The 129645-nt window shown below is 38.4% G+C and overlaps 9 protein-coding genes, 3 long non-coding RNA genes and 1 pseudogene across 17 annotated transcripts in view; 7 read left to right on the forward strand and 6 right to left on the reverse strand.

The window, feature by feature from the left end:
* The window catches only part of LOC109845097 (metal tolerance protein 4-like), a 13464-nt gene extending 7692 nt beyond the window's left edge, over positions 1 to 5772 (reverse strand). The window contains exon 1 of the mRNA XM_020414287.1: positions 5567 to 5772. Within this exon, the coding sequence (XP_020269876.1) occupies positions 5567 to 5729 (163 nt within the window). The 5' untranslated portion in view covers positions 5730 to 5772. The remainder of the gene's footprint in view (positions 1 to 5566) is intronic.
* On the reverse strand, positions 8678 to 17702 carry LOC109845703 (annotated as a pseudogene).
* On the reverse strand, positions 23222 to 24810 carry LOC109844185. The gene is made up of 3 exons (XR_002247893.1): positions 24300 to 24810; positions 23774 to 23890; positions 23222 to 23689 (listed from the first exon to the last, which is right to left on the reverse strand). It is a non-coding gene; the product is annotated as an uncharacterized LOC109844185 (long non-coding RNA).
* On the forward strand, positions 25866 to 26531 carry LOC109845704. Its single transcript, XM_020414973.1, has one exon. The coding sequence runs from the start codon at positions 25866 to 25868 to the stop codon at positions 26529 to 26531; it is 666 nt and encodes a 221-aa protein (XP_020270562.1).
* Positions 27178 to 28020, reverse strand: LOC109845705 (glutathione S-transferase T3-like). Its single transcript, XM_020414974.1, has 2 exons — positions 27568 to 28020; positions 27178 to 27462 (listed from the first exon to the last, which is right to left on the reverse strand). Exons 1-2 carry the CDS (start codon positions 28018 to 28020, stop codon positions 27178 to 27180), a joined length of 738 nt encoding a protein of 245 aa, XP_020270563.1.
* LOC109844182 (60S ribosomal protein L17-like) lies at positions 32387 to 39923 on the forward strand. Its single transcript, XM_020413143.1, has 8 exons — positions 32387 to 32404; positions 32498 to 32534; positions 32679 to 32720; positions 33816 to 33817; positions 36890 to 37120; positions 37623 to 37725; positions 37808 to 37875; positions 39578 to 39923. The coding sequence occupies exons 1-8, from the start codon at positions 32402 to 32404 to the stop codon at positions 39641 to 39643; spliced, it is 552 nt and encodes a 183-aa protein (XP_020268732.1). The 5' UTR covers positions 32387 to 32401; the 3' UTR covers positions 39644 to 39923.
* LOC109844184 lies at positions 48272 to 48915 on the reverse strand. The gene is made up of 2 exons (XR_002247892.1): positions 48763 to 48915; positions 48272 to 48516 (listed from the first exon to the last, which is right to left on the reverse strand). It is a non-coding gene; the product is annotated as an uncharacterized LOC109844184 (long non-coding RNA).
* Positions 49667 to 51868, forward strand: LOC109845518. 5 transcript variants are annotated; one of them, XR_002248399.1, is made up of 4 exons: positions 49675 to 50281; positions 50439 to 50530; positions 50861 to 50995; positions 51641 to 51868. It is a non-coding gene; the product is annotated as an uncharacterized LOC109845518 (long non-coding RNA). The 5 variants fall into 5 exon arrangements; XR_002248396.1 differs by having other exon boundaries at positions 49677 to 50257; XR_002248397.1 differs by having other exon boundaries at positions 49667 to 50281; positions 50439 to 50995.
* On the forward strand, positions 54974 to 57960 carry LOC109845706 (gamma-tubulin complex component 3; the record flags this gene model as incomplete). The annotated part of the gene is made up of 3 exons (XM_020414976.1): positions 54974 to 57165; positions 57253 to 57646; positions 57731 to 57960. Coding segments are annotated over 2 exons (2454 nt in total), but the record flags the coding sequence as incomplete, so codon positions are not given.
* Positions 61465 to 66839, forward strand: LOC109845396 (DNA-3-methyladenine glycosylase). The gene is made up of 6 exons (XM_020414652.1): positions 61465 to 61837; positions 61955 to 62026; positions 63794 to 63917; positions 65513 to 65583; positions 66330 to 66390; positions 66452 to 66839. The coding sequence occupies exons 1-6, from the start codon at positions 61547 to 61549 to the stop codon at positions 66601 to 66603; spliced, it is 771 nt and encodes a 256-aa protein (XP_020270241.1). The 5' UTR covers positions 61465 to 61546; the 3' UTR covers positions 66604 to 66839.
* LOC109845326 (ADP-ribosylation factor-related protein 1) lies at positions 74096 to 85297 on the forward strand. 2 transcript variants are annotated; one of them, XM_020414565.1, is made up of 7 exons: positions 74096 to 74263; positions 74521 to 74711; positions 77572 to 77712; positions 82964 to 83072; positions 83213 to 83274; positions 84025 to 84128; positions 84793 to 85297. In XM_020414565.1, exons 2-7 carry the CDS (start codon positions 74619 to 74621, stop codon positions 84893 to 84895), a joined length of 612 nt encoding a protein of 203 aa, XP_020270154.1. In that variant the 5' UTR covers positions 74096 to 74263; positions 74521 to 74618; the 3' UTR covers positions 84896 to 85297. The 2 variants fall into 2 exon arrangements, with proteins under 2 accessions (XP_020270154.1, XP_020270155.1); XM_020414566.1 differs by having other exon boundaries at positions 74562 to 74711.
* LOC109845590 (thioredoxin-like 3-1, chloroplastic) lies at positions 86986 to 90740 on the forward strand. The gene is made up of 5 exons (XM_020414861.1): positions 86986 to 87428; positions 89902 to 89976; positions 90179 to 90245; positions 90406 to 90423; positions 90515 to 90740. Exons 1-5 carry the CDS (start codon positions 87148 to 87150, stop codon positions 90611 to 90613), a joined length of 540 nt encoding a protein of 179 aa, XP_020270450.1. The 5' UTR covers positions 86986 to 87147; the 3' UTR covers positions 90614 to 90740.
* Positions 91254 to 91786, reverse strand: LOC109845591. Its single transcript, XM_020414863.1, has one exon. The coding sequence runs from the start codon at positions 91733 to 91735 to the stop codon at positions 91463 to 91465; it is 273 nt and encodes a 90-aa protein (XP_020270452.1). The 5' UTR covers positions 91736 to 91786; the 3' UTR covers positions 91254 to 91462.

Below are 129645 nucleotides of genomic sequence, written 5' to 3' on the forward strand. Positions count from 1 at the left end.
GTCTAAGTGAAGCTGAACATAGCTTCAGTTTGTCAGTAGTTATTATCTTTGTCAGCATGTCTGCCAGATTTTAAGCTCTATTGATCTTTTCAAGTTTAAAAATTCCATCTTCTAGAAGTGACCGGATAAAATGATACCCCACCTCTATGTGCTTCGTTCTGGAATGAAAAGACAGATTCTTCGTTAGATGAATAGAACTTTGACTGTCACAATATAAGACATTGTCTTCTTGTTTCTTGTCTAATTCATCCAAGAAACTTTGAAGCCAAATCATTTCCTTGCTGGCTTCTATAACAACGACATATTCTGCTTCAGTTGTGAAGAGAGCAACTATCTTCTACAGTTGAGAAACCCAACTCACTACATGCAGTACCTCCTAGAGTATAGGCATACCCTGTAGTGCTCCTTCTGATATCAACATTTCCTGCTAAATCAGCACCCACATAACCTGTTAGTATTGCATCTCCACCTTTAAAACAAAGTGTTTTACCTGTGGTGCCCCGTAGATATCTAAGGATCCATTTGACCGCTTTCCAGTGTACCTTGCCCGTATTATTCATGTACCTGCTAACAACTCCCACTGCTTGAGCAATATCTGATCTTATACAAACCATGACATACATCAAACTTCCAATTGCTGATACGTACGGGACTTTCGCCATGTGTACACTCTCTTCCTCTGTATTTAGTGACTGCTCTTTGGAAAGTCTGAAATGAACGCCTAAAGGTGTACTCACTGGTTTAACATCTTACATATTGAACCTAGAGAGTACTTTGTTGATGTACTCAGCCTGTGATAACATCAAAGTTCCAGACTTCGTGTCTCTCTTGATCCTCATTCCAAGAATCTGCTTTGCAGCGCTAAGATCTTTCATTGCGAACTGGTCTGATAATTATTACTTCAAATTTATAATCTCTTACAGATCTGAACCTGTAACGAGCATGTCATCAACGTATAACAATAAAATAATGAATCTATAGTCAAACCTCTTGAGATAGCAACGATTATCTGTTTGACATCTAGTGAAACCGTTGCTGCCCATAAAGCTGTCAAACTTCTTGTACCACTGCCTGAGAGTTTGTTTTAATCCATACAAGCTCTTCTTCAAACGACATACTAGATTTTTCTTGCATGCCTTTATGAAGCATCCTGGTTGCTTTATATAGACCTCCTCCTCCAAATCACCATGAAGAAAAACTATTTTTACATCTAACTGCTCAAGATGTAAATTCTCAGCAACTATAATTTTTAACACAAGTCTGATTGTAGTCAGTTTCACAACCGGAGAGAAAATTTTATTGTAGTCAATACTTTCTTTTTGCTGAAAGCCTTTGACAACCAATCTTACCTTGTAGTGCTTGTTCCCATCATGCTCTTCTTTGATCCTGTAATTCCACTTATATGAAGAGCTTTCATACATGGTGGTAATTCAGCTAAGTCCTACGTCTGATTTGATATAAGCGAGTCCATCTCATCTTGCATAGCAGACTCTCGCTTGATTGAATACTCCACCTGCATTGCTTCATCATAACACTCCGGTTCACCACTGTCAGTCAGCAACAAGTAGTGCAAAGAAGGTGAATAACACTGAATTGGCTTAGGAATTCTGGAGGAGCGTCTCACTTCTGGCGTGCTTGGTTCTTCTTGAACTACTTCAGGACTAGTCTGAACATCATTTTCATAAATCTCCTCAAATTCAGCAAATTCCTTTATTTTAGCTTTTGTACTGGAGCTACTTGATTTTGCAGTTAATCTGTCTTTGTACATCACATTCTCATTGAATATGACATCTTTGCTTCTGATGATCTTCCGATTTTCATAATCCCAAAACCGGTAATCAAACTCATCACCACCATAACCAATAAAAACATATTTGTTAGATTTGGCATCAAGTTTACTTCTTTCAGTAGAATCTATGCGTACATAAGAGATACAACCAAAAAATCTTAAATGCAAAACGTTTACCTCTATTTTGCTCCAACATTCTTTCGGTATTCCACCGTCCAAGGGAACTGAGGGCCCACGGTTGATTAGGTGGGTTGCGGTATTGATAGCTTCAGCCCATAGGAACTTGGGCAAGCCGGCATGTATCCTCATGCTTCTGGCAAATTCGTTTAAAGTTATGTTCATGCGCTTAGCTACGCCATTCTGCTGCGATGTCATGGGAACTGTTTTCTCCATCTTGATCCTGTTGTTTGCGCAAAATTCATTGAAAAATCTATTATCTTTGTACTCTCCTTCATTGTCTGACCTCAACTGCTTTATCTTCAAACCAGTTTAATTTTCCACCAAGGCCTTTCATTTTCTGAAGGTATCAAAAACTTCTGATTTCTTCTTCAGAAAATAGACCCATATCTTCCTTGTAGAATTATCAATGAAGGTGACATAGTACAGTGAGCCTGTAAGAGATGGAACTAGAGATGGCCCTCATACGTGGGTATGAACCAATTCTAACTTTTCTGCCTTGTGTGTCTTGTCAATCTTTGCAAAACTGACTTTCTTCTGTTTGCCAAAGATGCAATCCTCGCATAGGCCGACATCTACATTCTTCAGATCCGACAGCTTCCCTTTTGACAGAAGTGTTTTCATCCATTTCTCGCTCATATGACCAGGCCTTTGGTGCTATAGGTTTGATTTTTCATCTGTTACTGCAATAATATTCTCTAAGTTAGAGATTACATAGAGAGTATCAGTTTTCTTACCTCGAGCAATGACGAGTGCTTCTTTGGTAATCTTCCATTCATGACCCGAGAAGGTTGTATAGTAACCCTCTCCATCAAGCTGTCTCACAAAGATCAAATTCCTTTTAAGGCTAGGAATATATCTCACTCATTGTAGCTTCCATGTGGTCTGATTTGGTAATTTTAATCGGATGTCTCACTTGCCAACGATCTTCAAGGTTTCATCATCTGCTAGAGGTACCTTTTTGAAATCACCGCTGACATAGTTCTCCATGATTTCTCAGCATAGGGTGGCATGAAAGGATGCCCCTTAATCAAGAATATATGATTCAATCAGACTGTTGGCGCTTAGAATCATAGCATCACCTCCTTCCTCGGTCACGTTGGCAGACTCCTATGCGCCGGTATTTTTCTTCGGTGTTTGGCACTCCCTCTTGAAATGACCCTTCTTGTCACAATTATAGCAGTTGTAATCTTTCTTTTCCGGTCTAGATTTTCTCTATCTAGATTTTGATCTGCCGCGATTTGAACTTCTTTCTGAAGTTCTCCCTTAGACTCAGTGTGTAAGACTGAGGAGGTTGATGCTTCACTCTATTCTCCCCGCTGAATTTCTTCACTGAGAACCAGATCACGAACATCATCAAATTTTAACTTATTGTTTCCCGACGAGCTACTCACAGCTGTGACAGTAGCATTCTAACTTTCTGGTAGAGAAGACAAAAGTATCAATGCTAGTACTTCTTCATCAAACTCAATTCCAACTAAACTTAACTGGGTTGTGACTGTATTGAGTTCATTGAGATGTTGAGCTACCGATGTGCCTTTTGTCATCCGCAAATTGAACAGTTGTCTCATCAAGTGAACTTTGTTTGAGGCAGAGGACTTCTCATACATGCTGCAGAGAGTCACCATAAGACCCTTCGTGATCTTTTCCTTTACTATGTTGAAAGCAACATTATGGGATAACATCAATCGGATAACTCCAAGGGCTTGTCTGTTGAGAAGAGCCCACTCTTCATCCTTCATGTCATCTGGCTTATTTCCTAAGAGAGGTTGATACAGCTTCTTCTGGTACAGATAATCTTCGATCTGCATCTTCCAAAAGCCAAAGTCCAACCATCGAACTTCTCAATTTTCACTTTTTCTTTGTCTACAGTCATCGGTCCCACTCGAATCTGGCACCCTCTGGATCGTTTCTGACTGTTTTTGCGAACCATCGTGTATTAGAACACTGCTGTCGACGAACTAGTATCATCGGTAAAATTTCACTATTCATGAAATTTACTATTCATGTGAATAGTAATATCATAGAAAATTAACATACGTCACAACTAGAGCTCTGATACTAGTTGTCAAGATTGGTGGCTGTTTATTTATCAACAAAAACAACCGTCGAAAGCAGTGGAGCAAGAGTTAAAAAAAAAGAAAGGAAAAAAAGAAGGAAGGGGGGATGATTGACAGACCACAATTTGTGACCTGATTTGTGCGCATGAAGGCTATAAAAACCCCACTGCTATCCCTTTAATTTGCATCCTCATCTACTGAGTGTATTCAATCCTTCATGTCATCTGGCTTATTTCCTAAAAGAGGTTGATACAGCTTCTTTTGGTACAGATAATCTTCAATCTGTATCTTCCAAAAATCGAAGTTCGCACCATCGAACTTCTCAATTTTTACCTTACCTTCGTCTGCAGCCATCGCTCCCACTCGAATCTGGCACCCTCTGGATCGTTTCTGACAGTTTCTGCGAACTACCGTGTATTAGAACATTGTTGTCGACGAACCAATATCACCGAGAAAATTTCACTATTCATGAGTGAAATTTACTATTCATATGAATAGTAATCTCGTAGAAAATTGACAAACATCACAACCAGAGCTCTGATACCGGTTATTGGGGAAAAAAATTATACGCCATAAGATTTCCCTATCACTGTATTTGTAGGAAAGCGGAATAACAACGCACACAAATTTAACGTGGTTCTGCACAAAATTTCCTATGTCCACGGGATGCTGCTGATCTTTCACTAAGAGAAGAAAATTTACAAGTATTTTTACATACAACTCATAAGAAAAAATATCTCTAGAATTTTTCCTCACAAAATCACTCTCTGATTTTGTCTCTCTTCTCAAAAACACGTCAGAAGGATTGAATTCACTCAGCAAATGAGGGTGCAAATTAAAAGGAGAGCATAAGAGTTTTTATAGCCTCAATGCGCACAAAACAGGCCACAAATTGTGGCCTGTTAATCACCCCCTTCTTTTTTTTCCTTTTTTTTTTTGACAATTGCTCCTCTGCTTTCGGTGGCTGTCTTTGTTGACACAAAAAAAACCACCAATCTTGACACAAGTGCATTATATAGGAAATGGTTAATATATAGACACCCCTGCACCCTATGGCGGATAGACTCCTTGTGGTTTTGTTTCTGCCGATAGTCTCCCTGAATGAACTTTGTTTTCTTGGCCTATTGTAAGAGTTAAAAGAATCACTCGGGGTATCTGTTCTTAATTGGGCGATAGTACAAAGAGTCTATCAGCAATTATCACTATATAGAACACTATAGAAAATAGGGTTAAATGCAAGTAGACCGCCTATAGTATCATTGTCTTAAACTTACTAGCCGATACTTTTATTAATTGTTGCAGAGAGACCCCCATGATTGAAAAAAAGTTTTGCTCACTTATCCTGGGTGAGACTTTGATGGATATATACTCTCCGCTTTAAATTAACGAGTCTATCTGGGGGGCAAATTGAAAGAGTAAAATAATGAAACACGGGCCGGGTATATCTGCGGCAATGAAACATCAAGGGTAGCAAACTCAAAACAAATATTACTCAAACTTTGAAAAACCCATCTCCATGAAACGCATGGTACGTACATACCTCTCAAGAGCCCCGTGGTCCTCGACACATCAATCTGAGATGGGTTCTCCGGGTCGAGCCCGGGCCTGACTTTCTCCGGCAACCTCGACACGAAATCTCCTCGCAATCTCCCCGGCGCCGGCGACCAGTTCTCACTCCGACGGCCCAAAAGCGCCTCCTCCATTATAATTCCCTTCTCCTAATTAATGCGCAAAAAAAAAAGGGGAGAGGGACCTTTATATATATATAGTAGAAGAGAGCAGTTGAAGGTGAGGTAAACTTTGAGTGTGCTGTGTCCGACACGGGGATGACATTGAGAAGGGGAAGGAAACAAAATTGGTAGGGATTTCAAGTGGGCTCCCTAACTTTGAGTCGCTGAGGTCGTATTTACGTGTTTGAAAGTATTAGAAGCTGGGGATTCTCTTGTTTGGTTTGGATGGGACACATGATATAATAATAGACTTTGTAAGGTTATACGTCCTTTTTTTTTCCTTTCTTTTCTTTTGGGTAGGTACCTTCTTCGCCTATAGATTGATTTTTTTTTTAAAAGTTATCTAATGATCATTATTAAAACCATTACTTTTTGGATGTTTGCATTTGGATAGAACTTTTAAGTAATGATAGAATGTTTTTTTTCTTCCTCCCTTGAATTTTTAAAGTTCTATCAATTGATTTTCTTGAGGGAGTTCGTGGTTTGAATTTTTCTTGTATAAATTTCACGTACTGTCATTCTAAATTGTGAACTATTAATTAACCCCAACTCCCCCCTCTTTACAAATGAAAGTATCACGAAGTTGGTCACTCAATTAATTTGCAATAAAGCATGCTTATCTACGCCGGTACTTGTGTTATAGAGTAATATCATTTTAATTAATTGCCATAAAGCATGTTTATCTACGTTAGTGCTTGTTTTATTGAGCAATATCATTTTTTGCTTGTGTAGGCAATGCTTGCCATTTCTCTATTGGAAAAAACGTACGGTATGCGCTGTGACTATAACATGGTGTTGGATAGCAGGTTCCTAATATGTTTCCTAATTTGTTTTAGTAACAGGTTATTGGGATTCCTAATCTGTTTTGGTAACATGATTCCAGATCTGTTTTGGTAACAGGTTATTAGGATTCCTAATCTGTTTTGTTTTTTGCTTTTTGTTTTAGAATTCCTAGTATGTTTATGATTTTAGGATTTCTATATATATAGAACAATTGGAAGAGAGAATTAAGAAGAAAATTAGGGATATTTGGAGCACAGAAAAGAGGTATTTTATGAGCTATTGGTTAGGGTTTTGTTCGGAGAGAATTAGAGATTTGTTGGTGAGATTAATTGGTGAGTTTGAGTGATTTGTAATCTCAGTTTGTACTCTTCTTCTCTATTAATGAAAACTCTATCCCCTTGGTGCCCCGTGGACGTAGGCAACCCGCCGAACCTCGTTAAAATTGGTTGTTTGTGTTTGTGGCATTGATTTGGTTCGTTTGGCCTTCTCTCGACGTTTGTTTGATTCGATTTCTCGTAGCACGTTGGTTTGATTGTTTGGCTTCCACCACGCACAACACATGGAACCTAAATCAGCTCGTTCACATGACAATCACATGCATCATCAAGGTCACGCTTGATGTTTCCTAACTGCTCTCTTTTTAATCCAAATTTTATAGTTTGGCATAAAAAAATAGTTTTCTTTCACAAATATTATATATATATATATGGCATATTTGTATTAAATAAGAGGTAGATAGAGAGGTAGTTGGCCAACTACTTGCAGTTTGCTCCCTTGATAGGGGATTAAGCATCTTCACTGTCCATTAACCATCTAATTAAAATCTTATCTCTGTGCCTTGAATCTTTGCCGACAACACAAATTTCCAAACATGGCTACATTCTTTTTTTCCTAAGGAAAATAGAGAAGATTTTATTAGCTATAAAAATAAATACAGAATATACATGAGAAGATACTAATATTGCTATCTCAGTCAAGTAGTCATGCTACTCAAGAGCGGTCGTCTATTCTACTGTAAGAGGGTGTCATATACCAGAAAGAAGATCGAAAAATCAATTGACGAAGAAAAAATGAGTACATTTTTTATGTACATTAATGTTCAAATGCATGCAGATATTTTTTAACTTTTTTTAAAGAATTCACAAATTTTCTTGCTTTCCATAACCTAACATGGCCCAAAATTGGTGTCATTTGAAAGTTGGCTCGATGCCCTTGGACCTTATGGTCCTCATCAATGCCTTCTAAACAAAAGGAACTATCCACATAATCAGTAACAAGCACAAGCCAACAAGCAAAATACAGTCATCCTCATCTCTATCTTTTTGAGGATGGCAGCCTCTCGCCTTATACTGTCTCAAAGTTTATGCAAGTTTTTCACCTCTTAACTTTTTCTCGGAGAAGACATATTTACACTGTTACATTGAATTTAGATGACTAGAGCGATTTGAAGTATTTATCTTTGTAAGATACAACGGTCTGAAGTGTCGTATATGTCTGAGTTAGTTACATTTTCAAACTTATGCACATCAATCTCCCTCTCTACACAAATTCACTTCATTTGTAGTCTAGCTAGGGATGTTAAATGGGTGGGTTTGGGTATTAAATGGGCGGGCATATTTTGCCCATTTACCCATTTATGACCCATTTAACATTTTCTAAATGGGCGGGTTTTTACCCACCCATTTAATAAATGGGTCGTCCATTTGCCCATTTAACTATAATAGCTATATATGTATAATACTTTTAGGGTGTTTTTTGTAAAGTTTTAGGATTTTTTTGTAAACTATTGGGGGCTTTTTGCAAAATTTAGGAGTCTTTTTGTAAACTTTTTGAATTATCAAAATATGCACATGCATGTACATAACTCATTCAGGAATAGCATGAACATATTGAACGAGATAGCATTAAAATTACCAATCATGTATTTTTTTTATTTTTACTATGCCAAGCGCAAAGAACTGAAAGAATACATCACCTACAAAATGATATACATTGTTTATAGCGATAACCAATGCCACAGGAAGCCACTTATGCCACATCAAAAAGAAATTCAAATAGAGCACAATTTTTCGAACGTGCAAACCCGTCTTATGAATAAGCATCACAACTCGCCTTAAAATGCCACAATAACCTCAATCAAAGAAAAAATACAGACATAATTTTGATGGATAGGGATCATACAAACACATTAACCAAACATCAAACCCCTCACGAGAGTCCACATAATTGTTGAACTGACAATTATTCATTTCAAGTATTGCAATGCGAGGGACCACACCAAACCCGAATAGAAAAAGGAAACACAACAAACATAAAATCCCTGTTCATTGAGATAATCACCAAGCCTCTCAACAATCATCTTACACTACCCAAGAGTCATTGGCTCATCATAAATGTCGAAGATCAAAGCAAGATTAGTTTTCTTAGATTGTAACACCTCATCATCCTGAAAGATACAAGCAAACAACCAGTTCAATTATGTTAAGGATAAATATCTTTGTATGAAAACAGAGCATAAAAACCATGAATAATTTATTATGTTTCTCTTTTCTATAACAAGCAACTGGAAATTTCATCTTGTGCCACAATACATGAAACAGATGCACCCAATAACGAACAAAGTTGTCTAATTTGATCAAGGCCATAGTGTGTGATTATACCTAGAGTTCGAGTTCTTCCACAAGTAACCAGAAGCAAAATACATAAGGGCTAATTATTTTTATTGGTCAAACTAACATAATATGTTCATCCTAGCAGCGGATATTAGTCTTGAAACTTTGCACCAATTGCTAGTGCAATCGGAGGGCCAAAAATGAAACCTCTAGCCTCAATTCCTGTTAAATCCAACATGGAAATTGTAAATGAATGTTGCAAGAAGTGTCGCTTGTAGTACACATCCTTAGATATTCCATCACATATGGTCATCATTCATATACTCATATGAAGTGCCAAAAGGAATGTCATCAAACTTTTCACTAAATGAGATATTAATAAATATACTAGAAAACAAGACCTGTCTTTCACTAACTGAGATGTTATAACAAAAAAAAAAGGGTAGATTGCACATAGAGCTTATATAGTAGGCTTACAAAACTGTTTTGAACTTACTACCCATGTACTTACATTGCTTACAAAACTCTTTTACCCTTACATAGACCTTTTTACAACATTGAGCCAATCCAACTCATAACATCCCTCCGAACATGTTCAGAATATTGGCAATCAAAGATTAGATGTTTGTAATCTTCAGGTGGCAATTCACAAGGGTACAAATATTTTCTTGAGCTATATCATCTTACATAAGTTGTCAAGTATAAGGAGACGTTGCTGGAAAACAAGCCATAGTATAAAAGATTGTTTAGGGAAAACAAATTTATCGCAAACAATAGGGTGCTAGGATTCTCTATGAGATAAAGGAAGAAGATCATTGTAAGCTAGTGATTAACAAATTAACCATTAAAACAACACTTATCCATCCTTTCTATTACTCCTGTAACAGTCCCCTATCTATGTGTGAGGTTTATGTACGTATGTGCTTATGCAAACAAGCCTACATATGCATTTATACATAAGAGTTCACTCAATTAGAAGGTAAAAGTAAAAATAACGATCAAAATGATATTTGGATTTGGATCAGGTTACACAGATGAAAGCTGAATACATTCCACCTAGAGAAGATGTTATCATGCAAAACAAAGCACCAGACGATGTCTATGTGATCGTTTCAGGTGAAGTGGAAATTATATACTCTGAAGAGGAAAAGGAACAAGTGGTAGGATCCCTAGGTACATGAGATCTATTTGGAGAAGTTAGTGCATTGTGTAATAAGAGTATAGGACTCAAGGTTTTACATTCCGAACCCGAACGTTATCCCAGCTACTAAGGTTAAAGCACAACGCGCTTAGAGAAGCTATGCAAGCCAAACAAGAGGACAACATAATTATAGTTAAGAACTTCCTCAAGGTAAAAAAGAAATTTGTTATCAAATTACTAAACATTATCATATTAGAAATTCAGTTATGTTAACAGAGAATTTGTGTATTGCAGCATCAAATCGAATATAAGGATATAAGTCTTGATGATATTCTAACAGAGAACGGAAACCACAATGAAGCAAATATAACTGAATTTTGCTTTTCTATTTATCACAATTGTATACAAAGTGCAACCATGACCTGATTACAAGCACAATAAAAAATAAGATTAGTCCTTACCAATTTATAGTGCCTTGTTCGTATTAATCACAATTGCTAGCAAAGGACTTATATTTCATCAATTTATTACAAAATTTGCAATTAGAACAAACAGAGGAAAATTCGACAGGAGAGGCTACAATCACAACAATCTGCCTAATCGAAAAGTTATAAACTTTTACTAAAGTCGTGAAAATAAGCAACTATTCATGAAATAGTGCATGATATGGTTCATAAAATAATTTAGAACAATGAATAACAAAAATCGAAATGCAAAAAACATTGAGTTTTGATAAATAAATAAATAAAAGTCTATAGAGCATTTCATCTAACACTTAGCAAGCGAAACCTATTTGAAGATCACATGGGCGGATTTTACCTTAGTGCGATTTCAAGTGTTGGTGAACTCGGCAATGGCCTTAGCTTCCTCTCTTAGATCAAAATCGATCTCTGATTTTTTCAAAAAAGGTAAAAACCAATGAAAGGTAGAGAGAGAGAGAGAGAGAGATTAGGGTTACCTCAATGAGTTTCAGGCCGCGGCAGCGGCGACGGCGGTGGCGACAGTGGCGGCGGAGATGAAGAAGAAGATCCGAGAGAGAGAGAGAGATTAGGGTTGAGTTTCAGGCGGCGGCAGGGGCGACAGCGGTGGCGGTGGTGGCGGTGGAGATGAAGAAGGAGAGAGAAATGAGAAGGGTTTTCGTTTTCGTTTTGGTTTTGGGAATACGACGCCTGGCAAATGAACACTTCGGGTTTTGGTTTTGGGTATGCGGGCGGGTAAATGGGTGAATAGCCACCGCCCATTTAATACCCATTTAGTACAGTTTGAGATGAACCCGCCCGATTACACCCATATAACTAAATGGGTGGGTTTTGGGTGGGCCAAATGATGGGCGGGCAAGGTGGGTAAATGGGTATGGGCAAAAATTGCCTTCCCTAAGTCTAGCTCACTTCTACAAATATGACAGTATTGATTCAAATGAATTGCTCAATTCGATCTTTGATAGGAGAGTTAAAAGGGAAACGCTATTGATCACGCTTGTTGGTCTCCACCGGTTTTTGCAAGAAGAGGTTGTAGAGCCTTCACAACAATTGTCATATATATTAGGTCGGAAGTCAGCTTCATACTGAACACAGAGTGCCTCAACTGCTGCCATCTGAGGATGGGAAAACATGAAAGTAGATGCATCTCAGATCCTTGAGAAGAACGAGCGAAAATTTTCAAGAGACAGAAGTTTAGAAATTGTTTATTTGCATGTGAAACTTGATTTCGTTAGCAAATCTAGCACATGCTCAAAGGCAACAAGGGTAACATATTGCAGATATTAACAAATGTCAAGTGTCACAGGAATGATTTACAATTAATATAACGTGTTTTGCTTGGTTAATCTGTTTTTCCCCCTAATGAGTCGGAGTAGAAAAATGCTATGGCTACATCTGCATTGTGCTCTTCAACATATATAATCTAGCACATGCGAAAAGGAGCATGAGATAGGCATCAAGAGGAGGATATATGTTGCAGATTAAGACTAACATATACCGAACGTAACAAGAGAATGCTTTTTATTTTTTACATTGTAGCTAGGTTTTGCTTTGGACCTCAATCGAACTAAAAAATACGTCATGAAAGGTTCACAAGGTAATCCTTGTGTTATCCAAATATAAGGAATGGAAATTGTTGTGAAATAGTTTATAAGTAAATTGACTACAGTGCAGTATAATATCTGAGGCAAATTTTGTGAATTATTCCAAATTTGCACTTCCAGCATACAGAGAACATTGTGGATTTTTTGTTCTTTATATGATCTTGAAAGAAAGCACGCGGAAAGAACCAAAAGCGTTGACACGCAAACACATCCTATGTTCTCATTTACGGTCTTAAGGAGTACCAAATAAATTCAAATAGTTTACAAGAGAAGGGAGAATCACACCTTCGCAACGGCCTTTGGTGGATAGTCATTGTTTAGCTTTGGATCGATACATTGCTTAACTTTGTCTTCACTCAACCTCGGAGTTGCCTGTACTATTATGAGGTTTATAAAAAACAACAGGAATAAACAACATATAGCCTTTATTTCAAAATTGGGGGTCTTCAATGTAAGGCCATTTTTTATGAGGTAATTTCACAAAACCCCCAACAAATTTGACCCATTTTGAGATAAAACTCAAACAATTTTTGGAAATATCACTTAAACTCAAAACTTTTGCATTTTTCTGAGTATATTTTCAGATAAAACCAAGTTTTTGGGGGTTATCTAAAATAGCTTTGAAGGACATCTAGCCTTTTATCTGTCCATTACTACTAGGTCCATCTCCTCTATAACATCTATATACTAACCGTTCCACAAAAATGCAGCCAGGTTCTTTCGGAAACAAGGCGCATCAGAGCTTCTTACAGAAATTAATCTTATATCTAGGTAGATAAAAGCTTACTCTGGAGCATGGTACCCAAAAGTTCCTACTAAAACTCGAGTGGAATGTAGACGAGCCGCTGAGTCAGGAGACTGCTTAGATAAAGTGAAATCAGCAAGCTTAGACTCATAGTCGTCAAAAAGAAGAACATTGCTCGATCTGACATCTCGACGTACAATTGGAGGCTGAACTTTTTCGTGAAGATACTCAATGCCTCTTGCTGCACCATAAGCAATTTTCACTCTTTGATTCCAGCTTAGATTAGGACCAGGTTCAGCACCCGTACACCTTTCCTTCCTGTGTCGAAAGAAAGTAATTCACCTTTTAACTAAAGGATGAAAGGTACATAAAGCGCGGTGAAACAATTAACCACTTAATCAACAACTTCCTATAATTTTCCAAGTATTCGGTCATGTTGAACCCGGGAGAGTGCTGTAGTCAAATTATCAAGGGAGCGAACAGTGTGTATTATTTTCGAATTTGAGAGGATTCCTACTGATTTTTCCGCCACGAAAGGCATTTCCGCTGATTTTCCCCAAGTGTGAGAGCACTTTCTTTCTTTCTTTTTTTTTTCCTCCCACAAAATATGAGGCCATTTTCAGTATTCTGAAAATAAAGCTCATTTTTCAGAATTCTGAAAATAAAGCTCATACAAACAAAAAGAGAACTTCATTTAAATAATAGTCATGGGTAAATTGATAATTAGAGATGTGAAAAATGGTCAACATTCTTCCGCCTTTGATTAGATAATGAAGTTCTCATGTTAATTGGATGAGCTAGATTTTATCAACTACTGCATCTTTAGTTCTGAACATGTAGAAATTTATAGAAAGTGCACATTACCAGTGGACCCATTTAAAATAATAATTCGAAAACACAAAAGCACAGGAGAACAAGTTTACCGTGCAGAGTATAATGTAAAGAACCCTTTGTTGCAAACTGATATATGAGTATCCTATTATCTCCATCTATGCAGTATCCCAATAACCCCACAAAATACTCATTCTTAAGTCTGGAAACTGTTGATAACTGAATCAGAAAAATAGCAAAAATAAATTAGCCTGCACAGAAACAGTTAGAACAAACTGAAGTTGCTTACATTCAGTTCATCAGAAAAAAAAACAAAAGAAAAAGGTGTTGCTTGCATTCAGAACTTGAACTAATATTTGATAAGCAAAGCGACCCTTACCAAATAAAACAGCATATATGGATTTGGTACCAGTATTTGTCCTGATAACTTTTCGGTATTTTTTGGGTGTGGTCAAAATTCTAGATAATCAGAACTTGAAATACAAGAATTACAAAAAAAAGATTTACAAATGTAGAAATTTCGGTTAAAGCCACGTCCGAGAAAATCTATTAAAATGAAAATGGTTTTGAAATAGTTAATTTGGGCCATCCGTAATCTTAGAACAAAATGTGAGAATAGACTATTCTGGAGTTCCAGCTTTAATCATATTGTTTATACCCCAAAATCATTATGCATAACAGGTAAATAAATCTTTATAGACAAATATGGGGATCAATTTTAAGTCGATTTCAAACCTCCTCTTCGCCTAGCATGACTTACGGACTTTTCAAATAATTGGAGGATGTCTGTCATCAATCATGGCCAACAAAAAGAGTAGGATTGTGCAGTGATGGCTCTATTTTGGTTCATTTAGAAGGAACAGAATCAACACAACCAACAGAGTCCCCTACAATTTACCCAAACAAGCATAATTCTATCTCATACATTTTGACAGGAAAAATGTAACATTGTGTTCTTGAATACTTCTTGGTGTCATGTTTTATTACAATGTAAGCTTCTGTATCCTGCTCGTTTACTTTTATATGGGCTAATACCCTATTTTCTCTCAAAAACTTGACAGGTAGCATCTTTTTAGCAACTTGTTAAATTGATAGTGTTTCTAAATGCCCTTTGGAGTATTTCACCTGAGTTTCAAAGTCGGCGTCTGAATCTTGTGGATCCAACTTCTTAATTGCAGCTTCTTCTCCTGTACTCAATTTTGCATGAAAGACACGACCATAAGAGCCTTCTCCTATCAAAGCCTTCTGACCAAAATTACCAGTAAGTTTGTTCAGCTCAGCCAACAGTATGGCTGGTATCTCAATAGGCAAAGGTTTTTTAGGCGCCCCAGTTCTGGCAGGACCTCTTGGCTCTCTATCATTACCTTAATTACAGCAAGAATCAGAGATTTAGTTGCAAGGAAGTAAAAGAACCAATCTACTAAAATCCGAAATTGAATGAAAAAAATTCAATTTAAACTCAAATGTCATATATGAAACATACATAGCGGAGGATATAAAATTACAACCATTGCATTATCTCTGTTTGAGTGAATATTAGTAGCTATTTGAGTAAAAAGTGATAGAGCGTAGTCCAAATTAACAGGAGAACTTGCGGGGTTGTTGGGTTTAGATCTACAGGATAACATAAACATTGAAGGATGAAGTACAAAAAGATCAGTTTATAGATTCTCATGGGAATGAAAATGAAAGAGATTATGTAAAAGAACAACACGAAACAATACTAAGGACAATGTCTCGCCCTATAAAACTCACTTAGAAAAGGAAATACTAAAGTTCACTTACAAGCTTAGTTTGCTCTGCAGAGATGATCGATCGCTAAAGAATGTAGGTGATGATTGTTAATAGTTAACTTAAAATGAGCAAAAATCAAGCTCAAGACTAATTTAGTTATAGTGTTGGGAAAATAAGAAGAAAAAACATGCGCTGATATAGGATCAGGAAGGATATAAATTACTGAAGAAATCTAACAAGAACCAGACAACAAAGTTGGTAACCAGTAGTCTAGTGAAGAACTTGGCGATGTGCACACTGAAGAAGACCCAAAAGCATTCGACAATTCTTAATTGTGTTAGGACTACAAATTCATCATATGTCATTTGTCACACTTGCAAGAATGAAAGGTAACAAGGTTGTTACTAGTGACTATAGAGATGCAAGAATGAAAGGGAAATGAACTTAATACTCATGAGGCAGTGCTCGGTTGTTACTAGTGACGATAGAGATGCAAGTATACACATCTACTACAGAGAACATTCACAAATAGTTTTTCCACTCCAAAACTTAGGCATGTTCTATGTCAAGGTACACATGTCTACCAAAATTTATTGACAAATGAGAGTGAAGCATTTGAGAAAAAGTAAAAGAACAAGTAGCTGCAACAATTAACGACCAAAATGTTTTATCTTCATAATGGAAGTAATTGCAACAACAGATTATTTTAATTTTTTTATTTTTTTATTTTTTATTTTTATGTGAATCCCCACTATATATATGTCCGCTAAGTGCTAACAGGATTAACTTGTGTTTATGGGAAGATTGCATAGATCAATTTGGTTGAGCAACATTAAATTGAAGAACAATAACTTTATTTGATATGGGAAAGGAGGAAGTGCTGACAAGCAAGTAGCTTCTTCTGGAAGTAGAGAATGCCTATTGAAGGAGCTCCCAGAGGAGCTCCCAGGGCTGACAGCTCTTTAGCTAAATAGTTTGGATTGAACATTTACTATAGAATTGTGTAGTAGCAAGAAATGGACACCATAAATATCTGAGACCTGTATATATCATGATTTAGAGGAAGCCTGATCAAGACAAACTTAAGAAAAACCATGGGCATCAAACAAATTAACAGCCTTGATCACAGGTCTACAGTAGAATGTACAAGGGAACACAAAGGTGACATAAATCTATACAAGCATAGAGGTAAAACTTGTGGCCAATACATAAGCATAGTGCAAAAATAAAGAAACTGCCATGACCTTCACTGTGTTCTCATAAAACTAACCATGAACGAAAATTTATTATAGGTAAATACCTTAAACCTAAACTTTTCCATTTTAGAAAACCAAACTTTGTTAACTAGTAACATCCAAGACCAAAAGCTACTCAAAATAATTGTTAGTTCTTGATGAATATGAAAGACATTAGTGTAAAAAATAACAACACTAACCAAAAGATTGATGCTCAGTTTAAAAAGTATAATGTGAGCTACTTAGCTTTCTTACTTATATCTTTTTAACAAGGATTTTAAAGACAAATGCAAACTACAAGTAGCATATTAAAGTCATATCCTCCCATAGAGCTATGTTTTTCTTGATATTATTTTGAAATTAGTCCCTCAAATTATTAAAATTACTAGTTTATTCCCTCAAATTATTTAACTAACTTTTTTGCCATGTCTATCTAGTTGTATCCCTTTGTTTAAAGTTATTTCAAACTAAGAACCAGCCTAACCAAAGTTAGTTAGAAATTAGCCAGAATAATTAACGAAAGGACTAATTGAAAGAAGTAATAAGATTTGAGGGACGAAGTTAGCAATTCCAATGATTTGCATGCAAATTCCAAAATATATGAAGATTTAAGGGACTAACGAACAAAAAAGGAAAAAACTAAAGTTAGATGTAAAGAATTTACCTTGCTTCTTTACATGTGGGATAAAGAAAGAGCATGTGACATATGCATCATGTCCACCAAAATACAATCACCAAAACGAAGCTGTCTTATATGGAATAGAATCATTACCACGAACTCGAGGTTATCCTTCTTTTTGTCTTCCTTATCATTTGTACTCTTGAAGGTACCATAAGCGACCTTCACCAATTCACTGACTAGCATGAAGGCTTTGACCTATGAAATTACAAAGTTATTAGAAGCGGTTATAATAAATATTTAAAGAATAGTAAACTTTAAATATTTTATACCGTAGATCAGCAATATTGACCCTCGATAGTAGTATACGATCATGAACCCGTGTGGTGGTCATGCTTGCAGTATAACCAATTAGCATGTCCATTTAAAGATGCTTTCTATAGAATACTTTTAGAAATATATATAATAAAAGTACAATGCTAAAATTAACAAAACTAAAATCTTACTTCTGCTTTCTTAGTGTCCCAATAGATGAGAAGCACTGTGAAATGATATGATCCACCCTAGGATCAAGAACATAAAACCTTTGCCAATCATGTGCATATTTTTTGTACATATTATGCTTCAGTTCATGTCTTCACTGTTTGAATGTAGCTAGAACCTTCCCATCGGGTCCAAAAACATAGTTCCATCCATTGGGATGGTCCTCAATGCAATAGCATTTCTACAAACTTACATACATATAACTAAAATGCACAACAAAAATATAAATGAAAGAGCACATTAATAAAAGATACCATGAGCTTCTCCTATATTTCAGTGAATGTTGAGCATGGAAGCTCGGGGTAGGTGAAGAATGAGTTGTAAATATTTGCTCTTTGTACTAAAACTCCAATATAGTTATTGAGTTTAGTGGCCTAAGTACTCTTTGGCACCCTTATTTTACTCCAGTCAAGAACAACTCTTTGTCTCTTTGGTGTTTCCTTTGTTTTAGGCTTGCTCGCACTGCATCCCTTCTTCTTGGGTGGAGGCTCACTACCTACTAAGACAATGAGAAAAAATATTAATAACTTTAAAATTTAAATTGCAAAAAAATAGAATTATCAAATTTACTCTTCTCAATCTATCTATCTTTCATTGCAATTACATTATCTTTTTTAGTCTTTATCAAATCACCACACTCCAATAATTTTCTTGCTGCGGATGGATTGAGCTTGTTAGATCTAGACTTATATTGAAATGCAGCTGGCGGTAATGGGAAATGGCAAATATCATGTGCAAGTGGTCGAACAATGGTCAACGGGTCATCTCAAGAAAAAGATGGTGTTGAGGAACCACTAGTAAAATTAAAGATAATAATCAAAACAAAAACATTATTTAAAACTATGCATTATTAACTGGACCAGTCACCCATCCCTGAAGAAAGACATGTAGTTGTAAGTATTATACATGTTTAAAAATAAAAAAATCGTTTTCAACAATTTGAAAAAACCCAACTTTTTTATATGCAATATACAAGGGGATTGATATGCACAGTCAAGAATATCTTGTTGAAGGATCCTTATTTTAAAGAACCCGACTTTTATCTTTTTGTTAGGTTTTCTTAGTTTTTGGACTTTGGTTTTCATCCTATATATACCCCTTATTGTTTTACTTCTGATATCCATCCAAGTAGGTTTTAAGAAGAGTTTTAATTGGTTTAAAAGTTTGTTTAAGTTTCTTCTCAAGTTTGGTGTTTGTTTACAAAGAGGAAGCTTACATTGTCAATTGAGAAATTCATCCTCATCAATTTCATCCTCTCCTTGTGTTTATAGAGAAGTTTTTCTAACTCATTTATCTAGCATTTTATTACTGCTTTTCATATTCATATTATTGCTAGTTTGCTATTTGAGTTAGATTTTTTTGAACTCATTTTATCACACACATCCCTATTTGAGCTTCTAGGATTACATACAATATATTGTGGGTTGTGGTGAGTAATATTGTGAGAATGAGCTTCATTGTGTTCTCATTCATTTTTAGAGAACAATTTATTGTATTTGAACTTCATTTGTGAGTATCACCTTGTAATATACATTTAAACCGAGAGGAATGTGTCGTGAGGACGTAGTCGATATCAAGAAGAGTGACATCGGTAGTAAAACCTAATGAGAGGTAGTAAAGCCAAGCACTTGAGGGAGACGATACGTGAGGACCAACACTTGATGTTGTAGTTTGTGTATGTACATTGTGAGTGTTTTGTAGAGTTTTCGGTGAACTAGAAAACCGAGTGTGTAGAGAAGTTCCGGCTTTCAAACAGGGTGTGTCGATATAGTGGAGATCTCATCGAGGTGAGGAGCAGAGACGTAGGTTAAGGGTTGATCGAACTCCATGATCATATCTTGTATTCGAGTTTGCTTTGTGTATATTTATTTTGTGCTTGTAACTTACATTCTTGCTCATAACTCATTCATATATCTTTTGCAAGAATTAATTAATCAAGAAAGTTTTTAATTGGCATAAAATCGGAATTGGATTAACATTGACCCTATTGATATGTAAGAGTCTCTTTGCTAAGTGTTTTAATATGTAAAAGTCTCAACATAAATGAGAACTTAGAGAACTCAGTACAAATGTCATACGAGTCCTTTTAATTATCTTTGGCATTGTCAGTTTCATCTTCGGTATCATCTTCGATATCAACTTCGATATCACATTTGGTAGGAATAGCTAAGATATCATTGAACACTGTTTATGTATTATCTATCCTACCATGATTTGATGCACCTATATGCAAATCCAGTTCTTCTTCGATGTAGTCTTCCCCGTGAAATGACTAGTATTTATAACTCTCATCAAATCCTGAATTGGCTAAGTGCTTTGGTATTTCACTATTATGCACCAATGTTAATTTTCTACACGTACAAAAAAGGCAATATTCTTTGGATTTGTCATGGAAAACTGCATAAAGGCGTCACATCCATCCTTGTATCAATTGTCACGAAACCTTTGAACACGAGGAATATCTACCCGTCTTATCTAGAATTATCCTCATTCGTATATTGCGTCAAAGTATTAGCTTTTCATTATAATATATACATGCATCCATTATATGCATTCATAATTTACTAAGACAAATAAAATTCTAAATTTAAAAAACTTAGGTTGATCTAGACACTCTAGCGACTATCATAGGAAAAGCTTTTATCCTGTTAAGACTACAATAGCGTATACATCTATCTTTGTAAACTTTGTGCATTTTCATATCTAGAAAATTTTGGCAGCACCTACCGTTCTCCGGGTACACTGTGCGGATGTTATTATGCTTAATGGCAATGGACCGAAACGCAGAACAAAATACATTTGTTGTACATAGAGGACAACGAGTAAGTGCTGCTGAAACTTTCTAGAAATGAAAATGTACAAAGTGTACAAAGATAGGTGATGCACTACCATATTCTTAACCTGTCCGAACTGAACAAATCCAATAATTACGATTTCAAATGCCCATCATCTTCTACTTATACCATAACATACACGATACTTTTTGTATAGAAAAACATAGTTTCATATCAAAAATGAGTCGTATATCTTATATTACACGTCCAAATGATTTACAATAATTATTGAATGGGAGCTTATGGATAATGTTTATTTTTTTATTACCTTATGTTGGATTTATAACGCATTGTTGTATTATATATCACACTAATTTTGAAAAACATTGTTTGATTAAATCACACTTTTACACATCACAGACAAACTTATAAAACACACATATAGCACATATACATAGTTGATTAGGTAAGTAGAGTTAAAGATAGTTTTATTTAATGTCATTAGTACTATTAAAGTTATTAGGGCCTAAGTTGGTCTTAATAATATTATTAATATTATTTGAGGAATTAGTCTAATGTCATAAGGATTGTTATGATAATTGACCCAATTTGATCATAGGAGCTAGGCTTCGCATGGTAATTAGCATATTTAGGGTAACTAGGAGTAGGTTTAATAATTAATATTTCACTTTTTTGGTTTAACAAGATAAATTAATTAGCGTCCCAATAAATTATGGCTAGGCTCATATTAGAGTTATTATCCTAATTAGATAATATATGTAATTAGTGTTAGACTTAGCTAGGGTTAGGGTTAGGCCCATGTATTGATGTTTAATTTGGAATTAAAAAGATATATAATTAGTGTTTCAATGGTTAAAGGTAGGATGAGGGTAATTAGCCTAAGCCTAACATAATTAGTGTTAGGTCAATTGGACTAATTACAGTCGGGTTTATTTGATTAATTAGGGTTAGGTTCATTGGATTAATTAGGGTTAGGTTTTTGTAATTAGTGTTTTCATGAATAATGTTTAAATATGGAATTAAAAAGATATGGAATTAAAAAGATATGTAATTAGTGTTTCAATAATTATGGGTAGGCTTTGGGTAATCAGCCCAAGGCTAGCATAATTAAGATTACGTTTATTGGAGCTAGCATAGGGTCAGGTTTTATTAATTAGTGTTTAAAGTTAAGGTTAACAAGATATATTAATTAATCTTGTCATGTTTAGGGTTAGGGTGTCAGGACCGGATGAACAGCCAGAGGCCCTGTCAATTGAGCCAAGGACCTTGGAAGCTTGGAGGACTGATAGCTCGAGCAGGAACTGGAGATGGCGCAGGAGATGAAAATTGTCAGGAACAGGTAATAAGCTTGAGAACTTGTCTATTGAGTTGGAGAACAAGGCTGTGTCAATTGAGCTGGAGAATAAGTTTGAGGAAGCTGTAGAACAATTGGAGTACAAGCCTGAGGAGCTGAAGAACAAGCCTGAGAACCTGCAGCTTGGAGAGCATGGACTAATACGCAAGATGATGGGTCTGATATGCAAAGACTTTATGTACAGGGTCTGTAATAAATGTTCTAGTTAGTTTCAGTTACAACAGTTAACTGATTCTGTTTTTCAGTTTGTGCTTGTGCACGTTTGCTGTGTGCACGTTTGTTTCCTGGTTTCCAGAAACTGAGTCTGTATAAATAGGAGATTGTAAGAATCAAAAATCAACATGAATGAAATCTGAAGTTTTCTCTTCTTCCTAAACTCAATCTCACTAAACTCAATCTCAGTTCTCTCTCTTCCTAAACTCAATCTCAGTTCTCTCTCTGTTCTCTCTCTGTTCTCTCTCTCAACTCTCTATTGCAAATTCTTCTCAACCTTGTTTCAGGCTCATCATGGCCAGAAACAGCACTACCAGATTCGACAGAGGATTTGGATCCTCACAATGCCTACATCTCTTGATCCAGAAAAGCATTTCATTGCTTGTAATGTTCGATATTTTAATGCTATTGTTTTTGTGATGGCCAATCTTTATTATAAAATGCACACATGAATATGAAGTTCTAAAATTTTGTTGGTTTATTCTTCAGTGATAATTAAACAACAGATAAGATCCCAGTTATACACCCAATCAACCCATTCTCTATCTTACCTGAATAACCCAATGCAGTGTTTTAAATATCGGCCGACATGTCGGACATGTCGGCCGATATAGCGGATTGAGGGGTCCAACGACACAAATCGGGGAAAAACAAGTCGCATATCGTTTTTTACCGACATATCGGCCATATCGGCGAAAAATCGGCCATATCGGCCGATTTTCTTGTTTGGAAAATCGGCCATATCGGCCGATTTTCCTGTTTTTTCTTTTTTTCTTCTTCACACGTGAATGTTTGGTTTGTGGACTATTTTGATTAATAATAGGCTAATGATTACTTGATGTTTGATCACTTGATTAATAATAGGCTAACTGATTAATAATAGGCTAATGATTATTGATTAATAAGGAGAGATTTATTTTATTTTAAATGTGCATATGAATGTTGAAATGTGCAGAGTCATGAAGTTATGAATTTAGGAATGCTTAGATAGTTAGATTACATTTAGGGCATGATATTATACATATGTGGATCACCCGATATGGCAATCCGATATTTAGTCCATGTCCCCCGATATATCCCCGATTTCCGCTATCCGACATGGATTTCAGCCGTCCGACATGAACCCGACATCCGATATTTAAAACCTTGATATCAGACCCATCATCTTGCGTATTAGTCCATGCTCTCCAAGCTGCAGGTTCTCAGGCTTGTTCTCCAGCTCCTCAGGCTTGTACTCCAATTGTTCTACAGCTTCCTCAAACTTATTCTCCAGCTCAATTGACACAGCCTTGTTCTCCAACTCAATAGACAAGTTCTCAAGCTTATTACCTGTTCCTGACAATTTTCATCTCCTGCGCCATCTCCAGTTCCTGCTCGAGCTATCAGTCCTCCAAGCTTCCAAGGTCCTTGGCTCAATTGACAGGGCCTCTGGCTGTTCATCCGGTCCTGACATAGGGTTATTAGGCAATTTGGTTAATTACAATAATTAGGGCAAGGTTTACTGATTTTAAATTAGATTTAGAGGTAACTAATATTAGGTTTAGATTTTGGGTAAGGATTAGTAGGTAGTATTGATTAGGGTTAGATCTTGGTTAAGGATTAGTCCACTAAGGGTTAGGGTTATTAGGTAATTTGGCTAATTAAAATAGTGAGGGCTAGGTTTATTGATTTTAAATTAGTTTTAGAGGTAATTAATGTTAGGTTGAGATTTCGGGTAAGGATTAGTCCATTTAAGGTTAGATTTTGGGTAAGGATTAGTCAATACAGCCGATTAGGGTTAGATCTTGGTTAAAGATTACTCATTTAGAGTTAAGAGTGATGATTAGGAGGGGCGAAGGGGAGGTTGAAGATTTACCTTTTTTTTTTAGATCTGATATACTGGGAGAGGATGCCAGCGAGATTGACTGAGCGAAAGGCAGTGGTGAAGGCGGCAATCTTTGACGTTGAGCAGCGGCAAACTTTGATGACTTCGACGACGACAAGCGAGCGACGAACTTCGACGAATTCGACGACTTACACGACAACCTTCGACGACAAGCGCCGAACTTCGACGACTCTGATGATTTCGACAAGCGGGTGAAGAGCTATGGTGAAAAGTGAAAATAGATCTGGTGAAAAGTGAAAACTACGGGTGAAGGCTGAAGCGGCGGTTTTCAACTTTCACCAAAACGTCTCGCTTGTATTTTTTCTAGGATAGTGGGCCCTAGTTTTTTTTTTAATTTGAACCATCTAGAATAAATTCTTAGACTACTTACAATGGAGGTGTTGAAAATAGAATTCAACTGTTGAATTGGTTTAATGGAGTTGTTGAAGAGGGTGTTGAATCCCATTTGGATTAATTTGTGTTGAATTAATTCAACATGTTGAATGAGGAATGGGAGAGGACCACACACAGGAGAGAGAGAGTAGATTGGACACATGTCTTCATGCTATTGGGTGGTGGGATTTTTGAGAAAATAAGAATATGAAATAAAAGTGGTGGGGAAGGGTGTTGAATTTTATTAAACAAAACCATTGTAGAGTGTAAAAGTTGAGTGGGAGTTGAATTATTAGGTGGAAGAGAGAGAATATGATGTGGAGTGTTAAAAAGTAAAAAGTAGGGTGTTGAAAAACAAAACCATTGTTGATAGTCTTAAAGCAAGTGCAGCAAGCTCCCAGTTGAGAGTCCTAGTCAGCATGCTCTCAAGAGCTCTCAAACATTTTAGAATAAAAAATTAACAAATTAAGCATTGGTAGGCACTCCTTCTTTTATGGAGCTTCAATAAGCTCCTAGTTACGAGCTCCAACAATATCAAAAAAACTCATTTTCTATTTTAATATTTCACCCATTACTTTTAATTATATTTAAACCTCTTGTATTTTATTTATAACCGTTGCACACGGTCTTCGAGGCAACCCACGGTCTTCGAGGGAGCGCACACGGTCTTCGAGGTAACCCGCGGATTTCGAGGGAACGCACACGGTCTTCGAGGTAACCCGCGGTCTTCGAGGTTGGGCACGAAGTTCGAGGCGTCGCAAACTTTGACCGTCAACCGACTGGTTCCTATAAAATTCGATGGCTTCTCTCCTCAACCCATCATCTCCCAGAATAAAATGTCTAGCTCATCTAGCTCTAGAGATGATGAAATGATAAAGACGTTCTTTCTTATGGGAGCTGCTGTCGTTGAGGAAGAAGAAGAAGAGAAATGTTCAACTTCAGTTCAACACAAACGACGTATCGTGCTCCATCGAAACCGACTAGAAGGCCACAATCGGTTATTCCAAGATTATTTTGCTGACGCACCAACCTATCCTCTTTATTATTTTCGTCAAAGGTTCAGAATGACGCGTTGCAGTCGTCGAACATGACAAGTACTTCGTCCAAAAGAGGAATGGTGCTGGACAGTTAGGACTATCTAGTCTTCAAAAGATTACTGCAGCTATGCGGATGCTCGCATATGGAGCATCCGCTGACTCCGTTGATGACTACGTTCGGTTCGGTAAAAGTACGTCGCTTAAGAGCGTGAAGAGGTTCATTCGATCGATTATCAACATCTTTGGAGAGGAATACCTTCGCGCACCGACTAATGAAGACATTGCACGCCTGCTCAAGGAAGGCTCACAACGAGGTTTTCCTGGTATGCTTGGGAGCATCGACTGCATGCACTGGACATGGAAGAACTGTCCAACTGCCTGGCAAGGTATGTATACTGGACATTTTCATGAACCTACAATTATTTTGGAGGTCGTAGCTAGCAAAGATCTTTGGATATGGCATGCTTTCTTTGGACTGCCGGGGTCTCACAATGACCTTAATGTTCTACATCATTCACCTGTTTTCGCACAACTTGCGGAGGGAAGAGCTTCATCGTGCAACTATACTATCAATGGCCACGAGTATAATATGGGATACTATCTCGCCGACGGGATTTACCTAGAGTGGTCCACTTTAGTGAAGACTATTCCAGCACCTCGAGGAAACAAGCATAAGTACTTTCCTAACAACAAGAAAGCGCAAGAAAAGATGTTGAGTGAGTTTTTGGCATGTTGCAAGCTCGATTTGCGATTGTTCGTGGACCAGGACGTTTCTGGCAACCTTGTGTGCTGAAAGATATCATGACAGCTTGTATCATAATGCATAACATGATCGTTGAAGATGAACGTGATTGTCAATTGGACAACAACTTCGACTTTACCGATTCGGTACCAGTCGTTGAACCTTCTCATGTGCAGACGGTGCCTCTAACTGAGTTCATCCAAAATCATCATCGGATCAGGAACACGCAAACACACAAATCACTAAAAAATGATTTGATCGAGCATCTGTGGCAGCTTAAGGGATCCATCGCCGAGGATTAAGTTTCTTTATGTCTAATGTAATTTCAGAAAAAGAGTTCAAGTTGTTGTACTACGCCAATTTTATTTTCAATAAAGTAGTTGTTTTCATTCAATGCCAAAATTTTCAACTTCAAGTACAATCATAAATCTAATATAAGATAATATTTGGTAATTAGGAAGAACTAATGAGGATGCGATCGAGTACAATATATGATAATTAGGAAGAACCCTTGGACATCCATCTCTCCAATATCTCTGTCTGACGCATTTCAAAGTATTGTCGTTGAACTGAATTGAGGGTTGAGAGATCGATCTTCATGATATCGTCATCTTGTTTCTTCTGTTTTAGCTCCATTTTTTCTTTGTTGGTTTGCTTCATCCACGCGAAAGCCTCTCCCATAATGGACTTAGCGGACTTAGATTTGTCCACATTTTGTTTCCTCTTGAGTTTTTGCCGCTTTCCTCCCTTCAAGCCTTGCTATAACATCATCCGAGTCAATGTTCAACTCGATGGGGGTCGCTGGCATGGAATTGTTTGGTGAGGAATCAGAGTTCGTGGTTCTTCTCGGCTGTGATCGTATCTTATTGTAAGTTTCCATTTGTTGGTTCCATTTTTGGTGATGACGCAACTCAACCCAGCAATGGTCCAACACAAATGGCTTACCATAAAGGGATTGGTATAATTCTTTTACTTCTGCAGTCTACATAAGAGTTAAATTTAGAATAATCAAACATATAAGTTAAATATTTACATAAAAACATATAAGTTAAATATTTACATAAAAACATATAAGTTAAATATTTACCTGGTCAATAATTCCCGTACCAGATCTTTGTCTTCCTTCAATCTGAGTAACGCACCCGCAGAACTTATTGACCGACAGTTGAATCGTTGACCAACGGTGCATCATTTGGTTCGGTGTGCTACTCGTTGGATCGGTGGAGTATTGGATAAAGTAGTCGTTAGCTCTGTGCCAGAACTTATCTTTGTGTTTCCCTGTGCCTTGGATGGAGTCTTGGCTCGTGTTCAGCCAAGCAGACACAAGAAGCTTATCCTCGTGGACAGTCCAATTTTCGGACCGCGTGTAAGCCTTCTTCTTCTTTGTGGTCGGTGTTTCTTGGGATGACACTTGTTGTATTGCTGATTGCGAGAACTCGATGGGGTTACCTTCTTCTACGATTTCTGTATAGAACGACAAGTATAAGGTCGATTCTTCACCGGTAAGGACTTGTGAATAATAGTTTTGTGAGGGATCCATGAGATTTGTAATTTGATAGGAAAATATTGAGTTTTTATGAGAGAATTGTGTGGAATGATTTGTGTAGTGAATTGAGAATTTATAAAAAAATTTACTGTGCAACGACTAATTTTTTTACTGTTCAACGGCTAATTTTTTTCGATTGTTCAACGGCTAATTTTTTTATTATTTAACGGCTAATTTTTTTGCGATTGTTCAATAGCTAATTTTTTTACTGTTCAACGAGTATAGAGTTTTTCTTACTGTTCAACAGTCATTTTTTCACACAACGGTAATAATTTTCACTCAACGGACATTTTTTCACCCAACGGTAGTATTTTTCAATCAACTGCGAAGTTGAAAGCTAATTAAAAAAAATTACATCACAAGCTCAAAACGAACATCAACCCTTCTTCTTCATTTCCCCAACTCTTCAAATCTTCGTCCTCAAATCTTCAAAAATCTTCGTCCCCAACTCTTCAAATCTTCGTCCCCAAATCAAAACTCCAGTCCTCAAATCTTCCTTGTCAAAAATCCGAGCGCCCCCGTCGACCCTTCGTCATCTTCGCCCCAACCGAGCGCCACCGTCGAATCAAGCCCTCTCCCGCAACCTCCGCCGCCTCCGACTGCATGCGGGTCTAACTCAAGCCCTCTCCGCCCCGTCAAATCAAGCCCTCTCCGCCCCAACCGCACACTAAAGGTTTGATTTTTGGCTTCAATTTTGGGCAGATTTTATTTTTTTCAGTTCTGCAATTATGAACTTATGAGGGGGATTTTGTTAAAATATTTACCAGTTGGGAGCTCCCAAGCGATCCACAAATTTGTGGAGCGCTTGGGAGCTCGGAAGCTCCCCAAGGCCACGTCAGCCTTAGGAGAGGGGCTTGGGAGGGGTTCAGAGCTTGTTGGAGGGGGGGCTGCCAACTTCCACGGCCACGTCAGCCTTGAGAGCCTCCTTCAGAGCTTGCTGCCCTTGCTCTTAGATGGTAGATCCATCTAGGATACACATAATCTAGACGGTTTTTCTTAGATGGTTATAGTCTGACTATGATAAACCATTATAGACGATATTTCGTCCGCCTAGAATGTGCCATCTAGGATGATCGAATCTCCACTAGTGTAATAGTAGGATATTCTCATTCTTTAACCCAAATCTATTATCTTTTGGTGAGTTTGGCCTTCCGATATCGCCTCTTATTGGCGAAGCAAAGGCAATCCTCAAAGCTCTCCAAATTGCAAAATCAAATGGCTGGAGGAGAATTCACGTTGAATGCAATTCTTTATGCCTTGTTCATATGCTTCATGATGTTATGCATATCCCCCAAGTACCGATTAAGCTGGTTGGTGATAGTTGACAACTGTTCAAAGATTTCGAGGTTATATATGTTCAACAAATTAGGAGATCTGGCAATACATGTGCTCATTGCCTAGCTCAATTTACAATCAGATACAAATGTACCTTTCTCTCAGACTTTTAAGAGGGTCTAGACTAATGTGTAATCAAATTATCTACGAGACAATTTAACTGAGTCCATATTTTGGACTCACTTTCTCTAGGGGGAAAAGGCTCACGTTATTCACGTTTCTAGGCGTTAATGGGCCTTTAACTTAGTACATATGTATCTGATTGTCTAGCTCAATTTACAATCAGATACAATTGTACCTTTCTCTCAAACTTTTCAGAGGGTGGAGACTGTATGTGTAATCAAATTATCTATAAGACAATTTAACTAAGTCCATATTTTGGACTCACTTTCTCTAGGGGAAAAAGGCTCAACATTATTCACGTTTCTAGGCGTTACTGGGCCTTTAACTGAGTACATATGTATCTGATTGCCTAGCTCAATTTACAATCATACAAATGTACCTTTCTCTCAGACTTTTTAGAGGGTCGAGACTGTATGTGTAATCAAATTATCTATGAGACAATTTAACTGAGTCCATATTTTGGACTCACTTTCTCTAGGGGAAAAGGCTCACATTATTCACGTTTCTAGGCATTAATGGGCGTTTAGATCCAAATAAAATTACCCTAGAGGGGGGGTGAATAGGATAATATGCTAATCTAATCCAATATTAATGCTAATTTAAAAACTTATTAATTATTATTATTGCAAAAGAGATATTCAATGAGTTATGAGCAAGTATAATTAATCAAGGGTGAAATAAGATGCAATAGGTGATATAAACAATGGAGCATAAATATAAATGTACGTCAATAACAAACGTAAACAAATGATTGATCACAGGGGTTGGTCCTCTCGACCTACGTCTTCGCTTCACACTCCCGAGGAAAACTTCACTATCTCAACCGGTTTTCAACATTCACCGAAAACGTTCACAATTCATAAAACAATCGATTTTCTAGCTCACTAAAAACTTATACAACACACACACTTGTAATCACACAACACACCTACTAAGTGTTGGCCTCTCATGTGTCACCTTTTCTCAAGTGCTCGGATTTACCACCTCTCCTTAGACTTTACTATCGACGCCACTCCTCTTAGAATCGACCACATCTCTCACCACACACTCCTCTCGGTGTCCTTATGTATCACAATATGTATCTCACAATGATTAAGCACAAATAACTAAACAATATGAGAACTCAATTAAGTTCACACTCTATGTAACACTCACCGCAACCCAAATTATACAATGTATGAAATACTAGAAGCTCAATAGGTTGTGTGTATAAACAAAGAGTATAATGAAAATCAGACTCAAGATAATCTAGCAAATATGTATATGGGAATCAAAATGAAAATAAGCTAGATTAAAGAGGTAGAAAAAATTTCTCTAAACAAAGAGGGATGAAGAAATAAGGTTGAACTCCTCAAAGATGAAATTGAGATCCTCCTCTTTGCGAAACTCTATTCACATAAACAAACACACAAAAACTTTTCTTTAAAACCCTTAAACAAACTTTGCAAAACTTGTTTCTAAACTTTCATTTGTTAGTTCAGAAGTTAGAGAGCATAGGGTATATATAGGATCATAAAACAAATTGTAAAAACCAAGGAAAAAGGCAAAAATCAGAAAGCTGGAAAAACTAGTCGTTACAGGCATCAGTCGACTGATATTAGTATTATTCAACAGTCGACTGATGAACTAATCGTTACAGGCTGTTCATCCGTTATCGGTCAACTTATAGAATCATCAGTCGACTGATAACCTACATCAGTCGACTGATGGTCCATCAGTCGACTGATGGTCCTTCAGTCGACTGATGGTCCTTCAGTCGACTGAGCAGATACATATGCTCTTTCCAACACAGTTCATTAGTCGACTTATCACAGGTGTGAGTCGAATGATAAACCTGCACAGGTAATGTTCATGTATGAAATTAAGTTTTTGAGTGCCTTTAAAAATATCAGATAAATTCCAAAAAATATAAAACTTTGAGAAATGTTTATAACATGAAAATGAACATGTTGCAAAAAAATTCAAATTGCATTTTTCACTTGTGAAAACTCATTGTTTTGCTAAATCGGTCAAAATAGGAAATCTCAAAAACACTTGATTTTGACAAAATGATTTCAAACAAGTTTGAAACTTCTTTTGAATGGATTAATGGACTTTTATAAAAGATGTAAAATAGTTACATTAAGTCATTAATCCGTATACACATTATTTTGCAAACTTACAAAACTATGAGAAAGCAATAAACATGATTTCATTGATTTGTTAAAGCTTGATTTTAATAAAATCATTCCAAGCACATATAAACATGAAACAAATATGTGTGTATATAACTTTATTCATTTGTTTCATATTTATGTGGCTAAACTTCGAAAACGATGTGTGTGTGTAATATTGAGCTTGAAGTATTTACACACAATATATAAACTCCTAAAAGCTAAAGCATTTTACCCAAGCTAAAGATCTTCAATAGGCTCGTCTTGGTTTGCTTTGCGGATGAAGCTTGATCTTGAATATTTGACTTGAATTGTATTCTCTTCATTCCGATTCCGCCAACCTGCTTTGAATATCATCGTTAAGCTCAATTCCATCCAATCTCCAACGTAGATGATCTTTGTGTAGAGTACCTAACAATCAAATATAAACACTTGATAACTTTGTTAGGAATTGTTTGTAAATCATCAAAACTAGATTAGAAATATAAGCTCATAAACATGAGACCTAACAAATACTACCACATTTTTTCATTATCCCTGCCTTAAGTGGCTGTAAAAAAAACTTCATCCCATAAATTAATTTCCATTTCTGGGCCTCAATGGGCTGTAAAGACTGAACATATGGCTATAAAGGGCCAGATAGCTGAAATTAATACCTATCAAATATCCGGCCCATCTTAACTTAACTATAAAAACCTCAATTCTTGCCGGTAGCCGCTCTCTTCAACCCTTGCATCCCTCTTCATCGATTACCCGCCGCGATCATGGTAACTTTTTTTTCTTTGAATTATTTTTGTGATGATGATAATGTTTCTCATTCTAATTCTTTTCGATTTGTTCTTGTTTGATTCGATGTCTAGGTGAAGTATTCGAGAGAACCCAATAACCCTACCAAGTGTAAGTTCAATCCTTTGACTTTACATTTTTTTCTCATTTTATTTATTTATACATGCAGATTAAGACATTGAATTAGTTTTCTTCATGGTTTTTTTATTAGTCGTTTTTTTAGAATTTTTTTTTTGGTTTTAATTTGTTTTGCAGCGTCCAAGGCCATGGGTCGGGCGAATAAATTCGTTCATTTCAGTTTTTGATGCCGTTTATTTCCTCGTCTTTTATTAGTTAGAATTTAGTTCGATATATGCTGTACTATGTAATTTACATGTTTTCACTTCAACTATTGTTCGTCAATGTCTCGCTTTCAACATCATGTTTGAATTAAAACAAATTTACATCAAAATGCTACTTATTTTTGGTTGTCATTACAGCAGCTCGAGAAATATATCCTGTAACTACCATGTTGCAGTTTCCTTTTAGCTGTTTATTTGGAGGATAAAATCTGAAGAGTAGAAATCTATTTAGGTCTTTTAATCTGAGGTGCGAGGAGCGTGTAGGCTATACCAGTAGCGTTCTCATTTTTCATCTAGCGGACGCTTGGTAAATCGAAATGGCGGTGATAATGTGAAAATGATCATTTTTAAGTTATGAGAAACATTTTTTTCTTTAGGCCTGAGCCTGAAGTGTCACGTTCACAATTTTTTTTCCTCGCTGTTTCTAAAGCTTCACTTTCACATTTTTCATAACCTCAATTTAGATTTATGTTTTGAATTGCCAAGTATCCCCTTAGTTCAACAAACCACTCGTGTATGACATTCATGTATATGCATTTGTTATTAGGAACTTACAAATGTCTCCATTTGTATTTACTTAGACACAAAATGAAATCTTTCATCCTTTGTTTTGATAGCGGTTCTTTATTGATCTGTTGGAGGCCCTTGCTTTCAACTAGATGTTGTTCCCATATTTTGATAGTTCATTCAGTCTTGTTGAATGTGTATTAAATACATTTACAGATTACAGATGCATTCTAACACATTATCTATCCCTCATGTATCACGCGCCTATGAAGATGTAGAAATAAGGACGAAGGTTCATGATGTGTATTTTTAGTGGACACATTTTTTTGTTTTACCTTCATATAAGCAAATAATAAGAGCTCAGTTGATGTTTAATTACATACTCATGCTATTATGCATCGATGACAAACGTGGTCTTCATATTGGCATCATAAATGCATATGTAACGAGCCAACGACATATACAAACTACTATCCTGACACATTCCAACGCATAACATGCGTCTTGCCTTGAATGAGCTCAAAGATGGATAATTGGATTAGAGAGGTTTGGTGTTTCATTATAATGGTTTTGTATATATAGAGTATGAATTTGGATATGCAATTCATTACTAGCAATGAAACACTTGAGAGTTGCATTATCTCTTGTCCTAATTTTTCGTATATATATTTATACGCCTCTTGAATTACATATATGACTGTTCAATTCTTAAAAATATTCACAAACAATTGTGAGTTTTGTTACTATGATCATCTATAGATGTGAAACAAACAGCTGCTATTGTGATTAACTATGATAAAGTAGAACACCATGCTGTTAATATTGTTAGGAATTGAACAGTCATATACATGTTTAATTGCATAGAACGCATATAAATTCCATTGTAGCGTGGTACATTTAACAAGGAACACCAAAAATCCAACTCTCTCTCTTTCTCTCTCTCAGCCCTCATGTAAATAAACTTGACTCCTAGGCACCATGTCTTTCAAATCATCTGAACAGTACCCTTGATTCAATAACAGGGTGTTATCATTGTCACCTTGCATCTGCCGGCTACCTTACTATTATCAAAAGTAATATCATGCCTCTTCTACTTTGCTTTCATGAAGTTTGGTGTCTTCCCTGAGACTAAAGTTATAGGTTCTATACGTCATAACCTGAAGAAAAAAACAGGCGCTTGTTTACCTGTGAACAAGCATCTCATAACCTTCAGGAATATCATTCTCATTGTTATTGGGTGAAACGGCTGTTTCCATATCCCTTGATTCGATAACAGGATGTTAGCATATCACTGAGTATCTGCCCACTACCTTACTATTATCAAAAGTAATATCATGCCTCTTCTACTTTGCTTTCATGAAGTTTGGTGTCTTCCCTGGGACTACAATTATAGGTTCTATACATCATAACCTGAAGAAAAAAGCAGGCGCTTGTTTTACTGTGAACAAGCATCTCGTAACCTTCAGGAATATCATTATCATTGTTATTGGGTGAAGCTCTGTAGGCTATTGCCAGTGACAAAAGGTTCAGTAAACAATAAAACATTTAGAACATCAATAATCATATTTTTCTTTTTGAGTATTATGTCTTTCTTTCAACTTTTGTAAATGTTGCTAATAATTTTAATAGCATATAGGTTTAATTCAACTATTCAAGGAAAGAGCAATATAATTAAAATTCATCGTCAATATGGCACTTCGGTACCGAATCACATCTTTAATGTATTGTATCCTTTGTACATAAAAACACAAGAAAAACTGAAAAATCTCTGTCCCTCCCTTCCTCCTTTGCTGAATAATCTTAAGTCCTGGGCATCATACTCTGAATAATCTTAAGTCTGGGGCACCGTGCAATGCTGTATTTTTTTCTTCTTAAAATAATCTGGACACCCTTGACAGCAAAGTAAGAAGATCTTAGCATACTTGACCTTTGGTTTATTGTTATTTCAGTATCTGGTGACTAACTTGCTATTATCAAAAGTAATACCATGCCTCTACTATTGTTTCATAAAACATAGGCATCTGTCCAGGGATCTCTACATTTGTATATTTTGTATGCCATATTGTCATATAACCTGAAGAAAAAAAGCAGGCGTTTGTTTTTCGTGTGAACAAGCATCTCGTATCCTTCAGGAACATCACTCTCATTGTTATTGGGTGAACCTTTATAGGCCTTTGCCATTGACAAAAGGTTCAGTAAATAGTGAAACATTGAGAACCTTATGAATTAAACTTTTCTTTTTTATTACATGTATTTGTGTATGTTAAGAATTGCAAAAATCATGTATGATTACTTAAGAAAGGAGGCATATAAATCCTGGTGCACTCTGAAGCAAAATATCTTAATCGATTATCGCATTTGTGCATATAGCATGAGCGGTACCCGACCCCCTTCCTCCTTTCTGAGCCCCTAATCAGAATAATCTCGGCCATCAAGGACATAATCTCCTTTGTTTTTCTCATGTGTAGATGCATGCCAATTTATATCTCAGCTCACTGACTACCATATTAGCTATCATTTTGGAATCATTTCACTTTCAGTTTTTGTTCTAATAAATGACTTTCCATCACTCTATAATAAAATATAAACTCTTTGAATTCCATTTTTTATTTTGATTTCTTCATCTATACTAATAATTCAGTGTAGTGAGAGATTGCTTTTAAGTTCAATAATTGGTTATGCATATAATTGGCATAGCACGAGATATCTGAACATTTTGTCTGTTGTTTTGTTATTGTTGCTATAGTTCAATCATTAAGTTAAGGAGGAGAATCATCTGTTAATGGTGTAGAGTTAGCTGCATGCTTTGGGGGCCTTGTATATTAGTTAAAAACTACGGTAACACCTGAAGATTCCATTTTACATTTTAAATTTGTGCAAGTGCCTTCTTTACATAGTCCTTATATTTTGGCTTGCTAGTTGCTACATCCTACATATAGTTTGGAACGTAAGACACAATGAACTTATTACTTCCTGTGAATCTACTCATTTTGAGACATTTTGATTCCACTAAACAATTTATAGATTAACAAAATCAGACTCTACATGTAAATTATGGGTTTATTTTTTAAAAGCCATTGTTGGCTTCCTAGGTTACTCAGACATGCATTTTGGATGCCGTGTCCATGTCCGACACGTGTTCGACACTGGCTCTATGAGGACACGCCATGGACACTTGTGGTTCAAAGCAAAACCCGATTTCCCTATTAGGTATATCTTGAACTAGTTTCTTTGGTAATATTGGGTTCAAAACCAATTTGTTTTTGAATCGAAAACTGAAACCCATTACTTAGTTTGAAGAACACCATTCATATTATCCCATGCAATCATTACTAAAATTTTGTTGTTAAACCTTATTCTTAGTTTGATTTAGCTTGATTCTTAATTGCTATAGATAATAGAAAGAAACACACAAATGTTATAGGTATTTTAATTCAGTAATCTAATATAAATTATATATACATATATAACCGTGTCGTTGTATCCTACATTTTACAAATTTGCCGTGTCCCGTGCTCATAACCGTGTCCGTGTCCGCACCCGTATCTGTGCTACCTAGTTGGCTTCGTATTTTGCTTGTTCTTTATGTGCTCATTTCAGTTGCTGTCCTGTGATCAGAATACCCGGAAAACTGCTTTCGCAATCAAGAAGTTGCCTTTGACCAAGGCTAAAAGGTACCTTGAAGATGTTCTTGCTCACAAACAAGCCATCCCATTTCGAAGGTATTGTGGTGGTGTTGGTCGTACAGCTCAAGCTAAGAACCGCCACTCAAATGGCCAAGGGCGTTGGCCGGCGAAATCTGCTCGATTCATTCTTGACTTGCTTAAGAATGCTGAGAGCAATGCAGATGTATGTCTTCTCTTTTCTTGTTCTCATTACACATGCTAATGAATTGTTTTCAGGTTCAAAAATCCACTGTAGCTTGGATTTTTTTGCATGAAATCCCTTGGAATTTTACACATGCCAATGGATTGTTTTCAGGTTCAAAAACCCACTTAAGCTTGGATTTTTTTGCATGAAATCCCTTGGAATTTTAAAATCATAGGAAGGCCTCTTAACCTTTTTGAATTATACTTAACCTCCCTGAAAAATTCTCGTTAACCACATTAATAAGTGGAATACCTCCCCTTTTCTGGAAAGAGTAATATAGACTTTTTAATTGGTAGATAGGGGTAAAAATTGTTCAGGGGGTTGTCTGCAATCTATAAAGCTCATTGGGTTTCACACAAAATCTTCTTTTTAAAATTTTGTGTGCGTGTTTTTTTGGGTTTTGTGTGTGTTTGGGGGGGGGGGGGGTGCTGGCAACATTGTTTTAGATGTCTTTGTTTCTCATTGTCATTCATGCTTTTAGGTGAAAGGTCTAGATGTGGATGCTCTCTTTGTCTCCCACATTCAGGTGAACCAAGCCCAGAAACAGAGGCGTAGAACTTACCGAGCCCATGGACGGATTAATCGTATGCCTCATGCTGTTTTACATTAATCCACCCTTGTACTATCTGTCTCTTTAATATGCTAATGTTAAGTTTATTATGACAGCTTACATGTCATCACCGTGTCACATTGAACTGATTTTGTCGGAGAAGGAAGAAGCAGTTAAGAAGGAGGTAGTTGTTTGTATATCTTTTGTTACGTCACTTGTGTTCTCTGCCAGCAAAGTTGTGTTGAGATGGTTTTCTTCTTTTCAAAAAATTTTAAGAAAGGTGTTCAAAGTTTTTTTTAAGAATGATGCTCATATACACGTATGTCTAAATCAATTGTTACATTATAATAGCAATGCAGGTTACTTTCTTGTATAACAAGAACATGGACAAATTTTCAAAACCGACCCATTTGTGAACTTAGGGGGTGTTTGGTTCAATTTCTATAAATTATAGGAAATGTTTTCCACCCAAAATATGATTTCCTTGTATTTCTTAAAAAAATTATAGGAAAAATTTTGAGAAGTTAAAAAGTAACAATTTTCTTATTTTTTATACTTTGCTTGGTTGGTTCAAAACAAAAAAATGGCTCATAACTTTATAGAAAATGGGTATGGGACGGGTTTTGTTGATTAAATAAGGAAGGTGTCAGATTTCATGTTGATTTCCTCTCATTTTGAGAGGAAATTGTTTTTTGTAAAATTTGGTAGTTTTTGATATTTTATAGAAAATATTTCTATAAATTTTTTGTTGAACCAAACACAATTTATAAAAATCTATAGAAAACTTTTAATTACAAAATTGTCATTGTCAAATATTTTGAGAAAAATTTTCTCAAAAAGTGTGCAACCAAACAACCCCTTAATCTCAAAAAACGACCTCATTCAAACAAAATTGCAAAAACCGACCTGGTTTCAGCATGTCGGTGTTTGAAAAAAAAATTCTGAAACTTCACGGGAGTTGAACTCCCGTGAAGTTTCATAGTTCAAAATTTTTTTTGAACTATGGAACTTCACGGGAGTTGAACTCCCGTGAAGTTTAGCAGATCTACTAAACTTCACGGGAGTTCAACTCCCGTGAAGTTTCGAAATTTTTTTTCAACCGACCTGGTTTCAGCGCTGAGGTTGAAACCAGGTCGGTTTTTGCAATTTTTCTTGAATGGGGATGTTTTTTGGGAATAAAAGTCTAAATTGGTCGGTTTTGAAAATTTATCCACAAGAACATCCAAAAAGTTTCCATTCATTGGGTACATGAATCCTATTATCCCCTTAAGTTTTGTTTAGGGTTATCTCCATGTAGTTAACCGCTATCATATATTTTTTAAATCCTTCCAATCAAGTCGTTATTCAATCACTAGTCCGCACTCCACGCAGTCTTCTCATGCCACCTCTTATTTCATTTCACTTGAAAAATGGTTTCTGCTAATGCTTTCATTTACACTTGAAGTCTGAATGTTCTTAAGATTATTTCGATATCTTTTCCCCCAATGACTCTTCTTCAAAACCCCATTGTGCATGGTTGGGTTTGAAATCAATTGTTAGTTTTTAGTAATTTATTATTGGGTTAATTGTTCATGGAGCCCCTCTAGTGTTGCTGTTTTGAGCAGACCACCACCTGTAGTTTCATATTGTTGCAGAGACATATCCTGGTTTAACTTTTTGTCAGCTTGACTGACTAATTTCGCTCGTGGGGGATACTTGACCAAATTTCGCCGAGGGTAATATAGTCCAACAAATTTAACCCAGGTTTCTATCTTCAACAATGATACTACAAGTGTACTAAGTGAAATACAGTGATACTATGTTAGTTCTATGTGCAGTCAGTCCTTTAATATTTGAACCGTGGCTTGCTCATATTCTTAAACTGTTTTTATTTGTGATATGTGCAGCCTGAAACTCAGTTGGCTACCAGGAAACCAAAGAAAGACCAGGCATTGCACAGCGGTTCTTCTTAAGTGAAAGAGCTTGTATTTTCCGTCACTCTGCCGTAAGAGTCTTTTGGACTTAGTTTTGGGATTCTTAGTTTCGGAGTTAAGTTGTACTTTGTGTTGTGAGGACATATTTCTAGTCAGAATTATTCTCTATTTCTACCTTTGCACTTGGGATATAAACTAGTGACATGTATATGCTTTGTAGGGATATTTGATTACTCTTACCAGAATCAACAAGAAGAGTTTCATGCCCTATGCTTGACTTGAAAACATGGGTGCGTGCCATTTGCTTTGCTTGAGTATCCTTTCGGTTTCTATTCCCTTGTTGAAATTTGAATGTCTGTGAACTTATGATTGAATTGGTATGAATTGATATCGTAATTCAGGCGTAAGAGTTAATTGCAGCAATAGCCTCTTGAGCTTTCACCTAATTGCGAGCAGATCCCTCGTAGTTCTATTGTTTCAGGTGCGGGCGAATAGATCCCTTATTGCGAATAGATTCCTTATAGCTCTATTATGAACTATAATTGCTGGAGTTGGCTCCCTGATTGATTTTGACATGGAGACCTCCTGCGTGCCAAAGAGGAGAAAGAAGCCACCGGACGGTCCATTTTGTTCGCGTTATAGCTTTTGATTGAGCTTGACGTCCAAGCTACCAACTTATGCATCTCATCGTTGCTCCGGCTTGAGCTTGACGTCCAAGTTATCAATATATGTAGTGTCACTGTTTGGTTGCACAATTTGGGGCGTTATTAATTTCTGTCCTTGAGATTTTTATTTGACCTATTTTCTTGAAGAGTAGTGATATCTGTACGAGAGTATACTACTCTCACAAAAAAAAAGTGAGGCTTTTTTTCTTATATAAATTGCAATGAAAGTTTATGAGCTTTGATGGATCTCACTTTTTTGTTTCTAGTAGTACTAGAACAGTACAATTCTTGTAGTCCAATGGGCATTTTGCTTATGTGAATATTTCGTAAGCAAGTTTGAGTTTATGACTCACGGAGATTAAGCACATGGCTTGAGAGCCGTCATGCATTTTCTTATAAAGATGATGGATGATTCTTTCTTGATATTGTTGGGATATGTGTTGTATCTATCATAGTATCGAGTGGGCTTTAAGCCTGGTGAACCTTTTGGATAGTGCTACGGTTTAGCACTATATAAACCTTTCATGTTAGAGGGTTTGAGATGAGAGTAAGAGCTTCGGAGAGAATATGAGATGACAATTATGCATGTTCTCTTGTATTGTTCTCTCTCATACATAGTGACTTTTTTTGTTTTGTTGCTCCGTGGGTATATATCAAACTTGGTCAACCGAACCACGTAAGTCTTGATGTTTTTTCTTCTTGCTCTTGTTGTTTCTATCTTGTGAACTTGTGTTTTGATCTCTGGGTTGGAGATCAAAACTAGGGATCAGCGAATTCCCTAACACATATCGTATGCTCTATAAGTCCTTATGTTACTCCCCATACTTGGATTTTACCATTAAAAACAAACAATTATCATAGTTTGAGTAAATTTCACAAAACATCCTGAACTTTGAGGGACTTTCTTTTTGAGTTGAAATCTTTTTGAACTTTGGAAAATTAGAAAAAATTATCTCAAACCTTCAAACTTTGTACTAGATTCATATGAACTATTGAAAATTCTCGTAAACGGGTAAATAACATTAGCGATAAAGGTCTAAAAGGTTCTTTTTTTTAAATCTTATATCTATCCTTTGTAGTCAAGGATATCATGTACGGAGCACATGACAAGTTTGTTAAACTTCGGCAGTCTTCGGAGTTATGGGGGTCTACCCAAAGCTGTCTATCCACAATTAACCTTTTTGTTATGACAAGTCCTAAAATAAACTAATATTAATCACACCAAAGCCTAAAAATGCCAAGAAGACTAATAACACGTGAATATACGTATTTTGGCTTATAGCTTATGTCCATGGGCAAAGGAAGAGAATAGCTTTATTAAATTGTAAGGAATACAAAGTGAAGGTATCTCAATCATTCAATCCCTAACACACTCCAAAAGCCTAATTCAATCTCTTTAAAACGAAGGAACAAAAGAGCGCCGAATATAACTAATAGGCTTCACAAGAGAACACTATTCTCTGTTTTTCTCGTTGGTGTAAACTGCAGATTGATGGATGCTCTCTATTCTGTGATCTTGTGTTTTATATAGAGCACAAATTAAACTGAGCTTCATAAGGATAGAACACTCCATACGTTGGTTGGACTCTTAAACAAACTCACTCTCTCTCTACGTGAATTCTTAGTCAAATAAGAGTTCAAATAGGAGCTAACTTGTGGCTTTCCTTATCACCAACTTAACTTCCATTAGTCAATAAGAATCGAAAGAGCTCACTTGTGGCTTTCCTTATCACCAACCAACTGCAAGTCCTAGGGGCAATGGGATTGCGTTGATGATCAATTTAATTCCTAATCAAAAGGAACTCACATTGTACAAGCACGGCCAAGTTTAACCAACAGAGAAACAAACTAAAGTTATTGGTTTCAGTCAGTATTTGAGTAACACTTGACACTTCTCTTTTTTCAAACTTCAAATGAGATGCAAGCTGATTCTAGAGATTATGAAATTGTATAGGCTAAACGTTCTGGGAAACAATGAAGCAGACAGTAACAAACACATAAGCTCTCAAGCAACTTGAGATTATCCATGTAAGTATCATGGGCAAACTTCAGTGACACACTGAATTGAATTTCCTCAAGGTCATGCAATATGCCTCCTCACAGTAATTATACATCCACAATTTCATCCCCCAAACCAAAGAAAAGAATAGAAATGCAAAAGACACACAACTTCTTACCATAAAGGGAAAACCATAATCATATCCAAAACTTATTTGTCGGAATCGGGGTAAAGTTTACCTTATATGCAAAAGGATGTGATGCTTTCTGAATAGACGGTGATTGGGAACATATCCATTTCCAAACTAGATTATCAAACAAAGGTCTATCCTCAAATTTATCAATTAACATCAGTGTGGAATATAGAACGTAATGGTTATAGATTAACTTGCACTTTTGATAAGTGTAAAAAAAAATCCTCGGTGTTACATCAAAATTTCAAAATTATGATGAAGGATATAACTTTATACTCTAACATGCCCTACATGCTGAGATATCTATTCTTTTTAATAATCTGCTTTAAACTTGTAGTCAATGGTGCTTTGGTACCATGTCAAGGTTATTGTCATTGTATCAAAACTCCGAAGTGAGAGCTGAGGGGTATAAGTTTATATTGGAGGAGAAATAAGGCCAAATCTAGAGTTGATGAGCCTTAAACAGAAGTTAGGAATCAATTTTAACCCAAAAGCTATAGCTATCAAGTAGTGACCCAAACTCCTATTTAAACACATCACTCTTTCTTATCTTATCCGAGGTGTGACTATACTCACATATTAATCACTTCAACAACTCTCCCTTAATTTGTGAGTATAGTTCAATTCAACTATAATTCAATCTTCCATGGAATTCACTAAGTTTTGCACCACTTCATCGTGGGCTAATCAATTCACAAACTTTTGCACCAATTCACTCGTGAGCTAACCAGACCATGCATTCAACACATAACTATCAAACATCCGTAGGAACTTCCGCTACTTCACTCATGGTGGCTAACTAGACTATATCACTCCTACAGGCATCCTTGGATCCTCCCGACACATTCAGGCTTCACATTGAAGACATCAAAGATCCTTTGTTTTTTAATTACGTGAACCATGACCTTAGCTCTGATACCAATGTTGAGGGAGAAATCGGGCCCAATCTAGAGTTGATGGACCTTAAACAGAAGTTAGGAATCAATTTTAACCCAAAAGCTATAGCTATCAGGTATTGACCCAAAACTCCTATTTAAACTCATCATTCTTTCTTATCTTATCCGACGTAGGACTATACTAACATATTAATCACCTCAACAGTTTATACTTTGGAAGTAACTAATAATTATGGGTAATATGTATATCTGGTAAAAGGGAAAAAAACTGCACAATTCTAGAGCTATAAGGAAAGAAGATTTTTACCATAATTTCTTTACTGTATGCTTAGGATATCAGAAATACCACTCCAAATCCACATTGAATACATCTGATATACTATTTAAATAGTTTTAGAATAATTTTGATTTAAATTCACACGTTTACTTTAGTGTTTTAAGGTGTTTTATGACACAAACAAGCATGTTATCATAGCTAGGCAATTTTATAAGCTGTATTTCCACATATGAAGCTATGTATGTAGAAAAGTGTACTCATCATAACGTAACCCAAGCTAGATAGGACTCAATTTCGCTTATAAGATTGAGTATAAACTGTGTAAAGTTAAGGAGAGACTATTCCGAAATTATAACTAGAAAACTATTCTTTTTTAGATGGATACGAGGAAACATGAAAGACTAATTTAATTACTCTATATATTTTCAGTCAAAAAATTAAATTCATACTTCACTTTTGCTAACATATCTAGAATGAGACCGGTCTGAGAATAAAAAAGCTCAGGACCGACAATGACGATGAGTATGAAGACACCAGATTCAAGAAGTTCTGCTATGAGCACGGGATCAGAATGGAGAGAACCATGCCTGGCACACCTCAACACAATGGTGTAGCTGAGCGCAAGAATAGAACGTTGACAGAGAGCCAGAAGCATTCGGATACAGTCAGGCCTACCGAAGCAGTTCTGGGCAGAAGCAGTCAACACAGCAGCTTACATAATCAACCGAGATCCATCGGTTCCATTAGAGCACAGAATACCAAAAGAGGTATGGTGCGGAAAGGAGGTAAAACTCCCACATCTCATAGTTTTCGGTTGTGTAGCTTACGTGCATATTAGTGATCAAGGCAGGAATAAGCTTGATCCCAAGTCTAAGAAATACACATTCATCGGGTATGGTGAAGATGAGTTTGGCTACCACATTTGGGATAACAAAAACAAGAAAGTGATCAGAAGTAGAGATGTGATATTCAACGAGAAGGTGATGTAAAAAAGACATGCACAAGACAGATAACTCAGAGAGCGAGTCAACATTTGTAGATGCAGATGATGTCCCGAGTAACCTCTCGGAAGAACCCAATGCAGAAGGTCCTCAGCCAGAAGAGTCTGTTGGACAGAATGGTGCGCAGGAGCCCGACACACCAGCTCCGATATTGAGGAGATCTACTCGTCCTCCTATGCCTAACAACAGATACATGAATTATATGTTGTTGACAGATGGATGGGAGACTGAAAGCTATGATAAAACTTATCAGAGTGAAGATGCGAGCAAGTGGGAGCTTGCCCTGAAAGAAGAGATAAAATCTCTAATCTCCAACTAGATATGGGAACTAGCTGAGTTGCCCATGGGAAAGAAGGCACATCACAACAAGTGGTGTATCGAGTGAAAAAGGAACATGATGGTTCCAGAAGATACAGAGCCTGACAAGTTGTCAAAGAATTTCAACAGAAGATCCAAGGAAGTAAGAATCTAGCGAATATGTTGATAAAAGCAGTGACCTTTCAGAAACTAGAGTTGTGCGCAACTTCAGTTGACCTTCATGCATAGATGATGAAGACGGAGCTACACAGGAGGAGGGGCTTGTTGAGATAGTCTGCTGACGACGATTTGATCTCCAAGTGAAAGATTGTTGCATGGTGTAGCCCAAACTGAGCTCCTGATGGGTCGACCCATCAGGTGTTGTTGGTCAACCTATGAGGAGAAGTGAATCAGCGAGCGTGCTTCGGCAAGCTCCAGACGAGGCGACCCCCACGACTTAGGCGAGGTCTGGGCTTTGAGGGCGAGATTGACGTAAAGCAGGTGAGGTCGAGAGGCGGTCAGGCGGGGTCGACTTTAGGCGAGCTCGGGGTTAAAGCAGGCGACTTCGTGCAAGCGAGGAACTTCTTCAGGCGAGGTTGGGGGGTTCTTCATGCGAGCTCAAGCGTGGAATTCAGGCGGGGTCGGCGTTCCAGGCTGTCGACAGCTATCGCCAGCTGTAGCTAGGGTTCCCTTATAAAATGGAACCCAGAGCTCCTCTCCTCAGTGCTTCTTCTTGCGTTTTTCTTCAAGGCAGCGACGACCCTTTTGAGCTCCGATTTTTTCCAACGCTCATTGATTGTTGAGGGGAGAAATTAAAGGGGGTGGCTCATGATTCATTTTCTCCAGCCCTCTTAGAATTAGAGGGGAGATTTAAGAGGAGGGTCCTTTCCCCAGCTCTCAAAGATTGATGGGGTATTTAAGAAGAGGAAAATCGTACTGTAGCTACAGTAACGATTACATTTATTGAGAGATCTTAAGTTTGAGATCTGTTCTTGCATTGTAATTTCTTATTGATTAATAAAAAAAATAATTGTGTGGCTCCCGAGGACGTAGGCAAGTTTGTCGAACCTCGTAAATTTTGGTGTACTTTTCTTTATACTGCGTTTCTGTTGTTTTAGAGGTTTAGCGTAGCCCCGGAGTTTTTCCCAACAAAAAACAAGTGTAAGAATCTCCTCGATCTGCTACCAATAATGAGCAGCTCGTCTCCTAATGACTTGAATGCCACCCCTCATCCCCTGCTATGATCAGCTCTCATCGGAGCCATCCCCATATCCTTCCAAGAATTGCTCCTCTTAATATACACTCTAAGCTTGTTGGTCGAAACCTCGAGCGAGTACAGCTCGTTGTTCGCCACCGCAACGAGGGGAGGAGAAGGAGAGGGCCAGCTCAGCGCGCCTTCCATCATGTTGGGAATCAGCTTTCATGATTTCTTCCGATCATGTTGGGAATCAAGGTTCCAAGATTTCTTCCCCAGGTCGTAAAACTCTCCGCAGCTGAGGTTCTCGCCCCTCTCGTCCTGCCCGCCTATGACGTAAAACTTGTTATCCATGTAACAAACCGAACAAAGCTTCCTGCGACGTCTCATCCTGGGGATCTCATCCTAAGCCTTCCTATTGAGGTCGTATATCTCAGCGGTGTTCAGGACCTCGAGCCCCGAACCGACCCCGCCGACGACGAAAGCAATGCGGTGCAATCAGTGGAGGCGAACAAGCACCGAGGGCTTATCATGTCGGGGCCTTTGAACCACCGGTCAGAGGACAACTCATACCTCCATACCACCGAACCGTCGATCCCCTTGCCGGAAATGAGGAGGTGGGTCCCTACGCAGACGGACTCCTTATCGAACAACGAGAAGCAAGGGTCGCAGGGGAGAGTCGAGAGGCTGCGCCGGCCGAGATCCTGAGCTCGGGTCGTAGGACCACTAGCGGTGTTCGCCGCTCGCGAGCATGAGGACCGACAGCTCCCTGATCCCTATGGATTTCCTGACGAAGTAGAGCTCCCCGCTCCTGACGAGGGATCGGTATCTTCGGTTCAGGAGGCCGAGGTTTCGGTGCTCAGACCTCGGAACCCTGGCTAGAATCGACAGGGCAACCTCGTCGCTCAGACAGGGGAAATAGGAGGAATCCGGATCGTTAACTTGGGTCTCTTCAGCGACCGTCATCTCCCCGCTCCTTCGATCCTCATCCTCCTCGTCAAAACCTGACCTTTCTCCGTCTTTTGACGTTGGATTCACAAACTAAATCGAGATCAAACGAAGCAGAGGGGGAAAAGAAAATTATTCTATCGACACGGGCAAAAACAAAAAATCGGATCTTTTTGTCCTCAGAATTGGCCTAGAGATCAAAATTAAACACAAAAATTCAGATAGCCCGCATTAGGACTAGACACAATAAGGACAGACAAAGTACGCTTCTTTCAGATTTTCATTGGAAAACAAAGCAAACTTTGATGACCCAAACTCACAGAAGATCCCAAATATAATTATCATAGATTGCATGTAGGCAGCTCTCTTTGCATCAAAGTGTTGGAGAGGGGTAGGGGGTGCTTCGTATGGGGCGGATGGGGGTATTTTTAAAAGAAAAATGCATCAAGGACCCGAAATAGGGGACCCTGAGTGGGACAGGTGAGGTGTCGCCTCTCTGTCCCGTGATGCACTGTTCACGAACAGTGGAACAGTGCATCACGGGACAGGGACTGTCCCGTGATGCACTGTTCACGAACAGTGGAACAGTGCATCACGGGACAGGGAGGCGACACCTCACCTGTCCTACTTAGGGTCTTGTAGCCGTACTCTTTTTAAAAAGGGAGAAATTTCACAGGGGACTGCTTTCCTCTCGATGTGTCACCTCGGTGACCTCATCTTCAGCTTTGTAGATTGAGAGAGAGAGAGAGAGAGATGCTTCTCTCCAAAACACGAATCTCTTTCATTAGCGTATTCACGAGACAAAAGGTGAGCAATATAATTATATTCAAGAATTCTATAGGAACAAAGTCTTAACATATTCAAAACAATGTGACTCTTGAAACCAGACTACGGGTCATTTAGCATGTTGCAATTGCAAATGTAACATGTAGAGAATGTTGTAAGCAACATTTGTTACAAAAAAATAGCTCTAAGTATGTCATACTGATACGTGCATTTTTTATTTTTATTTTTATTTGTAGGAAATACATTCCAGATGCAAATCCAGTGTTTACTTAGTTATAAAAGCTGCTATTTTTGCATCTGTCGTACCAAGAAAATGAATTTCTACTACAAATCAAGTACTTGTAAGCAAAACAATCTAAAATTTGTGAGTTGGAACCCCCTAACTCAATGACATAACACGGTAACACCACTTGATCGCTTGTTTCAATCATATTTCACGGAACTTTTTTCAACAGATCGTAAATCTATTTACATTTCGCAAGTACCGTGTTGCGAAGCAAACAACAAAAAATTAAAATTTTGGCAGCAATAAACTACAGATATCGCCAATCTAATTTAGGAGATTTACCCGGTCGATTTGGTGGAGGAACGGCCGGGTTAATAGGCTGAGCATATATATATCCTCCTCTTCTCCGCAGCACGTCATTTTGAAACGCTAATATCAAAAAAAAAAAATTTAAGGTCTATTGACTCATCAAGCCTCCAACTTCGCCAACAACCAAAAAAGCCTAAAAAGTTAAAATGGGTTATTTTTGAATTTTTCCATTTCAAACCAAGCTAATGCAAATCCATATAAATTTTAAATGAACCACCTTCGAAAAGTCCATATATATTAAGGAAAAGATGAGAAGAATTTTAGGGGAAATAAATTTTGGAGAAACAGAGTGAAGAGGAAACTCACTGAGGATTTGATCACCGACGCCACATGCAGGTTTTGAGGAATTGCTAATTCCTCAAACCAAATAAAACTATTAAAAATTGGAATTAAATTTTGAAAATTTGGAGAGGAATCGAGCGGAGAGAGAATGCGAGAGAACGAAAAAAAAAAAACCAAACTTTGGGGGTTGGGGGGGTTGTTTGTGGCAATGCACAAAAAGTTTCTAAATTGGCAGTAAGCACTAAATACTAAATAATATTACCGGAATTCACGGCAGTTTTTCTTTAGGGCATGTTCGGTTGTTTTCCGGAAAAAAAAAAAAAAAGAAATCAGAATTGTACCACGAAAACAAATTCAAGGCATTTCATAGTGTTTTCTTAGATTTGAAGTATTCTGTTCGTTTCAACATGGAAATCAAGGGATTGAAATCAAAAGTCACATTTACTGTGTTCGTTTCAACTCTTTGCAATAAAGAAATGAATTGTCCTTTATCACATTTCTTAGTTTTCCCCTGTTCGTTTTGCACAACCTCATATATTCGAAACAGCTCAAAAACCCAGTTTTCTCTCCCCCCGCCTTGAAAAACACCCAGCGATTTTTTAATGGCTGTTTAACACATTTCCGAGTTGTTTTCAGGCCAAATGTAGCTGAAAACACAAATTCCCAAAGTCCTACGTGGCACACGTTTTCAAGGCCCCATTTCTCTAAATCAGATTGTGAAACGAACAGGTGAAATGGAAATCACTCGAAACCTTGTTCCTATGTAGCAGCAATATTTGTTTTCATTTCCCAGTTTTCCACGTTTTTTTGGGGCAAACGAACAGGCCCTAAAAGAGAACACTCAAAAAGCTTTTATGAACAATAAATCTGATCTGAACCAATCAGATTATTCATAACAAAATTATTCAGATTTAAAAAAAAAACTCAAAAATCCAACTTATCTCCGTACTCACCCTCTAAACTTCCTTTTTACAACCCACGTTCTCCTTAAAAAAAAACTTCCCACGTTTGAAACATTAAAACTTCCCCACAATCGATCAACTGCTTCCGCACATTTCCTACTCTTCATCAATTTCCTCTTCCGCCTAAAGATAGTTCAAGAGAATTCTTCCTCCTTCTCCGTCTCCGCTCTCGCCGTCGACTCCTCCCGCCGCCGTCTCATCGCCGCCTTCTCCTCTCCAGCCTCGATATCCTCCTACGACCTCCGATCCCCCACCCCCACCGCCTCATCTTCTCCTCTCCCCTCTAATTTCCCCAACGTCTCCCAAAACCCTAACCCTAACCCTAAAATCCCTCTAAAGTCGCTAACATTTATTCATGGATCCTAAACCCATCGATCTCGGGAGCGCCAGTGGTGGCGATGCCGACGAGTTCGCGATCACTCGGAAGTGATCTCGCCGTGTGAGCTTCGCTAAGACCACTGCCATCCATGTCTTCGACCGCGACGAGGATTTCGAAACTCCGCCTGAATTGAAATCTGAAGGATGGAATGTTGGAAGCGGGGAGCTAGGGCTTGGAGGTGATCAGTTTAGTAGCGATGGTTGTAGGGATCAAGCTTTGCCTCTTACATTTTAATCAATTAATCTTTGTGTCACATGTATTTGACATATTAAGCTGTAGTAATCATTTTGTTATGGTTCAACAAATTCTGATGATAGATATCTCTGTTACTACATAATGACCTTTTACTTCTGTCGCAGGTGTCATTTTTGCTTAGTTTCTTTCCAGTATTTATCGCTTGGGTATATTCAGAGATCTTGGAGTATAGGAAGCCTTCCTCTCCTCCAATTTTGTAAGATTTTCTCTACAATTTAAGATTTCATATATATAGTGCTAAGATGTTCTCAACTTTATTGGTTATCCTACACAACTTTATTAGTTACCCCCCATAATAAAGATTTTCTAGAATTGACAACTTAATGCAGGGTTAATCTAAAATACAAAAAAGTAGAAATATCACATTTTAATCTCAGAGGGTATTTAAAGAAAAGTGTTTTTATGTCTTCTTGAAGAGGGCGTGTGTTATCCATCATAGTGACAGTGAGTTTTCTGTATAACTTCTTTTCATTTATTTATTTATATGTTATAACCGGCCAATATCCAGATACTGTTACTATTACAGGGCAAACAAATTGTTTATGATGGGTTAGGGACAGAGAAAGAAATGATCTTGATAGCAATGGGGGGATTTTGATGGGTTGATAATAATGCAAAACTTCAGGAGGAATTTAGGGATGTTGTTGTACCAATTTCCCAGGTATATAATTTGCGCTGTCACAAATTCTGTTGTTTTAACTCTTTAAGTTTGTTGTTAATTGCAAATTGTTCGTTTTCTTGCTTGATCTCAAGGTTATGGCTCTCGAAATGAACAGTCTTTATAATTTAGGATATTTTGCTTGCCACAATTTCCTAAACATGTAACTTGCTTGCTAGAGAATTCTGTTGTTTACCTCTTTAGTTTTTATGAATTTTTTGTTTTTAATTAGAAATAGATTGTAAAGTGTCTGTGTAGTTTTGCCAAAGTATTATATTGAGGTAATAGCAAAATGTGGTTCTCTCGAGGGCAAGAGTCCTAATTAATGCATGTTAATGCTCAGCCATGATTAGGTTAGTCTCTATGTTAATTCACACATTCATTTTGATAGTAAGTAGTAACAATGAACTAAGGATTCTTACCAAGAATGATATGGATATAAACTAATGGTTGTTTCACTTCAGCCAAAGAATGATAGAATATAAACTAATAAGTTGAAAGTAAATACTTGCATGGAGAGGATTAGTTTGATGCACCTCAAATAACCTTAACTTTTGCGAGGTTGGGTAGCATTCTGGCTTTTACATAATGATATAATATCTTTCATGGAGTTTTGTTTATTGAAATTGTTGATTGTTTTCTGTGCAGAGCAAAGCTTGACAAGCATGATAGACTCTTGGAATTTGTTCGGAAACTCGAGTCTTCATGTGTTGAAACGGTGGAGTCAGGCAAAATGACAATTTTGTTACTTTGGTCCTTTTAAATTTTGAGTATTAGTTAGTATATATATTTGCAACAAAAGCACATGTAAAGTTTTGAACTTTATTTAAAAAACTATTCATCAAGGTTGTATAGTATTATTGTAGGTGACTGGTCTGTGTGTGGTTTGGTTGAAATTTATTTTAAAATTTATTCATCAAAGTTGTATACTATAATAATAAAGCAATCTACATTATATATATATTGAAATTAGAAGTACAATTATGTTACTAACTAAATCTTATTTCTATTTTTTGGGTAGAAATACAGGGTCTAATCTTCTTTGTTCTTCATTTCACATTAACATCAGCATAGAAAACTGAAGTTACGATATATCTTTTGTAATCAATTTTTCTTGGTATGTTTTGATGAACTTTGATGCACTGCTATGTTAGGAGAAGTGAAATATTTTTATTAGTCATGCTATTCTCTTACTTGCGTCAAGAGGTTGAAGATAAATTACAAAATATCTTTTTTAAAATTTTTTATTAGTCATGATATTGAATCAAATTTGATCGAATATATGAATGAATAAAAAAAAGCAAATAGCACCCCTATACTTCATATCTAAAATATAATTCTTTATTTTGGTAACATGTTCAATATTTACAAAAAATCTTTTAAAAACCGTGCTTTGCACGGGTCTAAATACTAGTTATTTGATTATTTGAGGTTGCCAAATTTTTTATTAAATCATCACAAATATTAACTTTTTATTTTCTCTCTCACCCACTTCACTTTTGGCAATTTTTACTAAAAAAGTAGTTCAATAGTTGGCAACTCCAAATGTTAACTACATGGTCCCACATATTATTTTTTAATTATAAATATTATCGCACTAAATTTTTAAAATTCATAAATTAATATAAATTGAAAGGGGGTTGAAAACGTTGCTAACTTTTGGCAACTTTACTTGGCTCCCTTGCTCCTCCAATGGTTAACAACTCATGGAGCTGTGACATGAACATGTGAGCACTCCCCTTAGCAACGACAGTTGGAGATGCTCTAATGGCTGTTCGCCACGTCATCATTGCCCGTATCAAATATCGGGTAACGAGTGTGGTTAGACATCCAATGACCCGAAAATCCAGTCTGTATTTCGACATGAATTTTTCAATTTTAGATTCTTATTAAAATCATATTTCATGAGTTATACTAGACTGTATGGAGGTTTTAAATAGATACGCTTTCCCAATTCAATCTGCAAAAAAATTATAATTTAATAATTGTTTCCTTCTCTATTTTCGGTGTGATTTATACATGCATCGTAATGAGAGGATGTTCGAAGAGGAGCCGACACTGTACATCTCAAGATCCTAAGGCTCTATCGATCGAGTGACATGTGTTCACGAAGAAACAGTTTATGAAGGGGCTAGGGTTGGGTCTTGGCCAAAACCTCTCTCCCATGCTTAAAAGTCAAAAAGTTATTAGGTGCAACTGATAACTGTTAAGATTTCGAGTGCTAAAATGGTCATTAATTATTGTGTGTGACTATCTCTCCCTTAAATTGGAGATTGTGATTTCTCTCTCGTGAGGATCTAGGGATCTAAATGTGGAGAGTCCCCTTTTGGCAAGTGAATGGGGGCGATGTTTGTTAACTGGTGGCTATGCGTCAGAGTAAGTCTAGACATGCGTTTTGGCAGGCTCCACCGCATGTGAAGTGATGTTTTGGGCAACCGATTGAGGCTAGCTCGTCAATTAATCAAGGCATCGCCCATGAGATTTGGTGGGGGTATTTGCTTGGATTGTCAGAGCATCTCCAGGGGGTCCGAAAAATTAAATTTAGTTAATGTATAGTTAATTTAAAATAATATAATTAAGTTAATGTATAGGTAATGTATAGTATATAAATTAATTATTTGTTAAATTTTAATATGATTAATTAATTTAATGAGTATATAAGGTAATTTCTTAATTTAAATTAATTAATTAATTAATTTTTAGTTATTAATATTTATTTATTTATTTATTTATAAATAAACCATATATTTAATTAAATCCTAATCAATAAAATTAAAACATTTAAAAATGAATAATTAAGGGATATGGGGACTTTTAAGGGGGAACCATTGGAGGAGAACCTTCTCCTCCCTTAAAATCCCCCCTAGATTAAGGGACATTGTAGGGAACCCTTAAAGATGCTCTTATGCCAAGTGGGTGCTGATTAGGATCGTTTGACTAAATTAATAGAGGCTGAGCCTCGGGCTTAGATACAGTTAGGATATTAGGGTTTAGTAAAAATGCTTCGACACAAAAAATATAATCCTCCTTATATTAATGCAAAACATGAGGACTATAAAAAAAATGACTAGAATGATAAATAGATAATTTTTCTTTGGAACACCGCATATGTATTGAACATTTTATTGAATCTAGCACAGAAAAAAAAAAAACATAAACAAAAGGACAAAAACACATCGAATAGGAAAAAAAGTGAAAAATATAGAGTAGTTATTTTGGAAAGTAGCCATCTAATAAAACAAAGAAATATTTTTTTCCGATTCCTAACAAGGGAATAATTTGAGAACATAGAAATTAATAAAAAGAAACTTAGATAAAATTTTGCAAAATGCACAATGATAACAATTTTTTATTGGTATAAAAAAATGTAAATGACAATGGTGTTCAGCCACTTAGGGGGTGTTTGATTACACAATTTTATAGAAAAGTTTTCTCAAAATGCCTGACAATGGTAATTTTATAATTAAATTTTTTCGTAGATTTCCATAAACAGTGTTTGGTTCAAAAAAATTTACAGAAATATTTTTTGTAAAGTACAAAAAAGTACCAAAATTTATAGAAATCAATTTACTCTCAAAATGGGCGAAAATCACCCAGGAATCTGGCACCACATTGATACTTTTCTATAAAGTTAATATTTTTCTATAAATTTAAGGGCTGTTTGGTTTAATTTTTATAAATTATAAGAAATCTTGCTATTTTCTATAAAGTTATGAGTCATTTTCTTGTTTTGAACCAAATAAAGAAAGTAAAAAAAACAAAAAAATTGATACTTTTTGACTTCTCAAAACTTTCTTATAATATTTTTTAAAAAATACAAGAAAGTTATATTTTAGATGGAAAAAATTTCTTATAATTTGTAGAAATCGAACCAAACACCCCCCTTATCCTGCAAGCTGCAACCGCCGGCCTAAACCCTCACTTTTCAAAAAGATTTCATTTCCGCGCCCACATAAAAAAAAGGAAAAAATAAAAATCTAAAAAACAAAAAATACCAATAATCCCGTAAAAAATCCCCAAACCCCAAAAGCCCTAGCTCCACCAGATCTTGTCACCGCCGGCCAAAATGGACGACCCCTCAACCTCCAACCTCATCCACGATCTCGTCCTCCGCCATCTGCCATGGCCGAGTCCATCAAGCGAACCCTAGCCCTCAGCGGCCGCCACGCTGACGCCCTCTCCTTCGCAGATCTCTACTCGAAGCTCACTCATCGATCTTCGATTAAGAACCGCTGGGCTCTCCTCTATCTCCTCAAATCGATCGCCGACGATCGTAGGAAAAGCCAATCATCTTCGATCCCTAAGGTGTCCGCTGGCCTCCCTTCGCTTCCTCTATCTACTCCGAAGAAAACCCTAGCTTCTCAAACCTCCGGCCGTGGCGGAGTTCTTTTGCTTTCGAAAGATCCAGACAACATTCGTGAGATCGCACTAAGGGAATTCGGCGATCTCGTTTCTGAAGAGACCGAGGTTTCTGAATCGGCGCTCGTTAGAGACGTCCTCTACGTTTCTCAAGGGATCGATGGTCGGTATGTGAAATTCGATGAGAAATCGGATTCGTATGAGCTTCTGCAGAGCTTGAAGGTTCCGAGATCTACTCGGATCTTGGTAAGGAAACTTGCTGAGCTAGGGTTTTTGTTCAGAAAGGTGAGAAATTATATTAATGATAGTATGGCGAGATTTGTAGCTGAAGAGGTTGGGACTGTAGGTCAAGCTTTTGCTTCAGCATTGCAAGATGAGTTGTCTGATTTCTATAAGTTGCTGGCAGTTCTTGAATCACAGTCATCAACTCCGATCCCAATGACAGGATCGGATTCTGGTTCGCCAGAGAATTACCTTTCCTTGAGAAGGTTGGCTGTGTGGCTAGCTGAACCGATGGTTAGAATGCGATTGATGGCGGTTCTTGTTGATAAATGTAGAGATTTGAAAGGTGGAGCAATGGCCGGAGCTATTCATGGACAATCTCAGCATGGTGATCCTTTGGTTCAGGAGTTTATGGGTCGGTTGCTTCGAAGAGTTTGTTCACCATTGTTTGAGATGGTGAGGAGTTGGGTCCTTGAAGGAGAGTTAGAGGATGTGTTTAATGAATTTTTCATTGTAAGCCAACCGGTAAAGGTGGAAGCTTTGTGGAGGGAGGGATATCGAATTCAGTCATTGATGCTTCCTTCTTTCATTTCTTCGGTTTTGGCTCAGAGGATTTTGAGGACAGGAAAGTCGATTAATTTCCTTAGGGTTTGTTGTGAGGATAATGGATGGGCTGATGCTGCTGCCGAGGCGGCAGCCCATGTTGGAACTACCACGAGAAGGGGTGGGCTTGGTTATGGTGAAACCGATGCCTTAGAAGCTTTGGTTATTGAAGCAGCAAAGAGGATTGATCGACACTTGATGGATGTGGTTCATGGAAAATACAGATTTAAGGACCATTGTCTAGCTATTAAGAGGTACCTTCTTTTAGGACAGGGAGACTTTGTTCAGTATCTGATGGATATTGTAGGGCCTGAGCTGTCTGAACCTGCAAACACTATTAGCTCGTTCCAGCTTGCTGGACTTCTTGAGACAGCGATTCGAGCATCTAATGCTCAGTATGATGACCGAGATATTCTTGATCGTTTGAAGGTGAGAATGATGGAGCATGGGGATGGTGATCGAGGATGGGATGTCTTTGCTCTAGAGTATGGTGCTAGAGTGCCACTGGACACTGTTTTCACAGCATCTGTCATGAAAAGATACCACAGAATATTTAATTTCTTATGGAAGCTTAAAAGGGTTGAGCATGCTTTGATCAGGGTTTGGAAGACGGTGAAGCCGAACTGCATAATCTCATGTTCTCTTGCTAAAGAACCGGCAGTTAGAGTTCAGTTTGTGTCGGTGCTTCGGAGGTGCCAGGTGATTTGGAACGAAATGAACCATTTCGTGACAAATTTTCAGGATTATATAATGTTTCAGGTTCTTGAAGTTTCCTGGGCGAGATTCTCGGAGGAAATGGATGCAGCTAAGGATTTGGATGATCTACTTGCTGCACATGACAAGTACCTTGGGTCGATCGTTGAGAAGTCTCTTCTTGGGGAGAGGTCTCAAGGGATAATCAAGACCCTCTTTGTGTTGTTTGACCACATTTTGAAATTTCGAAGTCTTGCTGATCGGTGGTTTGAAAGGATATATGAGTTGCAAAACAGGTATTTTTTTTATTCTACTGTGATTTTTTTTTCTGTGTGGAGAAATTTGGGCTTGCCTTAATGATAATTGCGTGTTTGCTTTTGCAGAGGGAAAAGTTCTAGAGCAAAATCAAAAGATCTCTCAAAGTCGGGATCGTGGTTTGATGGTGGGAGGAAATCAATGATCCAACTTGCTGGAGATTTTCTTAAAAAGATGGGTGAAGATCTAGATGTGATTGCAAAGGATTACTCATCATCACTTGATGCGTTCATTTCCCAATTGCCATTGCAGCAACACGTTGACCTGAAATTTCTCCTGTTCCGATTAGACTTTACTGAGTACTATAGCCGTCTTTCTCCCAGTAAATAAACATCACGAGAGCAGATGAATCAGCCTGGCAAAAGCAGCATTCTGCCAAGCCTGCCATTGGTGTTTGTTGTATGATTTGACACATTCCCTGAAATCTTTAGTTGGGTATTCATTTTGTATATACAAACCAAGGTAGTCGAATAGAAGAATTTTGGTTTTGTTTTCCGTCTATATCCTCTTACTGTGGTTTTAATTTTTGTTTCCCATGTTTTGCAGGTGTCTGTTAACAGAAGTGTTGATCATTGGAGAATTCAGGTGAGCTTTGTTGCTGTGTATTTTGGATCTCAAATTCTCAATCCATTAGTGTGCATTCATGTGTTTTGATGGTGTTCTACTTTTTATTGATTGGTTCTTTTACATGGGGATATTATAAAATTGCCCATGAAAATATGTATCCTTTTGGAAATATGATATAATCTTTCACTAAATTATGGCTTCTGGCTTCAGTTTGTATTATCATTTTAACTTTTATGTGCATTATGATAATTCAAAAACATGCTTGGGTTGGGTTTCTGCGATGCTACTAAAATGGTGATACATACACTTGCATTGACAGGCTGTATTGATCTTGGATTGATTGCATGCGTTAATCCTATGTGACAAGAAACTGTATGATAGAAGGCATTTATTCATGTATAAGGAGCGAAGTATGAACCCAAGACAAATAAAAGCATACTGTTGTAAATTGGATTAATTCAGTTGAGGTTCAGACCTCCAATTGTCCATTCACTGGGATAAGTTCCACTTAAGATTGTTGCAAACCACCTCTAACTGCAGCTGCAAGTTCCACTAGAGATACAGCAATTATGTGAGTCATGAGGTTCAGACCTTCAATTGTCCATTCACTGGGATAAGTTCCACTTAAGATCTTTGCAAACCACCTCTAACTGCAGCTGCAAGTTGCAAAATTATATAATTGAACGAAGTATGTGCATGCAAGTGAAACTTGAATTGCAAATATTGCTGTAATATTGAACATGACACCCCATTTATCGATCCAACAATCTATAATGCTACATAACTCAGGTCTGCTGTGGCATATATTGGCGCACTTTATGATGGTGGAAAAACTAGTTTAATTGAATTTAGTATTTTTTTGGTAACTTAACTGATCATATTTATACCAAAGGAAATTGATATTTTTTGCGCTTAGTTACGTTAGAGACTCTGATTCTATTTGTTTAGGCAAGATACACATTTGAAATGAGAATATCTTGGATAAGGACGATGAATCAACTCTTCACCCAAGTAATGCAAACAGAAATATAAAACTACAAGTTTAAGAGAAAGTTGGTGCAATACATTTCCCCCCTATTCTTTGTCACGGACTCATGTCTTGAACTCATGCTAAATAGAGGATGGAAACCTAAGCTGGATATTAGTGGGCAACCGAATGAGTTGTACAGTATTATTTTGGAAGTTTTTATTAGGTAATGCCTAAATAGCACTGATGCTTCAAAGTAGAAAGCATACATGTATCATGGGAGGAGGACAAAGATATTTGGACACTCTTTACTTTTTTTCTTTCTTTTAGTATCTCCTCTGTTCAAGTCTCAATAAAATCTCAAAATAGGTTTGGACACTCTAATACTTGATCAATACATATCAAATATTGCCTTTGACGTATTCTAGACATTCTATATGTGTCTTAATTTATTACTAAAGAGTATGATTGTTCACATAACTTATTAAAATATACGTGCATAATTTTATTGTTGGTTTTCCCAGGGCATATAGGTGTCCTAAATTTTAAGGTTCACCGTCCTCAGCCCTGCATATTATTTGTTATGTATAATTCTATTTTTATGTGTTCTCATGATATCCATGCCATTACCATCTCCGTGTTCTTCAGAATCTGTCGTATTTAATGTCTGTATCATACTGTAACCATATTTCGTATCTAATATATAGTTCTATACTCCACAAGTTGGTTTAATTAGGTTTTTGTAGCCCATCATTTTTACTTCTCGCGGGCGACCTAGCCATCTAGGACAACGGCATCATAATTGAAGATCAAATATGCCTAGGATAAGCCCTTACTAGAGCAATAATGGTTTTTAATTTAACAGAGGGAGAGAAATTATTCATGTGCCAAACTTTTTTCTTGATTATAGATTTTGTTTTGGTTGCTTCTATTGTGACAAATACAATCTTGCTAATGTTGAAGCTTTGCGTTGAACTCAGTCTCATTTGCCAGCCATGTGTCCCTTGTTCGTAAGAGTCATTTATGCCAATTTAAGTGCAGATATGATATTTGTGTATATTTCATGCTTGCGCTCGTTTTTAATGCTTGGACTTGTACACTTATGTCGAGGAAGCAAAAATTTGCGCGCATGTTGCTTAATTGCGCAAAGAATCAAAGATGGCGTTTTTTTTATTACATGATTCTATTATTATTGATAATAAGGTTTCAGAAACCACTTGCGTTTTCCCTATAATGTTGGTTTTCTCTTTCATCCTCCAAATCAGTATCTCTATGTTCCTTTATCACAAAAACTATTGGGGGATATGTCAACATGACAATGATATACCCAACGCATAGTTTTGCTAAGGGTCGGTGTTACCGAGTAAAATGTGATTTCTCTCTCAAATGGATCTTATGTACAAAAGAATACAATTTGCCTATTTCAGTACACTTTTTGATGAACTCAATATTGACTTAGATTTGAAAACTCATATTATGATTACCAGTGTTTTGTACCCAAAAAGAAAATCAATGAACAGCGTAGAAACACTCTTAGTTTCTTGATGAAGTTGAGATTGATTCCAACTTGAAGTTCAGCAAAATGACCTGCAAGTTTTGCTAGCCCAGGATACCAAAAAAAAAAAAAAAAAATTGATGCGACTGGCTGCTCTAGCCCAGGATACCAAAAAAAAAAAAAAAAAATTGATGCGACTGGCTGCTAATTTAGTTGTGTATACGAGGATACAAGATGAATCTCGTGCCCTCGTAGTTTCTTCCGTTAATCATGTTATGTTTCTGGGAAAGAACGATGTATATATATATTTTTTTTTCAATTTCATTTTTCTCTCCCAATCGCTCACTTTCTGAATCACCGTCCATTTACATCTAAAAAGATTCTGATTTATTCCAAAGATAACAAAACCACATCTCATAATAAGGACAAATTTTCAAAACCAACCCATTTGATAAACTATTCCTAAAAAAGACCCATTTCAGTTTTATTTGCAAAAACCGACCTGGTTTCAGCCTCAGCGCTGAAACCAGGTCGGTTTTTGAAAAAAAGTTTCCGAAACTTCATGGGAGAAGTTTTGTTATGAGAAAAAACTTCACGGGAGTTGAACTCCCGTGAAGTTTCGTAAAGTTTTTTAGAAAAACCGACCTGGTTTCAGCGACAGTGCTGAAACCAGGTCGGTTTCTCTAAATAAATTTGAAACATGTCGTTTTTTGCAATTAGTTTATCAAATAGGTTGGTTTTGAAAATTTGTCCCTCATAATAATTGTTCATCAAAAATAATATAAGAATTACTTGAAGAAATAAATTGTTCCGCTATCTACCTACATCAGAGATCATCATAATCATATTATAAACATTTGGTAAAATATAGTATTATTAAGAACAATTTTTCACTGTAGACCCAAACAGATTTTTTATTACCAAAATCGACCGAATTTTTTTTTAATTACCAAAATCGACCCGTTTTATGCCACATAAGCGTAATCCCATTTCCTAATTAGTCGGGGTTGCCAACCCCGACTGTTTAGGAGTTGTTAAACCCCAATTAGAAGCCTTAAACCTGATTTAATTAGGGTTTAACAACTCCTAAACAGTCGGGGTTGGCAACCCCGACTAATTAGGAAATGAGATTATGCTTACGTGGCATAAAACGGGTCGATTTTGGTAATTAAAAAAAAATCGGTCGATTTTGATAATAAAAACTCAGTTTGGGTCTACAGTGAAAAATTGTTCTATTATTAAAGGGTCCTCTTCTCTCCCTCCGACTTGGACCCGGCCCAAACCAAGAAGTATAGGGACCGAGCTCCGTCGCCCCTTTCAACGGACGCGCCGGATGACCGCGACTAAAACCCCCCCGCGGTTCAAGAGAAAGGCGAGGAGATCCAACAAAACCCCCAAAACCAAACCCACGGCGATCAAATCAGAGGGCATCGGCGATCAAACCCCATCCAAGGCCACCGCAACGGCCGCCGCTCGTCCACAGCGTGCCACGTGTCCCGTCGCCCTCCCCAGCCCGGCGGCGATTTTGCCGCGGAGTTTCTTCGAAATCGACGCCCTCGACCTCGCCCCTCGCCTCCTCGGCAAGTTCCTCCGCAGGGACGACGTCGTTCTGCAAATCACCGAGGTAACATTTTTTTTTCCTTGCACTTTGCGCCCCGAAAAGTGGACTTTACTTATCAATGTAAAAAAAAGTTGAGGGTGTTTTCTGCAAAATGGTTCTATATTTTTCGGAATAATGCAGGTGGAGGCTTACCGAACAAACGATACCGCTTGTCACGGTAGATTTGGTGTTACTTCGAGGACAGCTCCTGTGGTAAAAGTCTTGACTTAAAAAAAAACCCCAGTAATTTGGTTTATTTTGGTGGTAATTTTTGTGGAGCTTCACTTTAACTTGATTATAATTTTACAATTGTGTCTGTAATAGTTCCTAATGTAATAGAAGTCCGGAATTTGACCTTAGGTTATTGAGCTATGCATGTCAATTGTGGGACTTATGTTTTACCTTCTTTAAGGGTTGACCAAAAGCTGTAAATTTTATTTTTAGGGATGTTTAAACATGCAGAAGACCAAACTGAAGTTACATCAAACTCAACCATAAATATTTGTAGAGGGGTGCGTTTGCCTTTTCCACATACAATAACAAGAACAACAACAATGACAATAATAAGCGCGACAAAGCTTTATTTCAATTCCTTTGGGATTGGTTATTCAAACCCATTCGTTCCTGTATGTATGAGTCTTGATCAGTAGCTAAGTTGCATGGATACCGGCGCATGCATGGGTACGGGTGCGGGTACGTGTACACGACACGTCGACACATTTGTAAAAGGTAGTACGGGAACACGGCTATATACATATGTTGAAATTAATAAACTTAGAGATAAGACCAATCTTATTTCTCATTCACATTTGAGAAGTAAAATTTCTATAACATTTTTTTTATGTTTCTTTTATTATGTCGACTATAAAGTCAGCGTGAAGTGCATGATACACATTGAGGAAATGTAGGATGAGTGTTTTATATTAAATTTTGTATTTTATAATTGATTACACGCTCAAATAAATGTATGGATATATACAAGGAGTGTCCTTGGAAGTGTCAGTGCGCATACGGGCATGTTTCCATACCCGCACTGGCGGATATGTATTGGGTCATGGGGGTGCAGTTGCACACCTAACAATCAAAATTGCACCGCAATTTGCATTGAAGAGCCTGTTTGAATTTTACTTATATAATCACTAAACAAATTATGTGTCTTCCACACCTCTAAGAAAGTTTTCCTAGACCTACCACTGCGTGTCCCATATGGGTATGACATTAGATAGAAGTGCCTAGCTAACTTGGATCAGTAGAAAATGTTTCCTTTCTTAAAAGTTTATTATTATTTTTTTATACCCGGAACTTCTCGTAGGTTCGCATATATGCCTGTGAATTTTATTAAGTCAGATGGCTTAAAAACCCATTCAAGAATTACAAAAGGGGCATTGGAGGATTGTTATTTGGATGGATGAGAGAAATGGGATATTATAGAATTATCCTGAGACAATACAAGGTAAAGCATGCCAAAAAAAAATTCTGAAAGCCCTAAAGAAAGCAATAACCATTCACCCCTCCTAAAATTATAGAATCCTCTTCTATCTTCCCTAATGATCTGCATAATGTGAGAAGGAAGATGGTCAGAAGGCAAAACTAGCCGAACTTACAAGTTAATTATATGTCTAAACTTCTGTCAGTCTCATATTTCTAGCGCTTTGTCTACCCCAAAGTTTCATTTGATTTTGGTCCACTATATTTTTAAATATCTAACTTTGCTTCGGGTTAGTTTACTAGTAATTTGTGAACCCAATAATTAACGAAAAGTCGCATATCTAGGTCACAAAAGATAAAAATCCTGATTAAATATCTATACTCTTTGCTGCTTCCAGCTTTTGGTGACTGTGTGTGCTGTATATTCCTTTGGAAACTATATCCAGTATATTCCTTTGGAAGCTGTATGCACTGTTCTCGAATGTTTTTTTTTGGGGGTACCGTCATTGCATTTCTAAAATATTGTTGATATCTGATGATTTTCGGGGACAGTTTGGTCCAGGAGGACATGCATATGTTTACTTATGTTACGGTCTCCACATGATGCTGAACATTGTTGCTGACAAGGAAGGATTGGGTGCTGCAGTCTTAGTACGCTCCTGTGCTCCTGTGAGTGGTAAGTTCTCATGCAATTATTTAATGTAATATTCAGATTATAACCAGATGGACATTTCTGTTCCTCTTGGGGGTTGGCCACTGCTACAAGAAATTTGCAATTGCTGCTTAATTGTATCTTATCACATTGGCTGGTGATTTGCTAGTAAAAGTTCTTGCTTTCCTAGATAAACAGTTTTCTCATTTCCATTTGAAATCTATTATATTTCTGGATTTTAGACTGGCACTCATTTACGTGACTGTGGCTCTATTTCTGATTTGCTATCTGTGCATCCCATCTCCAATCAAGATAATTGTTTCTAGTCTTTTTCTCATTGCGAATTGTAGGCTTTCCTTTTGGCCTTTAACCTTTCTTTCACCCTAATATAGAAAGTTAACTCTATCTGCTTACTGGCATTTCCTATTGTGATTTGCCTGCATTTTGTGAACCAGCTTATAGACTTACAGGCCATTATGATGTCGTTTTATCTCATGCAAAGGCATGCATCTCTTCCCTATATGCTATGTAAATAATATGAAACTTTGTTTTTCACTTGCTATATTGTCTAGTATTTATAGCCTTCATGTATAATCAAACTGATACTTCCATGGAAGGGAACACCGGCTTGCTCATATTCAATAACCAAAGTATCGTGCAAATTTTTATTAATCTATGTCTTGATTTACTTATTGTTTAAGGACTACATTTATCATTTTGATCTTATGAGTTTAGTAATGAGAAGTGGTTATATGACTATTTAGGTCTCTTTTAATTTTGACCTCCATGTCAAGAATCTAGACATATATTTTCATGCGCCGATAGATGGTCTTTCTGGCAAAATAAGTAATATAGCAGGTGTAATCTTAATTACACTCCAAGTCTTTCAAACAGACAAAATTCTCCCTTTTTGTTTAGATCTCTTCTAATACACAAATAAGGAAAAGATGATTCTTCATGAATGCCCTGAGACCCGGGAAGGTATGTATTATAATTATAAAAATCCAATCAAAGGCGACATTTTTATCTCCTAATAGTATATAGGTTGACGGGAAATCTCACTCGACATTACTTTTCTCATCTATACTACTATATAAAAAACCAACTAAGGGTAGTGCAAAGTTGGATAAGTGGCGGACATGTCCTCCTTTTCAATTGTAACTGAAAGGTCAAAAATGTAATTTTACAACAGTTGCTGTTTTCTCTTCTCTTTTCTTTTTTGCTTCTAGAATATTTTATATCATATAATGTCATAAGAAAAAGGAGCCTAAATAATGAATGTTTTCTTCGCATTTTATGTTATAAAAAAGTAAAGTTCTATGCATATATCGATATCATAGTTATTTATACTAATACATGAAGTAAAATAATGAAGGATTTTAGGTTCAAAGAGACATTACTTGATTGTTGTTCTCTCCGCCAATCTATTAAATGCAATAAAAAGATGAATTATCTTCATATCTTCATTTGTATTTATTAATTCAAAAATAAAATGTTTTCATAGCTCGTGCATTTGCATGTGTCAAAGTTCTAGTGAAAGAAGAAGAGCCTAACAATGAGAATCAAAATACATACCAATTGGCAATGGTCAATTACAGAACTTCCATGACAACCTGCAGGTTTGGAGACTATTCAGGAACGCCGAGGTCAAAAGACTGAGAAGCCTGTCCTACTTACAGGGCCTGGAAAGGTTTGTGATTCTAACTTTCTTTATATATATATATATAGAGAGAGAATAATGGAGGTGAGCTGGCAGCTCACATCTCCCCATGAGCTGCAAGTGTATGACATGTGAGCCCCACACCGATGTGACTAGTAGGGGGCTCACATGTCATACACTTGCAGCTCACGGGGGAGGTATATATATATATATATATATATATATATCTTAAAGCTTCTTAGATTGGACATATATGTTTGTTTTAGTTCTTGATGTGAATGAGTGGTGTGGAATATGCTTTCCTTTACATGCCTATTTTGGTATTTCTGTTGGAAGAAGTGTTTGTCGCCTTTTATTACACAAAGTGAATTTTGATGTACGCTAATGGTAAGAGAGGTGTCCATACTCTATAGTACAAGGTCACTTTCCTAACCACAATTAGCAATGGCTCAAAACATTTTAATAGAAAAATTCGGTCCTATATTTGGCCGAAGCCTTCAGTGGAGTTTCAACCCATCTTTTTTTTTTGGATGATTGGAATATTTGTAGAATTTCCCTTGGAATGGTTACTATATGAAGACCATGACCTAGAGAATGTCGAGGAACAAGAGGTAACATGTTTATTGGAATACCTACATGATGCGAGTTATTATATGCTCTTCCTTTTCTTCCACGGTCAGGTGCTTACCATATCTGCAACTTGGAATAACAAAGATGCTGTTTGTTTTAGACAAATTTTAACGTCTCACTTCCTTTGTTCCCGCTCTTTTTGCTAGGTCGGTCAGGCACTGGGGATCTCAACTTCATGGTCACACCATCCTCTTTATTCACCCGGTATTTAACCTTGCTCCCCTGAAACCATTTCATTTTTCTTTGGCCGAGTGTTTTGCCATCTAATAAATATCTTTACCCGAACCTGATAAGATTCTGATAGGTCCGCGTGTTGGCATTGAGTATGCGTCGGCTGAGCATGTAAGTGCGCTGTGGAGATTTGCCATTGCTGGTAGTTCTTGGATAAGTGCTCCAAAGAACACTCTCAGGCCTCCTTGAATATGATCAGAGGCTCTGTTTATATAGGGTCTTTTGAAATGTGATTGTATGTATTTTGTGGGTTTTGTGTGTTAAGGTCAAATGCAAAATAGCTTGAAAGGTTTAATGGAATTAGATTGTTTATATTTGACGTTACATATGATCTTTGATACGGATTTTTCTTTTTTCTTTTGAGGAATACTCGTAATTGTTTCTTTGGTGTGCAGTATTTGACGTGTAGCTTCAGGGTTGCCAGATGTTTTTGGGTGTTTTCATGTATAAATTATGAATGCAAATACTATTTATCCAATTGTCCAACGTAAATTATTTCTTATGCACCTTTTTTATGAACTGCAGAAAAGAATGCAAAAAAGAACACTAAGATTTTCCTCTAAATTTTCTTTTTCAAACCACTAGATGAAGTTGAACACAGAAACTTTACATTTTATTATTGCTCGATGAGAAATCTTATTTGAAATCTATTTTTAAGGTTTAATTAAAAAAATGATCGCTATTTTTAAGGTTTAATTAAAAAATGATCGCCTGAGAGAACCCTCGCGGGGAAACCCCATGGGACTTAGCAGGCACACGCCTTAACCGACCGGCCAAAGCGACGGCGTGAGGGAATGAATGTCAAACAGTTTAATGAACAAACGAAGGAACCAGGGGAAAAAATCGTACAAAAAGCCCTCTACGTATAATCGTACACAAATTAATAGGTAAAATTAACAAATTGGTTTTTTTTTGACTCACTTAACCAATTTGATATTTTTTTATAGCTCCGACAACTTTTTGGTTTTTTTTCTTAGCCCGATGGTCAAGTAGACCCAAAACCCAAAAGTTGACCGCCGACTAATAAAAAATAGGTTTTGGTCCTTCAAATCTCCAGTAGTTTGATATTAACCCCTCAAATCACTGAAATTCATCTCCCCCTCCCTCCCTCCCTCCTCACCTTTTTCATGTTTTCTCGTGGAGGGACGGATCGTGGGTGAGGGGTTTGAGCTCCACCATGGTGAGGTGGGAGGAGATGGAGGAGTTTTGGGTCAGGGATTTTGAGGGTTTTGAGAAGGGACGAAGCGTCGAAGAACGTGAAAGGGAAGAGGAAGGCGGTGGAGCGCAAGTGAGGTAAGGCGGAGGCAAGATGTCAAGTTTCAATGATTTGAGGGGCTAATATCAAACCACTAAAGATTTAAAGGACCAAACTATTCTTTTTAGCTGGCGGTCAACTTTTGGGTCTATTTGATAATAGGTCTAAGAAAAAAATATCAAAAACTCGCCGGAGCTAAAAAAAAATACCAACTCGATTAAGTAGGCCTAAAAAATATCAATTTGATAATTTTGCCACAAATTAATAAGGATATTGCACTCGTGTTCCGCTACTCATTCTTAATCAATTCAATCAATATACTACACCGTGTAATGACAATGTAGTAACAAGGTATCAATCCATTTTTTAGAGAATCATACGTGAAGTAATAAAGATAGTGTGACTGTAGCGTATCATACTAATTTACTCCTCTATACAAATGGGAGAACCCAAGATTCACTATCCATGCTACATCAATGTTATAGTAACTTTTACTGTAACATTTATTACTGAAGCAAACACGGAACGACATACTGTAGTATTTTTTTTTTTGAAAAACGACACTGTAGTTTTTTAAAAATCACTATAGCAGAGACAATATGCTGTAGCAATCCAAAAAATAACTGTATCGTTTTAAACCGGGGTTACTGTAGTGGGAAAAAAATAATATGTCGTGTTTTGCACGGTGTTCACACTAGTTTTAAATCAGTACAATCTAATTATTGTAACAGAAATTATTCATGTTATATTAGTTCAATCCTAATATTATATTAGTACAGTTATCAATTTAAAAATCTATACAACAATAGCAATCAGTCTCTACTTTCTCGTTGCAAGATTTTCTTTCAAAGGTTCTTCTATAGGATCTTTTTTACTCTAGTAACGGAGAGATGAGAGACAGAGAAAGACAACAGTTCTTTCTTATCTACTCCACTGAAAAAGAAAAACAAGAAAAAGAATGATTTTATGTCTATAGTAGCATCGTTGCATGTGCAAGTGACATTAAATTGGTGTATATTGAAAACTAAATAAATTATATTTCCCCCCATATATCCCCTTCGGTTCAAAAATTAAGTGGTGTACTATATCAATTTATCGCATCTCATTTTAGTATTATCCTTGTAAAATTTTTTTATCCGTAAAACACAGAGATATGTGAAACATCTAAAAGAAAGATAGAAATATCTGAACTCTAGCCGAACCTTGAGGGCTTTGTTTGGCAACCGACTAAAATTAGGTCACACTTGTTCCTTACACTAGTTTGAAAAGAACTGATTTGTTGTGACCCAATTTTATAAAGTTACCGAACACACCCTTCCCCTATTTAACCAGTTATATATTTATTTTAATTAGCAAAAAAACAACTTCCAATCCTAGTTCTATTAGGACTACAAACTCATAATTCATAAAACCCATATATACCGACTTGCAATCGGACTCCTTATCCCACACCATATTGCCTTCCCTCGTCGCTCGCATACAAATACACCTACTACATCCTCCACCCCCTTCCTTCTCAAATTAATTACCACCACTATTAAACTCTCTAATTAATCGTTCTCATGTACGCCGTCAATTACCTCTCCGGTGTACTCTCGGTCTTGTTCGGCGTATTCGTTCTGTCGTACGTATTTTGCCCTATAATACGCAGATGGGCGAAGCGAGAGATCGACAGGCGCAGGCTTGACAAGTTGATGCCGGCGTCGTTCGGATACGACGTCAAGCAGAGCTCCGTTTTCGGGTGCGAGTGCTGCATATGCATCGAAGAGTTTGCGCAGGGCGACCGCTGCAGGCTGCTGTAGCCATGTTTTTCACGCCGCCTGCATTGATCGGTGGTTCGAAGAAGCGTTGAGTTGTCCGGTTTGTAGGGTTAGATTGAGTAGTAGCAGCAGTAAGATGAATGATGAAAGAGTTTGATACTGTGTTGCCTAGTTTTTTTTTTTAATAATCCAGTCTAGAATAGAATCCAAGATACACGAGTCGTATTGGAATCTTCCAACCATCCGGACCACTTGTCATGTTATATAGGTTTCAATGTTTGAATTTTGGATTGTGAGGTCGTTGGGGTTTTTTTTTTCCTTTTTAATTTTGGCCGGTAGACCGAAACGTATGATATAAATATTTTTGTATTAGAAAGAGAGAGAAAGAAACATGACAGTAAGCGGGTGTTTGTTTCAAAATTTTTTTGGCATTTGGGTGAGATTTCAAATTCTAGGATCAAAAAGTGGGTTTTTTTTGGGTTTTAGAATTCCATAAAACTTGTTTGTTTCAAAACAAGTTTTAGAATATCAAATCCCCAAATAATAAAAAAAGTATTATATTTAAGGTTTTTTAAAATCCTTTTTTTTTTGTGGGATGTGGGGTGGATTTCAAAAGTGTTAGACAAATTAAGGATTTCAAATTCCAAAAAATTTGAAACAGTGGGATGTGGGGTGGATTTCAAAAGTGTTAGACAAATTAAGGATTTCAAATTCCAAAAAATTTGAAACAAACAAAAATATTACGGATTTCAAAAGTGTTAGACAAATTAAGGATTTCAAATTCCAAAAAATTTGAAACAAACAAAAATATTACGAATTATAGTATTCCAAATCTCAAAATATTATTGAAACAAACAAAGTTTTAGGAATCCCAACCCATAACAAATTAGCTATGGATTTTAAATCTCATGGTGAAATTCATATCCTAAAATTATAGGATTTGAAACAAACACCGCCTAAGAGGAAGTAAAAATAGGGTTTGGGAGATTGACTTTAATATTCGTCTATTATTAGTGAAATCATAACTTGATTGTACTTCAAAGACATTTGAAGTCGCTTTGATAGCCGAACCTCATTAAATATCTGTTTTCTTGTTAATTTTTTTCTTTGGCTTTCGATACCGTCTTTTACGGGGGATTTGATTCATATTAAAAAAAAAAAATCCATATTTGTAATATTGTTTATTTGCATGCATATTAAAGAGGATTTTGTGGATGACAAATCTAAGAAAAAAGATCTTATTTGGTTGAACATGAATTTATTGAGAATAGTATGGTATAATATCGCTTCTTTTTATTTTTTAGATAAGCCTTAATAAAATCAGAGTGAAATCAGTATATTCATCTAGAACTTAAAACTGGAGCTGGGATAATTTGTAGGATAAATTTTTAAGGTGTTAGTCACATAGAACTAGGAAATGGAATATATTTTTTATAGTGTTAGTCAAGTAGAACTTTTGTAGAACTAGAACTGTATTATTTTCTGGTGCGCTAGTCAAGTAGAATTCTACTAGAATTAGAATTGGGATAATTGGTCATAATTATCCCACAAATTATACTACCTATATATATAACCATAAGTTCTACTCTCTCAAATTATCTCACACATTGGAAAGAATAAAATTGGGAAAAAAAGTGAAACACCGCCTCCCTCCCTCTTGGTTAGTTTCTCCGCCTAGAAAATTTTTCTGCCATGAAGTCAATCATCCGTTTATTTTTTCTGTCTTTACTTTGTTTTTGTGATGATCAGATCTTTTATTATTATCTTCAAGATGTATTACTTTATTGATAGCTTTTTGACGTTAAATTACTTTATTATTGTTTGTTTGATCTAAGTTTTCTCTCCACAACAGTGGTTTAGGTTAAGAATATAGTGTTGGTGGGTTAATGCTAAAGTTATGCGGGCTATTTATGTTTTTTTTATAAGTTAGAAAGCAACTTTGCGATCACATTGATGATTAGATATTGAATGGTTAATGGTTATATCTATTATTATTAAATCGGCTCAGTAAATTGATTGGGATATTTATAGTTCATCTGTCGATCATCTGTTTAGCGGCCATGGATGATTCCTGTGTACATTTCATTTATTTGCTGATTTGGTTTCAGCGATCATGATGAGATTGGTCCAAAGTGTTAATGGCTGAAAAATGCTTATTTTTCTTTCTTTATAATGTTATGAGATTTGAACTTTGACATTTATGATCCTCCACTAGAAGCTCCACGAAATGTTGCTGATGCAGACGATGACTCCAATAAAGAAGAGAAGTTACAGACTTAACGAGCAACTGTAGGAGCTTGGAGAAATTCTATGACAGATGTCATGTGGGATGATAGAAGCCATGTGAGATGATGGAAGTCGAGTCACTCTAGGGATTTAGATTTTTATTTATTTGTAAATTTTTTATTATTTGAGATGAATAGTGATGCTTTATTGCATTATATTTTATAGTTATTACTAGAATTTGCTTATCAATATTATATTATTTTTAATATACAATTATTAATAATAGTAATTTATACCCACCATTACCCCCACCAAATTATCCTACCAAATTATACAACTTCATAATATTATCTATCATTATCCCACCAAAATATCCTACCAAATTATCCCACTTTACCAATTATCCATCATTGTTCCACTAAATTATCCCAGTGTCAAAAAATTATCTTATTTTATCAATTATCCCAGTTCTACTTAAAAAGTTCTAGGTGACTAACCACCCCTAGGGAATTAGAATTGATGCATTAATCATTAGTCCTACGTGACAGCTCTAATTTTATGATTAAAAAAATGCTAACCAAACAATGTATTTAGTTAAAATTCAAGATTTTGATCTTGTAGGTCCCATTTTTCGAATGCAAAGTTGTAAAATGTAAGCAAACAAATAGCCCCGTGTTGAGACTACTACTTTTTATCACAATAGTTAATTATCTACTAGGTGATTGCAATTAATTCCAATTCTAACACTCACCATATATACCCCCATGAATAACATACATTCCTAATTTATACTCGAAGAAAAAAAAAACTTAACCATTTACTTGAGAATCAATGATTGTAATAAGTTAAATACCCATATTGGTATTTTAATTCCACATCATTTACCAAAAAGATATTTTAATTAGGCAAACCTGCTTTAAGGTATTTTAATTGAGTCAACTTACCAACAAGGTTGGTGACTAGATTTCCGGCGAGAGCTCGTCACGTGCGTGGCACGTGATGACTTAAACTATTTTTTAGTTGTTGATGTGGCACGGATTTTCTGACGTGACAGTGTTTAAAGGTAGGAATTAACACTCTAAAAATCCTAATTTACCCAAAATAAGACAGATCCGTGCCACATCAGCATCTAAAAAACAGTTTAAGTCATCACGTGTCACGTACGTGACGAGCTCTCGCCGGAAAACAGGTCGCCGACGAGAAAAATGACATTGTTGGTAAGTTGAATCAATTAAAATGTCTTAAAACATGTTTGCCTAATTAAAATAACTTCTTAGTAAATGGGGTGAAATTAAAATACCAATACGAGTGTTTAGCTGTTTGTAATATAACAATGATCTGTCCACCATTTTTTTAGTAGCAGAAAGTATCAGAATCTGTTGTTAGCAACTAGAAAGTGATAGCCAACGATTTCTTTGTAGTGTTTTTGGATACCAAGGCGATTTTTTTGTAGTGTTTTTTAAAAAAACACTATGCCAAGACGTTTTTTTTTTCAAAAGTGTTTTGAAAACACCATTGTTAGTTACTATTATATAGCGGCGGTGGCGGCCGGACGGCGCGGCTGCGGTGGTGCGGCGGAGGGCGTGGCGGCTCGCGGCAATGGCGCGGCGGTGTGTGGCCGGGCGGCGGGCGCGGCGGCGGCGGCCTGACGGGCCACGGCGACGACGGCCGGTAGGTGAGTCTCGGCGGGCGCTGGCTGTACGGGCGGCGACTACGGCACGTGCCGCGGCGGCGACGACCGGCACGCCTGCGAGCGAAGCGGGCAGCGGCAGCAGGGCGCGCGAGCAGGCGGAGCTGGCTGGCGAGCCGGCGACGATCGGCGGCGTGGGAGGACGGTGCCGCGGCAACTGGTCCGGCGGCGCGGGCGACGCGGCGGCGGGCCACCCGCTCCAGTAACGCGTGGCACCGTGACGGACCTGGCGACGTCGACGTGCCTGGTCGGCGACCGGCGGGGAGAGGGGCAGGGTGGCGGCGGAGGCGGCACCGCGACGGCGGCGTCGGTGCGACGTCCGCTACGGCGGTTGGCGTAGTGCCGGACGGGTGGCGGGCAAGCGAGCGGCGACGTCTTAGATGAAAAAAACGGAATCTCAAAACACCTTTTTGGTGTTTTGAGAAAAGTGTTTAATTTTTGGATTTTGTAAAGAGTGAAGTTAAAAAAACGCCCCGGTTGCCAAACGCGTTTCATTGTTTTTTTTGAAAAAAAAAACAGAAACGACAAAAACGCCATGGTATCCAAACGCTTTAATCATTTGAGTAACAAATGTCTTCAGAATTGTCGACCTAATAGAAAATTTCATGATGCGGACAAATACTAAATAACTCAGTGATTGGGGGAAGTAATAACAATTTTAATGATTTGAGAGACCAATTTCATAACATAAAAGTTATAAGGCGCTAATACGGAAAAAAAAAACTTAAATAAAGGAGAAGCTTGTTTATGTAGCTCAAGCGAGGGGGCCATGTGCAAAAAACGCCACCGTCTGCGTTGAAGACGGACTCGTAAAATTTTGCCTTGGTATTTATAGAAAATCCCCGACTCTCTCCTCTCCCCATCTCTCTCGAATCCGACTGGATCTCTCTCTCTCTCTTTTCATCCTGATCGGATCCCGTAAGTCTCAAACCCTAGCATTTTATTTTTGTAATTTTTTTAATAGAAATAGATACTGAATCCCGTTTGATCCCTAAAAATGACGATGGCGTGTTATTCTGAGCTCAATTAATCTACCAAACTAACAATTATGGTCACTGTTTGTTGAGATTTTTGTATAAGACCCAGATCGATGAACAATTACCGATTAATTTATGCATCTTTGCTCTAAATTGAGATCAAATTACCGATTATGAATATATCTATTTAATTTGCAGGGTAATGGATAACGAGTGTTCTTGTTGTTGAAAAAAAGCAGGAATTTTGTGCAGTGAAGAGCTCAATTCCGTAGATTGTTGAGCGAAGAAGATCGACAATGTTTTCATTGTTCTATGGTCTCTGGAAGCATGTTTTCAGCAAGACCGAGTTCCGTGTACTTATCCTCGGAGTCGAAAAGGCTGGGAAAACTGTAAGCTTTATTTAACTTTGTTTCCCTCCTGTTTATTTTGCATTGTCTTGGCTTGTGTCATCATTTGCATAGTTGTCAATTGATAATGTGGTTGTTTTACTTACCCCTACTCTAGTTTCTGGTAATATAATAGAAATTTCTAGTGATTTCGTGGACTAACATCATGTTTGCTTGAGGTTCCATGATAAATTCTAACGATCTATTCAAACCAAAAATTTATCTTCTCTAGCGGTTAGGGTTAATAAGGTTCACGAAACTGAACTTGTGTATGACAAGTGAAGACAAATAATTAAAATGGAGGCCCTGATACTACAAGTCCTGTAATGGGTCCTGAATCTGTGCATATTTTAATGAAAACAGTCATTTTATGAACCTCGTTATTGCACATGTGCAAAGCACCTGCTAAAAGTTAGTTCTGCAAATATTTGAGATTTGAGTCTAATCGTTGTCATAATGTTTACGCATCCGAGAATGTTTTCATTCTCTTTTCTTTTATTAGACATTATTGGAATCACCCAGAATTAAAGGTTTCAATTAGTCATTTTATGAACCTTTGTTTGTATTAGTCTAGCTAGGCACTAACCAGTTGTGATATGGCGTTCCCCGCTGGGGTTTAAGTATACAGTAGTGTAGTCGTAATGAGCACTTTTGGAATGTTAGTTTGCAATCTGCATTACATATGTCAAGCAAAGATTAGTAATCCCCCTGAAAAGATTCAAATACATATTCATTATTACAAAAACAGTACTTGAATCATGTATTGTGTATTTTATTGGTCTTGTATTAAAAGAGATGGACAAGTCAGTGGTATGATGGATATTTAATTTAAGAAGTTGGAGAAGAGAAACAAGAGTTTTGGAATAAAACAGTTATTGGTCGGGGAATAAAGTTTGTTCTGCTGCTTTCTTATCCAAAAACAGACGGATATCCACACTATCATAATTGGTTAAGTCCTGGGTTTCATAGTGTCAGTTGATCTTTTCAATCCAAAGTGAATGGCTAAGACTTGAATGCTCGTCCTAGGTTTCTAGGTTGCGAGGAGTTAGGGTCTTATAATCGATGAATCCTTCTAAAAGAAAGACTCCAAGATAAAGTGGAGTGAGCGAGATTAAAAAAAAATGGTAGAGAGCATTGCAGTTATACCAAAACATAAAGTTTTATGGTTGTTAAATTGATGATTGTTTCACCAATGGAGGACCTTCTTTCCAAGGGACGAATTTTCATCACCTTGTGTATTTTTCTCAATGTATCTTGTACCTGGTTAAGAGGGAAGGCCATTTACTCTTGAGGTCCTGCATAGGATTCAAGAAAGTGGCTTTTGCTCTCTCGTACTCCATGTTATTATTGAAATATATCACAATGCCCTCCCCATGAATGTAGGATGTGTTTGTACAAATCACCTTTATCTTATATGTTGTGCTTGTTTATTTCTTTTTGCCATGTTAATGTGCACAATGTTCTAAATGTCGGATGTCGGGATCATTGGAAAATTCCATGTCAGATAGTGGATACCAATGATATATTGAGGATATATAGTCGTATCGGATAGTGTGTATGCAATATCAAATCATAGGTGTTCTAAATGAAATCTAAACTTATAAACATACCAAATCATATATAGATACACCATCATACACGTACTTAGAATTACTAAACGATTTTAGAAACTAGCTTCTAGATTGCTTCAATAGATTATATTAGATTGTCTAGGATGAATAGCTTCGTTTAGTACCCTTTTTAACCTTTTAATTATTGTTTTTAGTAATTAAAGAGGGTTTCTACTGGATGTATTTAGAGTTAAACAAATTCTTTTCCTTTACGTTTATTCCATGTTATTCTTTTTTTGCTCCTGTCCCCTATATCTTCTTTTGTTTGTAAATCAAAATAATTGTTCCAGTGCTACTGTTCAAATGTGTTTATCAGTTGGAAGGAACCTTATTTCATGATTTACTGTAAACACCACATCTAGAGCTCATGATTGCACTTCAAGTTATAGAAATCTAGTACTTCTTTAAACAACTTTGGTACAGCAGATTAGGACAATTTGATTCATGGTTGATCATTGTTCTGGCTCTTCAAGGGTTGCAGCTTTATTTCCATGTTTACAATTGATACATCATACATGAATAATACAATCTACATATAAAATCTTTAAGAAAAACAAAAAAGCAAGTTTGTTTATATTTATATGCCCGAAAGTGTAGATTTAAGTAAAATATCACATGCCTTAAATCGTAGAGTTAAGTAAAACAACATATTTGTTGTTGATCTTTGCACGTGCTTGGTGCATGAATTTTGTTCTCAAACTTCATGATTTTTTGTTTAAATTCTTAAAGTGAAGTATAAGGGACCAAACTCTTTTTCTATATACGCGAATAATGTGCTACTTTAGCCTTTTGTCTGGTGTGATGATAATGTGCCGTTCATCCAATTCCTTGTGGATCAGGTGTAGTAATGATTTTTGTTGTAGAGGGTTGGATATGCAGATGTTGGACTAGCACACAAAACCCTTACATTTATATATGTAGCATAGTTACATTTATATATGTAGCATAGCATGTATGTCCGTAGTTTGTGCTTAATGTATAAAAATTGACGCCAATATAAGAAACATGATTTAGAGCCATCAGATAACTGGTTTATTACTCTCTACTACTGGTGTATGTGACTTCTAAATAGTTTTGATACAAAAAGGCAATATGTAGAAATGTTTGAAACCATGTAAGTTTGTTATTTATTTAATTCCTTACATTCAATATACATGAGTTTGTGTTTCATGTTTATTGGGTTTCAAGGTATTACGTATCTTGTTTAAGTAGAGTTCTGTTTTTCTTTCTGATAACATATAATCTTTGTTTAGACTTTGCTAGAGAAGTTGAAGTCCACATACACTAATATGGAAGGGCTCCCTCCTGATCGAATTGTTCCAACAGTTGGACTTAACATTGGTCGTATTGAAGCTGCCAATTCAAAACTTGTATTTTGGGACTTGGGAGGTCAGGTATGTTTCTTTGGATTCTGAATTTTGTGGAGTTGTTCTCACATTATATGTATATTAATTAATATAATTGTATAACCATGAGCTTCCTTTCATGTGTGTATTGAAGACTTTTGAGGAAAAAATATTTTTCTTTAAAAAAGAATCTATTTTGATATGGCCATGTTGATTGTGATTTGGTGGAATTTCTATTCCTGCAGTTATAATATTACAGTGATAATATTATAGGAACTTCTCATGCTTTTAACCATAACATGACATTACCTTATCTATGGGAAACCAGTTTGAAGCAAAACCCAATAACCGGCATTGTAAAGGTTTTCTAGTAGAAAAAGATAGCTAAGAAAAAAGAGAGAAGCTTGAAGCTTGTAGAAAGAGATAATAGAGAGAGCAAAACCCTAACTTATTGTTTATTGAGATAATAAGAGAGATATATATAGCCATACAAATAGGGTTAACCCATAGATGGCCTTATCAAACCAAAATTAGAAATAACCTTGCTGAACTTATCAAACCAAGCTCGAGGACTCTGCTTTAACCCATAGATGGCCTTTCTCAGCCTGCAGATAATATTCTCCCCTTGAGCAACATACCCAGGAGGTTGCTCCATATAAACCTCCTCGTCCAAATCACCATAAAGGAAAGCATTATTCACATCTAGTTGGTGCATTGCCCAATCCATATTAACCGCCAGAGAGAAAAGAATTCTGATGGAGTTGAGACGAGCAACGGGCGAAAAGGTTTTAAAATAGTCGACGCCATATATCTGGGTATAACCTTTAGCAACCAGGCGAGCTTTGTAATGATCAACAGATTCATCAGGGCGATATTTCAGGGTATACACCCATCTGCAACCAACCACAGTCGCTCTAGTAGGAAGAGAAATCAAGTCTCAAGTTCCTCTAGAAAGTAGTGCATTCATTTCCTCATCCATAGTTTGCTTCCGATCTGGTACTAACATAGCTTCCTCATGTGACCTGGGTATAGATACAGTGGACAAAGACAAAGCAAACTAACGAAAAGATGGGTTGAGACGGTCATAAGAGACAAAAAGAGAGATAGGATATTTCGGAAGACCGTTTACCTTTTCGAAGAGCAATAGGGATATCCAAATCAGAAGGAATAGAGGTCTCAACATGAGATGGAACGACAGCTGGAGATGAAGATTCAGCAGAAGCAGATTCAGGGGCATGTACTTTCGGACGGCGAGAGTATGTCAGTAGAAGCTTCGGTGCAAGAGCTACAGGAACAGGTAATGGAATAATAGTAGGAGCAGAGAAAGGTAGTGGTACCTCTAGACACCCAATACTAGTGGAAGCAGACGAAAAATAGGAGACAGACTCAAAAAAGGTAACATCAGCAGATACAAAATATTTCCTGATGGCTGGATGATAACACCTATATTCTTTTTGAGTACGAGAGTATCTAACAAAAACACATTTGATGGATCTAGAAGATAACTTATCCAAACCAGCAGTTAAATCCTGAACAAAACACGTTGAACCAAAGACACGGGGAATCATAGAGAATTATTTTTTATCAGGATAAAGACAATTGAATGGTATTAAACCATCAAGGACAGAGGAAGGCATGCGATTAATCAAATAATTTGCAGTGAGAACAGCATCAGACCACAAATACTTTGGAATATTCATATGTATCATCAGTGTTCTAGCAACATCTAGAATATGCCTATGCTTCCTCTCAGCAACTTTATTTTATTGTGAAGTGTGAGAACAATAAGTCTGATGAATAATGCTATTAAGAGCACAAAATTTTAAAACATCACCTTTCATATATTCCAAAGCATTATCAGTACGAAGAATACTGACAGAAGTAGAGAATTGAGTTTTTATTTCATTATAAAAGAGTTCAATAACGTGCGAGGCCTCTGACCTCTCTTTTAACAGATAAAACTACGTCATGCGAGTGAAATCATCAACAAAGATAATAAAATATCGAAAACCTTTCACAGAGGGAACACGATAAGGACCCCAGACATCAGAATGAACCAACTCAAAAGCAAAGCTACTACGTTTATTGACTCGACTCTGAAAAGTAGCACAATGATGCTTACCTAGTTCACAAGACTCACAACCTAAAGAGAAAATAGATGACTGAACAGAAACTACCGATCTAAGTTTTTGTAGTGAAAGATGACCTAGACGTCAGTGCCACAATAAAATAGAGTCAGACTGTGATGCAACAAGACTAGTCTTTGTCACACTATCGTCAAAATAGTACATACCTCCTCTCTCATGCCCCGAACCAATCTTCATCCCAGTTGCTAGATCCTGAAAAACATAATAAAATGGAAAGAACGTGACTTTACAGTTATTTTATTTTGTAAACTTGTTTATGGATAATAGGCTAACAAGGAATTTGGAAACATATAACACATCAGTTAGTTTTAAGGAGGAAATAGCATGAACTACTCCATCACCACGAACTAGAGAAAGAGTACCATCAGCAATGCGGATAGAAGAAAACTTATCAGAAAGATGTAAAGATACAATGTGATCCTTTATACCTGTCATATGAGATGAGGCTCCAGAATCTAGTACCCAGGGTTTGTGAGAAGAAGCTATGTAAGCATCCATACCTGAAGAGGATGCATGAGTAACAGAATGAATGTTCTGAGAGAGTTCTAGCTGGCGTAACCTCTCATAATCTGCCTGAGAAATCTGAACAGTAGGAGCAGTAACAGCTGGACCATCAGAAGTAGTAACGGTAATAGATGAGTGAGTCGATTCAGTATCAGCTACCTGGGCCCACTGAGGACGACCAAACTTCTCCCAACACTTCTCAGAAATATGATTGGTTCTTCCACAGTGACCACACTGACGTGAGCTCTTATCAGATTCACCTGACCTCCCACCAAAGGAGCCACGTCCTCCCCCTGAATCACGGCCATGATCACGACCGCGGCCTCTGCCCCGACCAGAGAATATAGCAGACTGATTCATTGTAGGTGGAGATGGTGCAGTAGTATTAGAAATAACACCAGTAGAGACCTGCATGACTCTGAAAAATATAACAGTCAGTGAGAGAATGGTATCGCCACCCAATATATGTCCTCTCACCTGGGATTGTAAAGTAGGATGCAATCCAGAAAAAAATTTGGACACTGTTAGATCTCGGCGATACCCTAATAGCGTCGTTGCATCAACTACTGCAGGCTGATGCATCTCGTCGATACCATAATCTTTAGGCTGTCCCACATCTCCTTCACAGTGGTTAAAAACATAACGTTACTACTGATCTGTGCTTTCATACTGTTGAGAAGCCAAGTCATAACACAATAATCAGATGAGAGCCATGAATTGTAGGTGGGATCTGAGGTTGGTGGTGAAGATGTCAGAAGATGTGGTAGTTTGCTCTGAGCGCCAATGAAGATGCGGAAAGCTTGTGCCCAGAGCAGATAGTTTGCACCATTCAATTTAATAGTAGTCCCCAAGACTACCTTGGACGCAGAGGTCTCACCAGCAATAATAGAAGGAGTAGTAGAGGAGGAGATGTCTGACATCGAAATAGTAGTCATTTTTTTTAGCAACAATAGGAGACAGATAGTAGTCAAATAGGCAGATTAGTAGTAGAGATCCGTTCTTGAAACATAAACTAAGAGCAGATCAGGAGCAGGATTAGAGGTAGATAGTCATGCCCTCACGCCACGTAGGCGAGATCACCTGAGGGAGAGAGCCCTGGTTTTTGTTTGCACAAAGGCTCAATTTCTATATTCTTGTTTCTCGAAGGAAACAAGAATAAAAGTGAAATATCTCAACAACGTGAGATAGACACTCTTCCTCTCATCAGTTCTATGACTGAAATGTCGAGGCTTCCTCTCATCAGTTCTATGACTGAAATGTTGAGGGATACAATCGTCCTCTCATCAGTTCGAAGACTGAGATGTCGAGGGAATAGGCAACACGATGTAGGGGGCACTGTAGCACGGTCCTGTAGCGTCGGTACTGTAGCAGCAGGCGGCGGTACAAGATGTCAGAAGATGTGGTAGTTTGCTCTGAGCGCCAATGAAGATGCGGAAAGCTTGTGCCCAGAGTAGAGAGTATGCACTATTCAATTTAATAGTAGTCCCAAAGACTACCTTGGGTGCAGAGATCTCACCAGCAACAATAGAAGGAGTAGTAGAGGAGGACATGTCCGACATCGAAGTAGTAGTATTTTTTTTAGCAACAATAGGAGACAAATAGTAGTCAAATAGGCAGATTAGTAGTAGAGATCCGTTCTTGAAACATAAACTAAGAGCAGATCAGGAGCAGGATTAGAGGTAGATAGTCATGCCCTCACGCCACGTAGGCGAGATCACCTGAGGGAGAGAGCCCTGGTTTTTGTTTGCACAAAGGCTCAATTTCTATATTCTTGTTTCTCGAATGAAACAAGAATAAAAGTGAAATATCTCAATAACGTGAGATAGACACTCTCATCAGTTCTATGACTGAAATGTCGAGGGATACAATCATCCTCTCATCAGTTTGAAGACTAAGATGTCGAGGGAATAGACAACACGCTGTAGGGCGACAATGTAGCGGCGGTACTGTAGCGGTGGTACTGTAGCAGTGGTATTGTAGCGACAACGGCGGCTAAGGTTTTTGAATGAGGATTTGTGACGGCTAGGGTTTGATGCTCTGATACCATGTAGAAAGAGATAATAGAGAGAGCAAAACCCTAACTTATTGCTTATTGAGATAATAAGAGAGATATATATTGCCATATAATAGCCCATTAACCCAATACCCAATACTTAATTTAACAAAGCTGTTTTTTGAAAAGCAAACTTGGAAGTAATATAAATGTCATACGTTGTATTTTTACTCTCCTTTCTCTTTGTCTCCTATATTATTGATTCATCTTGGAATTTTCAGGAGAGGATATGTGATACTCTTATGATGACCACTCATGAAATTATAGCTTGTAAATAAGATTAGGTTATGAGCATAAGTAGTTGAATGTGTTTGTTCCTAAAGAAGTTATGAAGAAACTATGATACAACAGTACGTTGATTTAACCTGGTGAACATTTGTCGTGATCCTTTTGGTATAGAGGCTGGTTGCAACTGAATTTAAAGTTCTTTATTGCAATTTGACCCCCAACAACTTCAAATGACCTGGATCTTCTATTCCTGTCCTGAATTTTTGTTATGGAAACCTCATGAAGATTTCCGTAGTTAAACTCAATATTTGTTTGCCCTTTATCTTTTGATCTATATCAAATCTGATATATTACCTTCTGTATGTAGATTGGTCTACGCACAATTTGGGAGAAGTATTATGACGAGGCACATGCAATAATATTTGTAATAGATGCTTCACGCCCTTCTTCTTTCGAAGATTCCAAGTCTTCATTGGGTCAGTGCTGATGATTTTACGTAACTTTTGTTTAAACTGTGTTTTTGGCCTTACACTTCATGTGCATGGAAATATTTATGCTGCAAGTTAGTGGAGTCTTTAATATTCTGATATTACTAATAATAGACAATGGTTTACAGAAAAGGTACTTCGACATCAGGATCTAAAAGGGGCACCCATTCTGATACTAGGGAACAAGCAGGTGAATACATAGCTTTTGCTTTTCACACCCTTCTTTAATATTTTTCTTCGTGGTGTAAGCTTTTTCCTAGATTATTAATTATTTCTTAAGTTTAAGCTTTTGTTTTTCTATAACCTCTTAAACCTTTCAAACATCTAGATTCATTCGTTCATGGTCTCAGTTGAAGGAATTCGAGTGTTATTTCTGCTAGTATATCTACAATTAGCAATCTACTGGTTATTAAAAAAATTTAAGATCAAAACATTCAGGTCATTCGCACTGGTTGAACATCATGTTTGTATAGTTTTTATTTTTTATAACTTTCTGTCATTTACATACACTATGTCTAGCGTATACCTTGTGTGAAGTTTTACTAAGCTCACCAGCCCATATTTACCTTGTTGGATATTTTATTCCTCTAGAAATTGAGGTCATTGCCTAAGCGTTTATTGCCATCACATTGAATAATGGTTGTTCAATTGTTTGATAGATATAAGGGTAGAATACTATCTTGAATCTAGTTGTTTATTTATGAGCTCTTTTGATGGAGGTTTCTGTAAATGAAACACAAGTTGTAGCTCCGTCATCACAGATTCGAGAGAACCTAGATTTGATGAGTTGAAATTTTCATATCAGACTAATATCTAACAGGGGCTGATAATCTAGAAATGTGCATTGTGGGGTTCTTGGTTGCTCTTTTGGTTGTGAACCTGCGATGATCCTTTGATTAGCTTTTTTGAGCGAGAAACCTCTTGACGCTATGTGTAACAGGATCTCCCTGAAGCTGTATCATCTGAAGAACTTGCTAGATATCTGGATCTCAAAGAGTTGGACGAGAGGGCACACATGTTTGAAGCTGTTTCTGCATACAGTGGGTAAGTAGAAGAAATTCATGTTCCTTTCGTATGTTATCTTTCTCTTGTACATAGTTTTTTCCCCAAAAAAAGGAAAAAAAAAAGAAAAAAGAAAAGAAAGAAAGCCCATCGTTTCAAACTGAATTACTCATGATGATGCAGTTGATTTTTTTCCAATGGAAACACCAAAACCAGATTTTATCAATATAATTTCTACGAAACTTGGCTGCAGTTTGTAGGATAGAAAAATCTTCTGAACCAACCATCACATGCACATTATACAAATACAAAAGTATGATACATGTCATCAAAATTGAAAAAAATGAACTTGTAATTGTAGTCAACAAGTTGTGCTAAAAAATGAAAGATTAAACGGGTGTCTATAGTGTGAGAATGCAATGTCTGTGCATCTATTGCTTTTAGCCTTTGAAGATTCCTTGAATCCAAGCCTGACTTTTATAGCAGATATCTGAAGTTCACTTGGTGTGTTCTCTGTAGGTCATGATTAGCAGCCTGATATAGAATTTTACCTGATCAAATTGCAATTTGGCGTGCTTATTCAAGCAATAGGGTGGTCTTATTTAGTGTAGTAAAATCAGAATTAAATTACTTTCTACTGAAAAAAAAGAAACATTACCAAAATTTAATGGAAATTTTCATTATAAACTTGTCATCGTTTTTGTAGGATGGGAATTAAATTGGCTGTCGACTGGTTGGTGGAGGTGATGGAAAGAAGTAAAAGAACAGAACTGCTTAGGGTACGTGCAGGTGCATATGGAAACATTTAGTAACATCCATACCCAACCTTAATTTGGATCAACGATATCTACAGCTGAGGCAAATATGATGCGGAGACAGTGAAAATTTTATTCAGACTGTTTGGAATCATGATCTGCTTTGTTTCTGCGTCAATTGCATTTATGTCGATCTCATATTGGCCAAAGAAATTGCGATCAACTGCTCCCAACCTTCACACCTGTGTAAATCAGCATGTATTGTTTGGATCTAGTTACAGTGACAACTTTTTCAATATAGCATCAAATACAAATGGCTACGATGGTTTTTGTAATCTTTTAAGTTTCTGAAAGAACGAGCTGGTAAAGCTCTGGGTTACTCTGTCTGCTGAGGGACTAACTTGATCTTGTGTAGTTGGAGAAGGTAATAATATTGATATGGAGATTCTTTTGCAATATGATCTGAAAACGACCGGCCAGTCTCCTGCCCCTCAAAATGTGCCTAGGGACTCAACTGGTTAGATGATTTCCTTCCTTTCTTCCGCTTGATTAATACAAATTTGGAAGCGGGGTAGAGTAACGGAATGATGGTTATGAGGTGGTGCCACATTTAGTAAATGAGCTACCGAAAGATAGAGCGGTGAGGTCCATCAAAACGTAGACCTCAACACTAGCATATTTTTTGGTAACTCATTTATATTTCTTGGTAACTAATTTTGATAAATGAGCTGCTGCCACCTCATACCATTATTTTCTTTTCTTTTCTATAAGGGTTATTTGCACTTTAATACTCAAAAACTTTGCTCTTTTTTAAATTCTAGTATCCTGAAGTTCTATTTTGACTGTTTAATACTCTTAGTGCAAAAACGCCGGCACTAATTTTATCCAAGAATATCGCCATATAAAAGTCAAAGAGAAACAAAATTTCCTTCAGTTGGAGAAGTGAGGAACAAAGGTTTTTTGGGGGTATCAAACCGTAAAATTAGTGTCGATTTTAAACTTCAAAGTATCAAATCTTAAAAACTTCCGGGTAAGCTAAAAAGGTTACAAGTTCGGGATATTAAACAGCAAATAACCCTTTTTAATAATGAAACATTTAAGACCCAAAATCAAAAATAAACTCCTCCCTTACTACCCATTTTACCACGTGCCTTATACGTGGAGCTGAGCTTTGCCCTCATCTATTACTCACAAACAGCTCCATTGTCACGCTAGTCAAATTCTAGACACAAGTCCGTAGACCATTTAAAGTCAAAGGATCAACCTCGAATGCTACAAACTTCCACCATTAATTAACATTTAAATGACATTTCATAAGAAACTTCTAAAGAAGTCCCCTGCATAATGAGTCAAAGAGGCGGCCGCCCTGAGCCAGTCCTATATATGAACCGAAGCCTTGCACATGTAACCATCCAACCAACAAAAGCTTCTGACAAATTTTATTTGCTCCTCCAAAGTTTCAACGTGCGTCAAACTCGATCCCCTCATGGCCTTCGAGAGTTCAAGTGACGATACGCTGAAGGTTTGCTTGTTCATCTTCGTACAAGCTCTAGTGTTCATCATCCTCTCCAACTCGTCAGCAATTTTCTCCTCATCTGTTATGAGATCTCCCAGCTTCAAAAGGGCTCCGTCTGTGAACATGCGCCGAATTCTCGCGCTCCTCTCTGATCTGCCTCCGACGGGCGAGCCGTCGCCTCGGCCTGTTGATGCTAAGGACTAGATGTTCTAATTGAATTTTTGAAGGAATTCTTTTATGTGTGACCCCCCAAATATTTTTATTTGTTAGACTTATATACTTCGTCTCTTATATATGCCCTGACATATGACTTGTTAAATGTATTGGGACCGCAAGAAAAAAAAAAGTTGTGTGTATTTTCAAAGGATTGTGCCGCTGATGATGATATTCCTCTTATGAGCAACTGGACTCAGTTTGTTTCGTTGCATCAGTCTTGCCCTTTGAACCGTAATGCGATGTACAATCTTATTTGCGATTTGGCGTATGAATCATCTAGAATTTACTTTAGATAACTATATCAATTGATGACTATGGAAAAAATAAGTCAAATAAATATCGTAAAGCAAAAAAGCACAACCCCAAGATATTTATCTTGGCATTGGCCCTATTTCAAACCTTTGGCCCCCCCTTTCCCCTCCTCCTTTGCTTTCATCCCCAGTCTTGGATAAGCCTCGGCCTGTCCCTCTCTCTCCTCTCCCTTCTACAATCAAACTCTGCAGACAAAAAAAAAACACACAAACAAATGCTTCTATAATTTTCTACACAAAAAAAGAAAAAAAAAATCCAAAAAATGTCAGTTTTAGCTCCAAACCCTTCCTTAATCCACAGAGGCATATGCTGCAGAGAACAGAACAACTACTTAGCCAACAGCAATGCTTGCGTTAGTATACCAGTTAGCATTGGAGGAGTCTCTGCAGTTTCCAGAAATGGAAACAGAAGGGAGAGGAGATTGAGAGCTTTTTGGGATACAAGGCCAATATCTTTAGAGATGGAAGCCATTGAAGGAGTTGAGGAGCTTGAGGATATTCTCAGCCAATCTAAAGAGACCTCCCAGCCCGTCCTCATTGATTGGTTAGTTTAAGTAATTAAAATAAAGTTTAATGCTGTTTTGTCTCTCTAATATTTATTTCATATTTCATCACATCAAAATTTTAATGGTAATAGAAATTATCCTTGATCCAGTGGACTTGATCAACAGAATTAACAGCTTGTAAAAAAAAATTATCTTGTGTTCCTAGAGTTTGAAATTTGTACTATATATCATTTAAGGTTGATATTCTTTTTGCACATAATTAATATCATGAACCAGGCCTATTGGATACTTTCTCGTGCATGCTATTTGTTGTTAGCATGTTCCTCGTTAAAAGATCTAATTGGGTTTGGCCTAGTTTGAGTTTTGTTGGAAATTATGGTTAAATCTGGAATTGAACAGTGAAAGATGATGTGCTGTTATTTTAAAATTTTCAATTAACTGATGTGCGTTTGTGAAACGCTGTGCTTAAAGTAATATTTGGCCAACTCCGGTGCAAGGATCCCAATGCCAAACTGCTTCCAGGAACAGCAGTACAGTACTCTGGTGTGCACCAACCCAGTACTATCAAGATCTCCTTGATCTATAAGACCTTTCAATTAAGGCAAATGATCTCCTCGATCTCAGAACCTTTCGGTTCAAAACCTTTCGGTTTCAGGGTTCCTACGGGCACAGTTTCTGCAACAACAGCACAACAACAGCAACAACAACGTCGATGTGACGTTTGATTTCCAAGCTCGCGTGTGTATACCGATGTTCGTATTCTATACTAATGTTCGTATTCCATGCTCGCGAGAGAGTTTCAGCAACTACCAAGAGCTACCCAAGAGCGCTATTTATAGGCCTCTAAGGCCAGCTCAAGAGTCACTAGCAATTAATATGACTGTTACAATTCTTAATAACAATTAAGATTGTAACATCAATGTATTAACTTGCTCTAATTATTGTTGTAACTGCTGCATACAGTAACTCCTAAATACGAGGCAATCAATGGACGCGTTGCTACAAAACGCGAGGGTCACGTCTCAGCAAATCAGACGAACCTCGTTTGACAAACGAACGTCATCAAACATGTGAACCTCGTATGACAGATGAACCTCGTCGAATGAGCGAACATCGTCAAACAGGCGAACCTTGTATGACAGACGAACCTCATCGATCGAGCGAACCTCGTCAAACAGGCGGACCTCGTATGACAGACGAACCTCGTCAAACAGCGAACCTCATCGAACGAACGAACATCGTCAAAAAGGCGAACCGTCAATACTGCAGACGAACCGTCCGTCGAACGAACCAAGTGACACGCTTTGTCAAACTACGAGAAGCTAGGGTCAGCCTCATGCGAATCACGTAGCGTCGTGCCCCAGCCCTGCGAGGCAGGCCTACCTGGCGACCATAGTGGCAAGCCACGTGGCGCAAAAGCAGGCACCACGTCGGCTCCATCGCGTCCGTGCGAAAGTGCAAAGTGCGCCTAACAAAGCGTCACTTAGCGCCTCAGCCCGATTAGCCCCGATCCCCGGCCCATTGGCCTACGACCCACGACCCACTATAACTTATGAGAGATTAATTCAAATAAAACACTTCCCGGCTTGCCATTGGTAAGCCTCAAACAAGGGACATTTTGAAACATCAAAACATAAACTTTGCACTAGACTACTAAGCATTTATGAAAAGTACTTATAGTTAATATATATATAGTTTGAAAACTCATTTTGGAAAGCAGTTTTGACCAAATAATCCAACAAGTTTATATCAGTATACATCATGTAGTTAAGATGCATCTTATTTATTTATTTATAGTAACCAGGCTAAGAAGCTTGGATATTAGTTTAGAGAGAGAAGATACAGGATACAAAATAATATGCCTTGTAGCATTTCCTTTGATAATTAATTGTATTATAAGTAGTTATGAACAATTATTGATACTTATTAACATGCGGTGAGTAAGAATTTTCTTGGGGGTCACCTTGTTATGCATTTAATTGTCTATTCCATAGTTTTAAGAAGAGATGTATGTATGATTTCACGCAACGAAGCTGTTTTGCTTTCTTTAATCTTAAGAAAATTTCCTATAATTGTTTCGTTTTTTTCCTCCTTTTTTAGAAAATATAACTAGAAATATGAAGAATATGAGAATGTATGTTCAAATTAGATTGAGGCCGGATGCTTTCACTATTCAATCTACATGAGAAAGTGGTTCATGATGTAACAACTTTTTCCATTTGTTTTTGATAGTATGACACATGAGTTTCTGTAATCTGGAAAGCTCAGTTAAATCTTGGCTACTACCAAGTATTAACCTGCGTTAACTCTTGACTATTTTCTATAATTAGCAACTGAATTAATTTGAAATTGGTGTCTTAGAGTTTACATTTCACCCTAGTTCCAAGTATCTCGTCAAACGATTTTGTTTCTTTTAATCTGAAAAAAAAAAACTCAGCTAAAAATTTCTAGCTTCTTCAATAAAATAACAGGGGCAGTCCCTAAATGATGTATGTGGTTTGTTATATATAGGATGGCTTCTTGGTGTCGAAAATGCATTTACTTAAAGCCGAAGTTGGAGAAGCTTGCTGCTGAGTACCACCCAAGGTAAGTAAATTTTGTAATTAAGATGGCTTATTATTTTCCTCACTTAGTCAAATTTTATCGCATAGCTTGAGTTCTTTGATTAAGACTATACTCTTTAAAAATACAGAATCAAGTAGCGTAATACTTAGTCTAACACTAAGGTATAGTGCATGTAAATTTGAAGTAATGCTCTTTTTCACATTCATTAGTTTCTGATTTACAGAATCAAGTTTTATTTTGTGGACGTGAACAAAGTATCTCAAGCTTTGGTCAAGCGCGGGAATATTTCTGTAAGTTAAACAAGTTTCAATTTAAATTCTTGTTCTAAATCATTTGCACATATTGAAAGTAGGGAGCATATGGAGTTCTTTAAAGTTGTCTAATATCCTAATTTCATTCCCCACCTTGCTTTCCTTTGCTATGGATGAATTGCTCAATCAATTTGTTCAGAAAATGCCAACTATTCAAGTAAGTTCTAATCTTATTCCAAATTTATCATCATTTAAATGGTTCATGTAAATGAAAACATATATAAAAAATGAGTATGACATGAATGCAGATATGGAAGGATGGAGAGTGGAAAGATGAAGTAATAGGAGGGCATAAAGCTTGGCTTGTGATGGATGAAGTGCGCGAAATGATTCAAAAGCACCTCTAACATATTTTATCTACTTCTTTTTTGTACAGTTAATTTCTTCATTTATGCGGATCATTTAAACATAAATATGATTTTTTCTGCATATATATACAGAAAAGATGAAATATATAAGTTAATTTTCTGCTCATTCGAAATTTTTTCGAACGTCTTGACTTTTTTGTAATCTCCTTCGTGGATCTTATAGTCTATTTTTTAAGATATCTTTGACATTTGATAGAACTCTATGGCGTACGTATAATCTGACTAACTCTATCTCCTTTCAGTAAATTATCATTCACATATTATATTAACCCAATCTCTAAAGATTTGGTTTGCCTACCTTGGATATCTAAACAAGTCAAGTGCATGCAAGCTAATGCCAGAAACATGTAAGTTCTGCAGAAGAATCTCTACAACATCTGAAAAAGGATAAATCTCACTTAATCCCCAAACTCCAGGGGTTTTGCATACAACCCTCTTGAACTTCGTTTATTTAACTAATCTCCATGGATTTGTCTCACTTAACTCTCCATAGTAACACCACCGTGAACTTTGAGGGGTTATGTGCCCAAAACTTTTCCCTTAACGCTAAAAGGGTGCATTTTCATTTTTCAACCGCAAAATCGACACACTCTTCATAAAAGAATTAACTGCTCTTAACTACTCAGAACTCAAACTTACATACAAAGAAATTATTACAAAATTAACAAATAACAAACCGTACAATGATCAATACTTACACAACCAACCAATGAACCAACCATTGAAAGAAGAAGAAGAAGAAGAAAAATCAAATGAATGTCTATGATACATGCCACACAACAAATCACTTACAAATCATTTAAAACCCGAAACCATATTAAACAATCCTCACTCGAATGCAGAAGCTGAATTGCCCCGAACCGAAGAATCCGACGAAGGAGAAGTCTCACCGCCTGGAGGCAAATCAGAGATCAAAGCTAACATGCGCCTGATACTCACTGATCTTGCAGGCTTGAAGCTACGAGACCTCATCTTGCTCTCAGGAGAAAAAACATTCGACGATTTCGATAAAATCAAATAAACCAGAGCCTGAACCAGAACAAACATGGCCAACTTCATCAGAAGATCGCCGTTGAAGGAGAAGTCATCAAGAGACGTCATGATTGTTAATAATTTAGGATGAGGGGTTTTTGGGGTGAACTATGAATCATCGTAGCCTTTGTACGTCTATATAAGCAAGCAAATCAAGTTGCGTTTCAAATTTGACTTGCTTGTAGTTAGAAGGAAAGAGGAGGTTTCTCTTTAGTACCCCTTACGTGCTTGTTGAAAAAGTAAAAAGCTGAAAAAGTTAGTTATAACGAAGTATTCAACAGCAATTAACAAACATGTGATTTGAAAATTTTGATGAATATTACGTAAAAATAATAATAATATGATCAGTCATCTAAGCTTGTGATAGAAGAATCTGTTAACGGGGACTAGAGGATGACTCACTTGTTCAAGAAACTAAATCGAATTTAGGATTTGAGGACGCGGCCGCGTGAGATAACTTGCACGGCATTAGGTAGAGAAATTTACATTTAGACCCCTCAGGTTCTCCAAAACAAATTTTTTTCCCCCTCTTGTTTCACAGGACCCTCATGGAATCAAAAGATTCAACCTTACACATATGCACGTGCGCACACAAATTGTTGGGGGGAGAAATCAGGCTCGACTAGATCTAAAACGACTATCATACACGGTGGAGAAGGCGATATGGTGATCAAATCTTCCACAATTTTTGTGTTAATCAGACCCTAATCACGTGCGCATGCAATCTCGGGTACCAACCGACTTGATATCATCAACAAACGTGGTTAGACTGTCGTTAACTGAATATAAGGCTAAATCACTCATTCTCATCCAAATAACCGCACCCGAGGCCTATAAATATCAGCCCAATGCCTCCATTTTGCAGGGCGGATTATTATCAAGAGGGCGAGGTGTTGCCGGATTGAGGAGTCAAAGGAGCACGAATTTACAGCGAATACAAGTCAGATCCCGGCGAACTTCAGCATGCCGGATTGAGGAGTCAAAGGAGCACGAATTTACAGCGAATACAAGTCAGATCCCGGCGAACTTCAGCATAAAGAGGAAGGCTTTCGAAGGATCTGAACCCGTATCTCCCCCCGTCCGTCTGTTCCTCGAGATCAGGCTTGGTCTTAATCTCGAGAAGAGCTACTGATTTCGCTTGGTTGATTTCAGCGCTTCAAGCGAATACTTTCTTGGTGAGGTAGGAGCTCTATTAATTTTCCGACAACAGGATCTGATCCGTAGGCGGTCCACGGACATCGACGTCCTCGGCACAGGCAAAGAGAGCATAAGAAGAAGACCGATAAACGATCTCTCTGCGTTTGTTTGATAAAGTTGTAAACTTTTTATTTTTCATTGTGTAAGGAGATCTTATAAAAAGATCAACTTTTTATTTTATTTGAGTTTATTGTAACGACCAAAGTTGTAATAGATTCAATGACAATGAAAGCAACTTTTGACGAAAACACTCCCATCATAAGAACAAAGAATTACGATTCGATCGTTTATCGTTACCTCTGTAAAGATCAATATTACACAAAAAAACTTTAGAAATTAATTGTTACTAACAATTAAATCCTATATCAATTTTAGATGACCATAATTTAACCCAAATTCATATATCAAATTTTAAATTCTATATCAACTTTAGAAATAAACTAATTTTTACATTTTTTATAATTCCCCCTCTAAATCCACAAAATTATCCCAATTTTTCTTCACAATTCACAATTTTTCTTCACAAAAATCATCATGAATTAACACAATTAACACAATTAATTTTCTTCACAAAAATCATTAACAATTCACAATTAACACAATTAATTTCTAAAATCTAATTTTTTACATGAGATCACCATGAATTAGTGACAATATACAAGAAATAAAGAAAAAAATTTAGAAGAATTTACCTTCAATTAGTCGATGCCCTAATTTGCAGTGAACTCCGACGATAACGACGGCGAGAGCGCTAAACTCCGGCAGGATGGGAATTGGCGGCGGAGGCGGTCGGAAACGGGGGCGGCACCGGTGGTGAGGGCCTTGGTCGACGGCGGTGGTGGTTGGGGATGAGGGAGAGAGAGGCTAGGGTTTTCGTTTGAGGAGGAGAAGTGAGAGACAAACGAGACTTCACGTGACTTGCGCCGGCGGTGGGGGCCTTGGTCGATGTCAGTGATGGTTAGAGACAAACGAGACTTCACGTGACTTGCGCCGGCGGTGGGGGCCTTGGTCGATGTCAGTGATGGTTAGGGATGAGGAAGAGGGGCTAGGGTTTTCGTTTGAGGAGGAGCCGTGAAGTCTGTTTGAGGATCGACTGACTTGCACCTTTTATAGTCAGCCCAACACTCCACGGGAGTTCAACTCCCGTGGAGTTGCATGAAAAAATTGTCAGAGAATCGATCTCTGGCAATTGGGGACTGTAACTCCACGGGAGTTCAACTCTCGTGGAGTTTTCGCCCCTACAATAGACTCCACGAGAGTTGAACTCCCGTGACTCTCGTGGAGTTTTCGCCCCTACAATAGACTCCACGAGAGTTGAACTCCCGTGGAGTTTGTTGAATGTTAAAAATTTTACGGGAGTTCAACTCCCGTGAAATTTATTCGACAAATTAAACTTCACAGGAGTTCAACTCCCGTGAAGTTTAAAATTATGGTAAACTTCACAGGAGTTGAACTCCCGTGAAGTCTCGTAATTTTTTTTTCCAGAAACCGACCTGGTTTCAGCGTCAGGGCTGAAACCAGGTCGGTTTCTGCAAATAAGTATAAAATAGGTTGGTTTTTGCAATTAAATGTCCAAAAGTGTTTATTTTGAAAATTTGTCCAATTTGATTAGTTTCTTACCTTCTATTATACTTTTTTCCCATTTTTCTTCATATATATTTTGTATCCTTTTTTTTGCGGTTGATAAATTTCTTGAGCATCTTAGATCTGATAAGAAGTAATGATTTAGGGCATGTTTGTTTGCACGGAAGTAATTGTGAAGTAGATGAAGTAAAAGCTACTTCTGCTACTTCCAAGCAAAAAAGTGTATTTGGTTCTCTGAAAAACTTACTTCCAATACTTTCCTAAATGCTTATGTGGCGCCTACATATCATCCTTACTTTCAAAATATTTTTCCAATCCTCAATACTCAAAAGTAGCTCGGAAGTAGTTGAAATGCATATTAATTAGGACATAAATAAATTTTTTATTAATATTTCCTTTATTAGTTACTTCTAACAACTTTTCATTGATAAAATTATTTCCTAGTAATATTTCCAAATGTTATCCAAACAAAAAAAGTAAATAAAGAGGAAGAAGTTCTACTTCTATTACTTCTAAAAATATATGAAACAAATAAAAAAAATGCTATTTCTACTACTTCCTACTTCATAGCTTTGAAAGTTACTTCTATATATAACCTACTTCTTACTTCTAATACTTCCATTATCCAAACGGGTCCTAAACCATGACGATATGGTGATAACAGGGCTACCAGTATCTGTAGGATCTATCTTCCCCCATTTGTAAAAAAAATCTTAGGTGCCCCATGAGCACTATGCCACACCAATAAGAAAATACTATGCGACACAATTAATCATTTGTAAATAAGAAGGCGGTGAAATAATAATAATAATAATAATAATAATAATAATAATAATACCAATAATAATAATAATTTATTATTATTATAATTATTATTGCTACACACCCTCCTCCTATTGGTGTGGTATATACTCAATTGCGTAGCCAGGAATTTTTTTTGTCCTGGGCGAAAAATAAAATATGTTAATAATTGTAGAGGTTGTACATATATTTACATAAAACATTACAAGATCAATTCATTTCTTTCTTTTAAAACACCAGTGGGAGCTTTCAAAATTGTGCTCGTGGAGAAAATAAATATACTAATTGACATTCTAATTATATGTCAAGAGATCACATCTGACGATAAGTTCTAAGTTGTTGGCTTGTGAACTAATAATGTAATATCAAGATAACAAAATCATTACTTGTGCACATTTTTCTTTGAATAATATATCAAACTGAACAAGCCAATGATAATTAATGTTTGTGATCTTTGTACAGGTGGTGGCCTTCGGCCACTTTCTTGTTGCCCAGGGCAAGCCTATCCTGTTGGATTTAATCTAATAAATCTATTTGTGGGTACATATGATTAATCAATGTGTATTGCTATCTTTCAGGATAACCCACTAAAGTGATCAATCAAGTTGGGTTAATGGGTATTTAAATAAGTCATGGGGTTATATGTGCAGATACCAGGTTATAATTATGATTTATTGAGGGGCCAAATTACAAAAGTATAACATCTATAAATAAGGGGTTATGGTCCCTAACCTAGGGTTACATTCTCTAATTCTCTTCACCCTCATCTAGAGAGAAATTCGGCTATAGAGAAAACCCTAAGGTTAGAAGATTCAAAACCCATCTCAAGATTCATCTATGGATTCAGGTATAAGCTTCCGCTCTTTATGATTCTTTTTAATCTCTTCGAATTAATCAATGGCTTTATGGTTTTAGATCTCACGTTTTATGATTCAGATCTAACAAGTGGTATTAGAGACACCTTTGATTAATTCTTAGGGATTTAAGTTCTTAAAATTGGGTTTTTTGATCTTAAAATCTCTGTTTTTGGTTAAGATCTGTTCTCGGATGAACAGTAACGTTCGGATGAACAGTAAAGTTTTTCGGATGAACAGTAAAGTATTTTTTCGGATGAACGGTAACTAAAAAATCGCTGGTGAACAGTAAAATTTTGGAATTTTTTGGATTTTTCTTCTGTTTTTTCTTGGATCCGGATCAAGAAAACTCATTTTTTCGATTCTAGATCTGTTTTTGAATTAATGGCGGCGGTTTCAGTTTGAAACCCTATGGATTCGTGCGTGAAAACGTGATGAAAATTAAGGAGGTGGTTACCTCAAACGAACTTCGCGTTCGTTCTCAAGTGAGCTTCACGCTCAAACTTAACCGAACTTCGCGTTCAGTTCTTAAGTGAGCATCACGCTCAAATCAAACGAACCTCGCGTTCATTCTAAGGTGAGCCTCGCGCTCAGTTCTAAGGTGAGCCTCACGCTCAATTTAAACGAACTTCGCGTTCGTTCTAAGGTGAGCCTCGCGTTCAGTTCTAAGGTGAGCCTCGCGCTCAATTTAAACGAACTTCGCGTTCGTTCTAAAGTGAGCCTCGCGCTCAATTCAAGTTGAACCTCGCGTTCGTATTTCAGTCGAACCTCGCGTTCGTATTTCAGTCGAACCTCGCGTTCGTATTTCAGTCGAACCTCGCGTTCGTATTTCAGTCAAACCTCGCGTTCGTTTTCAGTCGAACCTCACGTTCGTATTTCAGTCGAACCTCGCGTTCGTATCTCAAGTTGAACCTCGCGTTCATTTTTTAAACGAACCTCGCGTTCGTTCTCAAGTTGAACCTCGTGTTCTTTTTTCAAACGAACCTCGCGTTCGTTCTCAAGTTGAACCTCGTGTTCTTTTTTTAAACGAACCTCGCGTTCGTTCTCAAGTTGAACCTCGTGTTCTTTTTTGAAGTTAAGGGAACTTCGTGTTCATTATGGTTAAGCCTCGGCTTTTCATGGGTCCACTTTGGTATACTTAATTTATTCAATTAAGTTATGGGCCCTAATTAAGCTGTGAGACCCCAATTAAGTTTTTGGAAATTCAGTTGATTTAAATTTTTTAATTTAAATCTAATTCGGTTTTTAATCAATTATTTAATTCAAATATTATGACACTAAGGTATTAAGGTTGTCTCTCACTCCAATTGATTAATTGAAACAAGAAGTTGCCAAAGTAACCTCTCTTGTGTAGATTGTTCATGAGGAATGTGAGATGTTTGTGTGTATGCTTTCGTGTAAATATTTAATCGGCCCAAAGGAAGGTTAATATTTATTTAGACTGTATACACATCTGCGATGATAAGCGTGTGACAATTATAAGGTTTACATGTGAATAATGAATCGATTCAAAGATAGTTTCATTATTTGACATGAGTTATTGTCAATGTTTGATCATTGCAACAAGGTATCACTTACAAGTTAATATTACTGTCCAAAGACTTGATATTAATGTTGTGCCGGTATCTTGGATGGGGATTGTCATTATTTGAATTTTATTGATTATGGTTATTGATGTGAGCATTCTTTTGTTTTATTTCAGCTAATGCATCTGCTGCAACAATTTCTGCTAACATCAACTCAATTCCCATGCTAAATGGGACAAACTTCAAGGTTTGGAAAGAGAACATATTAATTGTTCTTGGCTGCATGGATCTTGACTATGCATTAAGAACTGAACAACCCCAACCTCTCAATGCGGATAGCACTCCTGATGCAAAGAAGGAGCATGAGAAGTGGGAGCGTTCAAATCGCATGAGTCTTATGATCATTAAGCGCGGCGTTCCGGAAGCCTTCAGGGGCATAGAATCCGAAGGGATTACTAAGGCTAAAGATTTCCTTGCCGAAATTGAGAAGCGTTTTGCGAAAAACGATAAGGTAGAAACAAGCACGCTTTTAGCTCGCTTGATTTCAATGAAGTATAAGGGCAAAGGAAATATCAGGGAGTACATTATGGAAATGTCTCATATTGCTTCAAAGCTTAAGGCACTTAAACTCGATCTTTGTGACGAGTTATTAGTGCATCTGGTTTTGTTGTCTCTTCCTGCACAGTTTAACCAATTTAAGGTCAGTTATAACTGTCAAAAGGAGAAATGGACTCTAAATGAGCTCATTTCATACTGTGTGCAAGAAGAAGACAGGTTGAAGCAAGATAAGACAGAAAGTGCTCATTTGGCCTATGCCTCTAAGGATAAGGGCAAGAAAAGGAAGAATGATAAGGAAGCTGCTAAGGGTCCAGTTGAGAAGAAACAACATAAGGATAATCAGGGTTGTTTCTTCTGTAAGAAGCCTGGACATGTAAAGAAGGACTGTACAAAATATCACGCCTGGCGTGATAATAAGGGTACGTTCCTTGCTTTGGTCTGTTCTGAGGTTAATTTAGCTTCAGTACCTAGAAACACTTGGTGGTTAGACTCTGGTGCTACTACTCACATAAGTGTTTCTATGCAGGGTTGCCTGAGCTACCGAAAGCCAAGTGATGTTGAAAGACACATCTTTGTGGGCGACGGACAATCGGTAGATGTGGAAGCAATTGGGCACTTTAGGTTGTTGTTAGGAACTGGTTATTATTTGGATTTAAAAGATACTTTTGTAGTACCGTCTTTTAGACGGAATTTGGTTTCTGTTTCTGTATTGGACAAATCAGGTTATTCTTGTTCATTTGGAAACAGTCAATTCAGTTTATCTTTTAATTCAAATGTTGTGGGAACCGGTTACTTGAGTATTTATGACAACCTATATTTGCTTGATACAATTGCTTCTTACAATGAATCCTTGCATGTGGAATCACGTGGTACTAAGCGTAAATTAAATAAGGAAAATTCGGCGACATTATGGCATAAGCGCTTAGGTCATATCTCAAAAGGTAGAATTGAGCGTCTTGTGTCTGATGGCATTTTGGATTCCCTTGATTTTTCGGACTTCGACGTATGTGTTGAATGTATCAAGGGAAAACAGACCAAAGTGAAAAGATTAGGTGCCAACAGATCTTCGGATGTCTTAGAATTGATACATACGGATATTTGTGGGCCATTCCCTACGGAATCCTGGAATGGTCAACAATATTTTATATCATTCATAGACGATTACTCACGTTATGGGCACCTATATCTTATTCATGAAAAATCTGAGTCTCTGGACATGTTCAAAGCCTATAAAGCTGAAGTTGAGAATCAACTCAACAGAAGAATTAAAACCGTCAGATCTGATCGTGGTGGTTACTTTGATAAGATATCGTTTCAAATTCTTACTTCGATAAACGATGGAAGAATCATTAAACCCCTCACGATTTAATCAGAATCTGTGATTTAATGGTCCACGAGTCAAAGCGCTCCCGGCACAGGCAAAGATCTCACGCAAGCAGCGATCCAAACAACGATCCTGCGTTTGTTTCTTAAAAGTTGTAATTTTCATTTTTGTTGTGTAAAAGAAGTCTTATAAAAAGGCTATCTCTTTTGAATTTGTTGTAATCGACTGAAGATATAAAAAGTCTTATAAAAGTTTGTTTTCGTCGAAAGTTGCTCTTGCTGTGGAATTCATTATATCTTCAGTCGATTACAACAAATTCAAAAGAGATAGCCTTTTTATAAGACTTCTTTTACACAACAAAAAATGAAAATTACAACTTTTAAGAAACAAACGCAGGATCGTTGTTTGGATCGCTGCTTGCGTAGGATCTTTACCTGTGCCGGGAGCGCTTTGACTCGTGGACCACCAAATCACAGATTCTGATTGAATCGTGAGGGGTTTAATGATTCTTCCTTCGTTTATCGAAGTGAGAATTTGAAACGATATCTTATCAAAGTAAGATAGTCGTTCTTCTTAAGATCAAGTCAAAGATCGAATCTCAAGGGATTGCCGGAAGCTCAGGAACTCTGCTCTCTCTGCTCCAAAGTGCTCAAAAATGACATCTCCGGAGCGTATTATATAGCCTAGGAATGAACAATGCTTTCGAGACAGTGTTGCTGTCTCGGCCGCCGCAGACAGCCAAAGACTGTCTCGGCTCCGGACAGCAAAGACTATCTCGGCCCGCGAGACACTTAAATACATGTCCGAATAGTAAATGTCTGGTAGTTTTCTTGTAACTACCTTTCCAATTTTACAACTCTTTATTTGGCCACGTTATCAATGCTTGATTCTTCGCCCACGCATGTTTTCCACGTCCTTGGCAGTTTAATGACACGTGCTACGGCCAGTTATCAAGGGTTTTTTGACCATTTCAACACTGTCTCAGCTTGCGCGAGCACTTGTAAGCATCGAAAATTACCTATAGGTCTCCACAAACAGCTCAGTATTAAGGAACGAGGATGAACGTCACTATCCGGTTCATAGGAGTTCGATTGACGTCGGTGAACGCTTAAAGTGAATCGACGAACTACGTGAACTGACAGAATTCCGGAATAACGAAGGTACGGGCTAATCGGGAGCCTCGCAATGTTTACAAAGGGAACAACGCCCTTCGTGTCTCGTTCATCCTACAGATAATCCAACCATCGGAGTTGATAGAACTCTTCGTCAGACTTCCAACGTACTTTGAATCACTAAAATCCGAGTTCGGACGAAGAATTTACAGCGGAAGCGGATGAATACACCTCAATGGAGTGTCTCGGACCAATGAGACACCCTACGGTGTCTCGGCTAAGGCCGAGACACCATAGGGTGTCTCGGCCCAAACCGAGACAGCCTAGGGTGTCTCGGATCAAGCCGAGACACCCTAGGGTGTCTCGGATCAAGTGGAGACACCCTGGGGTGTCTCCAACGTAGATTTGGGCCTTTAGGTGGTTTTAACCGCTCCAAACTCCCCCGGGCCTATAAATACAAGCCTCAGGCCCTCATTTTTCAAGATCTGGAATTCTCGTGCCTCGGCGAAGCCCTGCCGGATTGAAGACTTAAAGTGCACAGATTTCAGAGAGGAGGGGGAGTTAGATCTGCAGCCCGATTCATTCCTTAGGATTATCCCGTTGCGGTAATCCTAAGAAGAGTGATTATCTCGCTTCGCCAAGATAAGAGCTACAGTTTCTCAATCCCTTCGCGGATAGACGAAGCTCTGCCTAATTTTTTAGCAATCAGATCTGATCGACGGTGGTCCACGGATAAACCCCGACACAGGCAAAGATCCCACGCAAGCAAAAGACGGATAAACGATCTCTGCGTTTGTTTGATAAAGTTATAAACTTTCTATTTTCATTGTGTAAGGAGATCTCATAAAAAGATCAACTTTTTGTTTCATTCGAGTTTATTGTAACGACTAAAGTTGTAATAGATTCGATAGCAATGAAAACATTAACTTTCACCGCAAACAAACTGGCGACCACAGTGGGAGCCAACAGCCTCGCTGCCGAGGTTGTCGTGCCGCAGCCAATGATCAAGATCCCCGTGGCTGAAGAGGTCGAATACGAATTCGACCAGCAGAAGTTCGAGGAGTATGTCTCCTCCTCCTCCTCCAGATCTGCCTCTCCCTCTCCTTGCAGGTGCAGGAAGGCCTCCTCCTCCCAGAAGATCCGCTGGTCTTCAGATCTGAAAGACCCCAAGAAGACGATCTCTCCGCCGTCGCTGTTTGTAGCTTACACTGCGGCAACGATCCGCGGCTTCCTCAAAGAAACCAGATCCAACGTTCGTGACAACTCCTCGAAAGTCAAGGAGTTGCCCGTTGAATGTGCACCAGTGTTGACGAAGAGGGCTCGTCAAAGGCGCCGTCAACATCTCGCGCGTCAATTTGCCAAGGCTTTGGAGCCTGTTGACGGGATCTGCTATGATGCGGATCTGAAACGCAGAAGGCGCGAAGTGTTCCAACAACAAGCTTTGGGAACCTCCTCCCAATCACCTACTAACGAATGGGTTCGTGTGAAACGAACCCGTTCAACTCTTGAGGAGCATATCCACAAGCACCGCGCACTGCTAGCGCAGACGAGGATCCTTGTACGGAATGCACAGGAGTTGCAGAAAAGAAAGGTGGTCAAAAAGCCACCAAGATCTAAGCAAGGTTGGATGCCAAAGGCCAAATTAGCGCCTAAGGCAAAAGCATCCGAGGCTGCTCTCCGGCCTTTGTCAACTCCAGATCCCGTTCCTATTGCTCTCGCACCTCCGGTGAGGCCCTATGACAACGTGGATCTCCCCAAAGCTAGAGTCCCGTTGAAGGATCACATCGGTTCTCTACCCGAGGATCGAGGAAAAGCGCCTGTTAAGGAAAGCTTGAGACCGTTGAAAGAGCTTCGAGCCAACATCCGGACTAGGGGTCGTACACGACCTCCTAACAAAATGATTTCTGCAACGGCCCGCTTGTCGGTGCGCGTAGAAAATCAGGAGCCCGTTAAGGTTTCATCCTCACAAAGGTGTGATTCCAAACGTGTGACTCCTGTAAACGCCAACAAGGCGATGTTTACTCAGAGGAAAACGCGTCAAACAGAAGAATGTGTTATACCTGAGAATTTATGTAAACAGCCGATAGGTTGCTCTGACCGTAACGTCGATGAGTTGTACTATCGGGCTGGGGGTACGAATAAATCTCGAAAGAGAAGTACCCGGGAAGCAGACTCTAACTGTCCGTGTATCAAAATTATCAGGACAGTATTATCAACGTGTAGCTGCCCCAAGACCACTCCGCAGAGGGTCTCGGTATTCGAGAGAATCTCCGATGGAACGACGAAGCCCAAATCAAGGCGTTTCCACCAAAGAGGATCGGTTGCTCGAGATGATGAATTCCCAGAAGTTACCATCAACATGGTCAATAAGAGAAAATCTTCGATTGTTTCAAGTAGTTCCAACCCTAATTTCTCTCCAGGAAGAAGAGTCGGTTCGGGAATAACCCAACGAATATCTCAGCTTCAGCTAGAAGCCGTCGGATATAACGATTACCAGGGGATCTACGAAGGAATCCATTCTGATGACGAACTCTCGGATTCTTATTCTGCACTCGCCTCGGACGATACAACGTCTAGCATAGGACAAGCTCAGGAAGTGTTCATGATCAACACCGAGCAAATAACCAAAATCATTGAGGATGCTCTAGCCAAGCAGAAAGAAACATTCAAAATCGAAATGGAAATGGCTGTGCAGGAGATGAGACAAATGCACGACCAACAAATCCGAGCTTTGTCGAATCACCTAGTTGAATCCAGCCGTCGCACCCAGAACGCCGCAGTTGACAGTGATCCAGAAGTAGACGAAATCATCATGGCCGACGCACCTCCCAAAAATACTGGGTGTGGTTCAAATGCACACCCTACAGATAACAACGTTGGGGGTGGTTCCGCCAAAGATAATAATACTGGGGGTGGCCACATTGTTCCTCTCGAAAATTGTCCAAAACAGGATATAGATGAGGATGAAAAGATGAAGGATCTCGAGAGCAAAATTAATGCTTTAATGTCTACTCAAAAGGTAAAGAAGACCGGCATTCCGTGTCCTTACCCGAAAGAATGGGAATCGATTCCGTATCCGACGAAGTTCAACCTGATCAACTTCACGCCATTCGACGGAAAGAGTTCCACCACTCAGCATCTGATTTATTTCAAGTCCCACTTGGGGGTGATCTCTGGCAACGAGCCTTTGATGGTTCGGTCATTCGTTGGCACCCTTCGCGGGCCCGCCTTCGATTGGTACCGCCGCCTCAAGCCCGGAAGCATCAACAGCTGGGAGGACCTGGAGAGCATGTTCCTCGCTCATTTCTTCGATGATGACACCGAAGTGTCGGTCAGGACACTCTTCGATGAGAAACAAAAAGACGGAGAGTCGGTGGATACCTTCATCAAACGCTTCCGCAATCAGGCAATGAACTGCAAGGATCCCATCACGGAGGAATTCGTCTTGCAAACCTGTCATAACAACTTGTCCATTAACATCTTGGACGGGAGTAGAGCCACTCAATACCTGGAGAGAGTTGAAGGCGCGCGGAGAGCAGGCCGAACGATTCCTTAGAAGGAGGAAGGTTAAAAGATGCCAACCGATGACTAACCCTCTGAATCCGGGTCTCGTTTTCCATAATGAAGGGAGGAAGACACCTACAACAGTTGTTGATGTTAATCAGACGTCGTAACAGCAGTCCCGAAGACAGCAGAATAGTTCGGATCCGAGGTTCCAAAAAGAGTACTCATTCAAGGACGAAGACGTTCCAGCCATCTTCGAGACCCTTCTTGAAAACAACAAGATCAAGCTGCCGCCCATCACAAATCAGGAGGAAGCTGACAATACTGCAGATCCGAGGTACTGCGAGTACCACATGAGGATCCTTCATCCCACCAAGGCTTGCTTTACTTTAAAGAATAGCATCCAAACCTTGGTTGAAGCCGGCGTCATAACGCTAGGATAAGCCAAATAAGAATGGCAATACTCCGAAGAGTATACGAGTATAAACTGCTTCTCAATCCTCCAATCGGTATACGAGTATAAACTGCTTCTCATCCTCCAATCGGTATATGAGGTTAAACTGCTTCCTGATACTCCAATAGGTATATGAGTCTAAACTGTTGTAGGCTGTCTAAAAATCATAATAGATAGCTGATCCCCATCAAACACCGATGATGGAAGTTACAATCTGACGACTTCCAGAAGGCCACAATTTGAAGACTTTCACGTAGATCACTGAAGGTTACAATCTGACGACATTCACGACAACCGATGAGAGCTCTAGTTTAACAGCCTTCACCATCAACATCGAGAGTTACAATCTGACAACTCTTGCATATCAAAGAGCTAAAGTAAAGATTACAAAATGACGATCTTTGTAAAACTTCGATAGAAAGAGACTACAAATCGACAGTCTCTTCAAATCAAGACGTGGAAGTCCTCCCCGCGTACCAGCATCAAGATGCGCCGTGTTCATAGCCACGAACGCAGCTCAAATGCAGCTCCAAAAGCTGTAAACGCAGCTCCAAAAGCTGCAAATGCAGCTCAGATTCGGCCGCCAACGCAGCTTCCAAATCGTTGTAAACGCAGCCTTCAAACACTGTAAACGCAGGTCACATCCAGCTCCAAACGCAGCTCAGATCCGCTGCCAAACGCAGCTCTTAAATCGTACAAACGCAGCTTCCAAATTGCTGTAAACGCAGCTCAGATCCGCTGCCAAACGTAGCTCTTAAATCGCTGCAAATGAACTTCCAAACGCTGCGTCCGAGCTTCCAGATGCTGCGTTCAAGCTTTTAGGCATTGCGTTTGGACACAGAATTCATGCCAGAACGCAAGCCTGCGTTTGACTCGTTCAAACATGAGCTGAACGGTTCCAAAACCGTTTCCCACTGAACGGTTTCAAAACCGTTTCCCACGATCTGAGGGGATCATAACTCCACTCAGGAGTGATTTAAGGGGCGGTTACATCCCATTAGCCCCACTTAGGAGCGAATTAAGGAGGTGGTTACACCCCTTAATCCCCTATAAATAACTAAAAATTAATTCAGTTCAGGGGCGGTCTGTTGGAACTTCTTGGCAGCGAAAAGAAGATCCTTCATCCTTCGGTTGGAGCTTTGGAGATCAGCAACAAGATCTTCTTCATCCTTGGCTTATAACCGACTTTCAGTTAAATCAACTCTTTCATAGAGTTTTAAACTCGTTCAGAGTTCTCCACAACGTCAAATCGTGAGGAGAAGACCATGTTCCAGTGAAACAAGACATCGGATCGTCAACGGGGAGCAAATTCGACGCAAGCATTCGAAAGAGGCACTCCATCGCCACCGTGAAGAACCCGGAATTAAACAAAGGGGAGAATCCAGATCATTCTCCTCTCTTTTGTAATCGGAATCCAAATTGTAATCGATTTTGAGAGAATACAAGTCAATTTTCTTTCATTATCTTTTTACTGTAAATTTTCCCACAAACAAAAGATGGCGACTCTGCTGGGGACTAGCTTCTCTGACGAGGAAGTGGTGGCGCAATCCGATGTTCATCTCACTGGAACAACTGTCGAAACTCTCGTGGTAGAGTTTGATCAAGCCAAGTTTGAGGAGGCCCTCTCCTCCGGATCCCTTAGCCCCAAGGCTATGCACAAAATTCACAAAGTCTCCAAAGAGACTAAAGCTCCAACTGCTCCAATTGCAGCCGAACCGCCTAAGGAAGACTGCTCGGACAGCTCCTCCCCCAATGGAGTGGGCTCAGCTTCAGCCAAACCCACGTCAAGACGACGGGTATCGGGTCGAAAGATGCCCATTGAGGTAACAAAGGCCTCGAAGCAGGCTAAGAAGAACGTCGCTCGACGGAGGAGGAGATCCTTACGACGAGCACATCTCCGAGAATGCCGATCCTCAAGTCAACACGAGCTTCGTGTTTGTGAGCCTAAACGCAACCATGTGCTCTGCGTTTCTGCTTCAGAACGCAAGCCTCGCGTCCATGAGCCCAAACATAGGCTCTCAATGAATAAGACAGAACGCAGCCCTCAGAACTGCGTTTCACCAGCAACACCTGGAGCTCAGACATGCGTTCGGGTGATGAAATTCAATATGGAACCTGGTGTATACCGTGGAGATTCGGGGCGCTGCCCCGAACCCCGTCGGGGCGTATTCCATCCCCCCCGGACCCCCTGGCCAGGGGCGCGCCGCCCCCTGGACCCCCGGCTCGCTGACCGGGCAGCGAGACCCTCGAATACTCTGCGTAGCGCGACTAGATTAAGGGGCGGATATAAGAAGTTCATGGATTCAAGTCATCTCAACCAGATCCATGTTTACCAAGAGCCAGTCCTGTCCAATCATGGACTGGGGGTTCCAATTCAAACCTCACAGTCAGTGAGTAATTCTCCTCGAATCTTTACAACAGATTTGAGAGAGTTCATATCGAGAGCAAGACCGATGCAACAAGTCATTCGTTCATTCCAATATGAACGACTGATTTCTACGGTCCTCTCGGAATGTCAATGCTGCTCATATGCGGCCCAACTATTGGTGTTCAACTAATTTACGAACGTTGTTTTGCCCAACCAATGACGACGTTCTCACAGGAAGAAATCTCCAGAGACCGAGTATCCTGGGGTCACTATCAATGTGATCGGTAGGGGCAAAGCCTCGGGTCCTAGTTCCGATGACTCTGAGACAAGTCATTCACCGACCGTCAGAGAAATCGCTAACGAGTTTGAAGGAATCTACCAACGCACTCGGACGCGAACATGAGCCATTCCCCCTATCAACTATCGGAGGTTAGCCACAGGAACTAATTTCGATGATGAACATTCAGCCATTGCTGAGTCTCAATCATCAAGCTCTTTCATTGGGCATGAGAGCTTCACCCACATGGCAGAACATTCTAAAGATCTTTCAAAGAGGGTTGCTGAGCAAGACGCCATGCTCAAATCACAGCAGAAGACCCTCAATGAACTCCTAGACCTGTTGACTCAACTCGTCGCAGACAAGGCTAAATCTCAGAAGACAGATTCGCCACCTAGGCAAGAACCCTCCCGGAGAGGAAAAACGTCTTCATCCCGACCTCACACAAGCAAAGGAAGGGAAATGTGGTTGATGACATGGCTTCTGACCAAGAAGCCCACAACCTAGAATCCTCCTCTGATGAAGGAAGAGAGACTGAGAACGAGCAGAATCTCCAATCTGCCAAAATGGAAGAATTGGAAGCCCGCCTTAAAGCCATTGCTAACAGAAGCGAGCTCCAAGATGAGGGAGTTGTCAGGCCCTACCCTGCCGAAGCAGCCCCTTATCCTCCAAAATTCGAAGTCCCGACGCTACAAACTTTTGACGGCACGGGATCACCGAACCAACATATCTATCATTTCAAGTCACAGACTGGGAATGTGATATCAAACGACGCCATACTGGCTCGATTGTTCATTGGCACCCTCAAGGGAGTTGTCTTTGAATGGTTCAGGAAACTACCTGCGGGATGTATCCAAAAATGGGCAGATCTAGAGAGACTATTCTTGTCAAGATTCTTTGAAGAGGATGCAAAAGTCTCCATCCATACTCTTCTCGCCACTAAGCAGAAGAAGAGGGAGTCCGTCAAAGCCTTCGTCAAGAGGTTTCGAACCATGGCTCTTCGGTGTTCGTCAGGTATGACACAATCTACCCTAGTGGAGACATGTCGGCACAATTTGCAAACCGACCTCCTAGCCCGAATCGGAGTTGCAGAATGTCGTTCTTAGAAATAATTAATCTCTCAAGGCGAACAGGCTCAAAAGATTATTGCCAGGATCAAAGCTGAAGAACAAAGTAGGCAGGATCAACCTGAACAATCGGACCAAGCCAACCCTTCACCTGAGCAATCGGACCAAGCCCAATCTTCTCAGTCAGAAGAAGATACCATGACTATTGAAGCTAATCCTCTTCAGTAGGATGGCAGGTCCAACAACTATCACGTTAATAATTACCTCTGATAGTCAACCTCATTAGATAGTGGCCCATTAGGTGATGTGCCATGTCTACCCTTTTCCCCCCTGCACTTGTTCAAGACCGGGGGTTGGTTTATTTGTAGTTCATTCGATTATGAGCAATAAATTTTCTGAGTTGTCATGTTCAATAGAACACCTCCGTCAACCACGAAATCCACCAAAACTATCACGTTAACAGTTACCTCTGATAGTCTATTTCCTCCAAATTCCCCCACCAATCCTCTTCAAGTAGGATGGCGGGACCACCAAAACTATCACGTTAACCGTCACCTCTGATAGTCCTATTTCCTCCAAATTCCCCCACCAATCCTCTTCAAGTAGGATGGCGCGACCACCAAAACTATCACGTTAACCGTCACCTCTGATAGTCCTATTTCCTCCAAATTTTCCCACCAATCCTCTTCAAGTAGGATGGCGGGTCCACCAAAACTATCACGTTAACCATCACCTCTGATAGATCCTCTTCAAGTAGGATGGCGGGTCCACCAAAACTATCACGTTAACCATCACCTCTGATAGTCCATTTCCTCCAAATTTCCCCACCAATCCTCTTCAAGTAGGATGGCGGGTCCACCAAAACTATCATGTTAACCATCACCTCTGATAGTCCATTTCCTCCAAATTCTCCCACCAATCCTCTTTAATAGGATGACGGGTCCATCAAAACTATCACGTTAATAATTACCTCTGATAGTCTATTTCCTCCAAATTTCCCCACCAATCCTCTTCAAGTAGGATGACGGGTCCACCAAAATTATCACGTTAATAATTACCTCTGATAGTTCATTTCCTCCAAATTCCCCCACCAATCCTCTTCAATAGGATGGCGGGTCCATCAAAACTATCATGTTAATGATCACCTCTGATAGTCCATCAACTTGCCAATCCTCCTCAAGTAGGATGGCAAGTCCACAAAAACTATCACGTTAACAGTTACCTTTGATAGTCCATCAACTTGCTAATCTTCTTCAATAGGATGGCAGGTCCACAAAACTATCACAGTTACCTCTGATAGTCAAACTCATCAGATAATGGCCTACCAGGTGATGTGCCTCTATTTCGACTTCATGGATAGTGCCTCACTAGGCGATGTGCCTTGTCTACCTCTTTTTCTTCCCCTGCTAAGTCTTAATCAAGACTGGGGGTTGGTTACTTAGAATCCACTGGATTAAGAGTAACGAATCTTTCACATCGTCGAGTTAACATTACACTTCTGACGATCATCATCCCCACAGAGTATGCATTCAACTTGCATCACTCCCAATTTGTCACGTTAACAATATACCTCTGACAACAATCAACTTATCAATCCTTGACAATAGGATTATAAGTCCTCAAAATTGCTCAAATCGCAATCTTCCCCAGCAAGACGCTAAGTCTTCAAAATCTTGTTCAAATCACAAGCATCAAAATTTATCGCTTTTGATGATAAACTCATTTAGCAAGTTTCCCCAGCGAGACGCTAATTCCTAAAATCTTGTGCAAGTCACAAGAACACATTCCTGTCAAGTTAACATCAAACCTCTGACAAAATCCACTTATCAATCCTCGTCAATAGGATGATAAGTCCACAAAGTTGCCCTGATCGCAACATCTTCCTGTCACGTTAATATCAAACCTCTGACAAATTCACTTATCAATCCTCTTCAATAGACAATCAACTTATCAATCCTCTTCAATAGGATGATAAGTCCACAAAGTTGCTCCAATCGCAACACACAATCCTGTCATGTTAATATCACACCTCTGACAAAATCAACTTATTAATCCTCTTCAATAGGATGATAAGTCCACAAAGTTGCTCTAATCGCAATACAAATCCTGTCATGTTAACACTAAACCTCTGACAAAACCCACTTATCAATCCTCATCAATAGGATGATAAGTCCACAAAGTTGCTCCCATCGCAACACAATCTTGTCACGTTAATAATACACCTCTGACAAAAACCCACTTATCAATCCTCATTAATAGGATGATAAGTCCACAAAGTTGCTCCAATCGCAACACAATCTTGTCATGTTAATATCACACCTCTGACAAAATCAACTTATTAATCCTTTTCAATAGGATGATAAGTCCACAAAGTTGCTCCAATCGCAACACAAATCCTGTCACGTTAACACTAAACCTCTGACAAAACCCACTTATCAATCTTCTTCAATAGGATGATAAGTCCACAAAGTTACTCCAATCGCAACACATTCTCTTGTCACGTTAACATCATACATCTGACAAATCCATTTATCAATCCTCGTCAATGGGATGATAAGTCCATAAAGTTGCCCTGATCGCAACATCTTCTTGTCACGTTAATATCACACCTCTGACAAAATTCACTTATCAATCTTCTTCAATAGAATGATAAGTCCATAAAGTTGCTCCGATCGCAACAAATTCTCGTCATGTTAACACCAAACCTCTGACAATTAACTTATCGACTCTCCCCAATAGAGCGATAAGTCCTCAAAGTTGCTCCGTTGCTCTGATCGCAACATTCTCTTGTCACGTTAATATTAAACACCTCTGACAAAATCAACTTATCGACTCTCGTCAATAGAGCGATAGGTCCTCAAAGTTGCTCCGATCACAACACTTTCCACTTATCGACTCTCGTCAATGGAGCGATAGGTCCATAAAAATACTGTTAGGTTAACATCACACCTCTAACAGTAAAACCCCCCAATGAACTTGTGTTAATCCTTTTTCAAAGAATAGCAAGTTGTCATTATAAAATCCCCAACGGATAATATTTTCTGGAATTATCCTAGTGATAATAAAGAAAGTTTCTGAATTTCACTCTAAGTGAAAATTCATGCCAAGTTAATATCAAACACCTCTGGCACTTCTAATTTTCTTTCAGTGTTTCAAGTGAAAATATAACACAGGAAGAAATAGTGATAAAGTCTATGTATTCAAAATCATAGCATTAAGTCTAAGAGGGTTCATTCTCTTAGCACAACGTTACATGTGGAACGGACTTAGACAATCCACATGCTAGCCCGACTCAAACGGTAGTCGGTAAAGGCTTATCAAATCCGTTGATGGCTGAGGATTTGCCAAAAATCCTATACACGTTTGCAGGCCCATCAGCTTAATAGATGTGAGCCGAGACTTAAAACAGATGAGCCAAAGACAAGTCTCAAAGACTTAGTCAAAAATGCACGGAAGCCACTTCCATGTCTTAAGTCAAAACGTTGAGGTCAGACCCGCGATGCAAAAACCAAACGCCGAGATCACACCTGTGTTCCAAATTCAACATGCAAGGGTGAAACCCGCATCTCAAGTTTAAAATGCAGGGTTCACCCCCACAGTCCAAAAGCAGGATTATGGCGCATACCTTCACACAGGTCCTACGTGCAAATCCCTTCAACCAAGATGCCTTCGAAAGCAAGTGCAGAGAACAAATCCTTTACCACAAGGAATCAACAGCTCCAAGATCAGAGTTGAGATCCAAAGTATTCCGAAAATTCGTCCCAGTCAACCGCGAACTTTCGAAAACTTTGGAGGGGGTTCTGTAGGCTGTCAAAAAAATCACAATAGATAGCTGATCCCCATCAAACACCGATGATGGAAGTTACAATCTGACGACTTCCAGAAGGCTACAATTTGAAGACTTTCACGTAGATCGCTGAAGGTTACAATCTGACGACCTTCACGACAACTGATGGAAGCTCTACTTCAACAGCCTTCACAATCAACATCGGGAGTTACAATCGAGAGCTAAAGCAAAGATTACAAAATGACGATCTTTGCAACGCTTCGACAGAAAGAGACTACAAATCAATGGTCTCTTCAAACCAAGACGTGGAAGTCCTCCCTGCGTACCATCATCAAGACAGCTCAGATTCGGCCACCAACGCAGCTTCCAAATCGCTGTAAACGCAGCCTTCAAACACTGTAAACGCAGGTCACATCCAGCTCCAAACGCAGCTCAGATCCGCTGCCAAACGCAGCTCTTAAATCGTACAAACCCAGCTTCCAAATTGCTGTAAACGCAGCTCAGATCCGCTGCCAAACGCAGCTCTTAAATCGTACAAACGCAGCTTCCAAATTGCTGTAAACGCAGCTCAGATCCGCTGCCAAACGCAGCTCTTAAATCGCTGCAAATGAGCTTCCAAACGCTGCGTCCGAGCTTCCAGATGCTGCGTTCAAGCTTTTAGGCATTGCGTTTGGACACAGAATTCATGCCAGAATGTGGGTCTGCGTTTGACTCGTTCAAACACGAGCTGAACGGTTTCAAAACCGTTTCCCACGATCTGAGTGGATCATAACTCCACTCAGGAGTGATTTAAGGGGCGGTTACATCCCATTAGCCCCACTTAGGAGCGAATTAAGGAGGTGGTTACACCCCTTAATCCCCTATAAATAACAACAAACTCAACAGAGTTAAAGATCGGATTTTTGATAATCAGATCGGGGCTGGATCTTTCGGCGGCAGTCTGTTGGAACTTCTTGGCAGCGAAAAGAGGATCATTCATCCTTCGGTTGGAGCTTTGGAGATCGGCAACAAGATCTTCTTCATCCTTGGCTTATAACCGACTTTCGGTTAAATCAACTCTTTCATAGAGTTTTAAACTCGTTCAGAGTTCTCCACAACGTCAAATCGTGAGGAGAAGACCACGTTCCAGTAAAACAAGACATCAGATCGTCAACGAGTTCGACGCAAGCATTCGAAGGAGGCACTCCATCGCCACCGTGAAGAACCCAGAATTAAACAAAGGGGAGAATTCAGATCATTCTCCTCTCTTTTGTAATCAGAATCCAAATTGTAATCGATTTTGAGAGAATACAAGTCAATTTTCTTTCATTATCTTTTTACTGCAAATTTTCCCACAAACAACTGTTTCCTACCGTTGATGGGAAGTTCCTGGAGAATGTTACGCTAATATTCTTAAGGATAACTCAGACATGTAACGGAGTACAAAGTCAGACCCAGTTCTAAGAAAGAAGCTTGGGGGTGGATGATTTATGTAATGGGAAGTTCCCAGAAGAACGCTATATGTAATTTTCTTAGGGATAACCCGATAATTACGAACAAAGTGATAAACACTAAACCCCCACTGTGATTTGTACTCCCACTCTCACTGTTTACCTGGTCAAACCTTCCTATAGTTAGGACCACAACCAAAGTCCCCTCTCGATTCCTTCCATGAACGAGAGGTCCGATTCCCAACTTTAAATCCGTACATTCCATGCACGGGGAACTTTATCTCAACTTCTAAATAGAGATAAGCCTACGCCTAACACGCGTTGCCGGTTTAGTCTTTCACCGATTGAAAAAGACACCAGAGTACAATTCTGGGGACTTTCATCCCGAATCTTAAGTAGGGATGAGTCAACGCCTAATACGCGTTGCTGGATGCCATATTCCCGTAAGAAATGGCGAAGTCTATGTATTCAAAATCATAGCATTAAGTCTAAGAGAAGCAATTCTCTTAGCACAACGTTACATGTGAAACGGGTTTTAATAATTCACATGCTAGCCCGATTCAAACGGTAATCGGTAAAGGCACGTCAAACTCGTTGATGGCTGGGGGTTTGCCAAAAATTCCAAAGTCTATGTCTAACACGCATTGCCGGTTAGTCTTTGACCGTAAAAAAGACAAAAGCCCACATATTCAATATTGTGGCAGGTTGTTATTAATAACGCCAAAATCCGTGTTTCACACGCACGGGAAATTTTATCCCGAAGCCTAAGCAGGGATAAGCCAACGCCTAATACGCGTTGTCGGTTTAGTCTTTTACCGATTGAAGAAGACACCAGAATCCGAGTCTGGGGACTTTTATCCTGAATCCTAAGTAAGGATAAGTCAGCGCCTAACACGCGTTGCCGAGTAGCCTATTCCCGTAATAATGGCGAAGTCTACGTATTCGAAGTCGTAGCATCAAGTCTAAGGGAGTTCATTCCTTTAGCATAACGTTACATTCGGAACGAATTTCAACAATCTGCTTGCTAGCCCGACTCAAACGGTAGTCGGTAAAGGCATATCAAATCCGTTGATGGCTGAGGATTTGCCAAAAATCCTAAGTCAACGTCTGATACATGTTGTTGTTTAGTCTTTTCACAGGAGAAAGACGAAGTCTACGTATTCAACATCGTAGCGCTAAAAGGGTTAACTCTTCTAGCTTAACGTCACATGCGGAACGGACTTAAATAATCCGCATGCTAGCCCGACTCAAACGGTAGTCGGTAAAGGCTCATCAAACCCGTTGATGGCTGAGAATTTGCCAAAAATTCTATAAGTGCGAGTCATTGATGCATCAGCTCCGTCAGTTGGTCTCGTGACTCGAACATCCAATCACTTAGGGATAAGATCCACACGTGCAGAGGAATCAACTTTCATAGTTGGTCCTGCAACTCCGACATTTAGGACCGCCACGCTCCAATACCTTAAGAGCTTAAACTGTGTATACTCCAGTAAACGTACGAGTATAAACTGTGTCAACGTACGACGTTTGAAACCCTAGGGTCAACGCCGGTCAACGCGTAACCCTAGGTCAACGCCAGTCAACGCGTTGCGACCAAAAAGTCAATATTCGATGTTTGAAACCCTGGGGTCAACGCCGGTCAACGCGTAACCCTAGGTCAACGCCAGTCAACGCGTTGCGACCAAAAAGTCAACATTCGACTTTCGAAATCCTAGGGTCAACGCCGGTCAACGCGTAACCCTAGGTCAACGCCAGTCAACGCGTTACGACCAAAAAATCAACATTCGACTTTCGAAACCCTAGGGTCAACGCCGGTCAAAGCGTAACCCTAGGTCAACGCCAGTCAACGCGTTGCGACCAAAAAAGTCAACGTTCGACGTTCGAAACCCTAGGGTCAACGCCACTCAACACGTTGCGGCAAAAAGTCAATATACGATGATCTGAAACCCTAAGTCAGCACAGTGTGACAGAGATAGTCAGTTCAAAGTCAACTCAATGACACGAGCCAAACTCAACTCACTGGTGGTAGACTCGAGACTCCGACGACGGCCAGGTGATAAACGCAGCGCCGGAAGGACTTCAGCTATTCGTCAAAGCATTGAATAGACCGAAAAATCGAAGGAGCCAAGAGTTGAAGCTAACTACAGGTCCTTTACGCCGACTGAAGACTGGACCAATCACATCCAAAGTATTCCAGCCTCTTCTATAGAAGAAACGAGTCTGGAACGTTTTGGAGGGGGTATCTGTAGGCATCGAAAATTACCTATAGGTCTCCACGAACAGCTCAGTGTTAAGGAACGATGATGAACGTCACTATCCGGTTCATAGGAGTTCGATTGATGTCGATGAATGCTTGAAGTAAATCGACGAACTACGTGAACTAACGAAGGTACGGGCTAATCGGGAGCCCCGTGAGGTTTATAAAAAGAACAATGTCCTTCGTGTCTCATTCACTCTATAGATGATCCAACCATCGGAGCTGATAGAACTCCTTGTCGGCTTTCCAACGCACTTCGAATCACTCAAATCCGAGTTCGGACGAAGAATTTACAGCGGAAGCGGACATATACACCATAACGGAGTGTCTCGGATCAAGTGGAGACACCCTGGGGTGTCTCTAACGTAGATTTAGGCCTTTAGGTGGTTTTAACCGCTCTAAACTCCCCCGGGTCTATAAATACAAGCCTCAGGCCCTCATTTTTCAAGATCTGGAATTCTCGTGCCTCAGCGAAGCCCTGCCGGATTGAAGACTTAAAGTGCACAGATTTCAGAGAGGAGGGGGAGTTAGATCTGCAGCCCGATTCGTTCCTTAGGATTATCCCGTTGCGGTAATCTTAAGAAGAGTGATTATCTCGCTTCGCCGAGATAAGAGCTATGGTTTCTCGATCCCTTGATCTGATCGACGGTGGTCCACGGATAAACCCCGACACAGGCAAAGATCCCACGCAAGCAGAAGACCGATAAACGATCTCTGCGTTTGTTTGATAAAGTTGTAAACTTTCTATTTTTATTATGTAAGGAGATCTCATAAAAAGATCAACTTTTTGTTTTATTCGAGTTTATTGTAACGACTAAAGTTGTAATAGATTCGATAGCAATGAAAACATCAACTTTCACCGCAAACAGAGACAGTAAACACTGTCTCGCTGGCGAGACAGTTCATATCTGTATTCTTTTGATTTTTTGATGATCTCCTCTTGAGCTGTATTTGGATATCTATTAGTATTTTTTGACGCCTACAGATACCCCCTCCAAAGTATTCCAGACTCATTCTTGTATAGAGGAGTCTGGGATACTTTGGATAAGATAGATTTTACTTACGATCCCTTCAATACTTGGTTGAGTAGATCGTGTAGAGGAATCCATAAAATGGCTTCAGCTCTTGATCTCTTCATCCATTAGTCTATTCAGTTCTATGTAGAATAGCTAATGCTTCTCCGGCACTGTGTTTATCGCTGAATCGTTGTTGAGATCTTGAATCGAGGTTGGTATTTCCATATTGATGCTTGTATGTCCCTTGTGAGTTCGTTAGGTTATCCTTAAGAATATTCAGATTAATATTCTCCAGAAACTTCCCGTCGAATGTAGAAGAACAGTTTAGACTCGTGTACCCATTGGAGTATTCTGGTCTCTTTTTTGTTGGTAGAGGTGAACCCGATGATGGAGAGGAAGAATTTTATATTCTATCTCCTGGTCTCTTGTTTGTTGGTAGAGATGAACCCGAAATCGGAGAGGAAGAATTTTATATTCTATCTCCTGGTCTCTTGTTTGTTGGTAGAGATAAACCCGAAATCGGAGAGGAAGAATTTTATATTCTATCTCCTGGTGCAAAGAAAACTCAAAGTGGGGCCTCCACTTAGAGAATCTGGACAGGTTTGAATAATCCTAACTGTCATAAAGTTTGATTATTCAACTTGAAAATGGACCCCTCGTTCGTGGAATGAATCGAGAGAAGATTCTGGTTGTGGTCCTAACTGTAGTAAGGTTTGACCAAGTGGGGGTTTGATACGATCCTCACTGTTTAAAGGTTTGATCGCTCAATTTGTGGACCTCTCGTTCATGGGAGGAATCGAGAGAGGATTTTATCTTTGGTCCTAACTGTAGTAAGGTTTGACCAAGTGGGAGTTTTGAGATGATCCTAACTGTTTAAAGGTTTGATCGTTCAATTTGTGGACCTCTCGTTCATGGAAGGAATCGAGAGGGGATTTTGGTTTTGGTCCTAACTGTTTAAAGGTTTGACCAGATATGGGTTTGATACAATCCTAACTGTTTAAAGGTTTGATCGTTCAATTTGTGGGCCTCTCGTTCATGGGAGGAATCGAGAGAGGATTTTATCTTTGGTCCTAACTGTAGTAAGGTTTGACCAAGTGGGAGTTTTGAGACGATCCTAACTGTTTAAAGGTTTGATCGTTCAATTTGTGGACCTCTCGTTCATGGAAGGAATCGAGAGGGGATTTTGGCTTTGGTCCTAACTGTTTAAAGGTTTGACCATATGTGAGGTTATGAGGGAAGATTGATCTAAAGAGGTGATCGAATCTCATCTCAGCAAAAGAGTATTTGGAAGTCATAGTAGGAGTTTAGTGTTTATCACTTTGTTCATAATGATCGGGTTATCCCTAAGAATATTACATTTAACATTCTTCTGGGAACTTCCTGTTACATGAATTATCCACCCCCAGCTTTCTTTGCAAAACTGGGTATAACGAGGAGTACGTTATCCTCAGTCGCATGTTCGAGTTATCCTTAAGAATATAAGATTCTCTAGGAACTTCCCGTTACATAAATCATCTACCTCCAGCTTCCTTTGTGAAGCTGGGTTTACCATTGTATTCAGTTGGATGACCGAGAAGCAGTTTATACTCGTATACTCTTTGGAGTGTGGGAACACAGTTTATACTCGTGTATCCGATGGATTATGGTGTTATTTTTATTTGGTTTGTTTTGCCGTTATGACACCGGAGTCAATTAAGGCCTGGATCTTGTTTTTGAGTCCAAAGCAAATCTCGGTGGGATGAAGAACCCTTCTGTGGTACGCACAGTAGTTTGGATCCGTAATCCTCTTAGCTCCCTCCTGATCTTTGATAGGTGGTAGCTCAATTTTATCATTGGCGAGGAGGTATTTCAAGATGACTGGAGCTTCATCATCTTCGAAGGAATACTCCTTTTGAAACCTCGGATCGGGAGTCGCGTTCCCAGTGATTGCAGATGTCCTCGGTCGGCTTCTCTCAGCTTTCTTTCTTTTAAGAAAGTGTTCAGCTTGTTCGCCACGTAGTTTTAACTCGGCTTCTCTCAGCTTTCTTTCTTTTAAGAAAGTGTTCAGCTTGTTCGCCACGTAGTTTTAACTCTTTTTAAGTTTTGGATGGCACGACCCCCAGAGCTTCCAGGACATCGATGGAGAGATTATTATGGCATGTTTGCAGGATGAACTCTTCTGTGAGTGGATCTCTGCAATTCATTACTTTGTTACGGAAGTGCTTGACAAAATTATCGATTGACTCTCCGTCTTTTTGCTTCTCATCCAGAAGGGTTCCAATTGACACTTCGGTATCATCATCGAAGAAATTGCTGAGAAATAAACTTTCCATATCATCCCAGCAATTGATGCTCCCTGGCTTGAGACGCCGATACTAATCGAAGGCCGACCCGCGAAGGGTGCCAACGAATGACCGGACCATTAAAGCCTCATTTTTAGAAATCATGTCCAAATGAGACTTGAAATAAATCAAGTGCTGAATAGGCGAGCTCTTCCCATCAAATGGTGTGAAGTTAATTAGATTGAATTTTGGCGGGTATGGTATTGAATCCCATTCTCTTGGATAGGAATATGGAATACCCGTCTTCTTTACTTCCTGGGCCGTCATCAAAGCGTTGATTTTGTTTTCAAGCTCTTTCATTTTCTTGCCCTCATCTTCATCTCTTTCTGAGTGATGTGGAGCAGAAATAGTTGGGCCACCCCCAGCGTTATTAAACGGTGCAATTGAATCACCCCTAATATTGTTATTGGGAGGATCTGTTGAACCACCCCCAGTGTTATTGTCATTGGGAGGTGTATCAGCCATAATGACTTCATCCACTTCTGGATCACTGTCATCTACAACATTCTGAGTGTGGCGGCTGGATTCAGCTCGCTGACTAGACTCAGGAGGTTGAGGCCGTTGAGATAGCAATTCTCTCATTTGTTGGATAGCTAACTCCATCTCTGTCTTCATCTCAGCTCTAATTTCTTCACGTTGCTTGGCTAGAGCTTCTTGAAGCATTTGAGCAAACTGATTAGAAGTGATTGTGAACACTTCTTTGGTTTGTCCCATGCTTGACATTGTATCATCCGAAGCGATTGCAGAACAAGTGTCCGAAAGTTCATCCTCTGAGGAAATTCTTTCATGCATTCTTTGGTAGTCCCTATGTCTGATGGCTCTTAACTGGAGTCGGGACATCCGTTTGGCAATTCTTGAATTGACTTTTCCTCTCGGGGAAAAGTCGGGATTTGATTCACTTGAATGCCATTTAGATTTTCCTTTATCAGCCATGTTGATGGTGATTTCAAGGAATTCGTCGTCTTGGACAGTTGATCTTCTCTTGCGAAAATGTCTCGGCTTAGGCTTCGACATTTCGGTGAAAAGACTGCGGAATACCGAGACTCTTCGTGGGATGGCTTCTCGTTTTGTGTAGTTATATTCCGACAATGCTACTTTTATAAGTCGTACACAGGAACAATGAGAGCGAATAATTCTCTTTCGAAATTTATTCACACCCCCAACTTGATAATACGATTCATCGGTATGATTGCCAAAAAATCGTATCGTTTGTTGGCATGACCTCCCAGGTATGATGATGTCTTTTGGTGAATGCGTCTTCTTTTGGGGGTGTAAAACCTTGTTGGCATTCTCAGGACAAATTATTGTTGCCTTTGAGCGATCCAAGGTTATGTCAGGAGTCGCACGTTTAGAACCACCCCCTTGCGGGTATGGAGTCTTAACGGGCTCCGAATGCTGATTTTGCACAATTCCAGACTTTGGAATCCAAACTTTGCAGAGTTTTGGTGATTCTTTGGCCACCGTTTCCTTGTTTCCTTCTCGTCTTTGTTGTAAGAGAGCACGGGCATGAGCAGCGTTTGTACGACGCTTTTGTATGCGTTCTTTGAGGGTCGAGCGAGCCCTCTTGACAAAAGTCCATTCATCTGTTGTGAGTTGTGCAGAGATATGAGTGGTTGGTTGTTGAGACAACTGAACCACTCGATGCCTCCTCGACTTTAGGTCCGCGTGATAACGAACCCCGTCGGCTTGTTCCAAGGCCTTAGCTATTTGGCGAGCACGGCGCTGACGTTGTCTCTGACGAGCCCTCTTCGTCAGTGCCGGTGGGCTTTGATTTGATGACTCTTTAACTAGATAAGAGTCATTGTGAGCAGAGGCGTTGCGCATAAAATCCTTAGCAACAATCAGACTAGAGTCTTCATTTTGTGCCTTCTTTGGCATGTAGGTCTTCCTCAATTGTGAGATCCTCTTGTACTTGCGAGACAATGAAGATCTTGAAGAGGATGATGAGAGATATTCCTCAAATTTGGTTTGGTCGAATTCGTATTCGACCACAGATTCAACTGGAATCTTGACCGGCTGCGACACGACGGTCTCGGCAGCGAGACCGTTGGCTCCCACTGTGGTCGCCAGTTTGTTTTCGTCGAAAGTTTCTCTTGCTGTGGAATTCATTATATCTTCAGTCGATTACAACAAATTCAAAAGAGATAGCCTTTTTATAAGACTTCTTTTACACAACAAAAATAAAAATTATAACTTTTAAGAAACAAATGCAGGATCGTTGTTTGGATCGCTGCTTGCGTGGGATCTTTGCCTGTGCCGGGAGCGCTTTGACTCGTGGACCACCAAATCACAGATTCTGATTGAATCGTGAGTGGTTTAATGATTCTTCCTTCATTTATCGAAGTGAGAATTTGAAACGATATCTTATCAAAGTAAGATAGTCGTTCTTCTTGAGATCAAGTCAAAGCTCAAATCTCAAGGAATTGCCAGAAGCTCAGGAACTCTGCTCTCTCTACTCTGAATTGCTCAAAAATGATCAGCCTCCTTCAAAAATGATCTCAGGGGGGTATTTATAGCCCCTAGGATGAACAATGCTTCCGAGACAGTGTTTGCTGTTTCGGCGGCCGAGACAGCAAAGACTGTCTCGGGTTCCGAGACAGTAAACACTGTCTCGGAAATCCCAACTGCACAGTGGTTTCTACACTGGCAGTTTTCTTGTAACTACCTTCCCACGTTTTACAACTCTGTTATTTTGGCAGTTATCAACGTGATTCTCGCCCACGATGTTTTCCACGTCCTTGGCAGTTAATGGACACGTGTACGGCAGTTATCAAGGTGGTTGTTGACCATTTCAACACTGTCTCGCTGGCGAGACAGTAAACACTGTCTCACTGGTGAGACAGTAAAAGACTGTCTCGCCGCGAGACAGTAAAAGACTGTCTCGCCGCGAGACAGTAAAGACTGTCTCGCTAGCGAGACAGTTCATATCTGTATTCTTTTGATTTTTTGATGATCTCCTCTTGAGCTGTATTTGGATATCTATTAGCATTTTTTGACACCTACAGTGTTTCTATGCAGGGTTGCATGAGCTACCGAAAGCCAAGTGATGTTGAAAGACACATCTTTGTAGGCGACGGACAATCGGTAGATGTGGAAGCAATTGGGCACTTTAGGTTGTTGTTAGGAACTGGTTCTTATTTGGATTTGAAAGATACTTTTGTAGTTAGTACCGTCTTTTAGACGGAATTTGGTTTCTGTTTCTGTATTGGACAAATCAGGTTATTCTTGTTCATTTGGAAATAGTCAATTCAGTTTATCTTTTAATTCAAATGTTGTGGGAACCGGTTACTTAAGTACTTATGACAACCTATATTTGCTCGATACAATTGCTTCTTATAATGAATCCTTGCATGTGAAATCACATGGTACTAAGCATAAATTAAATAAGGAAAATTCGGCGACATTATGGCATAAGCGCTTGGGTCATATCTCAAAAGGTAGAGTTGAGCGTCCTGTGTCTGATGGCATTTTGGATTCCCTTGATTTTTCGGACTTCGACGTATGTGTTGAATGTATCAAGGGAAAACAGACCAAAGTTAAGAGATTAGGTGCCAACAGATCTTCGGATGTCTTAGAATTGATACATACGGATATTTGTGGGCCATTCCCTACGGAATCCTAGAATGGTCAATAATATTTTATATCATTCATAGACGATTACTCACGTTATGGGCACTTATATCTTATTCATGAAAAATCTGAGTCTCTGGACATGTTCAAAGCCTATAAAGCTGAAGTTGAGAATCAACTCAACAGAAGAATTAAAACCGTCAGATCTGATCGTGGTGGTGAGTACTACGGTAGATATGATGGTTCAGGTGAACAACGTCCAGGACCATTTGCTAGATACCTAGAGGAATGCGGTATCGTCCCACAGTACACTATGCCAGGTTCACCTAGCATGAATGGTGTAGCTGAAAGACGAAACAGGACTCTTAAGGATATGGTAAGAAGTATGATTGCTCATTCTTCTTTACCAGAGTCACTCTGGGGAGAAGCACTTAAGACAGCAACTTACATTCTGAACAGAGTTCCAAGTAAAGCAGTTGTTAAAACACCTTATGAGCTTTGGACTGGTCGAAAGCCCAGTTTAAATCATTTACATTTTTGGGGATGTCCAGCTGAGGCAAGGCCTTATAGGCCAAATGAAAAGAAATTGGACTCCAAAACAGTTAGCAGCTACTTTATTGGGTATTCGGAACGCTCTAGGGGCTATAAGTTTTATGATCCCACACTAAGAAATATTTTTGAGATGGGAACAGCAACATTCTTTAAGGATGTTGAGTTTGGGGGGAGAAATAAGGTTAGAGACATTGCTTTTGAGGAGGAATTGGCTTCAGACCCAATCCATTCAGTTACTTTTGACAATATTCAGGTTCCTATACCTGTTGTTGCTCAAGAAGTAAATCCGGAACCTCAAGATGATAATGTTGAACAACTCCCTGTTCCAGAAGAACAAACTCAACAACCTCAAGAACCAGTGCCATTAAGGAGATCCACGAGAGAAAGGAGAAATGCTATTCCGGATGATTATATTGTATTTCTCCAAGAACATGAGGAAAGTAGTGGAATGTTAGAAGATGATCCAATCAACTTCTCTCAGGCCATGAAAAGTTCTAACTCTCAACAGTGGATTGATGCCATGAATGAAGAGTACAAGTCTATGCAAGACAATAAGGTTTGGGAACTTGTCCCATTACCAGAAGGTGCAAAACCAATTGGTTGTAAATGGATTTTTAAAACCAAGCGGGATGCAAACGGTAATGTGGAGAGGTATAAGGCACGTCTTGTGGCTAAAGGCTATACTCAAAAGGAAGGCATTGATTATACAGAGACTTTCTCTCCGGTTTCATCGAAAGACTCTTTCAGAATAATCATGGCACTTGTTGCTCATTATGATCTTGAGTTACATCAGATGGATGTTAAGACTGCATTTCTCAATGGAGACATTGATGAGATGATTTATATGGTGCAACCAGAAAACTTTGTGTCAGGAGACCCAAAGAATATGGTTTGCAAATTAAGGAAATCCATCTATGGACTCAAGCAAGCTCCTCGTCAATGGTATCATAAGTTTCAACAAATAGTTATCTCGTTCGGTTTTGAGATGAACATTGTTGATGACTGTGTATATCACAAGTTCAGTGGGAGTAAGTATATTTTTCTGGTTCTGTATGTCGATGACATCTTGCTTGCCACTAATGATATAGGCATGTTGCACGAAACCAAGAGATTTCTATCAAAGAATTTTGAGATGAAAGATCTTGGGGACGCCTCTTTTATATTAGGGATCCAGATACATCGAGATCGCTCTCGGGGTATTCTTGGATTATCACAAAAGAGCTATATCGATAAGGTACTTAAAAGGTTTGGCATGCAAGATTGCAGACCAGGTGACACCCCTGTTGCTAAAGGAGACAAGTTTAGTCTCAATCAGTGCCCTAAAGGTAACCTTGAAATTCAGGAAATACAGAAGATTCCTTATGCTTTGGCTGTAGGGAGTCTAATGTATGCTCAGGTATGTACGCGTCCGGATATTGCGTACATTGTCGGGATGTTAGGCAGATACTTAAGCAACCCTGGTATGGATCATTGGATAGCAGTCAAAAGGGTTATGAGGTATCTTCAGAAAACAAAAGATTATATGCTCACATACAGAAAATCAGAACAGTTAGAGGTCATTGGGTATTCGGACTCTGATTTTGCTGGATGCCAAGATAGCAGGAAGTCTACATCAGGCTACATTTATATGTTAGCAGGAGGAGCTATATCATGGAAAAGTGTCAAACAAACACTAGTAGCTTCCTCCACTATGGCAGCAGAATTTGTAGCTTGCTATGAGGCATCCAATCAGGGAATATGGCTGCGAAATTTTGTCACGGGACTGCGCATTTTGGAAAATGTTGAAAGACCACTAAGGTTATATTGTGACAATAAATCTGCAGTAATGTATTCCAATAACAACAGGAGCTCAACTAAGTCAAAACATATTGACATTAAGTTCCTGGTTGTGAAAGAAAGGGTACAGAGTGGACAGATATCCATAGAGCACATTGGGACAAACTCCATGATAGCTGATCCTCTTACTAAGGGACTGCCACCTAAGGTCTTTCATGAGCATACTGCTCATATGGGTGTGGTATTATTTGAGGATATTATGTTTTAGTGGGAGTTTGTATTTGTGGTGCTTTATGTTTGGTTGTATTGTCTGATCAGAATAAAGTATTCAGTTAAGACACTCTGTTACATTATGTTTGGTTTTGACCTCACTAAGGAGGACCAGTTGAAAATAGACATGTACTGATCACATTGCATGTAATTTTTATGCTGCACATCCATGATTGATCTATGTCGTTTGATTGTATTGGTATATGTGACCATTGATGGGTTGAGTCACGATAAATGTGACGAAGGCCGCTTTGATCCTATATTGATATAGTCAATGGACGAGATTGTTCGGAAATACCTTTTCAGTGATAGTAATTTTTTAAGCTCATAAGGTTATACACAATTTAAGGAGTCATATGGTGCCCAAGTGGGAGATTGTTGGATTTAATCTAATAAATCTATTTGTGGGTACATATGATTAATCAATGTGTATTGCTATCTTTCAGGATAACCCACTAAAGTGATCAATCAAGTTGGGTTAATGGGTATTTAAATAAGTCATGGGGTTATATGTGCAGATACCAGGTTGTAATTGTGATTTGTTGAGGGGCCAAATTACAAAAGTACAACATCTATAAATAAGGGGTTATGGTCCCTAACCTAGGGTTACATTCTCTAATTCTCTACACCCCCATCTAGCTAGAGAAATTCGGATTTAGAGAAACCCTAAGGTTAGAAGATCATCAAAAACCCAAATCAAGATTTCATCCATGGATTCAGGTATAAGCTTCCGCTCTTTTGATTATTGTTAATCTCTTTGAATTAATCATGGCTATATGGTTTTAGATCTCAAGTTTTGATTTAGATCTAACACGATCCACACAGACGAACTCATTGTAAGTTACCCCATATTTAACCTAAATGCTGCTCCATATACACATTCTCATATCTTCGACGCTCACTCTGATTTAGCAGAAAAGAACAACAAGAAACTTAGAATTTAAACATGCATATCATGTTAGGATGTAAGTGGCAAGGTTTTAAAAACATGGTTAATCAGATTATGCGACAACTGATCGGATTACGCGAAATTGCACATGTGTGAATTTTTAATATATATATAAATATTCATGAATAATAGTTGACAAAATTCAGACCTCTAGAGGTTTCAATATAAACTCAAACTTGAGTTCCTCTAGGGGGTCTACCCAAACAAACACAATCTGATCGTATACCAACAAAGAATGAATTCAAACCCTAAAAGCGTCTAGGGCGAATCTACAGCTACAAATTGAACCAGGACAGAAGTTAACAAAGAGGGAAGCAGAGTACCTTTTGAGAGAAGCAACGACGGAGATTGGAACAGAGCTCGACGGCGGCGGGGGACTTGGAATCTAGTCGGCAGAGGCGCTGACGGTGGCGTCGGCGGCGGTGCCAAAAGAGGCGGCGGTGCCAAAAGAGGCGGCGGTGGGGGGTTTCTAGGGTTTATGCAAAGTATTTGCTAGTATTGTTGCGATGGTAGTCCCTGTTGACTCCCACCCTTGAATCATTGAATTTACAAATTAGGATACTTCGGAGGATGTAGTAGCAATTTAAATGATTTGAGTGACTAATTTCGAATGGCTTAATTGCACTTAAATATCGTCTAGTTTTCTCTATTTTGCACTTATATACCCTCACTTGTTTGTGTCAGCACTTATATACTCTTAATGGAGTTTTCAAAACTTGCACTTATAAACACTCACTCGTTTTAGCGTTGCTTATATATCCTAATTTTTGCTTGTTAGGGTAGATCTAGGTTTGTTGAGAGTTTAGTGTAAGTTATTAGACATCTATAAATAAGGGGTTATGGTCCCTAACCTAGGGTTACATTCTCTAATTCTCTTCACCCCCATCTAGAGAGAAATTCGGCTATAGAGAAAACCCTAAGGTTAGAAGATCCAAAACCCATCTCAAGATTCATCTATGGATTCAGGTATAAGCTTCCGCTCTTTATGATTCTTTTTAATCTCTTCGAATTAATCAATGGCTTTATGGTTTTAGATCTCAAGTTTTATGATTCAGATCTAACATATGCTGGCTACGCCTATGTATATACTCATGAGATAACTAGATTTTAGTGCAGTTGACTTCATCGAAGCAAGCAATCATGGGAGATGGTTCTCATATGGGAGTAAACAAGCTAAGCGAATAAGGGCTTCACTTTCTCTTAAATCACAATCTTGATTCTGATAGCACTTGTTCATGAGAAATTAGGTTTAACTAGGAGTTAAATGGATCTTAAATAGGGACTAAAATCAAAACCCAAACATTTAAGCTATCCGATATTGAGGTCAACTTCCTATTAAAGTAACCTAAGCACTGAGAGCATCAGTATGCGGAACCTAACCTAAGCACTGAGAGTATCACAACATATGGGTGACAGAACTGCAATACAGGTTGTATTTTTATCTTATTTTATTTTAAATATTTTAAAAATTAGTTTAAGACAATCTAGGACCACTGCCCATGTGTATAGGCTGTTTTATTCATCTTAATTTTTCTAGCGAAGCCAAAGATCTCAATTATTTCCCTTTCGATCGGTTATCCCCACTAAATTATCTTTTCGTTAATTTGTTATCATGTTTCACTCTTCATACTTTGAAATCCGGGTCTGGGCTGAGCAAAACCGGAACCCGGACCCAGGTACCTCGGGCCGGGTCCGGGCCGGGTTCCGGGCCAGCCCGGTTTATTTTCTTTTTTTAGTTTTATTTAAATTTTAAATTATACAAAAAAAGACAAAAAAATTAATAAAAAATAATAATTTTATTAATCACTTAAAATGACATAAATTACAAATAAAAAATTATAAAAATAAATTCTTTATTAATAATTAATAAATTATTTACAAATTACAAGTATAAATTTAATTTGGAACTCATCGCATCACAATAGATAAGTACATCCCAACTAGGTTTTTTAAAATTTCTTTTCTTTTCTTTTTTTTATAAAAAAATACTAAAAATTAGTTTAATATTATTATATTTTATATAATTATGTATTACTATATACTTACAAATTATTATGTAACTATATATTATATATACATATATTATATGTAAATATATTGTATATATTTATAAGTTATAACTTGAGAGAGAGAGAATCGCATATAAGTAGCCGTTGCCCGTTGGGCCAAAATAGCCGTTTGTAATATACTATTACATATATATACTTATATACTAAGAGAAGAGAGAGAGAGAGTATATCACACACACACAATTATACATATATAAGAGGAGAGTATAACTTATATAAGAGGGAGTATACTGTATAATATATAAGAGAGAGATACTTTAATATTATACATATATTACTAAGAGAGAGAGTATATATATACATACATACATACATTATCATATATAAGCAGAGAGTAATCTTATAGTATACTTATATACTAAGAGAGAGTTAATATATAGTACACACATATGACATATAATAGCATATATAGAAATTAATTATATATAACATATATTATATATATGCTATATTATACTATATAAAATATATAAAAAATATATCATATACATCTTATGTATACATATTATATATATTTATAATAACATATCTTATACATATATAATACATATAAAAAAATAATATTCGCGGCCGGCCGGGGCGGGCCAGCGCACCAGAATAGACTGCCCGGGCCCAGCCGCGGAGCCGCGGACTTGGGCCCGGATTTCCGGGCCGACGGCCGCTGTCAGGCCCCGGTGCCCCGGGCCGGCGGGCTTTTTGGACACCCCTGGTCATGGTAAAGCTCAAGCTATAGCTCATTATGCTCGGGCTTCGGGTTGCAGACCCGATAAGGGTATATGAGGATCATAGAATCTAAATTCGACAGTATAAATACACTTCCATGTTGAGTTTCTTTTTCAATTATAAACCCACTTCTTCACTTTTACACAGATGCAACGGAACTAATATTCTAAACAAACAAAGTGATTCGACAAAAGTTGACATATATCTACTTGCTTGAGATTTAAAGAACGTTTAGCTATGACTAAAATATATTCGAGTTCGAAATTAAGTACCCATCGATCATGTAGTTGCGATTATTTTTTACTTTTAGATTAATAGATTTACGTGTAAACCAATTTTGATGATCCAGAATGTAATCTTAGCTTTTCAATTGGTTTTCATTGGGACCTCTATTATATTCAAACAAGTTTCTAATCGTGATGCATGCCTATATATTTTTTTGCTCTTATCAATTTTCCTTATATCCGTTTATTTTCCCTCATTTGATTCATTTCGTATTTCACTTTGACGGATATGAAGTATGAGTTTCACGTAGCAAACTATATTTGTATTTCTAATGAGCAAGTGGATACGAATACGGTACATACCATATTCGATCCGAATGTACTGTACAATGAATCTGAGCCTAAGAGG

The sequence above is a fragment of the Asparagus officinalis genome, chromosome 6 (genome assembly GCF_001876935.1).
Source record: "Asparagus officinalis chromosome 6, Aspof.V1, whole genome shotgun sequence".
NCBI classification, from domain to species: Eukaryota; Viridiplantae; Streptophyta; class Magnoliopsida; order Asparagales; family Asparagaceae; genus Asparagus; species Asparagus officinalis.

What these genes read in the sequence shown, in the direction of transcription:
- LOC109845326 (XM_020414565.1), top strand. Translation starts at nt 74,619, where the DNA reads ATGTTTTCATTGTTCTATGGTCTCTGGAAGCATGTTTTCAGCAAGACC. An exon ending in TCGAAAAGGCTGGGAAAACT is followed by an intron (nt 74,712 to 77,571) that starts GTAAGCTTTATT and finishes ATCTTTGTTTAG; the next exon opens with ACTTTGCTAGAGAAGTTGAA. An exon ending in AGATTCCAAGTCTTCATTGG is followed by an intron (nt 83,073 to 83,212) that starts GTCAGTGCTGAT and finishes AATGGTTTACAG; the next exon opens with AAAAGGTACTTCGACATCAG.
- LOC109845704 (XM_020414973.1), top strand. Translation starts at nt 25,866, where the DNA reads ATGCGGATGCTCGCATATGGAGCATCCGCTGACTCCGTTGATGACTAC.
- LOC109844182 (XM_020413143.1), top strand. An exon ending in ATGCTGAGAGCAATGCAGAT is followed by an intron (nt 37,121 to 37,622) that starts GTATGTCTTCTC and finishes TCATGCTTTTAG; the next exon opens with GTGAAAGGTCTAGATGTGGA. An exon ending in AGCCCATGGACGGATTAATC is followed by an intron (nt 37,726 to 37,807) that starts GTATGCCTCATG and finishes TTATTATGACAG; the next exon opens with CTTACATGTCATCACCGTGT.
- LOC109845591 (XM_020414863.1), bottom strand. Translation starts at nt 91,735, where the DNA reads ATGACGTCTCTTGATGACTTCTCCTTCAACGGCGATCTTCTGATGAAG.
- LOC109845396 (XM_020414652.1), top strand. Translation starts at nt 61,547, where the DNA reads ATGACCGCGACTAAAACCCCCCCGCGGTTCAAGAGAAAGGCGAGGAGA. An exon ending in TCGTTCTGCAAATCACCGAG is followed by an intron (nt 61,838 to 61,954) that starts GTAACATTTTTT and finishes GGAATAATGCAG; the next exon opens with GTGGAGGCTTACCGAACAAA. An exon ending in CTCCTGTGCTCCTGTGAGTG is followed by an intron (nt 63,918 to 65,512) that starts GTAAGTTCTCAT and finishes GACAACCTGCAG; the next exon opens with GTTTGGAGACTATTCAGGAA.
- LOC109845705 (XM_020414974.1), bottom strand. Translation starts at nt 28,020, where the DNA reads ATGGATCCCTCACAAAACTATTATTCACAAGTCCTTACCGGTGAAGAA. An exon ending in GTACGGGAATTATTGACCAG is followed by an intron (nt 27,463 to 27,567) that starts GTAAATATTTAA and finishes ACTCTTATGTAG; the next exon opens with ACTGCAGAAGTAAAAGAATT.
- LOC109845590 (XM_020414861.1), top strand. Translation starts at nt 87,148, where the DNA reads ATGTCAGTTTTAGCTCCAAACCCTTCCTTAATCCACAGAGGCATATGC. An exon ending in CAGCCCGTCCTCATTGATTG is followed by an intron (nt 87,429 to 89,901) that starts GTTAGTTTAAGT and finishes TGTTATATATAG; the next exon opens with GATGGCTTCTTGGTGTCGAA. An exon ending in GCTGCTGAGTACCACCCAAG is followed by an intron (nt 89,977 to 90,178) that starts GTAAGTAAATTT and finishes TCTGATTTACAG; the next exon opens with AATCAAGTTTTATTTTGTGG.